The sequence below is a fragment of the Aethalodelphis obliquidens genome, unplaced genomic scaffold, assembly GCF_003676395.1.
Source record: "Aethalodelphis obliquidens isolate GAN/ISIS:26980383/991018 unplaced genomic scaffold, ASM367639v1 scaffold13, whole genome shotgun sequence".
Taxonomy (NCBI): Eukaryota; Metazoa; Chordata; class Mammalia; order Artiodactyla; family Delphinidae; genus Aethalodelphis; species Aethalodelphis obliquidens.
The window spans coordinates 16,391,076-16,535,254 of record NW_020837957.1 but is presented as its reverse complement, the minus strand read 5'-3'; positions in this window follow the sequence as shown (position 1 = coordinate 16,535,254).

The following is a 144,179-nucleotide window of genomic DNA, read 5'->3' as shown; positions in this document are numbered from 1 at the left end:
TTTGTTTCCTGCGAAATCACTCATATCCATATTTTCCACTATTTTAGTGGTAGTTGTTATCATAATGATGATGGTCTTTCTCTACAAAAATTATACAAGACAAGTTCAAGCCATTCCTATAAATAATTAACATATTTTACATAAGACAAATGTTTCTTTTCAAACAAGCTTCCTTTTTAAAAAAATGTTGTTTTGCACTGTTTTGTTTTGATGGGTTCATTATTCCTGGAGAAATGTCAGCACAAAGTTCTTACATAATGTGCCCCCCTCGCCCTCAAACACATAGTTATATTTATTGATTATATTGTAATATATTTATAATATAATCAATATATTGATTATATTGTAAAAGCCAATACTGAAAGAAAAAGTTTAAAATGTTAGCAATCTAGCATGCTTAATTGATTTAAAAGATAAAAACCAAAAGAGTAAAACCTTAGTGTTGACTTTTGAGTGACATTCTTTGCTTGACTTTAAGCTTGTTTGTTTACCTAAATAATATTTACCTTCTGGACTATGCATAGTTGTGATTTATAGTACAGAGAAAATTCTTTCTAATAGAAAATCAGTTTTATCCTTCAAAGGCAAGATTAACAGATGTTTCTTTGGTACCATTGTATAGTAATATATACTAATCTAGGAAGCACTATTAGATTTTTAAATAACGACATAATACAGATATCATAAATTGACCAAAATACTTCTATGTGTTTGCTTTTCTGTCAGCGTATCCAAGTGACCATAAAAATAATCTAAAAGAAAACATTTTTAAAATAAACTCTTAAACCCCTGAACAATATGCAGGAACTTATTTTGACATGTAATTTATCAAGCTGTGAGACTTCTACTATTATAAAAAAGACAAAAATACAGAAAAAAAAAACCCAAAAATAAATGAATAACATGACTACAGTCTTGGGGAAGTTCCTCTGAACAAAATGTGAATTGAGGTGTTTTTGTCATTGTCATTGTTACAAATTATAAAGCTGACCTGTACATATTAGATTTTTTTTCAATAATTGAAAAGCAGTAAACGGAAATAGTTGCAATATTTTCATTAAGTGTAGAGAAAATCAGCTTTGACCATGTATTTATTTTGGTAAATCCTTTAAATGTACTAATATTTCTCATAAACCTCTAAAATTAATCCTCCAGAGTGCTGAGACTGGATTGGCATAGGATTTGAAATAGCAGGAAATTTAGCTAACAATTTTGAAAGGATTATTTTTCTGCAGCATATATTAATGTTTGCCACACCAAGTATTTCCTTGATGGTGTTTTTCCGTCTTTGCTGCATAGTCTGTCTTTTGGATAGATAATCACAATTTTTAAAAAAATCTCCAATAAAATGATTTAAACCAACAATGGTAGACTATTTAAATTTGGAGCATGTCACTGCAGTGTGAGCATGGAGTTTCAACCTTGGTTTGTTGTTTTTTTTTAACTCTAGCCCTAGCTTTAATATAAAAAAATATTGCTCTTTCTTCATGAATTTCCTCATTTCTCCAAATAATAGTTAAAAGAAAAAGCTATTCTTCTTGATGAAGTGTCAATTGGATATTATCAGCTTTGGGGAATTGGCTCCTTGCTTCTCAACAATTCAATCTTTTCTCTCTTTCAAGAAAAGCACAAATGGACTAGCATTTCATGAAAATATTTTGTGGGTTTGGAGGCTTTTTACTAAATATATTAGTCTTCTGCTTGAATCACGTTCTAATTATTAAAGCTCACGTAATATCCAAAGGTCCCCTCATAGTCATCTAAAATGCTTTGCTAAGGCTGTTAATTTTGAGAATGTGGTGGTCCACGATAGTTTCTCCAAATCCATTATGATCTATTGCACCAGTGTTTTGGAAAGACTACTTTTTGAGCTTCCATTCTTTGGAAGCAGCCCAGAAAACACCTATGTTAGACAAATCTGAACACTATATTCTATAGCTTTATATTCATAAAATAACACTCCTGAGTAATACAAGTTTAATTCTTGGGTTTGATTTGTATCATTGGAGAAGGGAAGAATAAATCGACCCCACTATTAGATATGGAAGCACTGTAGGACTCCCTCTCATTATGGCCTATTTGTATGCAGTTCTAAATGTAAAGCTCACCCTAATTAGCTCAGCTGTTTAGAGAAACTTAAAGATGAGCCCCCTGTGCTCTGTCCCAAGCAAATGTTAGCAACCTCTCTCAAGAGTTGTGAAACTCACTCTTAAATCAAATGTATCAAATAGTAAAAAGTAGAGACAATGACCACCAAAAACAACCTCCCCACTCTGTAATTGGGTGTGGGTGTGCATTCACTGTGAACGAGTTGTATTAAGTATTTCCTGTTTAAATATATCTGTGTTGTGGACGTGCACATCCCTGCCGTGACACATCAGCGTTATTGCACACATGAAGTCAATTGCACACATTCCTGAGTCTTATTTTTCAGAGAATTCCAGTTTTTTCAAGTTATTCTAAGGAAGCATCAGGCATTGTGGCCTGGTGTCTGGCACTACACAATTCCTTATTTAATAGAAGAACAAGAGAGCACTTACAGTAAAATAGTCATAAATTGTCAGCACATCTGTTGTTACTGCCCCAAGGGCCACATTAAAGTCTCCTGTTTTCCAGACATTTTTCTATTTTTAAATATACATTGTACTTTGATCTGGCACATAACCAATCAAGCTGCCTTTTATAACCTGGCCACACCTATTTCTGCAGGTGTAGTAACTGAAAGAGAGCACTTTCAGGATGGAGGAGAAGGGCTACCTGGGATTCATTTTGAGCCAGTCATTTACTCACAGCATCCTAGCAGGCAGTTTTGAGGAATTTCTCATGAAGCAAATCAGTAGGGTTTTTCTCTTTCTTATCAGTGTGGCTTCACTTAGAATGAGAATGCCTCACATAACATACTTTTCAAATGAGATATCTATAACTAGGAGAACAGATATTTTAAAAGAATACTTGAAATTATTTTTTTGCATTACCTTGACTTTGTTTTACCCTTTTTAATTAACTTTGTCATATGTTGATTTGTGTGTTGTTTTTTTGGTGTGTAAATAACTTCTCTATTACCATGTTTTTTAATATTATTTCATCTATCTATTTATTTATTTGATTTTTGCTGAGGGTGTGCAATCAACAAAGCACTCATGGGCAATAGGGCTGGTTTTACCTCACCTCCTCTTAATCTGTTCACCCAGTGTCAGGCACTTCTTTCCTCCTGAAAAGCACATATACTTACAGATGCTCACAACACACTAAATATCTGTAGCCATTGCTCTGAGTCTAGTATGTCTGTACACTTGTGCTTCTACCAGTTGAGTTGCATGCTTTCCAAGAGTCAGAAGCACTGTTCCACAACCTTTTATATGATTGGAAATTTCTATTGTAATTAGGTAAACATATTAATTACTGCATAAACTAAAAAGAAAACAAAGAGTGTAAAATACTTGGCATTTTTGCCCATAAAAAACTTCAGTGCTGGGCTTCCCTGGTGGCGCAGTGGTTGAGAGTCCACCTGCCGATGCAGGGGACGCGGGTTCATGCCCCGGTCCAGGAGGATCCCACGTACCGCGGAGTGGCTGGGCCCGTGAGACGTGGCCGCTGGGCCTGTGCATCTGGAGCCTGTGCTCCGCGGCGGGAGGGGCCACAGCAGGGAGAGGCCAACGAACCAAAAAAAAAAAAAAAAAAAAAAAAATGAACATTATATTTTTTTGCTTAAGAATGCTAAATATATTATGATTTTCCATTTTAACCCATGTTTCAATTAATTTAATATTTACTCTCCCTGCTACTATAAGATAAAGCCGTTTTACTCCAATGTATGGGATAATGATTAAGCATGTCTGCTCCAAGGATAGTTGTGACTGTACCATTGCTCTATCACCAAGGTCCTGTGGAACTTTGTGAAACTTTTTTTCTTTATCTAAAAAAAATAGGAATCTTAATAAAACTTAGATTATAGGGTTTTGTTATAAGAACTAAATGAACTGATGGTAAAATGCTTCTGTCTGTGACTGGCACTTAAGAAGAAATGAATAATTGTTATAATAGTAAATTACAGCATCAAACAGTTGTGAGACAATTTGCAAAATGCTATCATGAATATTATTCATTTAGTTCTCAATTAATTGTTTTTTCTTATTTTAGAGAGAAAAAAGATCTCAGAGATCTATGATGAACTACTGAGTCTGATGATAGGTAATTTTTCTCTGAGTTCAAAACATATCATTATACCCTTCCTATGTAATACTTTCCTTCATGAACTACTCCAAAAGGTGTGTGTCCTACTAAATTATTTTCATTTGAAGGAAGTCTTCTGGTTTATTTCTTATTTACAGACTTTATCAATAATATACACCATGGCAAAATGTCATGATTTGAGACACTGAAGCCTGGTAGATCTATTTCACTTGATGGATCTGTCAGTAGAACAGCTAGATTGTGTTTGGAAATAGAGAAAATAACACAGTCATTTTCCTCCAGCTGAGCATTCATCAATGAGTTCATGTAAATGGATTTCAAATCAGTAGAAAACAGAGATTGAATCCATATTTTTGTCTTCACTTGAGACCATATATTAGATCTAGTGTAAGATTTTTCATACCAAGTCACCCTGGCCCTGGTTTACTGAGAGGGAGCTCTACTATAAACTAAGTCAATATCATAATACAGGACAAAGACAAGGTCTGCATAGGAATGCTGATTCCCATCTAATATTGAAAACATATATTTAATCCCCAATGTTAATGGCTTATACGATTTCTTTCCCAGAAAGCTACAGACTAGTGAGAAGAGATAAGGTGCTACAAAATCTACTACATACAAAGAAGATCTTAAGTACAGGAAGAGATGTACATGGGTATAGGGAGTTTAAAAAACATTGAGTTTGCATTGTATGAGAGATATGAGATTCAACTTCATGGAAGGAGTGGCTTTCAATATGGATAAAACCCAGAAATAAAGTATGGGCTGGAGGAGATAAGAAAAAAAGCTGTTTCTTATCGTTTGGGTAAGCCTAATTTTCTTTTGGTGTCTTAGCATCATTTCTGACATTTTCTACACTTCTGTAGTTCAGATTCTGAGAAACTGAATTTCTCAGACCTCTTTGCCACCAAAGTTCTGGTTTAGGTTCTATCAGTGGGAGACCTCCACATGCAATTAGCAGGCAGAAGGTACTTTTTTTTTTTTTTTTTTTTTTTTGCTTCCATAACAGTGGCTGCAGTAGGCAGACCCAGTTTAGATTCTTAAAGCCATAACAGCAGACCAATGTAGGTTCTTATAACTGCCAAAAGCAGGCTCCTGGAATGGCAGCCCCAGAGGAATGCAAAGTAGGCAGCAGCACTCCCAGCTTCCTACAGATACTGCCACTCCACCTTTTTGCTCCTTCCAACAATTTTGTAACAACCCCAGTTCTCTTTCTTCTTGAAATACCTAAGCAGATTTCTGTTTTGGTATTTAGAACCCTTAATGATAAAGAGAAAAACAAACAGACAAACAAAAACATGCATGTAGAAAAGTTGGGACATGTGTTGGGGGAAATAATTCTAGTTTTCCTAGCAATTGAACTAAAAATACAATTTAGAACTGTCTTAAATAGAGATTGTGATGCTCAACTGTTGAGTTTGCAATTCAGTAGTTTTCTGTCCCATATCTCTAGCTGTTCCTTTTTCGATAAGTTTTTACATAATCATTTAAGTCTTATTTTCTCTAGGTTTGAAAAGGTGAGAACTCATCAAGTCCAAAGTTAACTTTAAAAAAGTCCCCAGAAATATATTTATAAAAAAGCAGTAGAGAAGATGACATAAATGCCTGTAATTTAGCTCAGTGAATTAACACCATAAGCTGTGAACACAATAGGCCTGGAAAAGTGTCATAGAAAATTAAGGCCCAGAGATGTGAGGTAAATCATTGTTGATTGTAAATAAAAAATTCTAACAATATAAAATGAAATTCCTCGATAATACCCACAATGGTTTGCGGGTTGGGTAGGGGAAACAGAGGAAGTAAAAGCATTCCACAAATCTTGTCTTGGTAGGAGACAGCTATGGACACTCATTAACATTTAATATTTAAAAAATACAAGCATATGTAAGCATGTCATGTATTTAGAGATATATAGTAAGAGACCATACCATTCAAATGAATAGAATGGAAAATCAGTACAAAGAGTACTCAACACTCAACAAAAGATAAGAAGGAAACTAAGATAATAACAATAAGGTATGGCAAATATAAAACACAAAGTCGGTATCAGTTGAGATAAAGATACAAATCAGTTCTCATTAACATTTCTAATGGTTTAAAACCAAAACTGCTCAGATTAAATAAAAACAGAACAAAACAAAAAATCCAAAATCAAATTCAAGGCAAAATGCCCTAAATGTTATAAAGAGACATAATTCATATCAATAGAAATAGCAATATACCAAAGCAATGTAATAGTCATAAATCTTTATGCACCTAAATTTTTTTAAAATTACTTTAAATTTCAAGAAGTGACAACTGCCAAAATGACAAATCCAAAACTTCAGTGAGTTATTTTATTATCTTTCTCAGAAAGCAACAGATCAAATCGACTAAAAAATAAGCATACCAAATATTTCAATACAACATTTGAGTAGTCTATACTAGTAAGTGAATATGTATTATTTCAAAACAAATAGAGATTTCACAATTTCTAAAATGCATCAATAGAACATTGATAAACTAACCATATGTTGATTCTTTTCAATGGACAACAATCCATTCACTTGACAGATATTTACCAAGTGTGTTCTATGTGCCACACACTGTTGTCTCCTTGTGGATCCTAAATTGTTCAGAGAGATGAAAAATGTCATGGTAAAAAGATTGGAGAAATGTGATCTGATTTACATTTCAAAAAGATCAATCTGCTGCAGTGGAGAATCTCATAAAATACAATTTTAACTTATAAAAACTCCACACAATTTTCTCAGAATTGTTTATATAAAATAGAAGACTAGAAGATTTAACATCTATCACTTAGCTCAATGAGCTTACGTCTCGGGCAAGAGATACAATACTTCTGACAAAGTTTAAAGTAAGAAAGGAAAACAAAACTGAAAAAAATGTGCTGTCCTTGATTTCCCATTAAGAATTAAATGAGAGAGTTAAACAATATTTAAAACAGATTAAGTATAACTTAGAGAAACTGATAAAAATTTGTACAGTGTTGCATATATAAACCAAATATATTTTCAGAGGTAATTTTTTTTTTCTATACATTATTTTCCTCTTCCTTGATGACTTTAGAATTTAACTCCTGAAAACAATGTTTCTCCATTGAACTATCTCATTGAATAGTTTGGCAAAATAGTCTATTTATTTTCAGTATTTACTGATGAGGTTAACTGTCTAACCAGTCTATTGTCTAAGTCTATCACAAGTTTACTACTATTTAAATTAACATAAGCACATATGGATATGTGTAAATGCATGGAAAATGTCATAGTGGATAAACACCAAACTAGTAACAGCAGTTACATCTGGGGAGTCATCTGATTTAGTAGAATAAGGCAGGTTTAGAGGAGAGGGGAGAGAGGATTTAGGCTTTAGATTTAGGCTTATCTAGAATATTTCAATTTCTTTAAATGGAGAATTTTTTGTATGTGAATGAGGCATTCATAGCTTGGAAGGGAATAGAACACTGAATTGTCAAAGTGTATTTTCAAGGGTTAAAAACATGACTCATATAAATATAGAATGGACACAAGCCAGATATTTTACCGGACTGATTAATTAATGGAAAAACCAATAGAGCAATAAAGCTGATTTCAAAAGACTTTGAGGATTGAAGATTATATAGCCATCAGAAAAGATATAGTTTTAAATATGGATATTAAAATAAGGTTTTTAAATTACATACAAAACTGATTAATATTCCACAAGGCATTAAAACCATAACTTTGGAATTATGTTTTCCACTGATTAGAAATCTACAGATTAACATGTAACTCTAGTTAAATAGCAAAACCAAGCCCAGGTATATTCTCCTGGAGAATTAAACAGTCCTTGGGTATGCTTGCAAAACAATAAACCAGCGTAACATTAAAAGTACACACCATGCCCTTTTTGTGCTTATTTGCAAGCATTGTATGACTTTTACCTTATGAAGTAAAGAAAAACAATAAGAAAAGACACCCCACTGTTAAGAACAGTGGTAGAAACAGATATTTTTTTGATCACATATTGGGGAAATGTGAGTAATTTCTGGAATAACTGTAATAGAACTATCCAAATGCAGATGGTGAAGAGGTAACATTATGAAAAATATTATTAATTGCAGAAAAAGAGAATCAAAATTCTTTGCAGTTGGAATATAAGCCCTGATACTAGAAAATATTCATACAAATGCTGACAGGGATGTAACAGAAAAAGATAAAAGTTTTCAGGTAAGATCAGGAGAGAGATTGCCTTTAGCTACATGTGGCTGATTATTCCTGATGAATAAGGATTGTTGTGTTATTGAATCTATTCTATATATTATTTTTAGTTTATATATTTTCATGTTGGAACTGGTTGTGTAGGAAATTCCTATAAGGTATTCCATGCTTTGTGTGTGTGTGTGTGTGTGTGTGTGTGTGTGTGCACTCTTTATACATTTTTTTTCTGCTGTAATCAGAACATTATGTCTCTTCAGTTATAGATAAGGCTGGATAAACTCTAATTCCCAATTACAATCAAGATTTAGGTGACCACTGTGAGTTCCAAAAAAGCAAAATAAGACGTAATATTCTTGGTGTGCCACATGTCATATAAATGTAAAACATTTGTTAAAAAATTTCCCATAATTTTCACAAACCACTATTTTCAAATATTAGGCTTAAATCAGAATTAGCCTAGTGAATACTTCCTTGTACATTTTTATTGATCTCATTTTGTCTTAATTACTTGAAGAGATTTTGTTTAATAGACTATAATAGAAATAAAGGTTGATTGACTCTATGGATAAAGATAAAAAGAACCCTGGATGTCTCTGATAATAAGGAAATATTAGTGTCTTAACATTTCATGATCTTAGTTGAACTTTCTGATATCTTTATCCTGTCTGTTGGAAATCTAGCAAGGAAGGCTATCAAAGCCAGTTAATGAAAACAGAGCATCAGATTCTATCTGAAAATTGAGGAAACAAAGACTGAAACATGCCTTCTATGAAAGTTAATTGGAGGGCTTAGAATTTATTGTTATAGGGTTACATAAAAAATATCAGAAGTGATTATTTCCCACTATTACTGGAAGACCAAAGTGAAAGGTCCTCTAAAATAAAGAAACTTGAAACGGCGCTCCTTTCAAAGAATCTAGGGCACGCATATTTCTTTGACTTTACATTAAAAAAATAGAATACTTATTTACATAAATTTGCATACACTGCTTAAGTATGTAAAACTAATTAGTACAAATGAAAACGATATGTTCAATATTCACATTTAAGGCCGTTCAAAGAACTGGGGTCAACCAAGGTTTGCAAATTAGGAAATCTGACTCCACCAGGGTATTTCTCCCAAATCAGGGATCATTTTCAAAGTGCTTTGCCTAAAGACAAAGGCTTCCAAGCCGATGACTCTGTAAAAACAAATGTCTGTTTTCCCCACTGTTAAAGTAAGAGGTTCCTAAGTATTTTTAGTGCACTTGGGGCTGCTGTTCTCATTGATGGCTTCTTGTCTTGAGACAGTGTTTTATATCATTCTGTCTTGTAGCTGAGGAGGCTATCAAGTGAGTTGCCTTGGACTGATCAGGTCCGCGATAGGAAGCATTCAGTGCTCTAAAAATGGTATACAACCTCTAAAAGTCTTTAAAAATTGTCAGCTCTACTTTTAAACCTTAGTGGCTTAAGCTGTTTATAAAGGAGACTAAAATAAGAAAGTTTTCTGTTTTAAATAAGATAACCTAGGAATTTTTAGAAGGTGCAACATTTGGGCATTATATTTTCCTTTCCTGAGTTATGAGAGACCTTTAATAAAAAGTGTGAGTAATCTTAAATCCATTTAAACTTGCTTCCTGGGATGTTCTGATTTTCAGAGCCATGATCTGCCTGTGATGGATCATAGCTGATCAGGTCATTTGCTGATAAACATCTTTCACAGGATTTTCTTTTCCATTTTCCATTGAAATTCTCATAGTGTAATGGTATGTCCTTGCAGAGGCTACTCTGACTGCCAACTTTAATTTTTCAAGATAAGTCTGTTTTCTGGAAATACAGCTCATCTTGTAGAACTAGTTTTACTATTTATTAAAGACCTGGACCCTGTCAACTAAACTGAGTGCTAAATATTGAGATAAAAAGTACATATCATCAAGCAGTCAATTTTTTGTGCTCATGGATGCTGAGTTGTTGAATATTTAAGATCATCAGGGTGCTTGGCAGGAACTTTCTCTTTGCTAGAGGATACTTTTTTTTCGTGACTTGGAATTTAAGCATATGTTTTTGGATTTTCTGATGATTTCTTTTTTTTTTTTTTTTTTTTGCAGTACGCGGGCCTCTCACTGTTGTGGCCTCTCCCATTGCGGAGCACAGGCTCTGGACGCGCAGGCTCAGCAGCCATGGCTCACGGGCGCAGCCGCTCCGCGGCACGTGGGATCTTCCCGGACCGGGGCACGAACCCGTGTCCCCTGCATTGGCAGGCGGACTCTCAACCACTGCGCCACCAGGGAAGCCCTCTGATGATTTCTTAAAATGGATCCTTTCTTAGTCCATTATTGGCACTACTGCCAAACCATTGCATTTATCTCCATGCCAACCCATACAAAAACTTTCAGAGGGGATTTGCTACTGTGGAGGGGTGGGGGAAGTTATCCTCAAACCTCTTAGGGTCCCTGGCTGTCTGGAAACTAAGCTGATAGAGACAAATTAAAACGATAAAAACATGAATTTATTTAATATAAGTTTTTCATGACATGGGAGCCCTCATAAAGAAATCAAGACCTGAAGAAATTGTTAAACTGGAAATAGTATTGTTTTGCTTCACTTTTGTTTTGTTTTGTTTTGTTTTTATTAAAGTATAGTTGATTTATAATATCATGTTAGGTTCAGGTGAACAGCAGTGATTCATATATATATATATATATATATACATATATATATATATTCTTCTTCAGATAAAATGGTTCAATTGGAATATTTTTAATGCTAGTTTTGATGAAGAGTACACAGCTGAGAAGAAATAGAATATAATATGAAGAGCATGAATTCAAAAAAAAAAGTGTGAGGTCAAAGAATATGAAGTAAGTGTAGTAAACTGGGGGAAAATTAGCAAGGCCTCTTTGTTCCTTCAGATTTTTCTGGCATCCTTCTCTCTCTGGAGATAAGGATGCTCCTTTCCTCTGGATAAAGGGAGGGCAACTCTGACATGAGGGTTTTATTACCTCTTTCAGAGAAAAAGGGTGTGGAGAGGGAAGGTTAGAGTGACCTTCTTGTTTCTGCCATTTTTTCAAACTACTTCAGTTTAAAATAGTCAATATGCCATGATACCTATTTTGGGGTGTCATGTCCTGAACGTCATCTCTACCCAGTGCATCCAAGTCCACTGCCTGGCACTAGAGGGCCTCCATCCTCTGCCCTTAACTGTCAGTATTTCTTTGTGGCTTGACTTTAGGGCATCCACTGTCTAAAACACCTACATTGATCCTCCTCTTTTCTAAAATTCTTACCTGATTTTTTAGGATACAGCTTATTCCCCACTTTTTCTATAAAAGAATTCCATGACTATTGTACCTTCATCTTAATTCCATCTCTCAAGGCCTAGCTCACATTCTCCCTATTTAATTGAAAACATCTCAGAGTACCCCTCCTTACCATCCTCTATAACCCATATTATTACCTATAATAATAAAATGTCCCACTTATTTAAAATGTGTTATACCATTTTATAGATGAGAAACTGAAACATGGGGAGATTAAAAAGATTGCCCAAAGTAACAAAGCTAGGATTCATATCTGTTTTCTTTCATTTTTTTCTCTCAATAAAGCCCTTGCTCATAATTACAATAAATCTGCTGACTTCTTAAATGGTATTCATTCATTTCACCTTCACTAGCCTGCTATTTTTATCATCTAAAAAATCACTTATTTTGTTTAGTAACACTGATGCATTTCTGAAATGCTTCATATATTTTGTGCTTCTTTTTGTTTCCTGAAACTTAAGCACAGAGTGACGGAATAAGATGTAAATGCATTTCTTTCCTTAGCTGGATTAAAGTAATTTCAAACTAGTGATAAATCCAATATAAAAAATAAATAAGAGTGTTTGGGACATCTTATAAACTACCACAAACTTACTAATTTTTTTTTTGTTTCTTAGATACCACTGATTATAAATTTAATAATATTTTCAGAAAAAAAAGCCCTGGATCATTATAAAAACACTGTGATAATAAAATGAACATTTTCAACTTTAAGAGTATTTGTCAATTAAATAATGTTTTAGAAAAACAGAAAGGCAGTAATTAGGATGAAATTTTCTAATTTTCTGTGAGTTCTATTGACATTCATAGGAATCTCTAAAATAAAAATTAAACAAAAAATTTTCTCCCCAAATTCTGTGTATTATTCATGAATTATATATCAAATTCAATTACTCTTCCTTTTCCTGACTCTGGGCATTTAATGTGTCCATAACTGTCATTAAATGTTGGAATAGAACATTGTGAAAGAACCAGATGAAGGAGATTATCAAACTTCTCTAATTCTCTTTTCAATTTTATTTAAAAATATTTACTTGATTTCCCTTTTACAACTTCTGTACTCTAGAGTAGGGGTCCCCAACACACGGACCACAAACCTGTACCAGTCCGTGCGAAGGAACCCCCTGTTAGGAACCGGGCCGCACAGCAGGAGGTGAGCAGTGGGCAAGTGAAGTTTCATCTGTATCTACAGCCGCTTCGCATAGCTCTCATTCCTGCCTGAGCTCCACCTCCTGTCAGATCAGTGGCGGCATTAGATTCTCATAGGAGTTCAGACACCTACTGTGAACTGTGCATGCGAGGGATATAGGTTGCGTGCTCCTTAAGAGAATCTAATGCCTGATGATCTGAGGTGGTGATGCTAGCGCTGGGAAGTGGCTGCAAATACAGATTATCATTAGCAGAGAGGTTTGACTGCACAGAGACCATAATAAGTCAATTGCTTGCAGACTCATATCAAAACCCTATCAGTGAGTGGCAAGTGAAAATTAAGCTGCATCTGGTGGCAGGCTTTATAGTGGGAAGTGAGTTGATGTACTTCAATCGTACAGCTGCATCTGGTGTCAGGCTTTAGGTCAGAATCCGACACTTATTTTAGTCCGTGCGTGGCCCGTGCATTATTTTATTTACCACGTCCGTCCGCGCCTCTTTCCTGCACTGCGTACTTGTCTCAGACACAGTTTTGGAAAGTTCACAGGCTAACGCTAGCCAAATGAATAAAAAAACAAATGTCGTTGGAGAGCTTCTTTGAAAAGGGGGAAAGACCCAATGACGAGATAGCAGAACAGTCTAAGATTGCCAGTAAAAAGAAAGCTGAATTTAACAGAAAATACCAAGAGTCCTACTTAAATTACAGGTTCATTGTAACAGGTGATTCACATTCTCCAAGCCCTCTTTGTATAATATGTGGTGATTGATTATCCAATGAAGCCATGAAACCTTCAAAACTGCTTCCCCACATGGAGACCAAGCACCCTTCATTAAAAGACAAGCCTTTAGAGTTTTTCAAAAGAAAAAAAAAAAAAAAAATGTGAACACGAAGAACAGAAGCAATTATTGAAGGCCACTACTTCATCAACTGTGTCTGCACTGAGATCATCATTCTTAGTGGCTAACCACATTGCTAAAGCTAAGAAGCCCTTTACTGTTGGTGAAGAGTTGATCCTGCCTGCTGCTAAGGACATTTGTCGTGAACTTTTAGGTGAGGCTGCAGTTCAAAAGGTGGCACATGTTCCTCTTTCGGCTAGCACCATAACTAGATGAATTAATAAAATAGCAGAAGATATTGAGGCACAATTGTTAGAGAGGATTAATGAGTCGCTGTGGTACGCAATCCAGGTTGACGAATCTACCGATGTTGACAACAAGGCAGTAATGCTTGTTTTTGTGAGATATATTTTTCGGGAGGATGTGCGTGAGGATATGTTATGTGCACTTTTGTTACCAACCAACACCACAGCTGTAGAACTATTCAAGTCTTTGAATGACTACATATCAGGAAAACTGAATTGATCATTTTGTGTCAGTATATGCACGCACGGAGCGGCTGTCACGGCTGGACAGCTTTCTGGTTTCACTACTCGGGTCAGAGGTCTCTTCTGAATGTGAGTCTACGCACTGTGTCATCCATAGAGAAACGCGTACCCAAGAAATGTCACCTGAACTTAACAACGTTTTACGGGATGTGATTAAAATTATCAACCACATTAAAGTACATGCCCTTAACGCACATCTGTCATGCAGCTCTGTGAGATGAACGCAGAGCACACACGTCTTCTCTTACACACAGAAGTGAGATGGCTTTCTAAAGGCAGATCATTGGCCAGAGTTTTTGAATTATGCTCCAGAGATTTCTTTTAGAAAAACAGTCACTACTGGCAGCACATTTCAGTGACACAGAATGAGTCGCAAAACTTGCTTACTTGTGTGACAAATTCAACCTGCTCAATGAACTCAATCTGTCGCTTCAGGGGAGAACAAGCGGTCGCATTCAAAGCCAAACCGGCATTATGGGGCAATGAATGAACATTGCGATTTTTGACGTTTCAAACATTAGCAGAGATTTTGAAAGAGACTGAGCCAGGGCCTTCTTTCTCCCAGCTGGTACATGATCACCGATCTCAGCTTTCAGAAGAGTTTGAGCACTACTTCCTAACCACAAAAGACCCCCGAACTGGGAAGGAATGGATCCACAACCCATTTGTGAATAAGCCAGGTGAATCGACTTCGTTCATGCTAGAAGAGGATCAACTGCTTGAGATCACAAATGACGGTGGCCTTAAAAGTATGTTTGAGATAACTTCAAATCTCCATACGTTCTAGATTAAAGTCAAGACAGAATATCCTGAGATTGCCACAAAAGCACTAAAAAGCCTGTTTCCATTTCCAGCAACCTATTTTTGTGAAGCAGGGTTTTCTGCAGTGACAGAAACCAAAGCGATATTACGGAGTAGACTAGATATAGCAACACACTTCGGGTGTCACTGTCTCACATCACCCCCAGATGGGATCATATAGTTGCAGGAAATCGTTTAGGGCTCCCACTGATTCTGCTTTATGGTGAGTTGTATAATTCTTTAATTATACATTACATAATAATATATATATGTTATTATTATGTAATAATAATAGAAATGAAGTGCACAATAAATTTAATGCATTTGAATCATCCCAAAACGATACCCCACCCCCGCCATGGAAAAATTGCTTTCCACGAAAGCTATCCCTGGTGCGAAAAATGTTGGCGATGGCTGCTCTAGAGGTAATATTCTAGGAGGCCATTAAATTGCAAAAGAAAATTTTATTTTTCTTCTTTATTGCAGGTTATCTTTATATTTCTGGTATTTTTTGTCTTTCTTATTCTTTTGTTTCTTTATCTTTTCTTTTTTCTCTATTATGTAACTAATTTTATTTTTAAATTAAAATTCAAAAATTTTATTTTGTCTCAACTATAATTTTAGAGAGCCACATAAATACTATATATCCACTTTCTAAAAAATAATAAATTAGGGAAAATATTTGCAAACTGCACATATGACAAAGGAATATTATCTAGAACATGAAAAGATTCTCAACAGTGAGTGAAAAGCAAACAATCCAGTTATAACACAGGCAAAGGAAATAAACAGACACTTCACTGGAGAAGATATATAGATATATATTTTTTAACATCTTTATTGGAGTATAATTGCTTTACAATAGTGTGTTACTTTCTGCTTTATAACAAAGTGAATAAGCTATATATATATATATATATATATATATATATATATATATATACCCCCATATCTCTTCCCTCTTGCATCTCCCTCACTCCCACCCTCCCTATCCCACCCCACTAGGTGGTCACAAAGCACGAAGCTGATCTCCCTGTGCTATGCGGCTGCTTCCCAGCAGTTATCTGCTTTATGTTTGGTAGTGTATATATGTCCATGCCACTCTCTCACTTTGTCCCAGCTTACCCTTCCCCCTCCCCGTGTCCTCAAGTCCATTTTTATTCCCGTCTTGCCCCTAGGTTCTTCATGAGCATTTTTTTTTTTGAGATTCCAAATATATGTGTTAGAATACGGTATTTGTTTTTCTCTTTCTGACTGACTTCACTCTGTATGACAGACACTAGATCCATCCACCTCACTACAAATAAATCAATTTTGTTTCTTTTTATGGCTGAGTAATATTCCATTGTATACATGTGACACATCTTCTTTATCCATTCATCTGTTGATGGACACTTAGGTTGCTTCCATGTCCTTGCAATTGTAAATAGAGCTGCAATGAACATTTTGGTACATGACTCTTTTTGAGTTATGGTTTTCTCAGGGTATATGCCCAGTAGTGGGATTGCTGGGTCATATGGTAGTTCAATTTTTAGTTTTTTAAGGAACCTCCATGATGTTCTCCATAGTGGCTGTATCAATTTATATTCCCACCAACACTGCAAGAGGGTCCCTTTTCTCCACACCATCTCCAGCATTTACTGTTTATAGATTTTTTGATGATGGCTATTCTGACTGGTGTGAGGTGATATCTCCTTGTGTTTTTAATTTGCATTTCTCTAATGATTAATGATATTAAGCATTCTTTCATGTGTTTGTCGGTAATCTGTATATCTTCTTTGGAGAAATGTCTATTTAGATCTTCTGTGCATTTTTCGATTGGGTTGTTTGTTTTTTTTGATATTGAGCTGAATGAGCTGCTTGTAAATTTTGGAGATTAATCCTTTGTCAGTTGCTTCATTTGAAAATATTTTCTCCCATTCTGAGGGTTGTCTTTTCGTCTTGTTTATGGTTTCATTTGCTGTGCAAAAGCTTTTAAGTTTCATTAGGTCCCATTTGTTTATTTTTTATTTTATTTCCATTTCTCTAGGAGGTGGGTCAAAAAGGATCTTACTGTGATATATGTGATAGAGTGTTCTGCCTATGTTTTCCTCTAAGAGTTTTATAATGTCTGGCCTTACATTTAGGTCTTTAATCCATTTTGAGTTTATTCTTGTGTGTGGTGTTAAGGAGTGTTCTAATTTCATTCTTTTGCATGTAGCTGTCCAGTTTTCCCAGCACCACTTATTGAAGAGGCTGTCTTTTCTCCATTGTATATTCTTGCCTCCTTTATCAAAAATAAGGTGACCATATGTGTGTCGGTTTCTCTCTGGGATTTCTATCCTGTTCCATTGATCTATAATTCTGTTTTTGTGCCAGTACCATACTGTTTTGATTACTGTAGCTTTGTAGTATAGTCTGAAGTCAGTGAGCCTGATTCCTCCATCTCCGTTTTTCTTTCTCAAGATTGCTTTAGCTATTCAGGGTATTTTGTGTTTCCATATAAATTTTGATATTTTTTGTTCTAGTTCTGTGAAAAATGCCAGTGGTAGTTTTTATAGCGATTGCATTGAATCTGTAGATTGCTTTGGGTAGTAGAGTCATTTTCACAATGTTGATTCTTCCAATCCAAGAACATGGTATATCTCTCCATCTATTTGTATCATTCTTAATTTCTTTCATCAGTGTCTTATAGTTCTCTGCATACAGTGCTTTTGTCTCCTTAGGTAGGTTTGTTCGTAGGTATTTTATTCTTTTTGTTGCAGTGGTAAATGGGAGTGTTTCCTTAATTTCACTTTCAGATTTTTCATCATTAGTGTTTAGGAATGCAAGAGATATCTGCGCATTAATTTTGTATCCTGCTACTTTACCAAATTCATTGATTAGCTCTAGTAGTTTTCTGGTAGCATCTTTAGGATTCTCTATGTATAGTATCATGTCATCTGCAAACAGTGACAGATTTACTTCTTTTCTGATTTGGATTCCTTTAACTTTTTTACTTCTCTGACTACTGTGGCTAAGACTTCCAAAACAATGTTGAATAATAGTGGTGAGAGTCAACAACCTTGTCTTTTTCCTGATCTTAGTGGAAATGGTTTCAATTTTTCACCATTGAGGATGATGTTGGCTGTGGGTTTGTCATATATGGCCTTTATTATGTTGAGTTAAGTTCCCTCTATGTCTACTTTCTGGAGGAGTTTTATCATAAATTGATGTTGAATTTTTGTCAAAAGCTTTTTCTGCATCTATTGAGATGATCATAATATTTTTATTCTTCAATTTGTTAATATTGTGTCTCACATTGATTGATTTGTGGATATTGAACAATCCTTGCATTCCTGGGGTAAACCCCACTTGATCATGGTGTATAATCCTTTTCATGTGCTGTTGATTCTGTTTGCTAGTATTTTGTTGAGGATTTTTGTATCTCTCTTCATCAATGATGTTGGTCTGTGGTTTTCTTTCTTTGTGACATCTTTGCCTGAGTTTGGTATCAGGGTGATTGTGGCCTCATTGAATGAGTTGGGGAATGTTCCCCCCTCTGCTATATTTTGGAAGAGTTTGTGAAGGATAGGTGTTAGCTCTTCTTTAAATGTTTGATAGAATTCTCCTGAGAAGCCATCTGGTCCTGGGCTTTTGTTTGTTGGAAGAGTTTTAATCACAGTCAATTTCAGTGCTTGTGATTAGTCTGTTTATAGTTTCTACTTCTTCCTGGTTCAGTCTCGGGAGGTTGTGCTTTTCTAAGAATTTGTCCATTTATTCCACATTGTCCATTGTATTGGCATATAGTTGCTTGTAGTAATCTCTCATGATCCTTTGTATTTCTGCAGTGTCAGTTGTTACTTCTCCTTTTTCATATCTAATTCTATTGGTTTGAGTCTTCTCTCTTTTGTTCTTGATGAGTCTGCCTAATGTTTTATCAATTTTGTTTATCTTCTTGAAGAACCAGCTGTTAATTTTATTGATATTTGCTATTGTTTCCTTCATTTATTTTTCATTTATTTGTGATTTGATCTTTATGATTTCTTTCCTTCTGCTAACTTTGGGTTTTATTTTTGTTGTTGTTCTTGTTTTTCTAATTGCTTTAGGTGTAAGGTTAGTTGGTTTATTTGAGATATTTCTTGTTTCTTGATGTAGAATTGCATTGCTATACACCTCTATCTTAGAAGTGCTTTTGCTGCATCCCATATGTTTGTGGTTTTGTTTTCACTGTCATTTGTTTCTAGGTATTTTTTGATTTCTTCTTTGATTTATTCAGTGATCTCTTGGTTATTAAGTAGTGTATTGTTTAGCCTCCACGTGTTTTTTTTTTTTTTTTTTTCAATACGTGGACCTCTCACTGTTGTGGCCTCTCCTGTTGCAGAGCACAGGCTCTGGACGTGCAGGCTCAGTGGCCATGGCTCACAGGCCCAGCCGTTCCATGGCATGTGGGATCCCCCTGGACCGGGGCACGAACCTGTGTCCCCTGCATTGGCAGGCAGACTCCCAACCACTGCATCACCAGGGAAGCCCCTGTGTTTGTATTTATTACAGATTTTTTCCTGTAATTGATATCTAGTCTCATAGTGTTGTGGTCAGAAAAGATACTTGATAGGATTTCAATTTTCTTAAATTTATCAAGGCTTGATTTGTGACCTAAGATATGATCTATTCTGTAGAATGTTCCATGAGCACTTGGGAAGAAAGTGTATTCTGTTGTTTTTGGATAGAATGTCCTATAAATATCATTTAAGTACATCTTGTTTAATGTGTTATTTAAAGCTTGTGTTTCCTTATTTACGTTCATTTTAGATGATCTGTCCATTGGTGAAAGTGGGTGTTAAAGTCCCCTATGATGATTGTGTTACTGTTGATTTCCCATTTTATGGCTGTTAGTATTTAACTTATGTATTGAGGTGCTCCTATGTTGGGTGCATAAATGTTTACAATTGTTATATCTTCTTCTTGGTTTGATCCCTTGATCATTATGTTGTGTCCTTCTTTGTCTCTTGTAATAGTCTTTGTTTTAAAGTCTATTTTGTCTTATATGAGAATTACTACTCCAGCTTTCTTTTGATTTCCATTTGCATGGAATATCTTTTTCCATCCCCTCACTTTCAGTCTGTATGTGTCCTTAGGTCTGAAGTGGGTCTCTTGTAGACAGCATATATATGGGGCTTGTTTTCATATCCATTTAACCAGTCTATGTCTTTTGGTGGGGGCATTTAATCCATTTACATTTAAGGTAATTATCGTAACATAATTTAAGCTAACATATGTATTTTCCTATTACCATTTTCTTAATTGTTTTGGGTTTGTTATTGTAGGTCTTTTCCTTCTCTTGTGTTTCCTGCCTAGAGAAGTTCCTTTCGCATTTGCTGTAAAGCTGATTTGGTGGTGCTGAATTCTCTTAACTTTTGCTTGTCTGTAAAGGTTTTAATTTCTCCATCAAATCTGAATGAGATCCTTGCTGGGTAGAGTAATCTTGGTTGTAGGTTTTTCCCTTTCCTCCCTTTCAATATGTCCTGCCACTTCCTTCTGGCTTACCGAGTTTCTGCTGAAACACCAGCTGATAACCTTATGGAGATTTCATTGTATGTTATTTTTTGCTTTTCCCTTGCTGCTTTTAGTATTTTTTCTTTGTATTTTAATTTTTGATAGTTTGATTACTATGTGTCTTGTGTTTCTCCTTGGATTTTTCCTGTATGGGACTCTGCACTTCCTGGACTTGACTGACTATTTCTTTACCCATATTAGGGAAGTTTTCAACTATAATCTCTTCAAATATTTTCTCAGTTCCCTTTTTTCTCTTCCTCTTCTGGGATCCCTATAATTTGAATATGGTAGTATTTATTTCCACTATTTATCTTCCAGGTCATTTATCCATTCTTCTGCCTCAGTCATTCTGCTATTGATTCCTTCTAGAGAATTTTTGATTTCATTTATTGTGTTGTTCATCATTGTTTATTTGCTCTTTAGTTCTTCTAGGTCCCTGTTAAACATTTCTTTTATTTTCTCTATTCTATTTCCATGATTTTGGATCATCTTTACTATAATCACTCTCAGTTATTTTTCAGGTAAACTGCCTATTTCTTCTTCATTTGTTTGGTCTGGTGGGTTTTTACCTTGCTCCTTTATCTGCTCTATATTTCTCTGTCTTTTCATTTTGCTTAACTTACTGTGTTTTGGGTCTCTGTTTCACAGGCTACAGGTTCGTAGTTCCCACTATTTTCGGTGTCTGCCCCCAGTGGCTAAGGTTGGTTCAGTGGGTTATGTAGGTTTCCTGGTGGAGGGGACTGGTGCCTGTGTTCTGGAGGACGAGGCTGGAAAATGTCTTTCTGGTGGGCAGCCCACATCTGGTGGTGTGTTTTGGGGTGTCTGTGACCTTATTTTTAATTTAGGCAGCCTCTCTGCTAATGGGTTGTGTTGTGTTCCTGTCTTGCTAGTCATTTGGCATAGGGTGTCCAGCACTGTAGCTTGCTGGTCATTGAGTGGAGCTGAGTCTTGGCGTTGAGGTGGAGATCTCTGGGAGATTTTCATTGTTTGATATTATGTGGAGCTGGGAGGTCTCTTGTGGACCAGTGTCCTGAACTTGGCTCTCCCACCTCAGTGGCACAGACCTGACACCTGGCTGAAGCACCAAGACACTGTCATCCACATGGCTCACAATAAAAGGGAGAAAGAAAGAAAGAGGGGCTTCTCTGGCAGTGCAGTGGTTGAGAGTCTGCCTGCCAATGCAGGGAACATGGGTTCATGCCCCGGTCCGGGAAGATCCCACATGCCACGGAGTGGCTAGGCCTGTGAGCCATGGCTGCTGAGCCTGTGTGTCCGGAGCCTGTGCTCCACAATGGGAGAGGTCACAACAGTGAGAGGCCCATGTACTGCAAAAAAAAAAAAAAAAAAAAAAAAGAAAAAAAAAAGAAATAAAGAAATATATATAAATAAAATACAGTTATTAAAATAAAAAATAATCATTAAAAAGTTTTTTTAAAGTAATAAAAAATTAAAAAGAATGAAAGAGAGAAAGAAGAGAGCAACCAAAGCAAAAAAGAAATTCACCAATGATAACAAGTGCTAAAAATATACTAAAAAAAAAAAAAAAATGCGAAGGACAGAACTCTAGGACAAATAGTAAAAGCAAAGCTACAAAGACAGAACCACACACAGAGGCATATACATGCACAGTCACAAAAAGGGAAAAAGGAAAAACATATATATATATCGTTGCTCCCAAAGCCCCCCTCCCAGTTTTGGATGATTAGCTGTCTATTCAGGAATTCCACAGATGCAGGGTAGATCAAGTTAATTGTGGAGATTTAATCCGCTGCTCCTGAGGCTGCTGGGGGAGATTTACCTTTCTCTTCTTTGTTCGCACAGCTCCTGGGGTTCAGCTTTGGATTTGTCCCCACCTCTGCATGTAGGTCGCCTGAGGGCGTCTGTTTCTTGCTCAGACAGGACGGGATTAAAGTAGCAGCTGATTAAGGGGCTCTGGCTCACTCAGGCCGGGGGGAGGGAGGGGTATGGATGCGGGGCGAACCTGCAGCAGCAGAGGCCGGCGTGACGTTGCACCAGCCTGAGGCGTGCTGTGCGTTCTTCTGGGGAAGTTGTCCCTGGATCACGGGACCCTGGCAGTGGTGGGCTGCGCAGGGTCCCAGGAGGGGAGGTGTGGATAGTGACCTGTGCTTGCACACGGGCTTTTTGGTGGCTGCAGCAGCAGCCTTGGCGTCTCATACCCATCTCTGGGTGTCGCGCTGATAGCTGCGGCTTGCACCCATCTCTGGAGTTCGTTTAGGCAGTGCTCTGAATCCCCTCTCCTCATGCACCCCGAAACAATTGTCTCTTGCCTCTTCAGCAGTTCCAGACATTTTCCCGAACGCCCTCCCGGCTAGCTGTGGCGCACTAGCCCCCTTCAGGCTGTGTTCACGCAGCCAACCCCAGTCCTCTCCCTGCGATCCAACCGAAGCCTGAGCCTCAGTTCCCAGTCCCGCCCGCCCCGGTGGCTGAGCAGACAAGCCTCTTGGGCTGGTGAGTGCCTCTTGGCCCTGATCCTCTGTGCGGGAATCTCTCCGCTTTGCCCTCCGGACCCCTATTGCTATGCTCTCCTTCGTGGCTCCGAAGCTTTCCCCCTCCGCCATCCGCAGTCTCCGCCCACGAAGGGGCTTCTAGTGTGTGGAAACCTTTCCTCCTTCACAGCTCCCTCCCACTGGTGCAGGTCCCGTCCCTATTCTTTTGTCTCTGCTTTTTCTTTTTTCTTTTGCCCTACCCAGGTACGTGGGGAGTTTCTTACCTTTTGGGAGGTCTGAGGTCTTCTGCCAGCATTCAGAAGGTGTTCTGTAGGAGTTGTTCCACATGTAGATGTATTTTTGATATATTTGTGGGGAGGAAGGTGATCTCCACCTCTTACTCTTCCACCATTTTGAAGCTCCTTCCTCCTATAGATGTTAAATTAGCACATGAAAATGTATTCAACATCTTTATTCATCACGGAAATAAAAATTAAAACTACAATGAAATATCATACCCACTAGAATGGCCAAAGTAGAGACAATACCAAATGACTGTGAGGATGCAGAGAAACTGGATAATTCACACATCGCTGTTGGTAATGAAAATGGTACAGCCATTCTGGAAAATAGTTTGGCAGTTTTTTTAAAAAGTTAAACATGTAATGACTCCGAAGTTGCACTCTTGTGCATTTATCCCAGAGAAATGGAAACTTATGTTCACACAAAAACCTGTATGTAAATGCTCATAGTAGCTTTTTTTTCATGGTAGACAAGAATTACAGTCCAGACATCCTTCAACTGATGAATAGTGAAACAAAATAAATAAATGAGTAATAAAATGAGCAATAAAAAGAAATGAGTACTGATATGCACAACAGAGAATTATGCTGAGTGAAAATAGCCAATCCCATAAATCAGTAATACCGTTAATTCTATTTATATAATATTTTCAAACTACAACGTTCCAAAATGTTGAGAAATTGCTCTTTTCCAAGGCTTAGGGATGTGGACAGGGTGGGAGGAGGAAGCTGCATTAATAAAAGGGCAACATGAGAGATGCTTGTAGTGATTGAACAGGTCAGTATCTTGACTGTGATGGTGGAAACATAGACCTACACATATCATAAAGTTGTGTAGAATTACATTTACACACTCACACTGCCCCACAGAAACATACATGAGTATGTGTAAAACTGAGAAAATGTAAATAAAATTGGTGGATTATATCAATGCCAATATCTTGGTTGTGACATTGCACCATAGTTTTAAACGTTAACGTTGGGGGAAATTGAGAAAAACGTTCATAGCATCTGTATTCTAGTATTATTTTTACAGCTGCATGTGAATCCACAGAGACCTCAATAAAAATTTCAATTAAAAATAGTAAAATAAGGGTCTTTTGCTTTATATAATATTGAATAAATGAAACCATCAAATAATTATAATTTTGTGAGACATTCTCCCTACAAGAATATTGATACTTGACAATAGAGAACCTCATTCATATATCCATTTTGTAAGGCTAGAGCTGGTATCAAATTGGAAGATGGATTTGGAAGTATTGATATGCAACATACATGTGTTCTGGAAGAGTAGGAAGAGACAGTGTTTAGGATAAAGAGGCAAAGTATGTCAAGTGAATCACTGAGAAATATTTAGGGCAATGACTGAAACTTTACTGTGCTTACAAATTACTTGGAGAACTTGTTAAATACTCAGATGCCAGGATACAACCCAGAGGTTCTGATTCAGTAGATATGGAAAGAGGCTCTGGCATCATCCCAGGTGATCTTGATGGCATCAGTTCACAGACAATAATTTTTAAATCACTGATTTACAGATAATTCTTTGCAAGAAAATAAGTTATGTGTTCTTTAAGTATATAGAAATATATTGATGATTACTACCATCAGTGACTTTAGTATCAACATAAAACTGAAAATTTAATTGAAAAAAATTGAGAATTTAACCACATGTTATATGAGTGAATAAATAGAATATCATTTCTACTTACTGCATGAGAACAAAATGAAAGGCTATATATTCATATTAGAAACATTTTTGTTTTTATGCATTTAAAATGGTTTTCTCTCTCTGGGAGAGTTTGCAATTTTATAGAGTGGTGTCATGAAAATATGATTGATAAATAATCAGGTACTGATTCTGAAAAATATGAATATTATAGTGGTTGATAGGGTTAATTTATCTCTTATGACTATTTTCTAGATCAGATTCTTAAGTAATCAGTAGACTTGTTATATATACAAAGTAAGCACAGTACACTAATAGACAAGGGAAGTAGATTTTTTTTTCTATTTTTCAGAATTTTATATTCTTTTATGCACTTAAGTTTACTTTTGAATATAGATACGTCTATTGGACTTTCTATTAGCAGCAACTATCATTATAATACTGAATAATAAACATCTCCAAATAAAGTGGCTTACATTTATTCTAATGTTTATGGGTTCCAAGTGATTTAGGATAGTCTCAACCTGGGCAGATCTGCTTCAGGATGCTGATAAGTGGATAAACTAGGATAAATCTTCACATGTCTCATTTTAGGAGTCAGTCTGAAAACACAGGGTATGTTGCTCTCATGAAGCATAAGAAGGATAAAGCATAAAAGTATAAGAGGATAAGCCAACCACACAAACACTTTTTAAGCATCTGTTCCCTTCAGTTCTGCTAACATCCCGTTGCCCAATGTGAGTAACGTGGCCAAACCCAAAGTCATGGAGTGGGGACATTCACTTCAACTACAATGGTGCTATGGCAAAGGTGAGGATGTACATACCACTCTCCCAGGAAGCATAAAATTGAGTGGAATCATTAACTCCAATGATCAGATTCTTGGTGAACAATATTACGTTTTAGAGGTAGTTTATTTGGGAATTATAAGAGATACCATATTTATTTCAATTCTATATTAACATTACATATAACTTTTATAATTACAGTAGTTCTTTAAAAATCTTAATTTTAACTAAAATCAACTTTGTGCTTCTTACTACACTGCATCTTTTATCTATGGAATATTTGCCTTCTATAATAATATTTGTATCAGTTATTTTTTGCAATGTAACACGTCATTCCAAAATTAATGGCTTAAACCAACAATTTTTTATTTGCTTACTATTTTGCAGGTCAAACATTTGGGCTGTACTCAGCTAGAATATCTTGTCCCTGTAGGACCATTGGGATAGCTGAGGAGTTTAGGAAGTCTGGATCATTTTCTCCACATGGTCTTGTTACCGAGTCTAAGTTCTAAGTTCATACTGCTTGCAGCACAACAGGTCAATAAATCGAGAGACAAGGTGTTGGAGCAAGGAATAGTGACCTTATTCAGGAAGCCAGCAGATCGAGAAGATGGCATACTAGTGTCCCAGAGAACCATCTTACCTGGGTTAGAATTCAAAAAGGAAAGGCATGTGGCTGGTTGTTGCAAACTTCTTGGTGCCCTCCAGATCCCAGAGGGGATGTGAGGATCCTTTGTTCTTGCACCTGTCAAGATAGGTCTGGTCATGATGTTCTATGAACCATCAACAAAACAAACGTTATTTTCTCTTCTGCAACTTTTTATCTCTGTATAAAAGAAAGGTCAAGCTTGGGAGGCAGAGTCTTGAGAAAGAGCTATTATGTATATTTCAGGATACAGGCAACATTCCTTTACAAATGTGCAGAGCCAGCATGACTAAGCACAGGCAATAGAGCACAAAGGTTAGAGCTAAAGGAATAGATCCAATATGGAGTCAGGTTTGTTCTTCTCTGTTATGGTCTCTCCTCCTCAAGGAGTCTAGGCTAGACTTGTGCTCCAGGCAGCCGTGTTCCAAAAAGACAAGTGCAGAAAATTCAAGACACTCTGAAACCTCAGATCAGAATTCACACAGTGATACTTCCAGTACATTTTATTGGTCAAACTAAGTTATAAGGCCATTCTAGATGCAAGAGGTGGAGAATGAACAGTGATGTTCTCTTGTATTAATGTACTGAAATAAACTAGATGATTTTGATAAACTAAGTCTATCAAATGTCTTTATGTTTAATAATTTTTCAGGCTTCTTGAGCTGGCATAATGTTGAAATGCTACATTATTCAAATTTGCAAAAGTAAATTTTTTTCTAAACTTTACACCTAGAGCTGGGTCTTTGATCAGAGATATCTAAATCATTTTAATCATGCCCCACTATCAAATTATTTTTGACTTTTATCACAAACAAAATGCATCAATTTATTTAAGAAATATATACTACCAGTAAGGAATATGTAAAATGGCAGGAAAGTTTTCTTCCTTTAAAATTAATAAAATGTTTAGAAAAATTTGAAAATTTTCATACCTTCTCAATTGATTCTTCTGTTCATCCTTAGGGAGACCACTATGTTAGAGTATCATGTAGCTTTCCTGTGAAGCTAATTCTCATCTTCAGTGGATATATTATTCTGGATAAGCTACCTATGATTAACAGTGAATCTAAAAATATCTGATACTTAACACAACACAATTTTTCTAATTTACATAGTAATACTAGTGATTGGCTGATGGTCTATATAATAATTACAAGATCCAGGCTACTTTTGTTTTATTTTTCTGTCTCCTTCTAGGTCTTCTGAACTACTCTGAGTATTCTCTAGTGGATAAATTAAGGGGAAAAGAATAAGATACTCATAATGGAGATGGTTCAGGTCTGGAAGTAGCATATTTGCCTTGTTTCCATATTCCACTGGCAAGAATTAATTTACTTGGATACATATAAATGCAAGGGAGGCTGAGAAATGTGGTCCAGCTATATACCAAAAGGAAAAGGAAATGGAATTTGGTGAACACATCACACTCTCTGCCACAGTGGAAATTAAGTAGAAAATGGTCCTCTACTCTCTTACTGGTAATCAATGATTTGAAAAGATATTGCTATGTCCTTGATTTTTGTCTGTCTGACTGTTCAACTCAATGAGTAGAATTTCTTAGAGATGAGGCAGGATATGTCTAGCCACAAAGAATTCCCCTCCATGTATGTTTCCTGGGACTTGTTAAAACAGACCCCAGCTGCTACTCTTTAGACTATAAAGTAAGTTTCTCATTAATTCTGCCCTTTTAGCAGCTGATAGGCAATTTGACTGCTTGGAAAACACACTGGGTTTTTATGACCAACAAATAAGTAATCATAACCAGCCATAAGTAAAACCACAAAGCATAAATTGATGGAACTTATACAATTTTAACCTACAATATTAGAGGTTACATTTTAGAACTACAAAGTCCCCTTTAACATTTCAGAATTGTCCTACAGAAGTGCACTGGGTTTTACTTTCATATTAAAAAAATGCATAGTTTTACTAAAATTGTTAATTATTTTCTCTTTAACTTTCAACTTCTTTTTGCAAATATTGTTTTATTTTTGGATCATATTATATATTGGGAGTCTGTGTTAGTATTAAAATATTTAATTCACATCTAAACGTTTTAAGAGCTATTTCAGAGAGGAATATATTAACACAAAAATTCACTTTCCTGTTTTCTGTCTGAGGACTTTGTTATTTCACCTATTATTGTTAGGACAAGGAAGTCAAATATTTTGTAGGTTTATATATATTATATAATATATAATATATATATTATATAATATATATATTATATATATACATATATATATATACACATATATATATGAACTGTCTACCCCCAAAATTCCTATGTTGAGTTCTAACCCCTATTACCTGAGAATGTGACTGCTTTGGGAGACTGGGCCTTCAAAGGGGTGACTAAGTTACAATGAAGCTGTTAGGGTGGACCCTAATCCAATATGACTAGTGTCTTTATGAGAAGTGGAAACTTGGACATACACAGAAACACCGAGATGAACACACACAGAAGATGAGGACATAGCAAGAAATTCACATATACAAATGAAGCAGAAAGGCCTCAGAAGAAAATAAACCTGCCAACACCTTAATCTTGCACTTCCAGCCACCAGATCTGTGAGCAAAGAAATTTCAGTTAAGCCACACTGTTTGTAGTATTTTGTTATGGCTGTTCTAGTAAACTACTAGTAATAATATATGCTAATACATTATACACAGACACACACACACACTATAGATGGAGACAGAGAGTCTATGTATAAGAAAGAAAGCAGTGTTAAATATAAAAAAAAAATTAGTAGCTGAAGGCCAATTCATTTTTGCAATATGTTTTGAATATTAAATGTTTGAAAATTATATTAAATTTTATTACCTAATGACTAAAGTTAGTAAAAAGTTGTTTAGCTGCGTGTCAAAGGAGAAATGAGGAAATTTAATGAGATGTCTAACATTATCATAGACGTACAAAACTATGGAATTCACAATATTTTTGAGAGCAAACTGTTACTGAGTAGCTACATGCTCAACATAACAGAAAATGAAAAATAAAACATAAAATCCAAATTTTGTAGGGTTTATATTGCTAATCCAATTCTAAGTCTTGCACAGTATTTAGAATGAACTTCACATATATAGCTGAAAATAGTCTTATGAAAACAAACACATCATTGTGGAAGAATAAGCTACTCAGATATCCATTTCTCTAGAGACTTGTGACCCTTCCGGTTAATCAACTTTATAGGCTGTCTACTCAAATGTCACCTATCCATAGAGACTTTGCCTGCCCATCCCATCAAAACTCCATCTTCATTCACTCTCTATTCCCATATTGTGTTTATTTATTTCAGTATAATTTATCTGACAATATGTTTTATATTTGTTTAATATTTGTCTCCCACACTAAAGGAAGGTGAAGATTTTGTGACTGGCTTACTTCAAAATAAACTTAACCTCTAAAAATATTTCTAACACATAGGAAATGTTCACTAAATATTTACTGATAGATTAGTGGTCAAATCAGTATTTATTCATTGTTCCCTAGGCTTATTTAAGTCAATATATTTGTGATTGTTACAGAGTTTCATAACTAAGCCCTACCTGAACCATGGATATCACAATCTAACTGGGAAGATGAAAGGATGAATAAATAGAAGATAACTCAATTTTCAAAAAGTGTGCTGTCCACAGCCACTGTGGAAAATAGTATGGCAATTCCTAAAATATTAAAAGTATAATGTATGATCCAACAATTCCACTTCTGGGTTTATTCTCAAAAGAAAGCAGGAACTCAAAGAACTATTTGTACACACATGTTCATAGCAGCATTATTGACAAGAGCCAAAAAGTAGATGCTACATAAGTGTCCATTGACAGATGAATGGATACACAAAATGATATATACATACAATGGGATATTTTTCAGCCTTAAGAAGGAAGGAGATTCTGACACATGCTGTGGTATGGATGAAACTTGAGGACATTATTCTAAGTGAAATAAGCCAGTCACAAAAAAAATAAATACCATATGATTGCACTTATGTGAGATATTTAAAATAGTCAAACTCAAAGAACTGGAAAGTAGAATGGAGGTTGCCAGGGGTTGAAAGGAGGGAGAAATGGATAACTGTTGTTTAATGGGTACAAAGTTCAGTTTTATAAGATGAAAAAGTTCTGGAGATTGATTGCACAATTATGTGAATATGTATACTTAATACTACTGGATTGTAGAGTAAATGGTTAAGATGGTGATTTTATGTCATATGTATTTTATCTCAATTTTTAAAAAATATGTGCTATCCAAAAGTGAATCTACATAGTTCTTAAAATCTGGATTTCCCTTTGATATTTGCTTTTAAAGAAAAGTGTGGAAATAAATATTATATAAACATAATACATTGCCTCATTATAGTGTCTAGATTAAGACCCAAGAATATCAACAGTTTTCATATGATCTGTAGTGGATATGGTTTCAATACAAAGGGAAGAATGAAGTTGAATGATTCAGTAACAAACACATTTTATATATTATCAAAATAACCATATCTAATAAAAGACTACTAAGTTTGATTTTTAAAAAATTACATGGGTAGGTGAGTAAAGTAAGGCCAGGTCTGGTAAAGTTATTTGAGACAAATCTTAATAGCTAGTTCTACAAAATCACTAATCTCTCTACTATTTTATCATTAACTAATAAAGCAAGAATTAGGAGTTCATACCTATTAATTTAATTTGTATTTGAGATTTATAGTTTTCTTAGTAATATTTCTACAATCACTATAAATTTTTTGTTTTTCAGTCTATAACCAGAATGTTAGCTTACTGGAATTTAAGATAAACTCTAAACTACTGCCAGATATATTGATGGTCCCATCATGGAGTCATTGAAGTTGAAAAGAATTTTCATGTAATTGCCTATCTATAATAATAATAAGAAAATTAATAATAATAAAATAGATCTGAAATATAATACTTGTCACTGTCAGAGTTCTAAGTAATAGATAGTATTTAAATCATTTTCACATGAAATTATGTATGGTTTTCCTCTAAGTAAATTCAAATATTTGAATATTATCATCTCACAAAAAAGTATATTTTACAGATTATACATTTTGTTATTCTACTTTTTTCAATGAATATTTTGTTGTTTTTGTTCATCATTTAAAATCTGTATGAAGAAAGCTAATTAGAGATTTATCTAGAGAACAAATAAGTGTAACTAAAATATACACTGTCGTGTGACTATATAATGGAATTGCTTATTCAAGGAGGCCAAACCATGGGCTCAGTCTTCGAGCCTCGAATCTGTCCTATTAGACTGTAGTCGTCTCCGACCTAAGATCTACACCTATAATGAGACCTTTGCCTTTGAATTAAGAGATAGATACAGCTTCAATTCAGAACTCTCCAAGGCTTTCTCTGCTTTTATCTCGATTCTTTAGAAAATTCATAGGGGAACACTCTGAAGAAGGACAACCCGATGAAAATGTATGTGTTCTCTGGGAGAACTTGGATTCTTAGATTTTTGTTATCACAATCAAATATTGCAAAATTGTTATGACATTTTGAAAACTGCTAGGCCAAATGCAAAGTAAAATCTTCCCTGAACAGGTTTTGAAGATACCAGGCACATTTGGCAAGTGGAAACCCCTCCCTTCTTTTCAGACCTTCAATAAAAATAAAAATAGTGTCTTCTTAATGAGGCCTTGTGTTTTCTGATGACTACAGCAGTTATAATAAGTGAATCAAGTAAATTGTGATAACAGGAGAGAAAAATAAATCAGCCTAGGCCCTGAAAATTTCAAAATCAATGCCAGTCCTCACTTACTGAGTTTGGGGAGTATTGTCTTTGCTCCTTCTCATGTTTTCTGTTTTATCCTTCTTACTGATGAATAAATAACAGCAACAGCAGAAAAAAACTTAGAGAAGACAGAACAAGAGGATGGAAAAATAACTAAATACAGCTCTTAAGATAGAATGATTCACTCAGCAACCTCACCATATGCTCAAATTAAGCCCCTGAAATAACAGCAAAGTTCCAAAATAATAGATAGTGTTACCCCCTAGTTTGGAGCATAGCAACAGAAAGCTACAAAGATAATGAGCTTCACTACTGAGATATCTTCATGGGAGTATTCTGTATTATCCAAAACTTATGATTTATGTATTGATTACAGTATATAGAGAGATTATAATATAGGTATACAGATAGTATACAAGTAGGTACACATGGTATACATACAGATTAAACATTTTGAACATAACTAATAGTAAGGGGAATTTACAGAGTAACTCATTATATAGACACATAAATGTGCACACATACACACTACTGAAAAAAATAGCTCATGTTTGTTTTTATGCTAAATACGGGCAATGCACTCTGATCTTTTCTCTGCTCTTCTCTTTAATTTTTTTAATGTTGATAGAGATCAACTAAATGATTTCACAGTCCATTAATAGATCACCACAGTAGTTTGAAAAAAATAATGTATTCATATTTACATGAACCGAATATGTTTTCCCCTACTAAATCACTTTTAAATCACTTTCAATTTATTATGAAATTATGAGGAATAAATTGCCTGATATTAAAATGTTATTCAAAATAATTTATTTTGTTATTATTTTTACCTTCCCAATTCTACCTAATTAAGATTTCATATCATCTATGTACCGTTCTCTATATCTACAATCAGAATCCTTGCCTCACTAAAATTCACAAGTAGTACAATGGGCTTTTCTCTTCCACTTAGCACTTAAAGATCTAGCTTTTAATAAAGTAACAGGTGTACTTGTCTTCTTCATTAGATTGTAAGTTCTTTAGGACTTAATACACATTGTGTAGCTCAATTTTGTATTCCTTATAGTACTAATATGGTGATCTCCATGTAAGAACTTAACAAATGTTTATTGAATTCAATTTAGGAGAAAGAAAAGAGCAAAGGATGAATAGTCATTTAGTTATTTCAGAAGGTTATGATAGGTAAGAGTAAAACATCAGAATTAGGATTTGAATTCTATGTCATTTCCATCTTTCTCCATTTCAAGCACCCATAAAATGTTTTGTTTGTGAAGTTTTTTTTAAAATTTCATATGTAAACAAACTTTTAAGTTCTTCATCATAGTAATTCAAAACTTTCTAACATACTGCTTCCTTAGTTCTACTTCTACATGACTCACCTGTACATTCACAAAATTTAGTTCTTTTTTTTTCAACAACATCTGATTTTCCTCTTACTGCTACTCTCCTGGGCACATGGTACCTCCTTTTCCTGTCTTTTCTATCTGCCTCTAATGGATATCTGACATCTACCTTGGTTTCAAGTAATAACTGATTATGCAAGTATTATCTAGTTACATTGAGCTCAAAAATTGAATAAATAGATTTGTAAGTATGAAAATGCCCTCATACAATCAGCTTATTTACCAAACAATTTGATCTTCCAATTACACAACATTTTGACAAACTGAGAGAGGACAGAATGGTTTAAGTAATCAAATATGTTCTGAATTTGCTTTATATGTTTGTTTTTACTGACCTGTATTATCAGGTAAAATCTGTGACTATTTTGGTTAAGTTGGTTGACATGGTTGATTCACTTTGGAAGCCAAGCCAAGTCACACCCTTAAACTCTAACAGACAATTGTGTGCACACCAGGGTGAACTCACCTGATATCCAACCCTAAATAATAGAAGGTGAGTTATGAGAGAATTATTTTAGTCATCCCAAGTAATTTTATAAAGAAAAGACATGGGAGAGATCAATATGTCTAAAATACAAAAAGAAAAAAGAAATAATAACAGAAGATGAGCCTTTAACTCTGACCCATGAAAACAGGAACACCTATTTAGGGAAAAGTTGATATTAAGTGAAAAACATTAAGGGAGGGATGTAGCATCATTCAAGAGTTAATCAGGAGAAAAAAAATCTATCTATTACAAGTAGAAAGGGGACTTAATATAGGAAATAATGTGCTTAAACATTTTGGGAAGGACTGGAGAACTAAAAATCTGGATGGGCTCTGAGTGGAGGTCCAGCTGTGGTCCAAGGAAATAAAAGGTTGCAGTTGTCACCTAAATGTTAGAAACCTACAGAAAATTGTGCTGACATCATAACAGCTCAATCATGCATCACCTTCAGGGAAAGAAATTTAGTCAGAAACTAAAAACTCTCATCTGTCCAGATAACTTCCACCTCTTTTAGGAAAAAAAGAATGTTTTTACCCCATCTTTCTGTCTTCTAAGTATCTCATAAGTACATTTCATATTTAGCAGAACCTAAACCATATCAGCAATCCTGCAGAAAATTGGAGGTGGAGGTCAGTTAAGCAAACAAAGGCCAGTGGTAGACAGCATACACAAGTGGTCTGTTGGTAAAAACTCACAGAGAAAAAACAGTAGCAGATAGGCAAGGCCCCTCTTGCTACGACATTCTAGGTATAGTATACAGAAATCAAGCAGGGACAAACATCAGATTTTAAAGACCAGGCTCTGAATCTTGAGTTATGGGGAATTTATTAGAGACTTCTGATTAGGAAAGCAGTGGCAGAATCAGGGACAGGGATACAACAGCAATATGATGTGTCATAATCTTGGCTGTAGTCACATCCTTTTAACTCAGCATACATAGAATTGGAAACACCAACCCTTCCTCTGTGGTTCAGGAAGATGTGCAATTGTGATTGCAGTTATGAAACTTGTTGAATGAATGACATTACTCATATATTATCACGATTGGGTGAGTACTAGCCCCCTTCCTGATATAATTAAGGGAGGAGCTGAAGTTCAAGTACTTCAGTTGAACAAGACAGAGTGCTTTAATTATTGGAGGGTAATTAGTTTCCATGAAATCGACCCTTTTCATGTTTTGGACAAGTTAACCTTTACTGTTCTCTTCTACTTCCAATTCTGCATCCCTTTTATCCTTAGCCAAATTCTCATTATTGGTGCAGTAACAGATTGAAAATTTCATTATTGAAGGTAGCATTATTATGCAAGAAAATTATTTAAATATATTACTTCCAAATCTTCACTCCCGTTCTGCTATAGAACTATGTATTTACCCCCTTTGCCATGTAACTTTTTACTTCCCACTAGTCAAAGTATATTTTCTTGCTCTTTAGATATTGGACTTGGCCATATGACTTGTTTTGACCTGTAACATGTTAGCAGATGTGATGTGATCACGAGTCTTCGATATGATTTGCTCTCTGTGTTCTGACAGAAGAAGAACATGTTCCAAGGAAGGATCATGTTATCTCTTCAGCCTAGTTTTGGAAAAGTCATGGAGAAGACCTGAACTAATCCAGAAACAAGATCCAGGCTTGTTCAGTTGAGTTTAGTCCAGATAAGCCTAACTTTAGCTGATTTACATGCCAGTAAACATTTAAATGTGACAATGTTTGTTTTGTTAGCCACTGAAATTCTGAGGTTTTGTTGTTGTTGATATGGTTTTATTGTTACATCGAAAAAGCTAATACAGTTTTTCTTGATTGCACTGGCTACTGTAGTCTTCAACTATCTTTAGTTGTGTTCTTCCTTTGGGAATGGTAACAGAGGTATCGTTAGAGAAGTGTTTTGATACCTGACTGAATTCTTCCTGCTACCATTGTATAATAGCAATCTTTTTTTCCCTTGATAATAAGGATTAATCCCTTCAATCAGTAATCTTTTTTTTTTCATTTCCTGTTGTTTCAGGCATAAGGAGCCTAAAAGGTGACAGTTTCAACTTCTACTTCAGTAGAAGCATTGCTGTGTCTTCTAGCGGAATTATTAATCTCTTGGTGACTGTGATTTTTGTGTCAGAAAAACTTAGGGCCAACAAATACTAACACATTCCCTATCTTCCTCGAAGTTGACTTAAGGCCATGTGGTTGAGTTCTGGCCAATGGAAATGTGAGTGGAGTTGTGTTACAGCTGGTCTGTGGCACTTTAGAAATGGCATGTTTTCTTCATCGCCCTTTTTCCATATCAACCAGATTTTGGAAGCTGTGTATTGAGAATGAAGAACTACAAAATGGTTGGAACACGTCTCCCCACATCATAGGATAGAAGAGAGACCCCACTAAACTTTACATGAACAAGAAATAAACCTTTGTAGAGTTAAGCCCCTGACATATTGGAGATCATTTGCTGAATGACTAAAATTAAGTACAATGATTACGACAAACTCAAATCCAGAGAAGTCCAAAGTTTTGGGGACAGTAAGCAAAACATTACTGAGTTATGGTCTATAGCTATACTGACTTTCATTCTTTGACTCCCAGACAAATACAGTCTAGCTGTAAGAGAAAGATCACCATATGATGGTTAGTCATTCAAAGAGGTTTATAATGGTAGATGGTGGTTATGAACTCTCAGTTTTTCTCCCAATTAGGACAGTAACTGAGCCTTCAATAAGCTTATTTAAATATTCTCTAGAGCAGCAGTCCCCAACCTTTTTGGCGCCAGGGGCTGGTTTTGTGGAAGACAAATTTTCCACGGATGGGGGAGGGGAGGGATGGTTCAGGCGGTAATGCGAGTGATGGCGAGTGGTCGATGAAGCTTCGCTCGCTTGCCCGCCACTCACTTCCTGCTGTGTGGCCCGGTTCCTAACAGATCCACTGCCCGGGGGTTGGGGACCCCTGCTCTAGAGCCAGTGACATCTGGGTAATGGAGTAAACATTAAGAACCGTATATTGTGTGGGGTGAGATGATTGTTTTATTTATTTTGCTCTAAAATTAGTTCCTTGAGCAGAAGCAGAATTTTTCTTGTAAAATTGTATGATGAAGTAAGTCTATAGATGTTAGTGCTTACGGAAGCTTTGCAGGAAGAAAAGGCAAATACACATCCAGAATAAGTTTCGTTTTTTAGTGAGGAATAAAAATTCCCTCTATGATGGAAGGGGTCAAATTAAATTAACCTGCCTACCATTTGTCTGTCGAGTTCCAGTATTTAGTAAGAAGGTAGCAGCTGATCCATTGCAAGTGATGATTAGCCCAATGTTATTACTCATTACTCATCAGTCCTTAGTAGAGATTAATAGCTAACAAAATAATCATGAACGTTTATTCCACCTTGATTATATAGTATTTATCTTGGGTATTCAAGATAATTGGTTTTATGTCCTTGGTGTACATCTTATTAACTGAATGTGGCAGAAATAGGCTGGCTGTTTCTAACCAAATTTGTTTTCTGCTGAGCACATAGCTAGATTACTGTGGCAGATTGTACTTTGTAAGGTCGTTGGCAACAATATCTCCCACCCCCCTCCCATGCTCTCATTCAATGTTTTTGCCATGCTTTCACTTAAGGAGTGATGTCTATTTCTCTACTCCTTTGAAACAGGGTGGGGCTTCTGACCAAAGGAATATGGCAGAGGTAGCACTGTGCCAATCCCAGCGTAATTCTGAATTGAACAGTGTTTCCTTTTGTTACTCTCTGGAATGCTTTCTCTTATGATGCTTCCTCTAGGAACTCAGATATCATGCTGTAAGAATCCCACATCACATGAAAAGGATACCTGCGGATGTTCTGGTTTACAGCCTCAGTTGAGTCACCAGTCAGTCCGTAGACAATATCAGTTGACAATCATATGAGTGAGTTATCTTGACAGTAAGCCATTTTCTTATGGTTACTGATCCAGCCAACATTAAAATGCAATCACAAGAGAATGTCCATGAAAACCATCCGAGTCTGGTCAACTGTCAGAACCATGAGAGATAACAGTTAATCCTTTGAAGACATTAAGATTTGGAGTGGTTTGTTATGCAAGAATAGATAACCAAAACAACTACACTCCCAACTCCTTTATAATTCAGTTATGACTCTAGCTATATGACTGTGTTCTGGCCAATGGAATATGTATTGAAGATGTTAAAAACTATTCTCTGACTTGACCCAGAAAATAAAATTTCCATGTAATCCAACACCCTTTCTCTTTTGTTCCCAGGAGCTGGTGTCCTGGATGACCCTGGAAACCACATGGTGAAGAATTCCAAGTTTAAGTCAGCCTGGGGTCTTGAAGGACTACATTGAACGGAGTCTCAACTACCAGCACAAATGAAGGTTAGACTGGCTTGACTAAGCAATACATTTTTCGTGGGTTAAACAACAAATATCTGAGGATCTATGTTATAGCAAATAGAATTATATTGACTTATATAATGTGATAATCTGGCATGTTCCTTTAACTCTTTAACTTCCTTGTCTGTAAAATAGAGATAATAGTCCCTGACCCTTATGCCTCACAGTTCCTATAAATAACAGATTACATACTAGTTCTTAAGATGATTTTTAAGCTGGAAAGAAGAATAAAATAGCAATCATATTGATAATTATGGCTCTAGCTTTTGAAACAAAATATTTTAGAAGGGTCACACAGCATGGATTTTGGAATCAGATGTATTCGATCGATCAGTCATTGTTGTGTGACATGGGGAAGTTGTTTGGGCTTTTTGTGTGAATTAATACGATTATAATATATAATTGGTCATAATTAGAACCTATTAGTGCTCAACATATACCCATATACTTCTTCTTAAATATAAATATGTCAGTTCCTGGAAAGAAAAGTAATCAGCACCCATGATCATAATATTAGCCATTCTAGTTAAGTATCAGTTTCAGAACTCATAACTGATCTGAGAAAGCCTTACTTGCTTCAGTTTTTCCTTTTTTTTGGCTTAATTCATCCTTTTTTATGGGTAGCAATTGGAGAATGAATGAATAAATATAAAAGTTGTTCCCTGTTTAACACTTCTGTAAACTGAGGAAGAAAGAAAAAGATCCAGGATTTTACCCTTATCTTAGCAAAAATAGTGTGGTATTCTTCTCCACCAATCTAATAAGTAATTGGGTAATTATGCATAAACAGAAAAGTCAGGCACTTTAGGGAAGGTGATTGTCATGCGGTTACATGGCTAGAGAGATCAACATTCGTCTGTCAAACAAAATCCTTAAGGCAGAAAAGAGTTCTAATTCAGGAAACGCACTCTAGATACAAACTGGAAAAAAGGTTATATAAAATAAAGACACTTAATTCAGAGGATGCATGCAGTTAAAGGAGATAGCTTTGAGATGAAGAAGGAAATACAATGTCTGGGATTTCAAGGAGAACTAATCATGAGTTATTAACACTCATTAAAATGACTGTAGTTCACATCAATTCTGTCTTAATCAACAATATGACAGATTTTCAAGCTTATAAATATTTAACGACAATTTAAATGATCATTATAAAGATGATAGCCAATTAAAAGTGCTATGGACTCTGTATATCTGTACAATGCAGAATGCAGCAACTTTTTTTTCTTTTTAGTTTGAAGAGATGGTATATTGTCCATAGTTTGTGACTTCCACCTGAATAAAACATTTTAGTATTTTGTGTCATTTTAAGTATAATTAGGGAAAGGAATGCTTGATCTTGATGTGTGGAGTTGTGTAGAAACCATTTTATATGTGTGGTTTCCTAAAATATTTTTAATTGGAAAGATACTTTACACATTTCATATCTCCTCATCTCTGTTTCATAATTACCTTGAAAATGGGAGTCCATATGGAAGATGAGCAACATTTAATAAAAATAACTGACTAGCTTGCCAGAAACAATGATGTTATAGTGAAAAGATTTGCACATTACATAATTCATGATTTTTATGGGAGACATAGGGTGAGTCATAAGAACTGTTTTGAGTTTAGAATCTAACCAAGATATACCACTGTTTCAATAATGAATAATGCAGATAACATCTACACTCTGTGAACCTCAGAGCAGAGAACGCATCTATCTAAAACACCTCATTAGGAAAAAAATGAAATGAACATCCAGCACCTTGATGGAGAGCCCTGAAATATTTTTTTTCTTCTTCAATCATTTGTAAGAAACAATTTTGCACATTTCTTAAAGCCTTTGGCAAACTAAAAGCTAATTGAACAAAATGATCCTCTTTTTCCTCTTTTCAGATAACTGATAAAATATATCATGAAGTTTTATATAGTGCAAATGATGTAGACCATCAACATGATAAGACTTTTAAAATAAATAAACAAAAAGCTTATGCCTGGAAAAGACACAATGATCCCAAAACATTATAGCACCTTTCTTAGCACAAGACTGGAGTTTGCATGGTGTCAGCATTTCCACAACTCCTGCTTCTGTTGATTACACAAGTGGAATTATAAAGATTCATTTCAGATTACAACTCAGACTGAAACAAATAAAGTATACTTTTTATGGTCAGCTTTTTTTGGAAATTGAAAACATGAAGCAATTTCTACTTATAATAAATTTGAGAAAGCATGATTCCTCAGACCAAAAAAGCAAGGTTTTTTTTCCCTCCTCCTAACTGTGGCCTCAAAAAGACAAATTTATTTTTTCTCTCTAGTTTTATTTTAATTATTTTGCAAAATTTATTAATGTTTAGAAACAATTATATGTGTGTAAAGAAAGAAATGTGTGTAAAGAAATCAAAATGGCACATAGAGCTGCTGTCCAAAAATCTCTCTTGGCATTGCCTAGACATGGTTTAAAAATCCAGATATTACAGACAGATATAAAAAGAATAAAGTATGAAAAGGAATATATGTATATGTGTATAAAACAGCCACTTTGCTGTACAGCAGAAATTAACACTGTAAATCAGCTATACTTCAATAAAATAAATTTTAAAAGAAAACTATCTTCCTTACCCCATATCGTTCAAAAAGGTAATACTGTTACCAACACAGCTATGTTCACTTTTTTGGAATTTTTGTATATACATAAAAGGAATAATATTAGATGCACTATTCCACATCTTGTTGTTTTTTTTTTTTCATTTAAGTGCATATTATATCTGTCTTTATCTATCAGCATATATTTGTCTACAAGATTCTTTATAATGGCTACATAATATTCTGTTGGATGGATATGTCAAAATTCATAAGTACTAAATAGATGTATAATTTATGTGGTTTATGCTTCTTTTGTTATTATAAACAGTTATTTGTTGACTATCCTTGTACAGATACCATATTACCTTCTAACTAAGATGTGAACTCCTCAGCTAGTTACCTATATTGTGTCAAAGGACCTTACCTTCCTTATTGACCTCTTTTGCACCAGTCTCAAAATATTCCTCTTTCAGAGAGGAGTTTAATAAATATTACTTGTTGATAGTAAAAACATTTATATAATTTGTGTAAATTCTAGCAGAGTTAATTTCTAGCAATGTGATCTATGTCAGTTGGTATATGCATTTTTAATTTTAATAGATTTTGCCAAATTTTACTCCAAATAGTTGCACCTACAGTATTTGAAACCGTATATTTCTCCACTTCTTCACAAGCTCTGAATATTATCAAACATTTGCATTTTCTGTATTTAACTGGTAAAAAATAAAATAAAGAAAATATTTTTACTTGCATTCCTTAAATTATAAGGGAGATGGAAATATATTCTAATGCTTACTGAGTATTTGTAATTATTTTTTATTCATCCTGTCTGTTGCTCTGCCAGTCTATTATTCCCATTACTTTTTTATGAATCCATTGTAAATTAAAGAAATTAGCTCACTGTCAATTTTATTCTTGGTGAGTTGTGCTTTTCCTGTGATTTTCGTTTCAATATTTGTAAGTGTTATCCTCTACAAACATTTTGTTATATAAATTTAATTTTTTTCTACTACAGATTTTATTTTTATGAAACATAAAATTATTGACTTACATGGCAGGTACTCTTCTAGGTGCTTGGGATACATCACTGAACAAAACAAAGGTGACTATTCTTGTGGAAAATATTCATTATATCAACAAATAAGTGTGTTGATATCAAGCATAACATAGGAAATTCAGCTTAGTTATTTTCTCCAGTTGGGTAGTCTGTCTTTCACAAAAAATCTACTGAATCTTTCCCATTAATTAAAATTATGCTTTTTGTCAGAAATTAAATGTATTTTGATCTACTTATAACTCTCTAATCTGCCTCAATTTAATTTTTAGTGATATGAAATCTAGTAGATTCAAAATACATTTTAATATGTAGAAGAGTTATTCTTTCCTATTTATAAAACTTATTTTCCAAGATTTTCTTGTGTACATTTATATTTGTTATCTGAATAAACTTCGGTATTATTTTTTTCATTTCTCTAAAACATTTGAAAAATTTATTTGCTATTTTTATTACTATCACGGTAGATGGATAAATTAATTTACAGTGAATTATTGTCTAATTATGACCTTCTAACCAAAAGCAGATTATAATTTTCTGATTATTCAAAGGTTGTATATTTTCCTCATTAGAGTTTAAAAATTTTATTCAAGTATGTATTGGACATATCAAAGCAGGGTTAATTCTTAATTAATTCTTAATTCATTACATTAAATTAAATATCACCTTTTGTATTTTATTATAAATGATGTCTTTTCCCACCTATATTTCTCCTTGGTAGTTATGTATCTACAAAGGAAAACTATTAATTTTTGTATTTCACATTAAAAGAAATGTGTTACTTTCCTATTGCTGCTGTAACAAATTACCAAAACTGGTGGCTTAAAACAATAGAAATGTATTCTTTCTCAATTCAGGAAGCCAGAAGTTCAAAATCACGGTGTCAGCCTGGTTGCTTCCTTCTGAAAGCTCTAAGGGAGATCTATTCCTTGCCTCTTTCCTAGCTTCTGGTGTTTGCTGGCAATCCTTGGCATTCTTTGGCTTGCAGCTGCATCACTCCAATCTCTGGCTCCCTTATCACATGGCCATCTCTCTGTGTCTTAACATGATTGTCTTATATAATAACAGTTATGAGATTTATGGCCCATCCTAATCCAGTATGATTCATCTTAAATAATTACATCTGCAAAGACCCTATTTCCAAGTATGGTCACATTTTGAGGTTCCAGGTAGAGGTGAATTTTGGAGGAGAAATTTTTCAGCCTAATCCCCAGGATTTTTGTTGAAGTGTCTCTTTGTTTCTTACAGTTTTTCAGCTTTTCCTCTTGGGTTTTCTGGACATACAATCATATAAGCAAAAAAAAAAAAAAAAAGTAATTTCACTTACTGATTTCTAATATTTATTTCCATTATTTGTATAGGATAGAGCTTCTAGAACATTATAAAATGTAGGAAGGTATAGTAAACATCTGTCTAGTTCTTAGTTGAAGATTTATGTGTATTTTGGGGGGACATTTAGGGGAAAAATAAAGCTGAATTTTCTGTCACATCTCATATCAAGATATAATTCAGAGGTTGAATAATTTTCCACAAGGATGGGATCTCTGTTTTGTTCAGTGATGTAACCCAAATGCCAGGAAGAATGCCTAGAATATAGCAGGCACTCACTAAATATATGCTTCATAAAGTTTTAATTGAAGTTTTATTATTTTTTAAATTTTACCATTAAGTTTGTTACTGGTTTCTTGTTTAACTGAGATATGTATTGGTGAGTGTGCATAAATATATTCATATATTTTATGTGTGTAAATGTAGTGTATATATAAGCATATTATTTATATTTTATATACCTACATGCATGCATATAGAGCATTATGTACCAATACACTATATATATATAATTTTCTGTACATCTAAATATGTATATATGTGTGTCTAAATATATGTTTAAGTATATACATATATATAAGTATATTAGTATATAATGGCCTATTCAAATGTACATACATATAATAGTATATGTGTATGTCTGTGTGTATATATTATTTTTATACATATATTGATTGTGTATAGGTGTATGTATATGTATGTGTACATATGCACACACATAAATATATTCCATGTATTACAAGCTCAATATGCTTTTTAATCAATAATTGACATTTTGGTTTTTCAATGTCATTAATCAATTGAACTAAATACATGCACTTTTCTCCTTAACATTTAATATGGGGTATCATGTACATAGATTTCCTAATATTAGACCACACTTGAACTCCCAGGCTGAATCCCACTAACTGGTAGTATATTATTTTTATAATATACTACTGAATTAAATTTGTTAATATTTTATGTGGAATTTTATAAGTGAAGTTGCACTAGAATATGATTACATTTGTATGTTTCCAAATGAATGTAAATATTGTGCATGTATACTGACTGTCAGGTGCTGCTATCTTTATTACGTTGCCATAAGTAATTTCTAACATGACTGGAAATGTTTAAAAAATGAAATAGGGCTTTGATATACATTGCAGAATCATTCCAGGAAAGGATGGTTTAGGATGGTTCTTTAAAACTGACTGATAGTTCAAGGTACAAATTAAAGTAGGAAGGGGTAGGAAAGAAGATAAGTTAGGAAAGGCAAGGACTAGTATACAGTTCCTAGAAATAGATATGAAAGAAATTATGGAATATGTTCAGATATAAATTGAAGACACAGTTTTTCTGTATAGAATAATGAGAAATGATATGAAAAAGTAGACTGATGCCCTAACACCGTCATCTCTGAATTCCAGGCTGTAAATCTCAGTCTGTTTGGTAAGAAGAGGTTATCAAGACTTTGGGGATAGATGACATACAGTTTAATTGAGATTAAAACATATTCCATAAGATGTTACAGAAAAACCCAGATGAATGTTTTGGCTAACCCAATACTAACTTTAATATATACAGATAGTTCTACTCTCAAAACAACAGAAAAAAAAACAAAACAAAACACTAGGAGAATAAAACAGTCTTCATAAGTTAGTTATTTTCTGTGAGAATCAAATCTAGAAAATATTATAATGTGACAAAGTTAAGAAATATGGGTTTAAAAATCTACAAATTTATTATTTTACAGTTTTATATGTCTGAAGTCTAGTATGGGTCTCACCAGGATAAAATTAGTATCAGTAGAGCTGAATTCCTTTCTGGAGACACTTAGGGAGAATCTGTTTCCCTGCTCATTCAGGTTATTGACAGAACTCACTTCTGTGTGGTTGTGAAACTGCACTCCTTGGGTAGGACTCAAACCCAGCCAAAACTCAGAATGGGACTTGAACCCACAATCCCTAATGAGGATGGGACTCGAACCCACTGTCTTTTGATTAAAACTGCTCAACTGGTGTCAGGATTTACTGAAGCTCAGGTTCCTTTGTCTCATCACAGAAAGAATTCAGCGTGAGGGAAAGCAGCAGGCAGAGTGAGTTTATTAGCATAGGACGCTTGTGAGGGATACAAGCGGGTTGGCAAGGAAGTGCAGCAGCCCTGAGAAAAAAGAGGGCTACATTTTTATAATCAAAGAAAAAGTGGGGAGGGGAGAAGACAACCTTCTTCCTCATTCTTGGGTAGATGTCAAGGCTTACATCATTAGTTCCTCATTTGGCCCTTTATGGTTTAACTAGGACTGTCATGGCACTATTTAAATCATACATATATTAGCAAAACGGTGGTAACATATACTAAAAAGTGGTAATTCATCTCAGGTTTTGGTATAAAGTCAACTTTCACCTAGTTTTTTCCCCTTTCACCTATATTTCTGTCTTGGCTACATGCAGAAATGCTACTCTTCAAGGACTATTAACTCTCTGATTTCATTTAAGATTCTGACCCCATATCTATTGTCTTGTGTTTTAGCTACCAGAGTTTGTGGCTTGCATGTGTCTGGGGCTTGGATGAACTTGGTCTTCTTTCAGGGTAGTGTAGATTGTTGCTAGGTTACTGGATTCTTTTCTTGAGTGGTCATTAGCTTACAACAGTCTCCCAAACTCCTTCAGAATTCCCTTTCTCTCCTTAATCCCCTAGGGGGATTTCTAAACTGACTATTTAATTATCCTACTCTATCAGTTGCAGGACTGAAATTCCTATTTTTTGTTGGCTGAGGTTTATTTCCAGCTTATAGAGGCCACTCACGTTCCTTGGCTCACGATCCAGGTCAAATCCCTCTCTTCTTTTTTTTTTTTTTTGTGGTATGCAGGCCTCTCACTGTTGTGGCCTCTCCCGTTGTGGAACACAGGCTCCGGACGCACAGACTCAGCGGCCATGACTCATGGGCCTAGCCCCTCTGCGGCATGTGGGATCTACCTGGACCGGGGCACGAACCCGTGTCCCCTGCATCAGCAGGCGGACTCTCAACCACTGCACCACCAGGGAAGCCCCCTCTCATATTTTGAATCTCTCTGGTTTACTCTTTTTCTACTTTAAGGGAATCATGTGATTACATTGGATGCACCCAAACAATCCAAGATACTCTCCTCATATCAATGTCTTTAACCTTAATCACATCTGCAGAGTCCTTTTCACCATGTATGGTAACATATTCACAGATTCCAGGGATCTTTCCAGGAGTCATTATTCTCCTACCATAGTATCTCACCCTGACATATTTCAATAACTTCACAAGTTTTCTGGATCTGGTAAGCAATTTGGATTTTGATTTAGTTCATGAGGACATTACTCTCATTACAATTTTAGGGAATGCTAAAATACGTAACTTATTGCCAAGATGCTCAATTACAGGACAGTTGGGATTCAGGTGAGGGTTATTATAGATGCCACTTAGGCATAGGTCTTGTATTTCCTTTAATATTGAGAGTCTAAGCAATGTTATAAAATTTCAGTGTTCTAAACTTAATTATTATCAAGTAATCTTAATTACAAGATTACTTATTGTGTTACTATTCTTAATACAGTGTTCAGCATACTATATGTGCTCATTAAAGGTTTGTTGCAGAATGAACACAGCAAGAAGATTCTCTTTTTTCTCATTTATTTAATTTTTTTTTTTTATTTAAAACAATATTTGTAATGAAGTGGATGGACCTGGTGTCTGTCATACAGAGTGAAGTAAGTCAGAAAGAGCAAAACAAATACCATATGCTAATACATATATATGGAATCTAAAAAAAAAAAAAAAGGTTCTAATGAACCTAGGGGCAGGACAGAAATAAAGATGCAGACGTAGAGAATGGACTTGAGGACAAGGGGAGGGGAAAGGGTAATCTGGGATGAAGTGAGAGAGTGGAATTGACATATATACACTAGCAAATGTAACATAGATAGCTAGTGGGAAGCAGCCACATAGCACAGGGACATCAGCTCTGTGTTTTGTGTCCACCTAGAGGGGTGGGATAGGGAGGGTGGGAGGGAGACACAAAAGGGAGGAGATAAGGGGATATATGTATATGTATAGCTGATTCACTTTGTTATAAAGCAGAAACTAACACACCATTGTAAAGCAATTATACTCCAATAATGATGTTAAACAAATAATATTCAAATTAATAATATCAGTTGAGACCCCCCAGAAGCATAAAGCAGGCATGGACTCTATGTGGCACATAGCATAAGCTTTTTTGTTACATAGCAATTTCTGTAAAAATGTAGAAGGTAGTTTTCAAATTGCTGCTTTATATTTATAAATCTTCTTATAGTTATGAGATCAGCTTGCTATTGATTTTTTTTTCAGTTTTCTTGAGGTATAATTGAGAATAAAATTGTAAAGTATTTAAAGTGTACATCGATCTTCATGTATGAGGATCTTCAGATCTTAGTCATCTTGTAGCTCATCTTGCAGCTGAAAGTTTATATCCTTTCACCAACCTCTCCTTATTTCTCCCATCCCCAGCCCCTGTCAACCTCTTTACTACTCTGTTCCTATGAATTTGATTTTTTAAATTCCATATAGAAGTGACATCATACAGTATGTCTTTCCCTATCTAACTTATATCACTTAACATAATGCCCTCACATTTCACCCATGTTGCTGCAAATAGTAAGATTTCCTTCTTTCTCATGGCTGAGTAATATTATATACACATGTACACACCCTATACACCCTATATCTTTTCTTCCATTGGCTAACATGGTTACATAGGGTATTTCCATATCTTGGCTATAGTGAATAATGCTGCAATGAACATGAGAGTTTAGATATCTCTTAAATATTCTGTTTTCATTTACTTTGAATATACAACCAGAAGTGGGATTGCTGTATCATATGGTAGTTCTATTTTTAATTTTTTGAGGAACCTCCAATACTATTTTCTATAGTGGCTGCACAAATTTACATTTCCACCAACAGCATATGAGGATTCCCTTTTCTCCGAGTCTTCATTAGGACTTACCATCTCTTGTCTTTTTTTTTTGAGATAGCAATTATAACAGGTGTGAAATGATATCTCATTGTGATTTTGACTTGCATTCTCCTGATGATTAGGGATGTTGAGCACATTTTCATGTAAATTTTGGCCATTTGTATGTCTATGTCTTCTCTGGAAAAATATCTATTCAGTTCCTCAGCCCATTTTTTTGTTTTTGTTTTTGTTTTTTTTGCGGTACGCGGGCCTCTCATTGCTGTGGCCTCTCCTGCCGCGGAGCACAGGCTCCGGACGCTCAGGCCCAGCGGCCATGGCTCACGGGCCCAGCCGCTCCGCGGCACGTGGGATCCTCCTGGACCGGGGCACGAACCCGTGTCCCCTTGCATCGGCAGGCGGACTCTCAACCACTGTGCCGCCAGGGAAGCCCCTCAGCCCATTTTTAATTGGGTTATTTGTTTTTATCCCATTGAATTGTATGAGTTCTTTATATAATTTGGATATTAACCCCTTATTACATATATGATTTGCAAATATTTTCTCCCATTCTGTAGATTGTCTTTTTCATATTATTGAAGGTTTCCTTTGCTGTGGCAGAAGCTATTTAGTTTGAGGTAGTCCCACTTATTTTTTTGTTGCCTTTACTTTTGTTGCCAAGTCCAAAAAGTCATTGCCAAGGTGAATATCAAGGAGCTTATACATACACATCTTAAAATAAAACAAAAATACACCAAATACAGGACAGAAATCTGCAAACCACCAAAGTTCCAAAGGTAATCAAGAATTTAAGATAATCAGGTCTTTGAAAAAAATATACAGAAGATAACTACTTATCACAAGGTAGCTAACCAACAATAGGGAGTGGTTCTGAGTTTATTCTGTTTTCTAATCAAGCTTTCTTACAGATGTAGCCCAATCCTGAATATGGCACATGTACCCTATATGCACACCCTTGCTTCTCCAGAATTTTCTCACCTATCTCTCTCCATCAGTCATTGAATTCCAGCTGCACTTTTCTTTCAGTTCTTTCAGTGTATACTACCCACTAACTGCATACATGTTCCTCTCCCATAGCAGGCCCTTCTCCCTTCCTCCCCTCCCCTCAATACTGTTTCACTACCTAATTCACCAGATTCAATTTCCATTAACACTGCCTCATCAGAAAGACATCCCCAACTTCCCAAGGCAAGCTATATCTGCTATTATTCCCTTTCATGCTACCATACACATTTAAAAACAGACGTTGAGATATAACTTAAAACCAATAAAGTTTACCCATTTTAAGGGTACAATTCTATGAATTCTGACAGATTTATACATCTGTATAATCACCAATGAATCAACATATAGAACATTTCCAACACCCCAGAAACTTTCCTTGTGTCTTTTTTTTTCAGTGAATGCCACTGAAATTATGTTTGCTTTATGATAGATGAGAATTATTAGTAATTACTATAGATTACTTCTAGAAGTTCATAAAAGTATTTCTTATTTTGTGTCTGGCTTCTTTAATATTTTTTGCAATTTATGCATGTTGCTGTGTTCATCAGCCATCTGTTCCTTAATAATGCTGAGAAGCATTCCTTTCATTGATATACCACAATTCATGGGTTCATGCACCAATAGAGGAACACTTATGTTGTTTCTAATTTTTGTATACTACTAATAAAGGTGTTAGGAATATTCATACATAAATCTTTATGTGGACATAGGTTTTCATTTCTCTTGGGAAAATTAGGACTGATGGGTCATGTAAGTAACTTTCATATTCTAAGAAACTGCCAAACTCTTTTGCAAAGTTGTTGCACTATTTTACATTCCTACCAGCAATATATCCAGTTGATACTGCATATTTTTTAATCATAGGAACTAGCACAATCTATAATTATACATCCACAGAATTGTGTATAGGTTTTACAAAGGAAGATGAGTCTATTTTTTTTTTAATTTAGCCTAACACATTCCCAGACATGTCATAGGCACACAACAATTATTTGTTAACACAGAATGAATTGAATCTAAATATTAACTTCTAAGTTGATATGAGAATATATTTCCAGATTTTAAAAGTAATAAAGACCTAATCTCTTAAGTTTGATGGTTTACACAGCTAGTAACTGAAAAAGCCAGGTCTTGCCTAAGCTGCATTTCTAAGCCAGGTGTGTGGCTTTAAATGCTAATCTAAGTATACTTGGTTGTATAGTCAGTGTACAGAGTATTGTTCGTGCAGCACACCCTCTTTTCCTTTTGGCCATAACATATACTTCTAAACATATAGATAACCATAGTCAACAAAGGTGTTGATTTCAAAATTGGAAAATTATATGAATATTTAGAGATAATAAATTCAATTGGGGAGCCTACCAGTTAAAGTACCTTGAAGTGATTATGTCATTTTTAGGAGAAGTTTAACAAGAAACAATAATAAATTCACTAACTGAACTACTGCTTTGTACCAGAATATGAGAGGTATATGTGCAAGAGCTAAGTAGTGATTTAGGAACTATAACTCCACTTAAAGACTCCGTAGTTTACTGCCCTTTTCTACAAATCAGTTTTTCTTAAGGGAAAAAGAGAGTAAATGTTTATCGAATACAATTGTGTTTTACATGATGCTTTTTATACCCATGGCAACACCGAACAATTCAAGAAGTGACTTATTGAATAAAAATAGCCATGATTATCTGCTTAGTCGCAAGACAGAAACAGCATTTGGAGCATTTAGCATTATAAAAAATATGTGTGAAGAGATGAAGCACTCTAAGAATGTGGAAATCATTAATAATGCTATCAGGAGCTACTTTAAGTGTGTGGCATGACACTGGTGTTACAGTATTTCTCTATGTACCATGAAATCTTTAACATTTGCCTGGAGAATCATCGTAAAGTATCATCAATTTACTGACATATTAATTCTCCCCGATTGAATTTATTATCTCTAAATATTCACATAATTTTCCAATTTTGAAATCAACACCTTTGTTGATTATGGTTATCTATATGTTTAGAAGTGTATGTTATGGTCTGTTCTTGAAACAATGCAGAACTTTTCTTCCTTTTTCCTCTTAAATCTCTAATAGACATGAATTTGTGGCTTATATGAGCCCCTAAAGGGAAATAAAACTCCAAAAGAAAAAAAAACTCCAAAAGAATACCAATACTTTGTAATTTATTTCATGTGTGTATGTGTGCATAACATTTGCTACCTTTCTAATTAGTGATTTTGAAGAGAACTGCTATCTTAGTAATTTTACACTATTAGCACAAAAGATATTCAGTAAGCTACAATTTGTTAGTATACTTGTTAAAGAGATGAGCCTGAATGATAAAAAATATATCATTTGAGAGAGTATATAACTTCCCAAAATACTAGGAATTGATAGTCAATTAGTAACCTATGGGTCTTATATATAATTCAAATTTTTGTATACCCATTGTTCAGATTGAAGTCTCCATGTCTAAAGAGAGAAACAGGATGATTATTTACTTATTATTTTTTAAATTTATTTTACTCCCCCAATAAGATTCCTTTTCATCTTTAGAAATAGAAAACCATATGAAAGACAGCCATTGGGTAAAATCTGAACATCTAGCTTCCTGAATATTTTGATTCATATACAAACTCTTTGGGATAGTGTAAATTCAGGATAAAAGTTGTAAAATGGTAAAACAGGTTTTTATTTTCATGAAACTTTATATGCTAATTTTCAGGTGAACCGAAGACATATTTTCATTTGAAGATGGATTTAGTTATGTCTTGTCAATCAATTGTCTTGAGGAAGTACGGGAAAAAAAACAAAACAAAACACTTGGTAATTGTATGATATTTAAGGAAATAGAGAACAGTAGGTAAACAGGAGTGAGGCATATAAGATGTAAAAGGAAAGGGGCTTGATTTAGTCTGAAGAAAAGAAGAGGAGGGTTGTCAATTTAAAGTTAAGGTAGAGGAAGTAGTGTTTATGTACAGTTTTCCAATGAAATTCCAATAACCTGCACATCTAATGTGAGTCTTCTACTATAAATATCCATGTGTACTGAGGCACACTACCATTGGTGATAGTGTTACGTTTAATTTTATACAGTTGACCCTTGAACAACATGAGTTTGAAATGCATGGGTCCACTTATACCTGAATTTTTCTCAATAGTAAATAGTAAATACTACAGTACTATACAGTCCTTGATCGGTTGAATCTGCGGATGTGGAACTATGGGTACAGAGGGCCAACTATAAATTACACTTGGATTTTCTACACAAAGGGTCAGCACGCCTAACTCCCAAGTTGTTCAAGGGTCAACTGTATTTTTAAAGGCAAAGAGTTACCTTTCTCAGGTGTTTTTTTTTCTTCTAAAATATTGTTAAATAGTATATTGTCTTGTTTTGTTTTTAGCAAATATTATTGAGATTAGATCTAATCCAGTTTAACATACGAAATATCAATTTAATGAATAATATCCAGTCCCCTTTAAAAAAATTCTAAGGTTGTGTTTAAAAGTTTTAGCACTATAACTTTTATTTAAATAGCAACTTCTTTTCTAGGTAAGGTACTCATTCTGACTATGCTTTGGGATGGATATCCTAGGAAACTGTAGAATATGGTTTTATTTTTGCATTTAATGTAATGGTTTATCAGCAAGACTTAGCAGTGTTTGAGTCAGGGTGGAAAGTGAAACATTTTTGAGCCATGAGATCTGTTAAAGTTGAATCAAGTGAGATTCTTGAGGACAGAGATTGTGTATGAATCAAACGGCTGGTAAATGAAGAAACCAAATCAATGCTATTGACTGAATGGTGATGAAACTGATACATAAATATATAAATGAACTCACCTGTTTATAATTTAAAATCTCTTATTTTCTCTTTGCAATATTATTCCTTATATTGCAACATATTTCTCTTATTTCTTCATTTACTTAACTAAACTATGCAATTGCACTATAAATTATTCTCATTTGCTGTTCAGTGAAAATGTCCTTTGTGTTGCTTTCCCTTGAACCACAGTAAATGCCTAAGTATATGGATTTTTCTATTTCTTATGTTGCATTTCCCATATGCATGAAGTATATGCTTAAATGAGCACACATGTAAGATGTATTTCTTTTATTATAAATACCAAAAGCTGGGTTTTAGAAAGGAGAGGAAAATGAACTGTTAATGGTTCAAGCTCTGCTGTCAAACAGAAGAAATTAATCAATTTTGGATGTAACATCCCACCATTTTTTCCCTAATAGCTTTTCTCCTTGAGCTCTGATTTAATCTAATAAGAAAAATTTATTTAAATACTACTCTATGTCTTGTAGTACACACAAAGACATGAAGGTACATCACCAAGATATATTACAATCTAACTACACACAAAAAGGAGACTACCTAAGAAAGAATATAACTTCCTCGGAGGTTTCCTTACCACTGACCTCAGTCACCCTGATGTATTTTACTCATTGATGACAAATGATATTTCTTAAAACAAAGTTCCAGTCACAACAACTCTCTGCTCAAAGATCTTCAACGTTTATATTGAATGTAAATCCAATTAAGTGTATTTCCAGTGAGAATTAAATCCTTCAACAATATGATCCAGCATACTTTCGATGTAACTTATCTTTTTTCCCATATATAGCTATGATACAGGTAAATTAGGAATTTCTTATTTTTCCAAAATTCTCAGTAAAATTTCCCCTCTCTGCTTGTTTCCTTGTTTTTCTATATGTCTTGTATCTCTATCACTTATTGTAAAAGCCCTAGCCAATCTTTCAAAGCTCTTCAAATACCATGCTTCTTTTTTTTTGCATTTTTTAATTGAAGTATAGTTGATTTACAATGTTGTGTTAATTTCTGCTGTACAGCAAAGTGATTCAGTTATACATATATATTCTTTTACATATGTTTTTCCATTATGGATTATCATAGGATTTTTTTAACATCTTTATTGGAGTATAATTGATTTACAATGGTGTGTTAGTTTCTGATTTATAACAAAGTGAGTCAGATATACACATACATATATCCCCATATCTCCTCCCACTTGCGTCTCCCTCCCACCCTCCCTATCCCACCTCTCTAGGTGGTCACAAAGAACTGAGCTGATCTCCCTGTGCTATGCGGCTGCTTCCCACTAGCTATTTTACATTTGGTAGTGTATATATGTCCACGCCACTCTCTCACTTCCTCCCAGCTTACCATACCCCCTCCCCATGTCCTCAAGGCCATTCTCTGTATCTGCGTCTTTATTACTCTCCTGCCCTTAGGTTCCTCAGAACCTTTTTTTTTAGATTCCATATATAGATGTTAGCATACGGTATATGTTTTCCTCTTTCTGACTTAACTTCACTCTGTATGACAGACTCTACATCCATCCACCTCACTACAAATAACTTAATTTCGTTTCTTTTTATGGCTGAGTAATATTCCATTGTACATATGTGCCACATCTTCTTTATCCATTCATCTGTTGATGGACACTTAGGTTGCCTCTATGTCCTGGCTATTGTAAACAGAGCTGCAATGAACATTGTGGTACAAGAGTTTTTGACTATGGTTTCCTCAGGGTATATGCCCAGGAGTGGGATTGCTGGGTCCTATAGTAGTTTTATTTTTAATTTTGGGGGAACGTCCATACTGTTTTCCATAGTGGCTGTATCAATTTACATTCCCACAACAGTACAAGAGGGTTCCCTTTTCTCTACACCCAGGTTTTATTGTTTCTAGATATTTTGATGATGGCCATTCTGACCAGTGTGAGGGGATACCTCATTGTAGTTTTGATTTGCATTTCTCTAATGATTAGTGATGTACAACATCCCTTCATGTGTTTGTTGGCAATCTGTATATCTTCTTTGGAGAAATGTGTATCTATGTCTTCTGCCCATTTTGGGATTGGGTTGTTTGTTTTTTTTGATATTGAGCTATATAGCTGCTTGTAGATTTTGGAGATTAATCCTTTGTCAGTTGCTTCATTTGAAAATATTTTCTCCCATTCTGAAGGTTCTGTTTTCATCTAGTTTATTGTTTTCTTTACTGTGCAAAAGCTTTTAAGTTTCATTAGGTCCCATTTGTTTACTTGTGTTTTTATTTCCATTTCTCTAGGAGGTGGGTCAAAAAGGATTTTGCTGTGATGTATGTCATAGAGTGTTCTGCCTATGTTTTCCTCTAAGAGTTTATAGTGTCTGGCCTTACATTTAGGTCTTTAATCCATTTTAAGTTCATTTTTGTATATGGTGTTAGGGAGTGTTCTAATTTCATTCTTATACATGTAGGTGTACAGTTAAACCAGTACTACTTATTGAAGAGACTGTCTTTTCTCCATCGTATATTCTTGCCTCCTTTATCAAAAATAAGGTGACCGTATGTTTTGGGTTTATCTCTGTGCTTTCTAGCCTGTTCCATTGATCTATATTTCTGTTTCTGTGCCACTACCATACTGTCTTGATTACTGTAGCTTTGTACTATAGTCAGAAGTCAGGGAGCCTGATTCGTCCAGCTTCGTTTTTCTTTCTCAAGATTGCTTTGGCTATTCAGGGTCTTTTGTGTTTCCATACAAATTGTGAATTTTTTTGTTCTAGTTCTGTGAAAAATGCCATTGGTAGTTTGATAGTGATTGCATTGAATCTGTAGATTGCTTTGGGTAGTGTAGTCATTTTCACAATGTTGATTCTTCTAATCCAAGAACATTGTATATCTCTCCATCTGTTGGTATCAGCTTTAATTTCTTTCATCAGTGTCTTATACTTCTCTGCATACAAATCTTTTGTCGCCTTACATAGGTTTATTGCTAGGTATTTTATTCTTTTTGTTGCAGTGGTAAATGGGAGTGTTTCCTTTATTTATCTTTCATATTTTTCATCATAAGTGTATAGGAATGCAAGAGATTGATGTGCATTAATTTTGTATCCTACTATTTTACCAAATTCATTGATTAGCTCTAGTAGTTTTCTGGTAGCATCTTTAGGATTCTCTATGTGTAGTATCATGTTATCTACAAAGAGTCACAGATTTACTTCTTCTTTTCTGATTTGGATTCCTTTTATTTCATTTTCTTCTCTGATTGTTATGGCTAAAACTTCCAAAACTATGTTGAATAATAGTGGTGAGAGTGGACAACTTTGTCTTGCTCTGAATGTTAGAGGAAATGATTTCAGTTTTTCACCATTGAGAACAATGTTGGCTGTGGGTTTGTCATATATGGGCTTTATTATGTGAGGTAAGTTCCTTCTGTGCCTACTTTCTGGAGGGTTTTTATCATAAATGGGTGTTGAATTTTGTCTAAAGCTTTTTCTGCATCTATTGAGATGATCATATGGTTTTTCTTCTTCAATTTGTGAATATGGTTTATCACATTGATTGATTTGCGTATATTGAAGAATCCTTGCATTCCTGTGATAATTCCCACTTGATCATGGTGTATGATCCTTTTAATGTGCTGTTGGACTCTGTTTGCTAGTATTTTGTTGAGGATTTTGCATCTATGTTCATCAGTGATATTGGCCTGTAGTTTTCTTTCTTTGTGACATCTTTGTCTGGTTTTGGTGTCAGGGTGATGGTGGCCTTGTAGAATGAATTTGGGAGCATTCTTCCCTCTGCTATATTTTGGAATTGTTTGAGAAGGATAGGTGTTAGCTCTTCTCCAAATGTTTGATAGAATTCACCTGTGAATCCATCTGATCCTGGGCTTTTGTTTGTTGGAAAATTTTTAATCACAGTCTCAGTTTCAGTGCTTGTGATTGGTCTGTTATTTTTTCCATTGCTTCTTGGTTCAGTCTCAGAAGGTTGTGTTTTTCTAAGAATTTTTTTTCCATTTTCTCCAGGTTGTCCAATTTATTGGCATATAGTTGCTTGTAGTAATCTCTCATGATCCTTTGTATTTCTGCAGTGTCAGTTGTTACTTCTCCTTTTTCATTTCTAATTCTACTTAATTGAGACTTCTCCCTGTTTTTCTTGCTGAGTCTGGCTAATGGCTTATCAATTTTGTTTATTTTCTCAAAGAACAAGCTTTCAGTTTTATTGATCTTTGCTATTGTTTCCTTCATTTCTTTTTCATTTATTTCTGATCTGATCTTTATGATTTCTTTCCTTCTGCTAACTTTGGGGGGTTTTTGTCTTCTTTCTCTAATTGCTTTAGGTGTAAGTTTAGGTTGTTTATTTGTGATGTTTCTTGTTTCTTGAGGTAGGATTGTATTCCTATAAACGTCCCTCTTAGAACTGCTTTTGCTGCATCCCATAGGTTTTGGGTCATCGTGTTTTCCTTGTCATTTTCTTCTAGGTTTTTTTTAAATTTCCTCTTTGAATTCTTTAGTGATCTCTTGGTTATTTAGTCATGTATTGTTTAGCCTCCATGTGTTTGTATTTTTTACACATTTTTTCCTGTTGTTGACATCTAGTATCATAGTGTTGTGGTCAGAAAAGATACTTGATATGATTTCAATTTTCTTAAGTTTACCAAGGCTTGATTTGTGACCCAAGATATAATCTATCCTGGAGAAGTTTCCATGAGCACTTGAGAAGAAAGTGTATTCTGTTGTTTTGGGATGGAATGTCTTTTAAATATCAAGTAAGTCCATCTTGTTTATTGTATCACTCAAAGCTTGTGTTTCCTTATTTATTTTCATTTTGGATGATGTGTCCATTGGTGAAAGTGGGGTGTTAAAGTCCCCCACTAAGGTTGTGTTACTGTCGATTTCCTCCTTTATGGCTGTTAGCATTTGTCTTATGCATTGAGATGCTCCTATGTTGGGTGCGTAAATATTTACAATTGTTATATCTTCTTCTTGGATTGATCCCTTGGATTGATCATTATGTAGTGTCCTTCTTTGTCTCTTGTAATTGTCTTTATTTTAAAGTCTATTTTTACTTATATGAGAATTTGTACTCCAGCTTTCTTTTGATTTCCATTTGCATGGAATACTTTTTTCCATCCCCTCACTTTCAGTCCGTATGTGGCCCTAGGTCTGAAGTGGGTCTCTTGTAGACAGCATATACATAGGTCTTGTTTTCTTATCCATTCAGCCAGTCTAGGTCTTTTGGCTGGAGCATTTAATCCATTTACACTTAAGGTAATTATTGATATGTATGTTCCTATTACCATTTTCTTAATTGTTTTGGGTTTGTTATTGTAGGTCTTTTCCTTCTCTTGTGTTTCCTGCCTAGAGAAGTTCCTTTAGCGTTTATTGTAAAGCTGGTTTGGTGGTGCTGAATTCTCTTAGCTTTTGCTTGTCTGTAAAGATTTTAAGTATCTCTGTGAAATCTGAATGTGATCCTTGCTGGGCAGAGTAATCTTGGTTGTAGGTTTTTCCCTTTCATCACTTTAAATATGTCCTGCCATTCCCTTCTGGCTTGCAGAGTTTCTGAAAGATCAGCTCTTATCCTTATGGGTTTTCCCTTGTATATTATTTGTTGTTTTTCCCTTGCTGCTTTTATTATTTTTTCTTTTTCTTTCTTTCTTTTTTTTTTTTGTTTTTTAGTTTGATTAATATGTCTTGGCATGTTTCTCCTTGGATTTATCCTGTTGTGTCTCTCTGTGCTTCCTGGACTTGACTGACTATTTCCTTTCCCTTATTAGGGAACTTTTCAACTATAATCTCTTCAAATATTTTCTCAATCCCTTTCTTTTTCTCTTTTTCTTCTGGACCCCCTATAATTCGAATGTTGGTGCATTTAGTGTTGTTCCAGAAGTCTCTGACACTGTCCTCAATTCTTTTCATTCTTTTTTCTTTATTCTGCTCTGCAGTAGCTATTTCCATTATTTTATCTTCCAGGTCACTTATCCGTTCTTCTGCCTCAGTTATTTTGTTATTGATTCCTTCTAGAGAATTTTTAATTTCATTTATTGTGTTGTTCATCATTGTTTTGTTTGCTCTTTAGTTCTTCTAAGTCCTTGTTAAATATTTCTTGTATTTTCTCCATTCTATTTCCAAGATTTTGGATCATCTTTACTCTCATTACTCTGAATTCTTTATTGTGTAGACTGCCTATTTCCTCTTCATTTGTTTAGTCTGGTGGGTTTTTGCCTTGATCCTTCATGTGTTATGTGTTTCTCTGTCTTCTATTTTTGCTTACCCTACTGTGTTTGGGGTCTTCTTTTTGCAGGCTGCATGTTTGTAGATCCTGTTGGTTTTTGGTGTCTGCCCCAGTGGCTATGGCTGTTTAAGTGGGTTGTGTAGGCTTCCTGGTGGAGGGGACCATGCCAGTGTTCTGGTGGATGAGACTGGATCTTGTCTTTCTGGTGGGCAGGACCACGTCTGATGGTGTGTTTTGGCGTGTCTGTGACCTTATTATGATTTTAGGCAGGCTCTCTGCTAATGGATGTGGTTGTGTTCCTGTCTTCCTAGTTGTTTGACATGGGGTGTCCAGCACTGTAGCTTTCTGGTCGTTGAGTGGAGCTGGGTCTTAGCATTGAGATGTAGATCTATGGGGAAATTTCACTCTTTGATATTACCTGGAGGCAGGAGGCCTCTGGTGGACAAATGTCCTGAACTTGGCTCTCTCATCTCAGAGGCACAGGCCTGATACCTGGCTGGAGCACCAAGACCCTGTCAGCCACACGGCCTTAGAAGCATCTTTCTCCTCTTTGGGCTTGGTCACCTTTCCACTCATAGATCCCAGCTTGCCTGACATGGCTCGGCTAGGAGACGGAAGTCCTCGCCAAGTGAGCCAGACGTGGGATAGTGCTTACGGTGGCAAGTCGCGACCGTGAGCTCCCCTCAGTGTGGCTCTGGGCAGAAGCCACTTTTCTCCAGCGCTGCTGCCACCACTATACACTTTGGGGACTCCGCTGATGACAAGTGCCTGCACTGAACAGTGGAATCTCAGCCTGGGATTCGACAACTCCTCACCTGTGACCAGATGTCCAAGTTGAGACAACTGGATTCTCCATGAGATGGGTGCACTGAGATCTGTTAAGTAAGGCAGAAAGTCTACCTAGCCTTTTTGAAATCTCATTCTATTTTCTTAAAATAAATAATTTTAAGTTCTTGAAATAGTAATTTCTTTAATCTGCCCTCTAATACTACTTTTCACTTTTCTTGTAGCCATATTTTTCTTTTTGTGAAACTATTTTATCACCTATACTAGATTTCATTTTCTTTTCTAGAGTATCGGGATCAAAATATTTATTTTTGTACTTGAATTAAGCAATTAGTAAGGTGAAGTATGAAGTATGAATTATCAAGTTAAGGTCTACTCAGTAAGAGACATGATTCCTAAAAGAAAAGCAAGATTGCTTCAAGATAAAATTGTCATATAAAAAGTATCTTCTCACAACATTCTTCAACACTATGATGAATTCTAATTGTTGGAAAGTTGGAAAGAGCATATTCCAATCAGTTTAAAGCCACATATATAAAACTTTAAAGAAGAAAAGCAGAAGGCAAGTTTGTGCAATGATGAGAACATTGGTTCTGTTTGAATGGAGGTGAAGAAATGGGCAGTTATCAAATATTTGCTGGGAAGTGTGTCAGATTTCTTACATCATTGTGTTGAATTTAATTGTCTTCTGAAGCAAATAATCTGTATAGGAGAAAGAAAAGATGTAACTATGCCAGACCAGAAAGGTCGGTTTCGAAAGTTTTGATGCCATGATGTGGTCTTTTAAGAAGACTTGCAGGACACTTGGCAGTGTCCAAAACATCCATAAAACACTTGGTCTACAGAAAAAGGTCCTTGAAATACTGTCCTATCCAAAATATCTGTGGGCTTATTTGGTCCAGCCAAATGGTTTTTGACAGGACCAAATATCAAGGACCATTTTGTGTGGACCAAATGTCTTATGACCATTTTGGATAAGATCAAATGCTTGCTAACCTTAAGAAGATTTAGCTTATACATAAAATAATTTATTTTCTATTTCATATAAAAGAAATTTGGAGGTAAGGCTTCCAAGATAGGGTGATTACCCATGATGCTGTAATAATTTAGTCACCCTCACTTAGGCTGCTGCACATTAGATTCCAAATCATAATCCAGTGTGGTTGCCAGAACTCCAAACATCATGTGTATATTGCAGCTAACAGCAAGGAGGAGGGGATGAAGCAGAGTATCATCTCTCCTTTAAAGAAATAACTTAGAAATATGCCAAGACATTTCTGATCAATGGCAATGTCCAATGGGACAATAAGTGCTATATCTACTCCTAACTAAAGAGATATTGACAGTAATATCAATAAAGACATGTCTTTATTCCAAGTTGTCAAGTGCCTAACTAATAATCAGGAATTCTCTTACTATGGAAAGAGGGAGGGTTTATAGAGGAATACCTTGCAGGTTTAGTAGGAAAGAGACATTGAGTTTTGTAAGGTATCTTTTGATGTCTTTGAGAGTATATTTTTAGTAGAATGATAAAAACAAAATTGTGGAGATAGTAAAGAATTGTTGGGAAAATGATGTATCATATTTTCCATCAAGGAAGACATTTGCTTGTGAAAGAAAGCAAGAAATAGTAAGGTTTCTAGAGAGGGTCTCAAGGTTAAGGGAAGGGGAAAAAACTTTGCATCTGTGAAAGAAGAGTGGTTGGAGCTATCAAGGTACTATTGGGAACCTGAGGGGAGAAGGTCTAAGAAATACCTCCTACAGGTAAGTTTCAAAGAACATATGTACAGACTAACCATCAGAAGGAGGAGAGTGATAGTTTGGTAGGTTCTATCAGATAGCCTGGACCATCTCAGTTTAACAGCAGCACTAGTCATGCATTATAAGTGAGGGTTAAAGGGAAGTAAAATAGTCCAGGTAGTTAATGGATAATGTTTGAAATACAGATACAAGAACTGAGTTAAGCACTCTCTAAATAAAATAAAATATGGAGCATGTTTCTGAATATCCCTGTCTCTGCAAGGTAAGAATTTCTTCATACAGTCTGAAGGAAACTCACATGTCCATTAAGAAACTTGATTGAAGTTTTTACCTGTCTTAGATTACCTGGATATTGCACAATTTAAAGAAATAAGCTCTCTTAGTAGTCATAGTAAAGATATATATTTTACAAAACTGTAACTGGCTTTATACAGGCACTGTTATTGTTTAATTATGGATTTTTGGGAAAAAAATCTCTTCTTGAAAATCTTGCTGTCAGAGACAAATTCATAGCTGGTTTTGGAATGTAATGTTAGCTTCCCAAGCAGAAAGCAAGTTACATGAAGTGCTGAAAATTCACCACCAGCTTTTTCAGTAAAACTATAAATAACAGCTATATTGTGCCTTGGGAAAACAAACATGGGCTCAAAACTTTATTAAAAGTTATTTTTTCCCATAAACTGCTGTGTAAGTCACCTATAGGATAAACCTCATAATTTATGTTTTATCCTTAGCAGACAAGGAAGAAGGTAATTGGTTTGTCTGACTGTGTACCTATCCCAGAAATAACAACACAAAATATGTTTGGAAGTAGGGTGAGAAATATTCTAAAAAGATAGTTGACTGTATGCCTATCAGATTAATTTTTAAATGAAGTTAAAGATACAGTTATTAAATATCATTTTCCCAATTTTTCTGTTTTCTGATCACTCCCTAATTGTATACAAAATAGGAATCTGATTTATTGTAATGTGTACTATTCCTCTGCAGGTATTAATAGAAGTAAGTCCTTTATATAATCTATTCCAAATAAGGTGAATATGTTGTTTAAATAAAAAGATATTTCATTTTATAATTGGTCAAAAGCACCTGAGAAAGGCCTGTTCAGTTTTGAAAGGTACCTGAGTGAATAAATCACCTCCTCCCCTTAGATAAAAAGTTATCACCAGAATGCCTTATTTCTCTGATTAAGGTTTATCATTAAAAACAAAATAAAATAAAAAATTCAATGTAGGAACAGAGTACTTATGTGAAAGGGATGAAAGAGAAAGACAAAGGGGAATGCAATGATAGTTACAAAACTCCAAGCAATATGGTTTGTTTTTATGGGTTTTCTTTTCATTTACTCACTGCCACTTACACTCAATGAATCTACTGAAAAAAACAAAAACAAAAACCTTGATTCCCTTAGTATGTTTTTCTTTTGAATTTAGTTAAATTAAAATTACTCTTTATATTTCTGTCCCAAATCCCAGAAAATCTAATCAAAAAGAATCCATTCACTAAAGGAGATGGGAGTAAATATCTGGCTTTATTAGGGTTCATATAAAAAGATGTAATCAGCACAATACATAATATACCCACTGAAGGCTCATTTATAACGAATTTGTAGGAACTGATATAGAGGAAGAAGGCAGTTATGCATGGAAGAGACTGGAATCCTGGCTCTTTTGAAATAGCAAGAGAAGGTGAAAGGAAGCAACACAGATACTTTTGTTAGAAGTGTGCTCTATGGTCTTTGAGGTGTATTTACCTTGATATAGAACTACCTGTTCCATTTTCGAATTTCTTTTGTTGCTGTAGAGATTTATGTTAGGAAGTGGTAGAGGGACTTGCGGTCAATTTTTAGGTGGCAAAGCTTTGGCAAGGCAATTACTAAGAAAAAGAGAAAGATTCAAGATAATGGTCTTTTTTCCTTCTTTTTTTTTTTTTTTTGGAACTCTGAAAGGAGCCGAGTTTGGGTACGTTTATTAATTAAAAGTAAAGTAACAATTTCAGAATAATATTCTTTTATAACAAATATCACATTGCATTGTAGTTATTTACTTATATTTCTGTCTTTCTCAAAAGATTCTTAGATCTTCATGGAAAATAATGTGCCTTATTCATTTTTTAAAATCCCCAACTGGATATAAAATGCGTGGCAAAAATGTTTGTGCAATAAACTACATAGCTGTGTTTTCCATGCTGTCTTTCACTGTTTTCTTTTCATTTTTTTTTAATAGGCTCTTTCTCCTATAATTCACTATTCTTATTCAGATTTGTACTTCTGAGGATTTTAGCTATGGATATCATTTTATGAAAGAACAGTGAACAAATATAGAATGTATACAGCCGGGGTGAAAGAATAAGAATGGATATAAAAACTTCTTCTTATGAGAAAACAGTATATAAATGAGTCTACGTCAGTGCAGTGGCTGACCTGAGAGTGGTCTTCAAGTCCTTGAAGGGCTGCATTATGGAGGATCATAGAGTCTGAACCTATCAGCAAAAGACACAAGGACATAGAGGTTAGATCAGTGTAACACTTAGTTGCTCAAATATGGAAGGGTTGCTTTTAAAGGTGTGATTCCTGTTACTGGTGGGGGTAAAATGGAGACTGTATTGCTTGCTTAAAGGGTTATTCTCAAGAACATTCCTTCCTGGAATTGGAGAATTTGTTGATTCCCATACCCATTTCTCTTAGGTATAATAGTTACTGCATCACTTGCCCATCTTCCAGCCACCTCATGATAATGCTCATGAATGTATCTTTGACACAGACATCTAATAAACTACAGGCATTCACTAACACGTACTTTTGAAAACTACTGTCCTAGGTCTTGGGGAATACAGAAATTAATAAAAGTACTTTTCCTCTCTGGATGTTCATGATTTAGAGACAGAGGAAAGGTAAAACACAGTCATGATGTGATGTGTGTGATAAAAATAATCTAATCCTCATTTTTTTCTCTTCTGAGCACTATGTCTGACAAAATATTCTTGTTTTGTGAATTTAGATGGAAAGAAGTATACATATCCATTCTTTTCAGACCTCCTGTTTTTGTTTTTTTTTTTTTTTTCTTTGTTTTCCAAATGTTCTCCTGAGCTTTGGGACCACAAAAGTAAGCAAAAAGTTTAGAAGCTCTGAACTAAGAGTCAATAATATAATGAAGCGGAAAAAAACATTAATTAATAATTTATAATAAATGAATGTAAACAATTGTACATACATAAAGATATAAATATATTTTTTAAAATCATGATAAGCATGATAAGAAACAATATCTGCAGCTATGAAACGATATAATTGGTAGAGATTGGGCTTAATTTATGAGGGGCAGGGAGGACTAAAATGTGAAAAAGAATCTTGCAGAATCTTGGCTCCCAGACCAGGGATCGAGATCGAACCCACACCCTTGGAAGTGAAAGCACAGAATCCTACCCACAGGACTGCCAGAGAATTCCCTAGACTTCCTGGGTCTTTCTATGCTCTGTTCCCAGGAAAGAAAACTCCTGTTAAAATCTCACTGTAAAGAAGGACTTGACTAATCAAACAATATGAGCATGTTTATATAAGGAATCAGAGTCCACTTCCATATAGATCCATTGAATTTTCTAGAATCCAACTCTGGCATGTAGCAATAGAAGGTAACTCAACCAAGGTAGAGATAAAATGTGGCAAAAATTGGGTAACAAAATCAATACAAATTTAGTTGATGAATGATACCTTGTTTGTTTGGAAAAGCTAAATATATATGTTATTTTCCTATTATCGGAACACATGCTAGATGTTCTACAGCTCAGTTTCCCATGACATTTTAATACACTCTTCACTGTGGAAAAATCTGTCCCAACTTCTGGACTTTGCACCTATAATTCTCTGTTTAGAAACTCTACCCCTCCCCAGTTCTTTGCTGATAAAGCTTATTTACATCTTAGCCCTCCCTGCCCCTCATAAATTAAGCCTAATCTCTACCAATTATATAGTTTCATAGCTGCAGATATTGTTTCTTATCATGATTTAAAAATATATATTTATATATTTATGTATGTACAATTGGTTACATTCATTATTAATTAATGTTTTTCTGCTTCTTTATATTATCGACTCTTTTAGTTTGAGCTCCTGAACTTTTTGCTTACTTTTGTGGTCCCAAGCTCAGGAGAACATTTGGCAAATAGATTTTGAGAGGCTGAAAGGAAGTTCTAAAGCTACTAGGATTAGTTTTATTACATAGAATGAAACTTAGAAGTTGGCCAGCTTTACATTCAACAATAGCCAGACTTTTCATTTATGGATTGTTGCCAAAAAGTAGTTAATTTTCCTAATCTTCTCTAATAGAATAATTCTACTTCCTTCCAAACTTTTTAAAAAAGAGTTCCATAAATGGATAAATAAATACACTGTTTCTAATATTTTTCTGCACTTAAATTTACAAATTTGGCAAGCATCTTAGTGCTATTTGTTTAGATGGAATAAAAGTTTAGGATTAAGTTGTTTTAGGGGTATTGAAAAATACAAGTTTGATTTGATTAGCTATCGATATACAATACATGCAAAGAAAAGGAACTTCTTCCAATTTTGCTAATTTCTATTTTGAATGAAAAATTGTTCATTTCAATTTTTAACATATTAATAGAAAGATATATGGCTATTTTTAGTTTCACATTAAAAACTCCATTTTATTAGCAACTGATTAGGACTTCCTTTGATGGCTAAACACAAATAAATTAATTATAGGTAAACCAATTTACTCTCAGAAGCACTGTTAGTATTATTCATTTTAGTTAGAGATTGAATTTTCTCATCTATAAAAAGAGGTGCTTCAATTAATGAGCTGTAGTTTCTTGCCTGGTTTCCCATTCCATGGTACTACAAATTATAGTAAGCAAAATTTATGTTTCACTTACGTGCTAAAAAGATCGTATCAGAAAAATAACACTCTAGATATTTGTATTCTTTAGCTATTTAAAGTTTTTTGTTGAAGTGAAGACACTTGACGAAGAAATCAACTTTTATATACATTTTATGTATTAGTAAGTAGAGAAAGAAAACCTGAGTTCTCAAAAAAATAAAATATTAACATTTTACTGGAAAACGTGGAAGTCCGTTGGCCCCTTTCAAACACAGGTTCTCTGCACTTCTTTTGAATGGCTTTTATAAAGTTTGCTAACTTATGATTACAGTATCCACCATCCCTCCTCACTGAGTATCACAAGGTCTTCTCTCCCATACCTGAGCATTGTAAGGCTCCTCTTCCCCTAATGGCCACAAGGACATTCTTAGAGGGGAACCTGATTTATAGTGAAGTAAGAGAAAGTCTGTAGTTTCACTGTATTAAGTATCTGGAATGTGAGCATCACCCACTATCATTTGTGAATACTCCCTTTCTTCTTTCTTGAGCTGAAGATGTTAATAAACAAATAAGGGCTGGTTTTAGAAATCTAGATCTGTGAACTTATTTGCTATTATACTCCAAATGTCTTCTAGTTTACTTTCATTTACGAAAATAAGCTGATTGGGTCAGGTAATAAACTTCACTCAGTGAAGGTAATTCACTGACCCCAAGAAGTATAGATAATATCAAGTCATGTGGCAAATTATTATCTTACTATTTCATAACCTCTGGCTTCAAATGCTTTGTGGTTTGGCACTGCAATAATTCTTTCTCACATATGTTGTGAAATCATGCAGGTCTCCTTTGAAAGTCTAGGAAATATATATTATTTCTCTGTCTTCTTCATTTCCCACATAATATATTATTCCTAACTAAATAGGTATTCTAAAAATTTCCGTATATTTTGGGAAGATGATTTAATTGTTTAGGAGAGGAGTAATTTTGATCACCTTGACATTTCAGTTGTAAAACCTTGGAAAAAACTTAAAATGCTAGAATATCTCCAATTCTAATTACTTGAAAACTTTCTAAGAAAGAAAATCTAACAATATATTTGGCTTTAATTTTTAAAAATCTGCCTTTTTTGGTGTTTGTCAAGAGATTTTCTTTTGAAAAACTGCAAATAAATTATAAAGCATTTGTATTGCTAGTATTGCCTGACTTAACTGAATCAAGAAAAATTAACGGCCAAAATATGGATATAGGTCTTTACAGACTTACCACATGGAAGCTTTGCTTCTTTACCAAAAAGAGTTGTTAATGTCAAAAGAAGAAAATAGTGAAAATCCTATTTAAGTTGGTTCTCTTTCAATGACCTAACACACTCTAATCATATTACCCCTAAATCACTTCTTTTCTCCAATTCATTTCAGTCTATTATTAACACAAAGGCAACCTTATCTTCATTGTTTTATAGTATAATTAATGATGAAAACATATTGTCTATTAATGACATATTCCTCAAAATTAAAAATTATATCAGTATTGGATACATATTGCAATATTTTATATAATATTTATGTTACTGTGTCATCTTTTATTTAATACAATTTTGTAACAATCTAATAGAGAATATTGGCATGTATATATTTGTGTGGGTTTACTAACAGGATGATGAGATCTGTAAAATGTAAAGGATATTTGTTTATAATTGTGCTATACTTTCACCCAGGTTATTGATTAAAGTGAAATCAAGAAGTGACAGTAATGTCTTATGTAATACACTTTCCAGAATAAGAAAGATGAGCAAATTAGTCTTCATAACCCCCAGTAAAATTCAGGAAAGATTGATTTCATCTAAAATTTTCAGAGGCAAGATTTTTCACAGACATTCAATTACAATATTGTCATGTTCTTGTACTGCATATTGTATTTACAAAATGAATATTATGAATATTTCAAATAAAACATAAGCAGTAATATAATTTATATGTAACATATTTTACTTGCAAAACTGTCAGATACTTTCACTACAGTTATGAAATATATCTGATGAATATCCTTTGTATTATTTAAAGTTTATAGTAGAAATGAATAATGTTTATTTGATTATATTTTAGTGCTTAGATGAATGAATATTAAACCCAAATTTTTATGCATAAAAGAATCAGATCCAGAAAAACTCTAGTCTTTATAGTAAACTCCCTGTAAAAGTGCAGAATGTTGAGTTCAGATCAAAAATGGATTTTGAAGTACAACATTTATTTTGTATCGATTCATTTATTTTAACCTGAACAGTTCTAAAAGCAGTCAGAGTCAAGATTTAACATAATTTCCCTAATTGAACTACCTGTTTTATAGTGGGTAGGAAGAGAATGAGAAAGAAAACCAGGATGAAAGAGCCATGGCATTAATCTTAAAAGTTTCATAAAGCCTATACCTTCCTCAGAAGAGTCAAATGCAGAAGTATTTCTGCTTAAACAAAAGATGAAAACAAAACAACAAGCATGATGCTTCAATTTAAGTCAATAAATCTCAATTATGCATTTACTTTCGAGTACCAGGGAATCTTTCTCAAATTCAGACTTGTTGAGAAGGTGATGCTTATAGTCATGAAACAAAAAAATGTAAAGAACAATACCATCCAATTAAAAATGCAATCAAGTTCCTGAAGGAGATCAGAGCAGAGATTGGTAGGCAGTCAAATCTATGAAACAGTACACATTTTTCGATTTACACATGCTAGTTACAATGCATTTGATTGCTGTGTGTCTAATAACTACATTGATACACATAAGAGTCCCATTTTAACAATTCATCTAAGAGTTCATTTATTCAACAAATATTTATTGTCAGGCACTGTGCTGTTAATGTGGATACAACAATGACAAAAAATAAAAAGACACTTTTCCCACAAACCTTGAATTCACAATCTAGTGCAGTGACATACACTTAACAAATCATACAAAAGTAAATTTATATTGTGAAAAAGAGATGAGAGAGAGAATTGTATTATACTATGAGAGCGTAAATTTTTTAAAAAAATTAATGTATTTAAGGAGACTAAGGAAGATTTCTTTAAATATGTTATGATTGCTTTATTTTGTTGTTGTTTTAAGGAGTTCATAAGATAAAAAGATTTTAGGGGCTAAGAGAAACAATCCAAATAGAGAAATACATAAAGACTTTGGAAGAAAAGAGACTGGAACTTCTACCATGGGTAATCAGAAGCCATTAAACCTATGGTCAGAAAGGAAAAAAATAAAAAAATAAATAAAAAATAAAAACAAAAAAACACTAACCCATTAGCTAAGGTTGGCAAACCCTTGAGTGGTGTTGGTGGTTAAATATTTCTTTCCAGTACATCCACATTATGATGTCTTTACCCTCCAATAGCAACAAAGGCAATAAAGATTAAGGCTCAAATTAGAATCACCAGTGTTGGAAATCACATCTCATTCTATCCAAATCCAAATGGCATTATGATCTTGGGTTTCACCATACAGTCATGTCTAGAAATTGCTAATTAAGAATAACATTCCTAAATGAGAGAAGAATTTATGATATAATTAAAATATCAGTTTCTTTTTTTGCATATTCTTATCAACTAAACATGCTTTTAAATAATTCTCTTTATAAGTGAACTTTTATAAAGTTATGTCATGGAAAAATGAATCATTATCATTCATAAAATTATTGGGAGAGCAGTAAATTCTTTATCGATGTCTCACTTAAATTATGTTGAAAATATCACAAGGATTTATTCTGGCTTTTGCTCTCTTCTGGGGCGGACAGTCCAAAACAAAGCTCTGTGTCAGGTACATTTAGGGGGTCCCAAGAAGGTGTACTTCTGTGTAGACCCTGGGCTTGGTACTCCCAGCATAGGTTCAACTTCTCCCTCCCCACTCCAGCGTTGATGTAAATGGTTCATTGCTATCAACAGGGAATCCCCTTCCCCATCCCAGAGTGGTTCTCTCAGAGGCAGTAGCAAGATGCTTCAATACAGGCTACCTTCAATGGTGGTCATTTTATCCAGCAAAATTTCATCTGTACCTGTTGTACCACTTGGGGAGAATGCAAGTTTCCACTTACCAAACTCTCCATCAGCTCTGCCAAATCTTTCCCTTGCTGTTAGCCAAAGACCAAGAGAAGCAGATGTTTTACTAGGCTAATAAATGGCTCAATAGATGAGTGATGATTATCAGTCTCTGAAATCATGGAGGAAGGGTGTTATAGTTTCTTTTTCAGTTTGTTTTTTAAATTGTGGTAAAATATACATATCCTAAAATATACCATGCATCCATTTTTAAGTGTACAGTTTTATGACATTAAGTATTGATACATTCATATTGCTTCACTACCATCCATCTCCAAAGTTCTTTCCGTCTTCCTCAACTGAAGCTCTTTACCCATTAAACACTAACTCCCCATTCCCCTCTCCCCACAACCCATGGAAACCCTTTCTATTTTCTGTCTCTATGAATTTGACTACTTAGGAACCTCATATAAGATAAATCATATATTTGTTCTTTTGTGACTGGCTTATTTATTTAGCATAAGATGTTCAAAGTTCATCCACATTGTAGTATGTGTCAAAATTTCTTTCCTTTTAAGGAAAAGCTTAATAGTATTCCATTATATGAATATACATTTTGTTTATCTATTCATCTGCTAAGGGACACTTGTGTTGCTTCCATCTTTTGGCTATTGCAAATAATGCTGCTTTGAACATGACTGTACAAATATTTGTTCAAGTACCTGCTTTCATTTCTTTTGGTTATATACCAAGATGTGGAATTTCTGTATCATATGGTAATGATGGCAATTCTATTTTTAGGTTTTTAAAGAACTGCCATTTCCATAGCAGCTGCATTTTACATCCCCACCAATATTGCAAAAGGATCCCTACTTTTTAATCTTTTCTTCCAACTTATGCCTTGTGATTGAGACATTTAATCCATCTACATTTAAAGTAATTACTGATAGGAAAGCAGTTACTTTTTTTTTTTTTTTTTTGGAAAGCACTTACTTTTGTCTTTTTGTTTTCTGTATGTGGTATAGTTTTTTGGACAATCTTTCCTCCATTTCTTTCATTCTTTTATGTAGTGACACATATTGATTCCCTTTTTATTTCCTTTGGTGTATATTCTAGAGATATTTTAATTGTGATTGCCATGAGAATTATGTATATCCTAAAGTTATGATTATCTTTTAAATTGATACCAACTTAATTTCAATCACATATAAAATCTCTACTCCTTTGCAGCTCCACATCCCTCACCACCACTTTATGTTACTGATGTCACAAATTACATCTTTATATATTGTGGACCCATTAACATAGAATTATAGGTTTTTTTTTGCATTTGTCTTTAAAATATTGTATAAAATTTAAAAATGGATGTACAAACTTAATACAATAATACTACCTTTTTGCACTTGTCCACCTTTACTGAAGAATTTTATATTTTCATATAACTTCAAGTTACTGTCTTATATTCTTTCATTTTAACTTGAAGGACACTCTTCAGAATTTCATATAGGTCTAGTGAACTCCCTCAGCTTTAGTTTGTCTGGGACATCCTTAATTTCTTCCCCATATCTGAAGAACAGTTTTGATAAATATAAAATTGGTTAATAGTTGTTTTTTTTTTTTCTCTCTCTTCAATACTTTAACTACATCTCTTTGTCTTCTAGCCTGCAAGATTTCTGCTTAAAAATCCACTGATGGCCTTATTGGGGATACCTTGAATCTGGTGAGTTTCTTTTATCTTGCAGCTCCCAATATTCTTTGTCTTTGACCTTCCACAGTTTGATTATAATGTATCTCAGTGTGAGTTTGTATATCCATTTATTTCCTCAAGTTTGGGAAGTTTCTGGCCATGATTTCTTTAAGTAATCTCTTTTCCTTTTTCTTGCTTGGGTCCTAGTCAGGAGGAATAGAAACCATCCCTTGGGCAGCCCACATAAATGCTGTAATGTTTCAAATAACTTTCACTATGCCCAGAGGAAATAACCAGGAATTGGACCAGTGTCTCCTGACTGTACTGCACCATGCCAGGGAGCAGGTAGAAAAGGACAAGTGAAAATGCAATATAATTTTCTGTTGTTTTGAGTGTGGCTTTTTTTGTTGTTGTTGTTGTTGTTGAGTGTTTGCTTGATTGTTAAAGATTTTTGAGCGGTTTCCATCATTCCTATAAAGTTATTTTAGTTAGTCTGTAGCTGTTTATTGGTGTTTCTATGGGGATTCAAGGGCCTGGATCTTCCTAGTACCGCATCTTACTGATGTCACTTTCTGTGATGGTTAGTTTTATGTGTCAGTTTGGCTAAACTACGGCATGCAGTTGTTCAATTAAATACTAATCTATGATACTATGAAGGTATTTTGTAGGTGTGGTTAACATCTATAGTCAGTTGACTATATGTAAAGGAGATTGCTCTAAATAATGTGGGTGGGCCTTATCCAATTAGTTGAAAGACCTCAATAAAAAATCTGAGATTTTCCAGAGTAAAAGAAATTCTTCCCCAAGACTCCTGCTTGCAAGCTTTCAGCCTGCCAGCCTACTCTACAGATTTTGTACTTGCCAGCCTCAAAATTGTATGAGCCAGTTCCTTGAGACATCACTTGATAAACAGATACATAGATACATTAGATACATACATACTACTAGTTCTATTTCTCTATTTTTTCAGGGGCAAATTTATATACCCACACTTTTATGAACATAGTCTCTTTTATTCCTCCTTCATCACACTCTCTCCCACCCTTGACAACTTGGATTTGGAGAGGAGAGGCATCCCTTTATCCCCTTCATCACAGAAGGTAAAGAAGCAAAATGGTCTCTCTTCAGGCACTCTCCTCAAAGGTCACCATCTTCTCTTTCCCAGTCTTCTCTTTAGGTAGTCAAGTAAATAACTCTGCTGAAATGAGTGCTATCTTTAACCTTGGCAGTGCACAAAGGCTGGGAGGTCTCTAATCATAGAATGTGGAATTTTTTAGAGTCATTTTGTTATATTGTTTTAACTGTAGGTTTTATATTGGCACTCAATACCAATAGGCAATGGTAGTGTCTTGTGATTTTAGAGTCTCTGGCTATTATTTATAGTGCTTTTCTGTAAATGATAGTAGAAACAAAAGGCTAGCTAGAGTTTAGTCTCCAGTTACCTCATTACCCAGAGAGCTTCTTCTAAAGAAAAAAACAAAAAACTCACAGTTATCTATAAGAGTCCTGAGGTTTCCTCAACAAGATTTTATATATTCTTTTCCTTTTTAACTTCCAGGTTTACTTGTTTTTCTCCTATTTGTCTCTTGTAAGCAACAAGGGACTTTATCATTGTTCTTGAATTCAATCTGAGATTATTCATCTTTCAACAGATTAACTTACCAATTCAAATTATTAATATGAAAAAATAATATTTATTGAAGTCTGACTATATTCCAGGCACAGTTTTAAGTACTTTACATGTATTAGTTTATGTGATCTTTGCCATAACCCTTTGATGGTAACATTATATTTCTCATATAAAATATGAGACACTGAAACTGAGATATATTAAGTAACTTTCCCAAGGTCAATAGCTAGAAAGAGATAGAGCCAGGATCCAAAGCCGCTCAGTCTGACTCAGAGCTGTGTAATCCTCCATCCTGTCATTTTGACTCCAAAAGTCATAAGTAATGTGTATTACAGACAACATACAAATAATATACTTCACAAGCACAAATAAATATATCAATTATAGAAAAATAAAATACAGTTATAACTCAAATTTTTCTTTTTTGTCATCTTGTTAATGTTTTATGATTTTATGTCTCCTTTTGTTTTACGCTATTTTGGGAATTTTATTGTGTGGTTTTGCAGGAATCTTTAGTTTCAGACAGAATCTTGGCTGCACCAGTTAGTAACTGAATCATTCTAAAATTTTCCTGTTGCAAGGAAGAGAGAATCCAAATCAAATTGGCTTTTATAATAAAGGGGATTCATCACTGATGTAACTGAAAAGGACAATAATAGGTCAAATTTCAGGAATGTTCTATCATGGTCCTGGTTTCTGTTTTCCAAGATTCTCTCAGATCTGTTCCATGTTTTAGTTCTATCTTCATACTGGCTCCTCTCAAGGCCACAGAAAGGCTTCCGAGAGCAATCATATCTTCATCTTTCCTCTTACAAAGAGGGTGATGGAACATGTCTCTTTCAGTAACAATAGAACAAAACACATAAATTTTATATTAATCAGGGCATCACTTTCTGTGACCAAGATAAAACCATTAACTGATTGACAGAGGAAAGGAGGTCTTCCTGAATCAATCACTGTTGTGAAGTGGATCAGGTTATATTAATTAGTTTTAAATGAATCAGAGACCAGCCTGGAAGAGAGGTGGGATTAGTTACAGCCCAAAGTTATGGTTTTCACATAATGGAGGAGGGTAGAAGAGTTGTCAGAGAGAAACTAATTCTTTCTATCTAGCTACATGACTTTCATTCTTAGTTACTTCATCTGTAAAATGAAAATAATCATAGAATCTATCTTATATTAGTAGCTTATATATATATAGATAGATAGATAGATAGCTCTTACAATTGCCTAGCGCATAGTACCACTTCAAGAAACGATACTGAGATAATGATTATCAATAATACACTTAGCTTATGTTTTTTAAAAAAACTTCACCAGTGCTTATATCATGTTTTTATTGTAACACTAATCTTTTAGTTTCAATTTCCCCCAAACCATTCTCTCTTCATAATTATGCATTTATCTAAATTGATGTTAAATATTATAATTGGTTTCCATTTTATAAAGTAAGGAATTTAATTCACTTCTTTTTTTCAACTTATACAATTCATATTCCTTTTTTAAAAAATAATCTGGAACTGATATCCAGATTATGACTATTAAATTTTCATCATTTACATTATATAACTTCTCTTGGAAGAAAACTATTTTTTAAAATTGCACTTACTTATGCAACATATTTTAAAAATATATCTTAAAATGTTGACCTTTAAACATTAATCCCTGAATTCTTCTTTCCATTGGACCTGAAACCCCATCTAAGCCATATTTCTTTCAATTGTTGTCCCAAATATTCACCTTTTTTCCCTATAACTCTCTATAGAGAGAACATCTTTCTACCCGTCTTCTTTTCAGTAGTTGACCTTATGCTTTCTAAATCACTGAGAAAATTGTAGTGGGAAATAAGTATCTCAACTTCTTCCTTTTATCCCTGATAGTTCTCCTGTATGTAACTGTTTTATTCATCTTTTCTGTCTGGGGGAAGAAAGGGCTCTCCTTCTATTTAAGATTAATTAAATTTTTTTTTTTGGTCTGGATGCAATTCTTCTCACCTCTTCAAGGATGTTGCTGTATTAATCATAACACTTTCTATGATTAGAAAATGATATCTTCTTCAGTGATTCAGCATATAAATATGTCCAATCTCTCTCATATTAAAAACAAATATTATTCTCAGAAGCAAACAGGTGAATGTATGGTAGATAGTAGAATCCAGGTTTCTTAATGTTAGTGTGGGAGGCTAGAGATAAGCAAGAGAGGAGGATGGAGAGATCCATTTGGTTATGAATTCAGGTGGGATAAATCAGTATAGCTTGTTTAGTTTAATATACATACAGATGGTATCATATAGAAATACTTATAGTTATGTGTACATGCATTAATCAGTATACACACATATTTCCTTGTTCTATCAGCTGAGAAGACCTAGAAGCAAGGACATCTCAGCAGCAATCAGCACATCCAGTGCCCAGATCTTGGTTTCTAATACTATTCTTTGATAAAGGGAACTAAATTTCTGGGAGAGATGGTTTACTGTCTACGATGGACAGGAAATATGCAAGATGAGTCTGGAATCTTATGTTGTCAGAAAGAAGTAACACACAGACACACACACAAAATGGTGAAGGTATGTTAAAGGGTCATAGGTACCAACTGAAAAATCTCCCAATGACCAATGCAAGAACAATTTGAACAATGAAGTAAATAATGTAGCAGTAGATTATAATCCAAAGTATAAAATAAATATGCATGAGTTCTTATTGATGTAAATAAATAATTGAATAAATAAATAAAAGAGGGAGAACAGACAAATAACCCATGTAGAAAAATTCTATATAATTTATATAGATACAGCCTCCTCTGTGAGGTGAAGCATAATTCTGCACTCTTGAAACGTGGGTTGCACATAGTGGTTTCCTTCCAAAAAGTACAGGGGAAAAAAGAGGAACTTTACAACAGAGAAGTATGATAAATACTAAGTAAGCTGGGAAATAAAGGTTAACATTAACAGCAAAAGTCATATTGATAGTAGGTATCCTTGATATCACATGATAAAAATGACACTTTACCTTTGGGATCTTATTGCCAAAAACATATAATCCCAGTTTAATCATGAGAAAAACATAAGACAAATCCCAATTGAGGGACATTTCATACACACACACACAAAAAACTGACAAGTATTCTTTGAAACTGTCAAGGTCATAGAAAACAAGAAGTCTAAGAAGGTGTCACAGCCAAGGGGACCCTTAGGAGCATAATGACTAAAAGTTATGTATTCTGGATGGGCTCCCGGAAGAGAAAAAGGACATTAGGTAAAAACTAAAGTGTGGAATTTAGTTAATAATAAGATTGTTTCATTAATTGTGACAAATATACTAATGTAAGATGTTAATAATATGGGAAACCTACTGTTGAGGTGTATGATAACTCTCTATACTGATTTCACATTTTTTTTCTGTAAATCTAAACGCAGTCTAAATTTTTTTTAAAAGTTATTTTAATAAGATTCTATAGAAACATTATTTTTTGTAGGTTTCCTCTTTAAAGTTCAATACAATAATGTGTCTGAATCACCACTGAAAATATCATTTCCAAGCAATGTTGTCCATTTAAAATATAAATAGAAAGCAACCGTTTTTGTTTGGTTTCTTTGATACATTTTTGCATTAAAATCCCTCAGTCAGAGTTGTGACTTCAGAGTTGGTGCTGGGATTTATACGGGTGTTACAAGGAATGGAGTCTTTTTTTCCACTAGGTTTGAATCTGAGACATTGTGGCCAATACTGCTAAATACATCTTGCTACCTTAGCGGGATAGAAACAAACACAGGCAAAAGGAAGAAGCCCACCAGTTGAGAAAGAAGAAAATAATATTAGTTATATTGTTTATGCCCTGGTGTCACATCACATTTGAAAGCTATACCTGGGCTTATCATTTTTCTTTCACAAAAGTTAGCTTTGGCATATGCCCACGAAAGACTCTTAACTGATACAGTTGAGCAGGAGAAAGAAGTTCAATTCATTGTTTGATGCTGGCTTCCCCAAACGTCTCTCATCATTCCCATATTTAATAAAGTCAAGCCATGTTTCTTACCACTCGTCTCTTGTCTGTCACTTCACTTCTCCCTTCTTCCTACTTTCCACATTCATATTTATTTCTATGAAGTTGATCGTTATTTTTGCTCTGCTTTTATCTCATCGTTCACCTCAAGGATCTTATTAGTTACTTTGCTGAATGAAAACAGTTACCTGAAAATAATTCTAGTGACAACAATTAAGATAGTCCATTTTCATCTTGTTTCTTACTGTGTGTAGTTAGTTGCTGATTTGCTTGGTTATATTGACCAACGTTATTTTCAATAGCCAAGCTCTGGCTGAAACATAAGTGTCCATCAATAGATGAATGGATAAAGAATATGTATATATAAACAGTAAAATATTACTCAGCCATAAAAAAGAATGAAATCTTGCTATTTGTGACAACATGGATGAATCTAGAGGGTATTATGTTAAGTGAAATAAGTCAAGCAGAGAAAGACAAATACTATATGATTCCATTTATATGTGGAATCTTAAAAACAAAACAAATGAACAAACATAACTAAACAGAAACAGTCATAAATACAGAGAACAGATGGTTGCCAGAGGGGAGGGGGGTGGACAGATGAGAGAAATAGGTGAGGAATATTAAGAGATACAGACTTTCAGTTACAAAATAAAGGAGTCAAAGGCATGAAATGTACAATGTGGGGAATATAGTCAATAATTATGTAATCTCTTTGTATGGTGTCAGATGGCAACTAGAATTATTGTGGTGGTGATTTAAAAATGTATAGAAATATTGAATCACTATATTGTGCACCAGAAACTAACATAATGATGTAGGTCAACAACCAACAAACAAAGTCATAAAAAAGATATGTGATTTGTGGTTACCAGAAGTGGGATGTAAGGGGAGGGGGAATTGGATGAAGGCAGTCAAAAGGTACAAAATTCTAGCAATAAGATAAATAAATACTAGGTATGTAATGCACAACTTCACTAATACAATTAACACTGCTGGATATTATGCACGAAAGGCGTTAAGAGAGTAAATCCTAAGAATTCTCATTACAAGGAAAACAATTTTTTTTCTGTTTTATTTTGCATCTATATGAGATGATGGGTGTTCACTAAACTTACTGTGGTAATCATTTCATGATGAACGTTAGTCAAATCATTATGCTGTACACCTTAAACTTATACAGTGTTGTATGTCAGTTATATCTCAGTAAAACTGGGAGAGAAAAAAGAAAAAAAACAAAAAAAATCTGTAAACTCCTTTAGAGCATGAGACCCTGTCATATCTGAGTTTTACTGTAAATCCAGAGCTGGACATACTGCCTGATAAATAAACAATAATTGTGATGTTATGTATTATTTGTCTAAGAGCAGACAAGTAATATCTGTAGAGTCAAGAGCTATTCAAACAGAAATGGTTTTGCTGTGACATTGCTGTCCTTTATTTTTGTAAAATAAAATAACTCATTTTCTTCTTTTATGAAATATAGCATTCAGGCTAAAAATTTTTATGACTCTTACAACTCTAAAATCTATGAATCTAAAAGACTTTCAGACTGCTTCTGTTCCTTTACCTGCAATTTGGTGACTATAGTTTAACCCAAGCCAAAATATTCGATTTCCCTCTATTTGCCATTGTACTGACAATGTAAAAAAGAATGGGGATTTCAGGAGTATTCTTAGAGCAGAATATGAATCACTATTCACTGTTAGCTCTAATCCTTCCAGAGCCAACATGGACAATGGAAACACAATCAATGTCCTGCCTTACAGTTTTCATAAGACAAAAATAAAAATGGTTATTCAGGAAAAGCATAATTCTTACTGAAATTCTTATTGAAATCATTAATTTTATTCAATGCCTCTTTCTGAAGGTGGGCAGGTAGAGAGACATGGGGTCATTTAATGAATGTTCTGTTTTAGTGTTCATAGACCATTTAAAATATATAGCAACACAAAATAGTCTGATGACACCCAACTAAACAACAGAGTACAAACAAATTATAGTATTGCATTTGGTTTCACAAATGCATTTTCTGAATGCATGGGATTTTTTAAAAATTCCATTGTTTACCTCTAAAATGGAAAAAACAGTTGTACTTTCCCTCTAGTTATACTGGGAAAAATAAATAATACAAAAAAATTGCTTAGAGTAGGGCCTAGTGCATAGTGTTCAACATATGTTAGCTAAGTACTTAGTATAACTGAGTACTTAGTACTCAGTATAAGTACTTATTATAAGTACTTAGTATAACTGAGAATAGATAGCAAGATTTCTGATGATTTGACTTAATACTAAAGTAGATTTTTTAAATGCCTGGAACAATATTTACAATATCTAGAAATAATTTCTTTATTTTGCTGGTTGCCAGAACCTCAGTGCCTTTAGTGTGTTAATGTACTTATAGATATTCCAGAGAAACTATGATATATATATATATATATATATATATATATATATATATATATATATATATATGCAGGTTTCCTACGTGTATCTGTTTAAAAGACTAGTAAGTACTTTTATTCAGAGTGTCTAAAAGCCAGAGTTCCTTAGAATACATTTAGGACATTCTCACTAGAAAAATGAATAGATACCAAATTCTTCATAAAATCTATCAGAGGGCTTCCCTGGTAGTGCAGTGGTTGAGAGTCCACCTCCTGATGCAGGGGACATGGGTTCGTGACCCGGTCCAGGAGGATCCCACATGCCATGGAGCAGCTGGGCCCGTGAGCCATGGCCTCTGAGCCTGCGCGTCCAGAGCCTGTGCTCCACAACGGAATAGGCCACAACAGTGAGAGGCCCGTGTAGTGCAAAAAAAAAAAAAAAGAAAGAAAACTATCAGAGACCTTATTTCTCTCAGCCAGTTTTTAAAAATTGAATTTCAGTGAATTCAAAGTCATACTTCATTTACGTATCTGGGATTCATATAGTCCATATGGCATCTGACAGTTTTAGGTAGGATTACCATTGTTCTGTGAAAAATGAGGGTTCTAGTAAGCTACCTCACCTCAGCTAAAAAGAGAACTAAGGTAGTATCCATAAATAAGTCTAGAATTTGCCTCATAATATAATTTATATTTTACCTAACAAGAGAAAAAGAAGCATAAATGACAAAGGTCCTCATCAAGGAGAAGGAGAACATTAAGGAAGACATTAGACTGAGATTTCAGGTGACATTAACTGTGGAGGGTGAAGAATCAGGAGAAAAATTACCTTGAGCAAGTTTTATGGCTTCTGCACGACTTGGATTATAAAACTGACAAAAATGTCTTAATAATTTTTCTTCTTCCCTAGTTTTTATAAATTTGGGGTGCCTTCATTGCCACAGTCCCATGTTCTTTTTGTTTGTTTTTTTTAAACATCTTGGAGTATAATTGCTTTACAAGGGTGTGTTAGTTTCTGTTTATAACAAAGTGAATCAGTTATACATACACATAAGTCCCCATATCTCTTCCTTCTTGTGACTCCCTCCCTCCCACCCTCTGTATCCAACCCCTCTAGGTGGTCACAAAGCACCAAGCTGATCTCCCTGTGCTATGCGACTGCTTCCCACTAGCTATCTATTTTACATTCAGTAGTGTACATATGTTCATGCCACTCTCTCACTTTGTCCCAGCTTACCCTTCCCCCTCCCCGTATCCTCAAGTCCATTCTCTAGTAGGTCTGCGTCTTTATTCCTGTCTTGCCCCTAGGTTCTTCTTGCCCCTAGTTTCTTCTGACCATTTTCTCTTTTTTTTTTTTTTTCTTAGATTCCATATATATGTGCTAGCATACAGTATTTGTTTTTCTCTTTCTTTCTGACATACTTCACTCTGCATGACAGTCTCTAGGTCCATCCACCTCACTGCAAATAACTCAGTTTCGTTTCTTTTTATGGCTGAGTGATATTCCATTGTATATATGTGCCACATCTTCTTTATCCATTCATCTTTTGATGGACACTTAGGTTGCTTCCATGTCCTGACAATTGTAAATAGAGCTGCAATGAACATTTTGGTACATGACTCTTTTGGAGTTATGGTTTTCTCAGGGTATATGCCCAGTAGTGGGATTGCTGGGTTGTATGGTAGTTCTATATTTAGTTTTTTAAGGAACCTCCATACTGTTCTCCATAGTGGCTGTATCAATTTACATTCCCACCAACAGTGTCAGAGGGTTCCCTTTTCTCCACAATCTCTCCAGCATTTATTCTTTGTAGATTTTTTGATGATGGCCATTCTGACCGGTGTGAGATGATATCTCATTGTAATTTTGATTTGCATTTCTCTAATGATTAATGATGTTGAGCATTCTTCCATGTGTTTGTTGGCAATCTATATATCTTCTTTAGAGAAATGTCTATTTAGGTCTTCTGGCCACTTTTGGATTGGGTTGTTGTTTTTTTTTTTTTTTTGATATTGAGCTGCATGAGATGCTTGTAAATTTTGGAGATTAATCTTTCATCAGTTGTTCATTTGCAAATATTTTCTCCCATTTTGAGGGCTGTCTTTTCATCTTGTTTATGGTTTCCTTTGCTGTGCAAAAGCTTTTAAGTTTCATTAGGTCCCATTTGTTTTTTTTTGTTTGTTTTTTGTTTTTTTATTTCCATTTCCCCGAATAGACAAAGCAATCTTGAGAAAGAAAAATGGAGCTGGAGGAATCAGGATCCCTGAGTTCAGACTATGCTACAAAGCTACAGTAATCAAGACAGTATGGTACTAGCACAAAAACAGAAATATAAATCAATGGAACAGGATAGAAAGCCTAGAGATAAACCCACGCACATATGGTCACCTTATCTTATTTGTTTTTATTCCGTTTGCAATACGCGGGCCTCTCACTGTTGTGGTCTCTCCCATTGCAGAGCACAGGCTCTGGACACGCAGGCTTAGCACCCATGGCTCACGGGCCCAGCCGCTCCATGGCATGTGGGATCCTCCCGGACTGGAGCATGAACCCATGTCCCCTGCATCGGCAGGCGGACTCTCAACCACTGCGCCACCAGGGAAGCCCCTGGTCACGTTATCTTTGATAAAGGAAGCAAGAATATAGAGTGGAGAAAAGACAGCCTCTTCAATAATTGGTGCTGGGAAAACTGGACAGCTACATGTAAAAGAATGAAATTATAACACTCCCTAACACTATACACAAAAATAAACTCAAAATGGATTAAAGACCTAAATGTAAGTTTAGACACTATCAAACTCTTAGAGGAAAACATAGGCAGAACACTCTATGACGTAAATCACAGCAAGATCCTTTTGACCCACCTCCTAGAGAAATGGAAATAAAAACAAAAATAAACAAATGAGTCCCATGTTCTATTGGTATTTGGTGGTGGCATCTCTGCTCAGGTTTAATTCCCAGTATTAAAATTTTAAAAATCACTTGTTTTTCGACTGGTTCTTCCTGATTGGCTAATCACACAAAGTAATTAAAGTCAAAAATAGATAACAGATTTCAGCTTTGGTTCTCAAACTTCTGTGATTCACTACTGAAAGTATGGCCCATGTTCCCATCTGGAAGCCTATTAGAAATGTTAAATCTTTGGTCCCATCCCAGAAAAATTGAATCACAGTCTACATGGAACAAGATATCCAGGATATGTGTAGGTACATTAATATCTGAGAAGCACCACTTACTAAAAATTCAGATTCTTGAGTTGGCTACCCAGAGATTGTGCTCCAACAAGTCCCCAGTAAGTGTCCAGGAGTTTGCAACTGAACAATCACCCTAGTGGACGAGGACACTGGGAGGCCTGAGAAACATTTCTAAAAACATGAGCTTATTGTGAGGGTCAACCTAGGTGTATTTAAATAAATATGAAGGGGATTCTAGGAACTGAGATTTTTAAACTAAACTAATGCATCTTGGATGATGGCATGCACGGTACTCCCAGAGCTGGGGAAATGGTTTTAGCTGAGACAGGTTTTCTGATGTCCTGCACTTCCCATACTGAGAGCCAGCTCAGAAAATGCGTATGAGCTCAGCCCTAGTCTCAGCAAGTGCACAACCTACTTTGATGGACTCTCTATGTGCATTTTGTTCAATGAAAAGGAAGACTTGTGAGCAAAATAGGAGAAACTTGAAATAACACTCGGTGAAATAACAATTCCATTTTTAGGTTCACCTCTGTATCTAATCTGATATTTTGCCTTTCATCCTTCTCTTCTCCAGCCAATCTATGAGAGACTCAGAAAAGCCTTTTGCTGTTTTGAATTAGAAGCACCTGATTTGATACTTTTCTTGTCATAAACAAACCATGTAGTCACGAGAGTAACACAGAGGTGAGGAAGTAAAATTTCCCCAGAGTGCTGTAAAAATGTGATACTATTAATTCCCAGTCCCAACCCCACCTCAAAGGAAATTAAAACTTCAATGTTCATTCACTTTTGGCAAGAACATAAATTGGTAAAACCTTTCTGGAAAGCAATTCGGCATTATGTTTCAAAAACTTTTAAAATGTTCATACTCTTTAAACCAGCAATTCCCTCTCAAGTAATTTTTCCTAAGGTGTTGTGAGCAAAGATTTACATACCAAGACCTTCATAGCTATGTTATTTGCAGGAAAAATATTGGTATGTCATTTTATATTCAATAATAGAGAAGGGGTTAAAAGTTATGGTAGATATGTGATAGGGGAATGATCAATTATGTAAATTGATTTAATATGAACTATGACAGACATGGTAATCAGGAAATGAAATGCTGGACCAGTGTCTGCTCAAAATGGGAGAATAAAAGCTTTCATAGATATAAAACGGATAAGGCAGAATATTGTAGTGGAAAGACCATAGGGTTTAGGTCAAGAAGAATTACATTCTAGTCTAGGCTCGAGGATATACAAACCAGGGGACTAAATCTACTTATTTATCAACTCTGAGATCCAATTTTCTACCTGAATAATGGGAATATATACTAACCTACCTGAAGTATTTTGTGTTTTTATGTGTCTGTGAACATCTGAGCTTCTATAATATATATGAAAGTTCACTTCAACTACAATGTTATATAAATGTGTTAGTTATGTGATAATCATGATGAAGTTTTAGAGCCCAGAAGAAAAACTCTAGGTTGGGAGAATTTGTAGCATACAAGAGTTCTGAAAGTGATACTGGAAAAGCATGAATAAAGCATAGTGATTCCTTTTATTACAATATTCCCACACTTATCATGGTCAGTGATGGTAGAAGGAAACCTGTCCCCGAATAAGGTATATATTTGTTCAGAGCAAATTAATGCCCAGTTCCTTCACTCTTGATCTGTGTTCTTCTGGTATAGTTGATTCCAGTCACTGCACTCGAAATGGAGATATGATTCTAATGTTATCACGACACACACACACACAAATCATAACTATATGAGGTGTTAGATATGTTAACTAACCTTACTGTGGTAATAATTTTACAATAATTTTACAATATATATGTATATCAAATCATCACATTGTACACCTTAAACATACATAATGTTATATGTCAATTATATCTCAGTAAAGCTGGGAAAAAAAGGGAAACATTGGACACGTGACTCAACCTCAGAAAATTAGATTACAATTATTCTTTTGTTCAGGCTGTAGAAAGAAGTAGATTTTCTACCACCAGGCTTTAACCTTGAAGCACATTCTTCGAAGTGCCTGCTGCCACTTTGCTATCATGTGGCACCTGGACATAAAACCAACATGGTGGAGAACTTGAGCCAAAGATGGAGGGAGATGGGCTTGCATGCTTCATTTGAATTAAACTTTCCTGTGCATTAAACCTTTATTATTTGAGTAAGTTAATAAGAATGTTTCCATTGTTAGTCAATTTGAGATTGTTTTCTTCACCTAACCAAAAGAGGCCTAACTGATATATTATACATTATATAGATATCAGTTATAAGTAATACGGTGCTTTCATTCCACATAAGTTTAAACGGACATCCATTTCAAAAATATAATATCTGTTAATATAGTGAATGATTTGAAATACAATTTGTGGGACATCGAAAATATAAATCCATCAGTAAACACTTTCTAGAAATAAATATCCAGAAAAATCCACTATAATGCCACATGACAGATCATAAAATGACTGAATATACTACTTTTGTTTACACTTACAAAATCTATAGAATTTCTCAAAATTAGTTAAACAAAATAAAAGAAGACAAGGCATAAATTTAGTAACTGTATTATAAACCACTTGGGAACATATATGGTCTAGTGGGAAGGCTTACAACACTTGTTGCACTTGAATCAACATCTCTGAAATTCTGTTTCCCTATTTGACATTGTGTGATTAAGCTCTCAGTGTCTGAGTTCATCCTCATGAAATGCACAGGGCAATACCAAACATATATGGCAGCAACTACTCCTGGGTGCTCAGTAAACCTTTGTTTCCTCCTCCCTTCCCCTACAGTGCTATAAACACATGATATTCTTACACTTGGATGAAATCCTAAAACTCACTCTAGTAATTCTGTATCTTCTCCCAATATAACATTTATACAGTATTCTGAAGGGTAGAAATTTCAATATATACTTGTGGAAATGTTTTAAATTTGAAATTCCCTAAAAGTGTATCGACAGCTTACATAAAACTGGTAAAATTAGAAGTGTATGCTTTTTTATGGGTAAGTATGGATTAAGCTATTTGAAATGAAGAGTGCATATTTCTCCAGAGGAAGCAACTTCAGAGCAGGGTGCTCAAGATTCTGATAGCAGGAGGAGGGCTATTAAACAATATGAGTGACCTGGAGGATACAGCAGATAGTGAGGTGTTAAATTTCTGCTGATGACCAAAAATTATTTAGGTTAGTGAAAATACAGGCAGGATTATGAAGAAATCCAGAAGGATCCAATTAAACTGGGTGATTGGGCAATGTGATGACAGATTAAATTTAGTGCAGATAAGTGCAAGGTAAAGCATATTGGAAAACATAATTTAAACTTTCCACGCACAGTGATGGGTTCTGAATTAGTCTGAACCTCTTAGGGAAAGCATTTAGAAATCATTATGGATAGTTCAATGAGAAAGCTGCTCAATGTGCAAGAGCCTTTAAAGAAGCCAGTAGAACACTTGTAGGTATTAATTTGAGTATGTGGAATAATATGAAAACTATTAACATGAAATTACATAAATCAATGGAATTCTCATACTTGGCTATACTTATTTTAGGTATTTTATCAGAAAACACTAAAGGATAATTGGCATTGTGTTCAATTGTTAAATTAAAAATGGACAAATAGATTGTGTATTTGTTTAGGAATACAACTGCAGCAAGACAGATTTAATAGGTTCAAAAATAATGAGTGGTTCAGCAAAATCTTCTTTGGAGATTCTTTTTCAATAAGTACTAAAATATGAGGATAAGATGACATTGGAGGAAGTAAAATCTACATTTTAACAGAAATACCTTTAATATGACTCAAAATCAATCTGTAATTCACTGATGAAGTAAATCATCGAGTCAAGTAGTTCAGCAAGAATCACAGGGATTAGATATTTATCTGACTATGAATAACATTTGCAGCTATACTATCTACACCAGATTCAGATGTCACAGCTTTTATCAATCCTCTTGCTCCAGTGTGCAGAGAAGTAATATAAGAGGCTCAGGGAAGATTTGTTTTTCCTAGTTTGATAATACACTTCATAGGTGACTGGAAAAAGAATATAACAATTGGTCCTTATATTATTTATTTTAAAGAAAACTATTTTAGTGTCATTCTATATGAATTTATATTTTTAAAAGTATACAGTGATTTATATTATAAGGCATAACATTGTTGATGTAGGTACTACTCAGTTATAGGGATCATAGAAAAATTTAATCAAAAAATAGCTAAACTGAGACTTCCCTGGTGGTTCAGTGGCTGGGACTTCCCCTCCAGTGCAAGTGGTGCAGATTCAATCCCTGGTCGGGGAGCTAAGATCCCACAAACCTCACGGCCAAAAAACCGAACCATAAATATTTTCACAAACTCGACAAAGACTTTAAAAATGGTCCACATCAAAAAAAAAATCTTAAAAGAAAAAATAGGGCTTCCCTGGTGGTGCAGTGGTTGAGAGTCCGCCTGCCGATGCAGGGGACACGGGTTCGTGTCCCAGTCCGGGAAGATCCCACATGCCGCGGAGTGGCTGGGCCCGTGAGCCATGGCTGCTGAGCCTGTGAGTCCAGAGCCTGTGCTCCGCAATGAGAGAGGCCACAACAGTGAGAGACCCGCGCACCACAAGAAAAAAAAAAAAATATATATATATATATATATATATATATATATATATATATATATATGTTAAAATTGTGTTTGTATTATTGTTATGGTTCATTCATTTAATAAATATGTATTAAGCATTTACTTTGTTCCAGGAAGTACAGAAGTTACTAAGTACACAGAATAAATAAGACCCCAGACCCTGCAAATCATAAAGTGGAGTATAAGCAGGATATTTAAAATAAGTACATGCTTATGTTATAGGTACAGCGATACAATATTTACAGAGTTTGAACATAGCAAGTGGGCTAGCCAAACTTACTTTCAAAGAGGGCATTAGAAGATTTCAGAGAAAAAATAATGTGTGAAATGAAAGCTGAGAGACAGGAGATCTTTTTGTCAAGAGAGAAAAGGGTATTCAGATCAGGGAAAACAGTCTGAGAATAAACACAGAAATGTGTGTCAGGTTTTGGAGAACTGCATACATCAGTATACAGGTTCTTACAATGCAAGACTTTAAAACTATGGTTATTTTCTTATAAAACAACTAATTTGGAAGGACTGGAGTCATATGAAATCATTAAAAAACCAAACACATTAATTAAAACAATGTTAATGCCCATGTTTTAAAAGTTTGTTGTTCTACCCTCCAAAAAAAATGCCAAAAAAATTTGGTTGAGTATGTATTTTTCTTAGGCCCTTAGTCTGGTGTTAGCCTGGGGGTCAGTTGGGAAATAATTACTGAAGTTTTCTAAACTTGAATAATATTCATCTGGGGAACGTGTACCACAGATTGACTTTAAGAATCAGCATGTCCAGGGTGGGAGACCAATATGCATAACAGGATGTATAACAGGTGTCAAGGAATTCCTTTCACTGAACAACTTTGCCAATAACTCCTTTAGTATTTCCCAGAGTACTGTTTTTGCATGGCTATATATTCTCTTCTAGAAGACCAGTAGAGATTGACATTATACTCAAAACATATACCACTTACTTTGGTAATCCAATCCTGAAAATCAAAAGTTCTGTGAAAATATGCTACCAGGAAGTCAGTTTCCCTTTTTAAAAAAGTGTCCTATTACTCTAATGATTATGTCAATCACAAATCTCCAGTGAAGTTCTTAAATATGAAAGTAAATCTGTCATATATACATCATCATAGTATAAAGTACTTAGAACAATCACTGATTACCAAACAAATAATATGGTTGTTAACAAATTATTGACTTTTGTGTCCCGATACCTTTTTTTCCATTACAATGACTTTTCTTATTCAGTTTGTTTCATTCCCCACTACTTTCTACAATTGCTTTCCAAATATTTTGAACTATTTGTACAAAACCAGGAATAGTCAAGAGCTAAACATTAAATACACTAAGAAAATGTGTTCCAGAAAAGCACACATTGACAGAGAACAGCTCACAAAGCACGACACTGTGGAGTCTTGGCACTTCTCATAACATGGCCATACAATCATGACATTCTACAATTGCATTTGTAATGTAATTTGAGACTTATCCTGCACATCCTTTTGTTTAAAATGTAGGAGTTTTGGTTGTAAATATCTCTGTACACTCATGGGCCAAAAATATGGTATTGAAAGATATGTATCTACTCAGAAATATTGCTGTTAAAACTCAAAAGTAATCAGAGACAATAGAGAAATTTTCTATTTAGAAGAACCCCTTAAGTGTGGGCTGCTCACCATGACTTCCTTCTAAAGAGCAAATTATTGAAAGAGTGAAAAAGAATAATTTTTTAATGGAGAAACTTTGCAAACACCATCTCAGTCAGGTGATTGTGGTTAATATCACAATGAGAAGTAATGTTGACAACCTGAACTCAATTTAATGTGATGAAACTGGTACTATACCTCTGTGGGCTTTCTCCTCAAAACCCATAACACAGTGTGACCATGAATAAAAACATCAGACAAACCCCAGTTGAGGAACTTTCTACAATACATTTGGCCAGTATTCCTCACAACAGTCCACGTCATCAAAAACAAGGAAAGTATAACAAACTGTTACAATCCAGAAGAGCCTAAGGAAATATGACAACTAAATGTAACACGGTATCCTGGATGGGATTCTGGAACAGAGAAAGGACATTAGGCAAAAACTGAATAAATGTGAATAAGGTATAGAATTCAGTTAATAATAATTTATTACTCTTGACCTGTTAGTTATGACGACTGCACCATATTAATGTAAAATATTAATAATGAGTGAAACTGGGTGAGAGATACATGGGAATTCTCTGCATTATCTTGGCCACCTTTCTGTAACTCTAACACTATTCTGAAATAAAATGTTTATTAAAAAAAAAATAAGCCAATTTACAGGGATGCTTGCAGTAGGTTTGGAATACCCGTGCTTTTCTAGCGTCTTCATCCTGTAGACAGCCCAAAACATGTACAAGAGAAAGTGAACAGGGCTGTGTGTGTAGTGGAGGGTAGTTGATGGGGGTAGAATGCAATGTTGGGGAAAGGCCCATTGCAAGAAATCAACACTAGGTCACCTACTTCACCTTTTGTTCACTTGAAACCTTTGCAGGGGTAAACTAGAAGATGCAATCTGAAAGCCAGAAATAGCACCAACTTCTAAATTGTAAAACACAGTAAAAAAACAAAACAAAAAAAAAACACTTGACTTTTCATCTTCTTGAATTGACATTTTATCTATAAAAATATAGACTCTACAAATTTGGAACACCTCTTTTGTGTACAACTATGAAGGGATTAAGAACAAGCCTAGACATTAAAAGCTGAGATCTGAATTCATTTGAACACATTCATTTATTAATGCTTTTGACATTGGGAACTTGCTAAGCCATGTTAAACCTGTTTCTTCATCTGCAAAAATGCGGATGACATGCATTTCTAATGTGGTTAAGAGGATCAACCATACAGAGTGTAAGTTCTTAGTTACCTTATACTTAAGACAAGTAAATTAAATAGTGTTAACTTCACTAATGTTTATGGTCTGCCTTTTGATATTATTCTATAGAAAAGTGAATTTAACCTATACATTCAAATTTCTAATGTTTATTTAATAAATCTAAGGTTTAACATCATGAAAAAAAGATTTTTTCTTCCTCCTTAGTTTTACATATTGATTTGTAAACTGTTGAGGGGTATTTATGTTCCACTTAAGTAGACCTAAATCTGGATATGCATACAGAATTAGAGTTGCATCTTTATGTAAACCACAGAGAGAGACATTAATATTTTTCATAACTCTATTTCTGCTGGTTAAATAATGATTTGCATTTACTTTTGCCACATCCTAAAATATAATTTTGAGCCTCAAGGAAGTTTCTGTTTTAGTAAAATTATATAACTACAGACCCTTATAGTAGTAAGGTCTATAAAATCAACCAATTTAGCCCACTAGTAGTAATGACAGCATCTGTTTTTTTAGAGCTCTCTATCAGTTAGTCACTGTGATTATTTTACAGTCTCTCACTGAATTTCATTTAATCCTTTCAACACCCATCAATGTCATTAATCTCATTTTTCAGTTGAACAATTTGAGGCTTAGAGATGTCAAGTATCTTGCACAAAGTCACATAGCTGCTAAATGTCTTACCTTGAATTTAATTATAGGTCTCTCTCTCCCACCCTCCTGTCTGCCAAACCTATGGTCTTAATCATAATTTTCTACTGCTCTTCCCCTGAGAGTTAATTCTCATCTACAGTATGTGTGCCAAGCAGTTATCCTACTGATTCTGTCCCATCCTGCAGATTTGCAGAACTCACTACCTCTATCTACAGACAGTTTGTTTTATCTTTGGACAGTTTTATTCTTAAGGAGGAATTTATTTTCTGTTGTTTCTAATAATAAGTTCTAGTTCTACACTGAAAGAGATTATTCACTACACCATTCATATTAAATAAACACTATAACATTTGTTCAAGAGCCACAGTTAAAAAAAATAGTTCTTAAAATTTACAAACAATAAAGGGCTTTATTCCTGTTTAAAGTTCTGTCAGCAAAGCTAGGAGCAAATGTTTGAGGTGTAGAAATTTGAAAATATATTTTGGTGTTAATCTGAAGAGAGGAGCAAGTTTGAGTTAGCCACAAATATGGAATAAACATTAGTTGCTATAGTGCCCAGATAAGTGTGAACTAGAAAAGAGAAAAAGTTCCTGGGAAAGGAAGATTATCAATGTAGTAAAGTTTTGTGAGTTCAGAGAGAAAGATCTATGGGGAGAAAAAAAATTAAAAAAGCAACTAAGTTCTAGCCTAGATGGTGAAAGGAAACTCTACAGACGTTTTCTTAAGGAGAGGAGCTCAGAAAAGGGTAACAGAGTTTTATTAAGAATGCTAGGGGAAATATCTAATAAGTGTAGAACAATAGAGCTGAACTTTTGTATTACCGTTAAATCATCGTAAGTAACATGAAAGTTGCATCTATGAAAGAAAGAATTATATTAAAAACTAATGTTTTTAATATAATATAAATATATAATATAAACAAAAAATATAAAAATATAAATTTTATATAAAATATATAAATTTTATATAAATTTTATATAAATATAAAATATATAAATATAAAAAATGTAAATTTTATATAAAAATATAAAAAACAAAAAAATATAAAAATATAAAAAAATATATAATATAAACAAAAAGATTATGAGTTCTGATTCCAGTATATCTGATAGCTCATAGTTGTACAGAAATTATAGTAAAACAGTTTTTCATTAAGAATGATAATTAAATGTCCTGCATTAACAATATTGTCAGTTGTAAGTATAGATATATTACATCATATATATATATGATATATATTCTCTTTCAGTGAGGGTCCAAGCAGACAAAAATAAACTATTCTACCTACTTCAAACAGATGGAATTTAATCCAATGAATTTATTACAGAGTTGATGACAAAGCTGTGAACTCAAAGAGGAGAGTAGGTGCTACCACTCTTAGGCTAGAAGGACAAAGAGAAGAGGACCCAATTCAGAAACAAGTGGAGTCTACGTGGTCAAAGCAAAACCCATGGAGGAAATTCAGCCACTGCTGGACACACCCCAAAAAGAGGTTGGTGAGACAGTGATATACAGCATATCCTTACTCTTTTTCCCCATCTCTGCCAGTACTTCGCATTTACAAAAGGCAGCAGAATCTAGTTAATATAGAAGCCTGTGAAAAGTAACCTGCAGAGATCAGCTCTGATGCCAGGTGGAGATAAAGGAAGGCAAAAAATAGACCTGAAGGCAAATAAGCCCAAAGTCTGTTATATCACCAAAAAAAAATTTGCTCATTACCACATTATTGAGAAAGTCAATTTTACTCACTTTTGTTGTGAGAGCCAAAGATTTTATGCCATCCACATCACAGTTTCAAACTTCACTGACCCCCTTTAACATGTTTCTTGTCCCACATATATCCCTACCCAGAGTTTTTCCTTTTTCTCCCTTACCCCTTGTGGAGTTCATACTCTAATAACCACAAGCATAGCAAAGTGTCTACCAATTACTAGGAATGGAGTAAATAATTAAAGACAAATTATAATTCCCCTCATAAAATAACTCAATTAAATATTAGCTTAATAATGATATTTTATTTCATAATATTCTAAAGAATTTTAATATTTTCTTATTTCTTTTTGTCCCTATATTTAACAGGAAGTCCATCAGAATTCATAAGAAAGTTTTATTCTTTTAGTCTCTACTTCTTTACTTCATATTCTATCTTCATCACATTCCAATAAGATTTTGTTATTATCACTCCACTGATGTTTGTGAATTCACAAGGGATTTATAATAACAAATCCAGAATCATTTCTCTTCCCATCCCTTAAGAATTTCTTAACCATGTTTGAGCTACTGGACCCCTCCATTTTTCCCTTTATATTAGCATTTTCTCTTCTTGATCTCCATAACAACAAACTTTACTATCTCTCTGGTACCTTCTTAATCTCCTTTGTTAACACTTCCTCTGCCCAAACCTTAAATGCTGGACAATTTCTGGGCCAGATCCATGGCCTTCTTTCCTTGTATATCTGTTCTCTCTCTCTCTTTGTAATTTTAATCAACCTCATGGCTTAAAATGCCCAGTTTGCAAATTCTTATCTGAAGCCTAGAATCTTCCTTGAAATCCAAACTCATATTTTCAACCAGCCACCCAACATCTCTACTTAGTCATCATAAATATATCTTGTTCTAAAATTAGCTTGCTCTGAAGAGAACAACTTATTTATTTATCCTCAAACTTACTTTAGTTGTACAGTTTTTCCCATCTCTTATTCTCTTCATCTCAAAAAGTCTACAACTCAACCCTAATTCTTTGCTCATGACCCTCTACCACCAATCTGTTCACATCACATTTCAGCTCCACTTCCAAAGTATATATAAAATATAAACATTTTCACCTTCTCCATCACTCTCAACCTCAACCAAAGCCACCCTAATCTCTCATTTATATTGGTGCAATAGCCTCTTTAATAATCTCCTATTTCCATTTGTATCTCTTTACAGCCCATCCTCCACAAAGTAGCCAGAGAAATCTTCTTGCTTATGATTTCCTATTGTACTTAGTGTAAAATCCAAAGTCCTTATTATGATCTATAAAGCCATACAAAGATAATTGATAATCCTGTAGATAGTTTTGGCCATGTCAGATTTTTATGGGCATACTTAATAAAGTATAAATAAATCACTAAACATATTTACCCATTCCATGTGAGTCAATTGACTTAAAGTCCTTTATCGTCTTCTTAAATTCAGTAAACTTAAAAAAGATAACTTTTTTTCAAAATCCAAAGCACTTTAAAGGCAAGTGGTGCAGGCTTATATCTTAACTTCTTTGAAACAGAGCCTAACAGTGGAACTCAAACCAGTTCTCCGTTAACGGAGACATGCCTTTATGAAAAGGAAAGAATTAAGTTTGCTGGCTTTCTAGCTATCCTTTTCAGCATCTGACTCAATGATGCAATTCCAAGGACTTCAGGCCCCAAAGCAATCTCAGTCCCAACCCCATATTAAAAGCCAAAGAAATATCAAATGGAGATAAGAGAGTTACATGAAAGATTACCTGTAACTGAGGCTTGCTGCCACTTGGTAGGACAATCAACATGCATGGGGGATTAAGCTATATAGACTCAGTTGAGTTGAATCAGCTGTCTTAATGGGCCAGAAAATCAACCAGTCTGAGTGAAAAATTCACTTGAAATGGTTGACTGGCACTAGTGAAGAAGTGACTGAAATTTGTAGAATCCTTAAAATGCCCCAAACTAGGAAGAAAGAAAAAAAAAACCTATCTTTTTTTTTCATCTCAGTGCTTGACATAGTCTATAAAATAGCCTTGGGACTCTAAACCCAAAAAACAAATTTTACCTCTCCTAATTTCTAAAAAGATCCTTTAAATTCTCAGTGATACCTATCACATGTAAAACAAGGGCACATGGACCATTACTCTGATCTCCTTACTCATATCTTTACTTTGTGAATATTTTATTGAATGGTCTTAAATATGTCTAACTACCTTTCTTTATGATAATAATGCATATTACTATAAACACTTTGCTTTTTCCATTGAGTTTTCACTTGCCTTTTCTCAAGATTCTTTGAGTTAGGCATTGTTATCTTTGTTATTCATATTAGAAACCTGACCCTGAGACATGATAAATGATTTGTCCAAGATCACACATATGTGGATTGGCAAAGTTGGGATTCAAATCAAGGCCTTCATCATCTATAAAGTATGTATGTCTCCTTAGTCTTCTGAAAATCCATCAAGTCACATTTTTTTCCCAAAATTCTCATCCTTGATAACCAGGAACTCTATAATGGATTCTTGTCCTTTTCCCTAAGAGAAAGTTAATAAAGCCATGCCATAATACCCACCTATTAAATAGACCTCACTATAAGAATCCATTAATTTATTCAGTCATCTGTAGAACTATGATTTGATCATCCAAATAGAATAAGTCAACATAATATTTACCAAGACTCAACAATACCAAAAAATGAAAGTAAAGCCCTTGTGAATGTAGGTGATTTCTTCCTAAATTATATATTTGTATGTGGATAAAAATCTTACAGCTGCTACAGTCTTTCATTCTGAAGAAGCCTCAAATGCTTTGCAATGAATCGAGTTATCTTAAATAGAGTAAGTACATAGTTCATTTTAGTAGAAACTATATTGTCACTACATCAGCAATTTTCATTGAAAAAATGTGCATTACTTATTCAGCTATTTGAAAGATAGTATTAGAGAGGAGCTATTTTGTCATTTTTTTTCATCTACAAGCTTCATTTTTAAACCTATAACAATGTGTGTTTTGAGACATCAATTACCATTTTAAAATGTACCAGTCTAGCTTTAGAGTTTCTCAGCAAGTTTCTATGCCAAAAAAAAATACTAATCCTTTCAATTTATTGGGAATCAATGTTTAATCCTCTTTTTTGTTATCATACTTATTACAAATCATAAAAAATTCTGAGTGTCAGTTTAAAAAATGAAAGCCCTGGGTAATAGTCCTATTACTTATTGATCATTTTAAATTAAAAATTTTAGTGCTCTCTATTTGAAAAGTAAACCAAAAAGTTATGTTTCACATAGAAAAGCTTCCAATACATAATAAAAAAGTGTGTTTTGAGGATGTTTTATACTATATTTTAATATCTACAAAAATGGCATTTCTATTATTAGTTTAATTTATGATGATTATTTCAAACTTTTATAATAGGTGAAAAAATTTTACTTACTTCTACCAGGAGTGTAGAACATGGAGAATATGCTGATGGATATTTAAAGGCAAATCTTAAAATATCAAAAGTATACTAAAATTATTTTATATATAGCCTTTTGAAAATTTTAAAACACTATAATCTTTTAAAATGTTAGATAACAATAATTTCTTCATATCTGCAAAACCTCTCAAAATGTTTCAAATTAATCTATTTTCTTATGTATAGTTATTATTATATAATTTATATATATTAAACTATTATAACATATTTTCCTTAGATTAATAGATTTAATTTTTAAGTATATTGAAATTATAGAAGATTCTATTTAGGCATTGATTTTCATTTTTAATTTTTCTTTATACACATGCAAATGTATCTTTTCTATGAAAATGCATAAATTATATCATATTACCTCATTTCTATTCTCTAAACAAATACTTTTTAAATTCCAGCCATGTGTGAGATGGTTTAACCACAGAGGTCAAAATGTACCAAAAAATGCCCATCATCATTAAGCTCACATTGTAGAATGGAAAAAAGACAATAAAGTAAACCAAAAGTGAGAATTCCCTGGCAGTCCTGTGGTTAGGACTCAGCACTTTCACTGCTGTGGTCTTGGGTTCAATCCCTGGTCCAGGAACTAAGATCCCACAAGCTGCATGGCACAGCCGAAAAAAAAAAAAAAGAGAAAACCAAAAGAAAAAGCACAAGGCATGTTGATGTAATAAAAAAAATATTATGGATAAAAATGAAGCAAGGAAGGGGGATAGGGGAATAGGGAGTAGATGATGGTGAAGCACCTGTAGGTGCTTACAGGTTTACTTTCAGGTAGGTTAGTCAGGGGGAAGTCCTCACTCTGAATACGAAATTTGATAGAAAACCTTAAGATGGTGAGGAAGTTATTCACAAGGATACCTGGAAAAAAAAAAAAGATTGAGGCAGAGTGTACAACAAGCGAAGTAGAGAAATTAGAGAGAGTTAAGAAAGATATGGAAGACCAGATTATAAACCAATGCAAGGATTTTGGCTTTTGCACTTATTCAGATGGAAAGCCTACAGAGGAAATTGAGCAGAGAAGTCAGACACATCCGATGACTACAGCTATTGTGTTATGAATAGAACTGAATTGTGAAAGAAGAGCAAAGAATTACAAAAACTATTGTAATCAAGATGTCTCATGTACTTTTACTTGTTTGGTGGCAGTGGAAATGTGAAAAGTGGTCAGATTATAGATACATATTGAATGTGGAATACAAAGGATTTACTGATGGATTAAATGTAGTAGCTAAGAGAAAAAAGAGAAAGCAAGGATGGGGCTGTCATGACTGAGATAGAGAAGTTGTTTTAAGCCTTGAGGCTAAATAGGATAACTTCTCTAAGTTATGAGTATAAGTAGAAAAGAAAACAGGTCAAATGATTTATCCCAGAAATCTTCAGCATGTGAAATTTAGTCAGATGTAGAAAGCAGAGGTACCAGGTAAAAAGACAATCCATGAGAAAAAAAATTTTTTTAAATATCAGAAGAATTTAGTGTCCTGGAACACAAGTGGAAAAAAGTGTTCAAAAAAGAGGAAATGATCTAATAAGTTAAACAGTATTAATTGATCAAATAAGAGGAGGATTGGGAATTGGTCATTGGCTCTGTCAAAATCAAAGTCATTCTGAGTTTAACAAGAGCATATTCAGTGATGTGCTAGAGAAAATGAATATGTCTGTGTGGAATTTTGCTCTAAATGGTGATAGAAAAGTGAGCTGTAGCTGGAGTTAGAAATTGTTTCAAAAGAGGGTGCTTAAGGGGGAAAAATGACTAATGAAATAAAATTGGTAGAATTTTTTTTAATTGACAGCATGTTTTTAATGAAATATAACATTTTATAGAAATAATAAATGGCTGAAACAAAGGTGATGTAATCCATGATTAAGATACTGTCTTAATGTCTAAATATTTTTGATCATCTTTTGTTTTTGCAGGTGTTACAAACAGAAGAATATATGTTAAAAAGACTTCATATTTTACTTTTAAGTCATGTTCATTTCTAGAAAGTGAGCTAGACATTAAACAATAGATGGCCATGAGGTTCATGACATGGTACCACTGTCACACAATTCCATTTCCCTGGCTAGTCCCAGACTGCCAACCACTGTGCTACTAATATCATTTAAGTTTTCCCTTTGGACTGAGCAATAATAAATCTTTATTTTCTCTTAGAAGGTAGACAGTTTTAATGCAAACTGAATTTAGATCCTCTCTAATATGAAAGGTAACATGTTGTTTGTCATATTTTTTTAAATTATCTGAATTACTTTTCTCCATTGTGTATAGTCTCATGGTTAAAACTAAAAATGCCCATTTGTAAGAATTATCATTATTTTAACTGTCTTTAAAGTCTACCAGGATTGTTATATTATTTTCTGTAGCAAGCAATAAAAAAAAACAGTTTGTTTAGAAACCAAGCATTTTAAAGAATACTTTTACTGCCCAAACAAATTAACGTTTGCATATCTTTGCCCAAACTTAATTGATATTAAGTGTCATCACTTCTCTACTTTCCCTCCAAGAAACTGTACAAATAATGTAAAAGAAAGAAAAAGTTTACTCTTAAGATAATGACTTCCTGGTTTTATGGAAGGTTAATGGAGGCTTACAGAGACCGGGTGAAGTGTCCAAAATGATACAGTTTATTAATTTAAGGCTGAGATTCAATCCCACTTCACTCTCCAGATTCTCAAATGTGTTCTCTTCCTACTAAAACCTACTGGAGATTAATATTTTTTTTTCAAAATTGAATATCTATTCAAAATTAAAACATCTTTATGTGAATGACCCAACCCCCATGGAGACCACAAAATTAGCAGGTATAAAATTGATCATCTTTCCTCAACTTTCTATCACAGTTAGTGGAAAGATGACTTTGAAGGTCATATTGCCTCTAGTCTCCACTTTGTTCATCACTGACATGAAATCATATATATTTTTTACCAACTAGCTTCTTAATCTTTAGTTCTTTGTCAAGATGAAGGCAATAAACAATGATTTGTCACTAGATTTGTCAGTGTTCACTAGGGTAACCATATAATAACTGGAACTTTTTAGAGTAAAAGGAAGCACTGCTAATGTTATTCTAGGAAAATGAGAAAAATGGATCTGTATCAGGTAGAACTGAGTATATGATCACTGTTAATCATTGATTGTGGCTTGGATTATGATCCTGAAGTGGATTCATATTTGTCATTATCAACTCTTAATGGTTTTGAAGGGCTGAGAGTAAGAGAAGAATCATAATGCTTAAAGTTGAGACTCTAGTTCCACCACATACTAGCTGTGAAACTTTGAGCAAACTATTAACCTCCTTGCATTGGTTTGCTATTCTTTCTTAACAGACTTGCACAAAACTTAGTGTCTTAAAACTATAATCATTTACTGTTACTTACACATCTTCAGTCCAGCTGGTGTTTAGCTAGAATTCAGCTGATTTAGACTGGGTTTAGCTGGAAAATCCTCTTTCAGCCTGCAATAGCTGAGCAGCTCTTCTTCTCACTTCAGGTTTGTGTATCAGCTGGGGCAGCTTTGCCCCAATTTTACCTTATTATTTTGAATTAGCAGGCAAGTTAGGGGTGTACATCATATTGCAATGGCAATGGTGCAAAAAGCAAGTGGGAATACCTCAGTCTTTGTAAAACCTAGACTCAAAGTTTGCACAGTCGATTTTTCAAAGCAAGCCATTCACAGTCAAAGAATGAAGAAATACACTCCACCCATTTGTTTAAAGAAAGTGTCACAAGACAAAGTTCATAGATGCAGGAAAGACTAAAGTATTGGACAAAATGCAATCTACTATTTGGTCTGAGACTCAGTTTCTTCACTTATAAAATCAGCACAATAGTATATCCTTAAAGTCTATTTGTTGTATATATAATATTATTAAAAAATATAATATAATATAATATTATATGTTTCCCCTTGAAAGCTACTTAGCTACTATTCATTGGAGTGTTTGAGATAATGTCCATACAGCACCCACTGAATAGTTGATGTTTGATCCCCAACTATTTCTCTAGTTTTATTATTGTTATTCAAAGATTAAGATGTAATGATAAGGGTCATTTAGGGGAAATAATTACTATCAACAATTACTTTCAAGTGTTTTTTTTTATGCATTTCTATGTTCTTCAGGAAAAAAATAGTGTCCATAGTTCAGTTCTATTCACCAAATGAGTTCCAAAATCAAACATTTTACATATAAAATAAGAAAAATGATGTATTACCCCTGCATTAGCTGGCATTTATTTTAGTGTGACTAAAATTGCATGGAACATGAAATTAAATGTATTTTTAGGACATTTGTTTATCTCTTGATTTATCTTAGCTAAAATAGGTAAAATTATACCTAAAATGTAATTATAGAAACACCAAAAGTTCAGAGTGACAGCAAAATTCAAGATAGTTTCACTCAGAATGATGAAGTTTGAGGAATTTAACTTTATTACTATTTTTTTAATTTTCATTTTATTTTATATTATTATTTTTTTAACATCTTTATTAGAGTAAAGTTGCTTTACAATGGTGTGTCAGTTTCTGCTTTATAACAAAGTGAATCAGTTATACATATACATATGTCCCCATATATCTTCCCCCCTGCATCTCCCTCCCTCCCACACTCCCTATCTCACCACTCCAGGTGGTCACAAAGCACCAAGCTGATCTCCCTGTGCTATGTGGCTGCTTCCCACCAGCTATCTACTTTACATTTGGTAGTGTATATATGTCCATGACACTCTCTCACTTTGTCCCAGCTTACCCTTCCCCCTCCCTGTATCCTCAAGTCCATTCTCTAGTAGGTCTGCATCTTTATTCCCATCTTGCCCCTAGGTTCTTCTGACCAATTTTTTTTTTTTTTTTTTTAGATTCCATATATATGTGTTAGCATATGGTATTTGTTTTTCTCTTTCTGACTTACTTCACTCTGCATGTCTCTAGGTCCATCCACCTCACTGCAAATAACTGCGTTTCATTCCTTTTAATGACTGAGAAATATTCCTTTGTATATATGTGCCACATCTTCTTTATCCATTCATCTGTTGATGGACACTTAGGTTGCTCCCATGTCCTGGCTATTGTAAATTGAGCTGCAATGAACATTTTGGTACATGACTCTTTTTGAATTATGGTTTTCTCAGGGTCTATGCCCAGTAGTGGGACTGCTGGATCGTATGGTAGCTCTATTTTTACTTTTTAAGGAACCTCCATACTGTTCTCCATAGTGGCTGTATCAATTTACATTCCCACCAACTGTGCAAGAGGGTTCCCATTTCTCCACACCCTCTACAGCATTTATTGTTTGTAGATTTTTTGATGATGGCCATTCTGACCAGTGTGAGATGATATCTCATTGTAGTTTAGATTTGCATTTCTCTAATGATTAATGATTTTGAGCATTCTTTCATGTGTTTGTTGGCAATCTGTATATCTTCTTTGGAGAAATGTCTACTTAAGTCTTCTGAACGTTTTTGGATTAGGTAGTTTATTTTTTCAATGTTGAGCTGCATGAGCTGCTTGTAAATTCTGGAGGTTCTTACTTTGTCAATTGCTTCATTTGCAAATATTTTCTCCCATTCTGAGGGTTATCTTAGAAATGCACAACCTTCTGAGACTGAACCAGGAAGAAATAAAAAATATGAACAGACCAATCACAAGCATTGAAATTGAAACTGTGATTGAAAATCTTCCAACAAACAAGCCCAGGACCAGATGGCTTCACAGGTGAATTCTATCAGACATTTAGAGAAGAGCTAACACCTATCCTTCTCAAACTCTTCCAAAATATAGAAGAGGGAGGAACACTCCCAAACTCATTCTATGAGACAGCCATCACTGTGATACCAAAACCAGACAAAGATGTCACAAAGAAAGAAAACTACAGGCCAATATCACTGATGATCATAGATGCAAAAATCCTCAACAAAATACTAGCAAACAGAATCCAACAGCACATTAAAAGGATCATATACTATGATCGAATACAATTTATCCCAGCAATGCAAGGATTCTTCAATATATGCAAATCAATCAACGTGATACACCATATTAACAAATTGAAGGAGAAAAATGATATGATCATCTCAATAGATGCAGAGAAAGCTTTTGACAAAATTTAACACCGGTTCATGATAAAAACCCTCCAGAAGGTAGGCATAGAGGGAACTTTCCTCAACATAATAAAGGCCATATATGACAAACCCACAGTCAACATCATTCTCAATGGTGAAAAACTGGAATGATTCCCACTAAGATCAGGAACAAGACAAGGTTACCCACTCTCACCATTATTATTCAACATAGTTTTGGAAGTTTAGCCACAGCAATCAGAGAAGAAAAAGAAATAAAAGTAATCCAAATCAGAAAAGAAGAAGTAAACCTGTCACTGTTTGTAGATGACATGATACTATACATAGAGAATCCCAAAAATGCTACCAGAAAACTACTAGAGCTAATCAATGAATTTGGTAAAGTAGCAGGATACAAAATTAATGCACAGAAATCTCTTGCATTCTTATACACTAATGATGAAAAATCTGAAAGTGTAATTAAGAAAACACTCCCATTTACCATTGCAACAGAGGGAATAAAATACCTAGGAATAAACCTACCTAAGGAGACAAAAGACCTGTATGCAGAAAATTATAAGACACTAATAAAAGAAATTAAAGATGATACAAATAGATGGATAGATATACCATGTTCTTAGACTGGAAGAATCAACATTGTGAAAATGACTCTACTACCCAAAGCAATCTACAGATTCAATGTAATCCTTATCAAACTACCAATGGCATTTTTCACAGAACTTGGACAAAAAAGTTCACAATTTGTATGGAAACACAAAAGACCCTGAATAGCCAAAGCAATCTTGAGAAAGAAAAAGGTAGCTGGAGCAATCAGGGCCCCTGACTTCAGACTATACTACAAAGCTACAGTAATCAAGACAGTATGGAACTGGCACAAAAACAGAAATACAGATCAATGGAACAGGATAGAAAGCCCAGAGATAAACCCATGCACATATGGTCACCTTATCTTTCATAAAGGAGGCAAGAATATACAATGGAGATAAAATAGCCTCTTCAATAGTGTGATGCTGGGAAAACTGGACAGCTACATGCAAAAGAATGAAATTAGAACACTTCTTAACACCATACACAAAAATAAACTCAAAATGGATTAAAGACCTAAATGTAAGGCCAGACACCATCAAACTCTTAAAGGAAAACATGGGCAGAACACTTTATGACATCCATCACAGCAAGATCCTTTTTGACCCACCTCCTAGAGAAATGGAAATAAAAACAAAAATAAACAAATGGGACCTAATGAAACTTAAAAGCTTTTGCACAGCAAAGGAAACCATAGAGAAGACAAAAAGAGGAATTTAACTTAAAATCTCAACTCACAGAGAATTTTCGTTTGTAGAATTTACTTAAGAAAATTGTACTCTGAATTAGTAAATCAAGATACATTTCATTAATATGAACAATGTCAATATTCTACCAAAGTATACTCTGTGATGGTACTGATTAAATAAGTCGTATTTTCCCTTTCTTCTCACACCACTTTGGTTTTTTAACATATGAAACAGAGATATTCTGACTGTTGGTATCTTCTAAATGTGTACTTTAAATGGATTGCTCTCCTTTAAAAATTAACTTCATTTTGTGCCTCCGAAAACTGTATTAAAACTGTGCTTCAATAAATAGCAAATAAATATATTTTCAATGTAATCAGAATCATAGCTTATCAGAAACAATGAGACCGAGTGTTGATTAGTTGGGATGATTTAGCACTCTGCAGTGTCAGGTAATTATGTACCAGTAATAAATTAGGGAAATATTTTTTATCCTAATCTACTGGTTTGCTAGTAATTGCTGTCATTTTGGTGCACTCAAGTAAAGAAAATGAGATGCAAGTTATCATTGCTTTTGATTGATGAATCTCAAAAGTGGTGGCTATGATTCCAAATGCCAGCTCCAATTAGTCTGGATATAAACTTTAGGTTAAATATATGCTTCCAGAGTAATAAAATTGTTTCTACTTACTCACTATTCTCTTTACTGGGATCATTGAACTATATTGTTTTTAAATAGTAAGACTACCTTTTTCTAAAATTTTTAATGTTATACTAAAATATTTCATTCATTTTTAAAGAATATTTATTGCGCTTCTACTGTATGTCAATTACTCTTCTTGGTGCTAGGAGACTATAATAAAGAAGAGACCAAAATTAATTAATTAATTAATTAGTTAATTCAAAGAACCTCAATCCAATGGGAAGAAATACCTGTGAAATAAATAGCATACTTTGTTCCTGAGAAAATGATAAATTCGATGGAGGAAGATAATGCAAGTTAGGAACACTTGAAAAGTCCATCTCGGTGGCAGTTTGCATTTTAAAATAGTGTGGTCAGAGAGCTCTTCACTGAGAAGTTGGGTCTTTAATAAAGACTTAAAGGAGATGAGAAAGTGTAGCCATATGGATACTGGAGCAGGAGTGTTGCAGGCAGAAAGAAACTTAGCTTTAATGGACCAGAGGCCAGAACCTATCTGATGTGTTTGATGAGATTCAAGGAGATATACACAAGCATATAAAGATAAGGGTAATGGCATGAACTGGGCAGGAGCTGCATCGTGGTGGTGTTGGTGCATCAATTGTAAGGGACCTTGGAGAAAACTCTAGTGTTTTATTCAGAATGCTATAGAAAGCCATTTGAGGGTTTTAAGAAGAACAGCATTATATGACTTCCTGTCCAAAAGATGACTCTGGCTTTTGTGTTAATAGAAGACTACACAGGAACAAGAGTGGCAACAAAGACACCAGCTAGTTGCTAATGTGATAAACCTAGGCTCAAGACTGCAGCTTGAGCTAGTGTGGTAGTGGTGAAGGTGTTGAAAACTAATCAGACACTGAATACATTTTTAAGTAGATTGAATAAGAATTTCTTACACATTAGATGGTGAGTACAGAAGAAAGAAGTCAAGTGTGAAATGAAGGCTTTGTTGACCTCTGCTACTGTAAGCATAAAACAGATCCTTCCTGACATGGGAACAAATATGGAGAAGCTGGGTTTAGAGGAATGACAGTTATTTTGACTTTGAAATGTTATTATGACATGGAAATAACATATAAATGGATATTCTGGAATCTGGAGAAGAGACCAGAATGAAAAATAAAAAAGTGGAAATTGCCGGTTAGAATTAATATTTTTTAATCCAGAACACTTTTAGATCACCAAAAATGTGAGTGTAGATAAGAGGTCCAAGAACTGAACCCTGGTGCTGAGATATTTAGAGATGAAGAGAAAGGAATTACCAAAGAAAACTAAGGACAATAAGAGAGATTGGAGAAGTGGAGGGAATCTGCATTCTAGAAGCCAAGAGAATACATTTCAAGAAGGGAGTAATCTCATGTGTCAAATATTGCTGATAGACCAAGTGACATGAGAACCAAAAATTTCTCATTGGATTTGTCATCACATGATAACTGGTGAAGCTGATGAAAGGATTTTTAAATGGAGTTGCATAGATGAAAGCCTAACTAGAAAATGTTCAAGAGAGAATAGAAAAGGCACAGAAACAAAGTACAAACACCTACAAAATTTCATCAGTTCTAAGACATACTATTTCATATTTTAAATCTCTGAAATTGGGATATATATTAAAATTAATATCATTTTATTCTTGTCACTACCTAGGCAGCTGTTCTGATGCAACTGTCATTGCCTGCTTATTCATGAAGTTTGTTATAGTTGTTTAAATTTTCTGCTACATACAAATAAAACTCAAAAGCTCTCTCAATATGTATAAAATAAACATTCAAAGTGATATGAAAACTTTGATCATAGCTTAATTAGAGTTTTTCCTTTCTTAGTTGTACTTACACTAACTGCATGTTATAATCAATGTGACTCAAATACAATAAATGTAATTATCTTGGAGCTTAACTATAAGGGGAAAATAAATATAAGGAGATGACTGGAGGGGATTAAGTGGTCAAGAGGGGATTTTCTTATGGGATTTTGTTTATTTAAGATGGTCAAAATTAGGAAATTTTTCATGCTGATGGGAACAATATCATAGAAGGTAAAAATCTGAGGCAGCATGAAATACTTGAAGTATGTCTTTTCTATATGTTTGAACATAAAAATATGGTTGCAACAGTTCTCATAGTCTTATCAATGGTGTTTTGCTGAAATCATTTAAGATCTTTTTGTGTTCACAAAATAGAAGTTGCTTTAAAATCCTTATGTAGATTACAGATATATAGATAAATGTAAAACATATTCTCATATATTCAAGAAATATCAAACTTTGATCTATAAGCATTAACTCACAATACTTCTACACAACTCTTTATATCTGCACCCATTCAATATCTTATATAGTTGTTATAAACACATAATTTAAAATATAAAGTGACCTCAAAAGGAAATGCTTCTATTTCTTTTTTATTGTGGTAAGAATTATATTTAATAAGTATGCTGATTTTACATATGTGCAATTAGTTGAATATCTCTATGGTTTATGCCCAATGCACAGGTAATAAGGTGTTTCCAACTTATGGACAGGTTTATAAATAAATAATAAAAATAAGTATTCCTAGAGAAATTAATATTACTTGAAACTTTGCTAAATGGTATATATGACTTCCTATAATACTAAAAACCTGCAAAATAAGTATTATAAAATAAATTATTTTACAGATAATGAGCTTGAAATGAAGTAGAGTATATTTCCTTAGAGTGACAATTGTGTATAAGTGCTGGTTCAGTCTTAGAGAGCTCAAAACTCTATGTAGCTCTTGATTTAGTAATTTATGTTTCTTTGTGTTAACTTATCTAATCTGTTTATTTTCCAATCTTTACTGCTGGACAGTCAAGTATTTCTGGAAATTTTAATAGGTGTTAATAAAAAGTTAGTGTCAATATTCTATATATTTTTTTTAAATGTAGGTAAGAAAGATACAGTTGATTATGAAAAAAATCATCATAACTGTGAAAAACAGGTATGGCATTATGTATAATTCTTAATTCATGAATATATAAAATTCAAAATCTGGGTATAAATTAACATTCATATTTTATCTAATAATCATCATTTAAAAGTACATTGATTATTTGACAATAATCTGTTTTTGTTTGGTTATATTTTGACATTTTGTTTTGTTCTTAATAAAATAACTGTTTTAATTTGTTTAAAGTACTGTTTTTCATTGTTATAAAAATGTAAAAGATCAAAATCACATTGACAATTTAATCCATGTTTATTTTTTCTATCTTATATATCTTCTCAAACTAGGTATTTTATGAGTGCATATTGGTGTACTCTCAGTACGTCATTAAACATTACATCATTAAACATTCTTTACCAAACAAATTCAAGAAAAATCTCTTATTGTTGACCTATGTTTGCTCGAAATTCTTCTGCTCATCAAGCTGTATAGTTTGTGTTTGTGCCTTTCGCCTAACAACTTAATTGCCTGTAACAGTATTAACTTCCATGAGAAAATATATTCTCAATACAGCTATGGCTATTGGGTGGACCACACATCATCCCCCTGTTCACTAGGTGTGTATGATGGATACTGTAGAAGTAGTGCCAGAGAGGATACATAGGATAATGTTTAGGAATATGGGCTCTAGAAGAAAGCTACATGGGCACCAATGATAACCAGCTATAAAATCATCAGTGAGTCATTTGATCTCTCTCAGCTTCACTTTCCATACCTATAAAGTGAAAGTTATAATGACATCTACACTATAGATCATAGATTTTTGAGAGTTAAATGATAATGCACTGCTTAATGCATTGTTTGGCATACAGTTACTGTCTAATAAATGTTGAGAGAACAAATAGGAAGATGATATAATCATCTGGAGCATATTACCTTGTTCAAATATGTCTGGATGACCAAAAATTCTTAGGTTATTAACTTTATGAATATATATATATTTACAAGTATATGTATATATATACACATACGTATATACACATACATACAGAGAAAGAGGGTATTTTTTAAACCACATTTCTGAAGAAAATTAAGAATTCCATTATAGCTATGTGGGCATTAACTATGAAACATCTAAAACTGATAACTAAATTGACTACATTAAATTATAATAGAAAAACATTTTAAACGGAATTATTGAGATACATTATGAACAGTCTAGCAATCTATTTTCTACATTTTTATGGTGAGATGAGGTATATAATTTCCCTTAATAATTCTAATTAGTGGTAAAAAAAGTTTAATTATGGATTCTCAAATAATTAAAGGTATTATATAGGCTGCCTAACTGTCCTTATTTGAATGAGCAGTCACACTTTATTACTTTGCTAAACTATGCAGGTTTATAAAATTTTATATCAGCAGGTTTGTAATAAACTAGTGAAATTGAATGTTAATGTTCTGCGATATGAAAATGTGCGCCTACAAGAATAAACATTCTGAAAAAGACGCTTTGTGTAAATCTTCTTGAAGCTCAGTGTTCTGAAGTATAACTCATACAGCAACAAGGTCACTTGCTAAAAATATTTTCACTCATTTCCATCAACTTGATATTGCTTCCGGTTTGTGTTTGCTTGTTTGTTTTTTGCTTCTTGGTCAGGCAGCCTTTGGGACCTAGAGTTGAGATTAGCAAAATCTTTGATTTTGTGAATTTCAGTAGGAACCCAGATAAGCATATGCTATAGAAATGTAGCACAATTGACAAAGGTTATCTCTGTGTCAAGTCTGATTATGATAAAACTTAAATCTACAATTTTTTTTTTCATGTTTCCTGTCTGCTTCAGTCAGTCTTCTCCTCCTTGGAAAGAGTACATTTAGAAGTCATCTACTTTCTTCCACCCAGGCCCATGTTATTACTTTTGTCCAAATCCTTATAAGTCCAGGACCTCTCCTGAATTCTAGCAAACAGACAAAATTTAAGTGAATATTTAATTAAAGCTGCCATTTATTGAGCATCAAACATAGCAGTTTACATAGCTTATCCAATCCTTAAAACAATCCTGGAGGGTAGGTACACTTTTCTCCCTTATTATATTATAGATGCTGAGGTTAAAACTCCTTGGTCAAGTGACCAGCCAAAGCCACAGAGCTGGTGTTTGCCATACTTAAGCTATGAATGCAGCCTTCTCGCCTCTGAAGACTATCCAGGATTCAATGCTGCCTCTCTGGGTAATCTGAGAAGTTAATTCCTACAAAAGAACTAATGATAACTTCAGTAATGATTCACACAAGTTATACTTTTTCTTAAGGAAAACCAATTGCCTAAGTAGAAAACATGGCCATGACTTATAGTTCAATGCTGAATATTTAAATTGTATGATCTGAAAATCTGTTGCTTTATTTATGAGCAGGGATTTTAAAAACTGGCATATTCACAAGTGAAACAACCACTGGAAACTGTGTAAATGAAGAGAAAGTACTTTAGTCAAATAAGATTAGCAGGAGTTTTGGTTTGGTTGGTTGTTTTGGATTTCTTTTTTTTTTTTTTTTTTTTCATGATGAATGAAAAGGATGACTTTTAAAGGAGACCTACATTGTTTGACCCAAACAAAATCATAATGAGGTAGAAAAATCACTGACCTTGAAGCTGAAACCCTGGCTTGTGTTACTGGGCTATGTGTTTTTTGGTGAAGTTGTGTTTCAACTTTTTTTCAGAAATATGGATATTTTATTTTGAAAGTCTTTTGAAATAAAATTTAAGAGATTATAAAAAACTACCACAATTGTGTAATAGATTTCTAATAGTACTATGCACTAAAGCATCTCTAAAAATTGTTTTTTTGTACTTTTGAACAACCAGCTAACTTGCTTCTATAATTCAGGAGCAACATAGCCATCATTCACTGGGAGTAAGATAAATTGATCAAGACATTTCTGCTATTGCTTTCTGGGTTAAAATAAATTTCAGGTTACAAGGTACTAAACTCTAACCTAGATATAAACAAGCAATGTGCATTCTACTACAGATTTCATTACTCAAACTGAGTCAATAGGGTTAGTGTAATTAGTTTTACTAAATGTACAGAACTTGGAATATAAAATATTTAACTTCTTAAGGTATATTGTTTACTGACTTTCTCTTATCTAGTAATACAAAAGGAAACTCCAATTACACATTCAAATCATTAAAATATACAGTGCCATAAAAGAAAAATAAGCTTTACTCTGGTTTCCATATAATACACCCAGAGAATTTCGGATGATTAAAGGCATCCACAGCTGAATGCCTTAAGACAGTTTGATTCAGGTAAATGGAGTTCCCCAGAGAGAAACAGAGACTTATTGGTATAAATTTCTTCTTCCCTAAAAAATTCACCACTTCTCAACTCAATTCCCAGGTAAAATTAAAATATGTTCCTATACAAAAAACTCAAGCATTTTACTCTTATTGTTTCGATTCTTAAAGAACTGAAATCTCTAGGTTAGGATTTCTTTAGTGATATTTTTGATATTGAATCAATGAAATCTTTAATCTCCAGAGCGCTATATGTTTTGTATTCTGAAGTTTTGCCATGTAAACAAGTTGTTTTTCTAATCCTTTTGTGTTTTTAAAGTATATGAAAAGTTCGATCTAATCTGTACAACATCAAATTTTTATTCCCTTACTCTTGTTTTATTTGCAAGCAAAACTAGTTTCCAAAGATATAGACTGTTACCTGCATAACTGGATTATTGACAAAAACTCAATACATTTGATATTATTATAGTTAACGTTTCAGAAAATCATGTCACAAACAATACTCTGAACTAGGCTTGTTTTATTCTTTTTAATAATCCAGCTTTAGTTATAATATTATATTTTTATTTTTGAGTAATGTTTCTAAGTAGTAGAAGGAAATAACATTGCAAATCATAATGGAACAAATCATGCTAAAGAATTTATCTTCCTGGCTAAGTTATTTTTCTTGTCTAGCATTAGTTTTTATAATGTTAATATTTACACACTCTCCAAAAAGCAAAGACTTATTAGAAAAAACATTTTATTATATTTACATACAATGAGTGTGAGGAATGTTTATTAAAGGAAAATTAAAGCAGATAAGTCACAAAATTTGATTATGAAATTGTAATTTCTTATTAAGCATTTCTTCATACATTATCTCAACTTTATGATGTAGGTAATATTATTGCCATTTTATGGATTTTAGAAGGAAGTCTCCCAGACTTTCCTAAATTGCACAATTTTTAGGTAGCTAATCTGAGGTCCAAACACATTCATCTGACTAGAAAAATATCATTTCTTTCACCAGACCAAGCAACTAAGACTCAACATTTATTGTGCACCTGTATTTGATGACTAGTCATAAGTGCTTTTGGGTATTAAATCAAAACTCGTTCTCTCTGTCTCTCTTTCTCTCACACACACACATGCACACACACACACACACACACATATACACAGCATTTTACAGATGAGGAAATGGAGCCACAGATAAATTAACTTGTGTAGTTAACAAGCTAGTAAGTGGCAAAACTAAAATCAAAGTATACAGCATAGTGTTTCAAGTGCAAGCTGTGGAGAAAGAATGCTTGAATCCTACCCCAGGTTCACCACATTATTCCTAGTGCTCTGGTGACAACAGCAAGGGTTTTAAAATTGCTTATGTTAAGCTAATTGTCTCCATTTTTATAATTATATCAAGTCTCCCTTCCTATTATACTGACTCTGATTTATTACATTGATTCTCTTCCACATTTTAAAATTATTTTACATTTCATTATGTTCTGCCCTTCTCTTTACTAGTTCTTTCCTAGGTCTGTATTTGGTTTTAATCAGGTGGTTATTTTCTAACTACTTGAGTTGACACATACCAGGCCTACATTTAGACATTTTTGTGTTTTTTTATACTAAAAGTATTTCCTAATGACTACTTTAGATGGTCCCACAAATTTTGATAAGAAGCACTTTCATTTTCATTTAGCTTTGAGTATTTTCAAATTTCCTTAAAATTTTTCTCTGCAAACCAAAGGTTATTTGGTAGAATGTTTTTTTAATTTCTTGAAAACTGAGATTTTGTAAGCTATTTTTTACTCTGTTTTATTTTAACATCATTATTATTATATTACATATATAATTATAATACAATATATTATACATATATATTTTATTATATATGCATATATTCATATTAATATCTGAGAACTCAGTCCATTTGCAGATTTTTTGAAATCTATAGAAACTTTCTTTTGTGATGATGCAGAATAAGTTTTCTGTTAGTAATCTATATATTATTTAAAACAATGCATATTCTGGAGTGATGTCAACAGGATTACAGAATAGGAAGCCCCAGACTTCATTTCTCCACAGAGACACTGACTTAATAATAATGTATGGTCCAAAAAGCCTTTATGAAACTTTCAGAAGCCGGCTAAGAAGTCACAATACCCCAGGCAAGTGCAAAGCTAAGAACAACTGCATCAAAAGGAGTAGGAGGGGCTTCCTTGGTGGCGCAGTGGTTGAGAGTTCGCCTGCCGATGCAAGGGACACTGGTTCGTGCCCCGGTTGGTGAAGATCCCACATGCCCATGAGCCAAGGCCGCTGCTGAGGCTGCACGTCTGGAGCTTGTGCTCTGCAACGGGAGAGGCCACAACAGTGAGAGGCCCGTGTACTGCAAAAAAAAAAAAAAAAAAAAAAGTAGGAAAGAACATTGCATTTAATGTGTAACAGCCTTTTTCCCCCTAAGCCTTCCCAACTCAGTGCAATCAAGAGAAAGCATTCTACTCATAACTTCTGACTTGGGGGTAAAGCATGGAACATGCATCCAATGTTCCAGCTTTTACTTGGGGGTTGCCCAAAAGACTGGTTTCTGTCTCACCTGACTTGGAGAGCTGACAGGGAATTGTATACTTTGAATCCCTGGAAACCATTAAGAACAAAGCTAAGCAGCTTGTTTCAGCACCAGAGAACATGCAGTACCACAGACAGACACCAACTGGAGCAAGAGATTATAAACTCCTAATAAAGAAACTGGCAAACCTCTTTAACTGGAAATTTACATGCACAAACCCAGAGAAGACACATCCCAGAAATGTTTGGAAATACCCCAAGAATCTCTAGCCAGGCTGATTTGTGAACTTCTTTCCCTATGCAAAGCTAGTAACTAAAGTTGGGGTAAGTGGCTGTTTTTTCAAATGTCCAAATCTCAGCAAAAAGTAACAAGGCATACGAAGAAACAGGAAAACATGGCCCAATCAAAGGAACAAAATACATCTCCAGAAACTGACCCTAAAGAAAAGGAAATCTATGAATTACCTGATAAAACTTTCAAAATTATTATCTTAAAGGAGCTAAATAAACAAAAGAAAACACAGATAGACAACTAAACACAATCTGGAAAACAATGTATGAACAAAATGAGGATATCAATAAAGAAATAGAAACTATGATAAAGAAAAAAAACAGAAATTCTGGAGCTAAATAATACTATAACTGAATTTAATAATTCACTAGAGGGATTTGATATCAGACTTGATAAAACAGAAGAAAGAATCAACAAACTTGAAGATAAGTAATTTGAAGCTATCAAGTAAGAGGATCAAAAAGGCCAAAAAAATAAAGAAAGCTTAAGGGACTTGTGGTGAAAAAAAAAAAAAAATCCAGGAGATGAATATACATATGATAGGAATCCCAGAGGGAAAAGAAAGAAAAGGGCAGAAAGCTTATTTGGAAAAATAATGAGTGAAAACTTTCTGAACCTAAGGAAGAAAATGGGCATCCAAATTCAAGAAGCTCAAAATATTCCAACTAAGATGACTCCAAAGAGTTCCACACCAATATGCATTATAATAAAACTGTCAAAAGTTAGAGAGATGCTTGAAAAATTCAAGAGAAAAGTTACTCACTATGTACAAGAGAGCGCCTATATCCAACAAATTGGATAACCTAGAAGAAATGGATAAATTTCTAGAAACATATAACTTACAAAGATTAAATCATAAAGAAATAAAAAAATATGAACAAACCTATAACTAGTAAAAAGATTAAATAAGTAATCAAAAACCTCCCAACAAAGAAAGGCCCAGGACCAGATGACTTCCCTGGAGAATTCTACCAAATGTTTAAAGAATTAATACCAATCCTCAAACTGTTCTAGAAAATTGAAGAGAAAGGAACACTTCCAAACTTATTTTATGAGGGCAGCATTTCCCTGACATAAAAATCAAACAAAGATACTACAAGAAAGGAAAACAACAGCCCCATATCCCTGATAAATACTGATGTAGAAATCCTCAGAAAAAATAAACTAGCAAATTCAATTCAAAAGCACATTAAATCAGATTACACACCATGACGAAGTGGGATTTTGTCCTGGAATGCATGGATGATTTAACATAGAAAAATCAATCAATATGACAAATTAACAGAAAGAATAGCAAAAATATATGATGATCTCAACAGATGCAGAAAAAGCACTGAGGAAATTCAAGTCTTTCATGATAAAAACACTCAACAAACTAGGAATTAAAGAAAATTACTTCAAAATAATAAAAGCCATATACGAAAAATCCACAGGTAACATCATATTCAGGTTGAATAAATGAAATTTTTTCCTACAAAATCAGGAAGAAGGCAAGGATGTCTAATCTCATCACTTCTATGTAACATTGTACTGGAATTCCCAGTCAGAGCAATTAGGGAAGAAAAATAAATAAAAAGCATCCAAATTGGAAGGGAAGAAATAAACCTATGTCTGTTTGCAGACAACATGATTTTACAAGTAGAAAACCCTAAAGATTAAACACACACACGTGTGCTCGCATGCTCACACACACACACACACAAACACACACTGTTCAAAGTAATAAATTCAGCAGTGTTGCAGGACACAAAATCTACACCCCCAAATCAGTTGTGTTTCTACACGCTAACAAAGAACAAACTGAAAAGGAAATTAAGAAAACAACTCCATTTGCAATAACATCAAAAAGAATAAAATACTTGCAAGTAAGCTTAACCAAAGAGATGAAAGACCTGTACATTGAAAACTATACAACATTACTGAAAGGAATTAAAGGGGTCACATAAACAGAAACACATCCAATATTCAAGGATTGCAAACTTAATATTGTTAAAATGTCTATACTACCCAAAGCTATCTATAGATTTAATGCAATATTTATCAAAATCCCAGGGGTGATTTTTGCAGAAATAGGGAAAAAACTCCTAAAATTGGTGGAATGTCCAAGAACCCAAGTGGCCAAAACAATCTTGAGAAAGAAAAACAAAGCTAGAGGCCTCAGAAACTTTCTGATTTCAATACATATTACAAAACTATAGTAATCAAAATAGCATGGTATTGATACAAAGACAGATGTATAGAACAATGGAAGAGACTATATCAAGCTCAAATACCTCTGCATAGTAAAGGAAACAATGAAAAGAGTAAAATGGCCACCTAAGAATGGGAAAAAAATATTTGTAAACCATATATATGATAAGGAGTTAATATCCAGAATATATATATATATATATATATAAAATATATGCATATGTCTCCATACAATTTTTAGATTTACTGTATTACTGAATACATTTATTAGATTTCATTCACAGAGTTATGATTGATTGATTTGACAGTAGTTGTATTAGTTGCTGAGTGTAGCTCTAAAACCTATCAACCTCCTCTCTATTCTCTGTATTGAAATTTGGAGAAAAAACTAACTCATTAGCCTCATCATGCCTAGTCGTCAAGAGGACTCTTTCATTTTTTGTATAAATTAAAAACTTCCCTTAAAGTGTTTTTCTTTTGATATCAGAATTTAGGATTTTAATGGCTTAACTGATTATAATTACAGACATTTGTTCCATTATACTCATGAAGGATGAATGATTCAAAAGACAATCTATTGAATTCAGATTTTTCTAATGTATTTTTAAATTAGAAAACTCTGAGGCAGTAATTTAGAGTAACAAAGCAAAGATTGTTCTGAGGTCCCATATTCCTCCTTTATTTAATTAAAATTGTTTTTTAAAATAATAATTGGGAATAAAGTGTTCTGTTTAACAGAATATTAAAGCATAAATACTTTATTGAGTATGCTTTTGAAAAAAGTAATGTTATTTTACACAAAGTATAAGAACAAATTTGCATGCAGTATGTACATTATCAAATATGATTTATACAGTGTCTTGCTTTGCTATATATTAGTGTAAATATGTAGTTTGATTTCAGGTTTTTGGTAGGTGAAGCATGTAAACTTGAAGTCAAAAGAAAATTTGTTTTGTGAGATAAAGTTTTCTTTCTTTTTATTTTTAACTCTCAAAAAATTGCATCGTGTCACCAAATTAATTTTGGCAATATTCCATTATCTCTTAATTACAATATATAATATATAATTATAATATATAATATAGATACACATACATATATAACATATACAACACATATGCTTTATAAACAAAACATGCTTTAACTACAACATATAACATATTACAACGTATAACCCAACTGATAATGATGCTTATTGTATTTGCATGAAGAAAGAAATGTTCAACAGAATAAGGCCAGTACAATGTTTTTTGTTAGTTTCAGAATGCGTTTTTGTCCTAATTATTGGTGGCACTTTAGTTTTTTTTTATTATTGTACTCCATAGGCTAGCATCAGCTGATGGAGAAGATGGTGATGTACACTATTTAAAACATGCGATTTGCAAATATCCTTTGAAAGGGAGTGGGGATTTATCCCTTGTTCGATTCTTTATTTGAGCCTTCTTTGGGGTTAGTATTATAAGATACAGGGATGTTTTTTCAAAAATATTTATAACCTTATTAAGGTAAACTGTCTTTCCTGCCAGTGGATGTTATTTTATAGAAAAAATACAAAATCCTATAAACTTCATGGCTGGAGTCCAACCATGTTTTAGCTGACAACACCATAACCATTACTTTCATTCTAATTTTAAAGGCAGTAGTAGCAGCACTTCAATTAACCAATGAATCAAAATAATATACAGTTTCTGCACATTAGTTCATAAAGGCTCTCCATATAGCACATTATTTCAAATGAATGCCACCTCCTGCTATGGTGGGTGTTCAGCTGGCCTAGAAAAGCACAGTAATTAGCTCTTTCCATTGCAGTGAAAAAAGTTAACAACAATGACACTTAAGTGACCATAATTAGTCCACTGAGATTAACGTGGGAACTTTGTACCTCTCCTAGTGTCATTGTCACAGACTTATGATACCCTCTAAATTGCAGTAGTTCATTGGTTTATTTTCCAAAGAGCTTTCTCACTTAGAATGCCTAGAAGCTCATTAAAAGAAAAAAAAAAAAGATCTTAGGTACTATAGAAAGCAGTCTCAACTGAACAAAGTTTAAAGGAAGACCTTACACCTTCAAATTGGAGTGTGTTTTCTCAGTGTTTGCATGAAAAAGATACGTCAAGTGACCATATAACACAAACAAATCCTTGTAATTGATAACATTAAATATTTAGCAGAGTGAATGTGAAACTTCAGAGATTAATTTTCATGAATACAAGTTGAAAAACATAAAATAATAAAAAGAAAGCAAGTACTGGTCTATTCAAACAGTTTAATCCAAAGGTTTGACATGCTTTATGAAAAAAAGCTTATAATAATAAAAGGGCATGAAATATGGTATCAGGTTACATATCATGCAAAAACTAACAAGCCAATTTTATTTTAATGCCTTTGTACAGTAGTAGAAAAAATAGACTGGTATGTAACTGTTTTTATGAGTATTACTATAGTTTTTTTTTTCTTTTGCAGTTTATTGAGACATAATTGACATACAGCACTGTATGAGCTTAAGGTATACCATGTAATGACTTGACTAACATACATCATGCAATGTTTAACACAATAAGTTTATTGAACAGCTGTCATCTCAGATAGATACAAAATAAAAGAACAAGAAATTTTTTTTTCTTGCGATGAGAACTTTTAGGGTTTACTTTCTTAACAACTTTCATATATAACTTACAGCAATGTTAATTATATTAATCATGTTGTATATTACATCCCTAGTATCTTACGACTGGAAGTTTGTACCCTTTGACCACCTTCATCATCATCCAAAGATATTACATTGGCATGCACTACCTTTTCAAATTTGTGTTCTTGTTTTCTTTGGAAAAAATATCCAGGAGTGGAATTGCTGGATCATATGGTAGTTCTATTTTTAGTTTTGTGAGGAACCTCCATACTGCTTTCCATAGTGGCTGTCCAAGTTACATTTCCACCAATAGTGCACAGGGGTTCCCTAATCTGTGCATCCTCACCAACACTTGTTACTTGTTGTCTTTTTGATAATAGCAATTCTGATAGGTGTGAGGTGGTATCTCATTGTGGTTTTGATTATAAATAGTTAATTTTTTTATAAATAGTTTATTTTTAAATGCAAATAGTATTTTAAATAGTGCTTTTGATAAGTTTATCAAAAAAACCCAGGGAATTCAAAGTAAATTATCACCAAATATACCCTAAAATTCATAAGTAAATTCTTGTGAATGCACAGGAAAGAAAAATCAGAACAATGAAGGAGACAAAGACAGTTGTAGCACACTAATTAGTATGAAAGAGTGAAATATTCACTTACATAATTAAATTTGTCAAATGGTGACTTTCTTCTTTGAGCCAGCATGAAAAACAGAAGAGCTATTAGAAATCATAAAAGTTGCCTATAAATTCAGGAGGTAAGTAAATAAATGCTTTGATTTTCCAAAACAATGATGTATTTATCTGTAAGGAAGGACTCCACCAGTCATCATAGGTACCCAAAGATTTTGGATAGGTTCAAGAACATAACATCAGACTCTCAGAATTCCCAGCCTCCTATCACCAGGAAACATAAGTATGCAGCTGACTTGAGAGCTCTCTGAACACAAACAGTGTCATCAGAGATCTGATTCTCTATCTCTCAGTTCTGCTTATCTCTGGGTATCGTCCTCTGACTATAGCCAATCTCCACCTCATGAAAAAGACAACCACTATCACTCTCAAATTTGTGATCCCAAGCAATTAAGAAATATGCTTTCTTTCACCTCAGTAACCTCAAAATAAAGAAATAATAGTTTCACTTTAAAAAGCCCTGGGTACCACCCAGCTTTGGTGGTGTATCCATTTTAGAGCCCACCTAGCATTCTTCAGAAAATTTTATCCAAAGCACATGATATGAATTCCTTCATGAAAAAAATTAGACTCTATTACCAGAAAAATTATGAAAGAAGTACTGGGTCAAAGAAGACAGAAATCAGTCATCTATAGATAGTGAAGGATTCTGTACACTAAAAACACATAAGGTCATTCTCATATCATACAAGCTTTTTATACATATCAGCATACAGGTGTTTTGTGGGCATTAGAAAAAAATTTACAAATAATTAAGAGAAGTCATTTGATGTTCACTGAAGTGAAAATGAGACATATCAAACTATCTTCATTTACATTTTTGATAGGATCCCCAGATTGGTAAATAAAGAAGACTTTATAGATATACTGCACCTAAAAGTTTTCATAATAAACTAGCAGATAACATGATAAAATTTGGATTAAGTACCTTTCAGAAAAATGAAAACTACCTCAAATACTTGAAAGACTTTCACAAAATTTTGAGTTTAGACTTATTTTATGCACTTCCAAAAGTTAAATCCAGAACTTGTATTTGGGGTTTAGAAGGCAGTGATTTACTTTAAGAAACTTCTCTCCTGTATAGTGTACTTTTAGTTTTGTTTTTCAAATTATGTATATTTTAATGGTTTCATTAATTGTTGAATTTTATACGATGATATGATTCAATGTGAGATTCAATATGGTTCAATAATGACATGTTTTAGAGTCATTACAAGAGAAAACCATATTAACAAGTATATGGTTAGACTAGATAATTGTGAAACCCAGTTCAAAATATTAATGCTTTGGATTTCTAAAAAAATATTGATTAATAAGAAAGCAGGTTATTAGAAGTACAGGTTTTCCCCACTATCCAAAAGCAGAGCATTCCTATGAAGCTTTTCATAGGTCGAAATTGTGTAAAGAGAAGAATCAATTGCCTCAGGACACATGTTGTTAACAGATACAAAAATACATCAGGTTTAAAGCACATACACTCTCAGACACAGTTCAAAATTGAAGAAGCTTGATGCTGAGATGCTGAGTGTAGTTCCAGGGGAAGGAACTTGGTGGTACCACTCTGGTTTCTCTGGATGCCTGCTGCCTCTACAGTACTCAAAACAAAACAAACTCTGACAAGATTTTTACTCTTCATTTTTTTTTTTTTTTTTGGTAAAAGCAAAAATACTCTTTGGATTTCTTTAGGTTATTGAAAACAGTTGATAATGTAATCATCTTTGGTAAAAATGGAGTGGCAAAAGAGAACTTTCGAAAAGTGAGAGATACCTGTATTTATTTGGAAGGGTAGTTTTAAGGCAGATCACAGAGGAATGTCCTGTCTAGCTGGCAGTAAGAACTTGTGATCATTCACATAATGAAATGTAGACCTAAAGACTGAGAAACTCAGGTTTTTCAAAGGTTTATGAGCTAAGAAAGAAACCTCTCTTTCTAGAAATTTCTTCAGGAAATACCACTCTTAAAAAAAGCAGGTATGAAGGACAATGATGGTAGAGATTAGCAGCCTGAATTAAGGTTAGTAATAGGGATTGTTTTTCTCATTATAGACTACTTAATGTATTCAAGAGTTTATAATATGTAGGAGAGTTGAAAAGACTTACCAAAAGAAAGGAAAGAAAGAAAGATGAAAGAAAGAAAGAAAAGAAAGAAAGAAAGAAAGAAAGAGAAAGAAAGAAAGAAAGAAAGAAAGAAAGAAAGAAAGAAAGAAAGAAAGAAAGAAAGAAAGAAAGAAAGAAAGAAAGAAAAGAAAGAAAAAGAAAACAAAACCCAGGAATAACCACTTTCCTACTATCCATCTTAAGACACACATATAAATCCCTGCCTGCCCTGCTCTAATTACAACCTTTATTCCCCAGCAGAGTTAATGAGTATTCTTAATTATATATGTACCTTTGCCTTCGTTTTATGTAGAGCTTTACCAAAAAAAAAAAAAAAAAATTCCTCTCTATAGCTCTCTTGGTGTTTGTGAGTGTGTGTGCTGTGTTTTGCATGCTTTTACATCTATACAAATGGATTTTTGTATATATTCTTCAACTTGCTTTTTTAGCTCAGAGATTCATCCATGTTGTTTCATAGCTGTAGCTGTTACATAGCCACTATAGTATTACATTCCATTGTGTTTTCTTTAACCATTCTTCTCCTGTTGAAAATGCTTGTTTCCAGTTTTGAGTATGACTCTAGTTGTACAAATACAAGTGTAGTTTTTATTGTAATCGTTCTCAAAGTGTGTTCTCCTGACCATCAGAGTCTCCTGGGAACTTGGTAGAAATGCAAATTCTCCAACCACACCCCAGACCTGCTGACTCAGAAACTCTGGGGGCAGAGAAGTCCAGTAGTCTTTAAACAATCTCTCCAGATGAATCTGATGTGCACTCAACTGCAAAAACCACTGGTATACAGGATATATCTGGAAAAAATCATTGCTGGGCCATAGTTCCTATACCTTCAAACTTACCAGATAATACTAGTATTAATACTTAATACTTCAATCTCTACTACAGTCTCCTGCTGACTTAAACTTTATAATAAGTCATACTACTGTAACTCATATTACTCCATCATCTTCTTTTCATTAGGAGCTTCTTGATGACATGACCATGTACACGCATACGCATGCACACGCATACACACATACACGTGTGCACACACACACACACACACACACACACAACAGATCTTATTTAGTAGAACATGGAGCATACAGATAATGTTGGGAAGAATTGACATATGTATGACACTGATATTTTATACATAAGTGTGGCATATCTTTTTTTATTAATGTAAGTCTTTCTCAATGTCTTACTGTAGAGTTTTATAATTTTCTCCATAAGTGTCAAGCACATTGTATTAGATCTACCATTGTATTTTTTATTCTCTGACAGCTATCATCTTTTCCGAATTAAATTTTTTTTTGATGTATATAGGTACAGTTGTCTTTAAGTTTTGGCATTTTACTCAGCAATTTTGATATATTCTCCAATAAATCAAGTAATTTATAATTATTTTTGAGCTTTTAATGTAGACAATTATATCATATGCCAGTTTTCTTTTTATTTTAATCTTGATGGTTTTTGTATCTATCATTTGTCTTATTGTTCTGACTAGAAACTCCAGTACAATATTGAAGAGAAGTGATAATAGTTATATGTTTTCCATATACATTTTTTTGAGTGATTTTTCAGTTTTTGTATATTCATAGTGTCATAAGAGATTTTTAGCATATATGAATATTTGGACTTATTAGATGCTTTTTAGTTGCACTTTTTACTATAATTGTATTCACTTTTGGTCTTTTAATGTAAAGAATAACTTAGGTAAATTACCAAATCTTAGACTGTACTAACATTCTCGATGTAAGCCTACCTTCATCATTATATATAGCCACTTTTATACATTGGTAGATTACATGTCCTAATATTTAACATTTTTATGTCCATGTTAATAAGTGAGATTACCCTGTAAATTTGCCATTCTCATGAGAACCTTGTCTTGATTTACTTTTAAAATGAAATGGGAATGGTGGTTTTTTGCTTTTGTTTGACTGGTATTTAGTGTTTGTTTGGAAGATATTTCTGATTAAGAATTTAATTTCTTCAGTGGTTTCAGATTATTCAAATTTATAATTTATTTTTAATAAGTCTGGTGATTTCCATTTTACTAAGAATCCCTTCAATTTATTACATTGTCAAATTTATTAGAAACATTGCTCACAGTCTTCTTTTATTATTATCTGATATATTTAGCATCTATAGAGTTAGGTCTCCTTTTTCATTTCAAATAATCTTTGTGTTCTTCTTTATGTTTATTTTATTAATCTCACCTATTATTTCTTTTTTGTATTTTCAAAGTACTGAATGTATTGGAATGTTTTGATCAGTGACCCCAAAAATAAAGCAATACATTTTAGATTCAAACACAGTAAACATTTGTTTTGTGCTCTAAGAAAAGCACAAAGAAAAAATGTTTAAATTTTTGGAGGATAATGCTACATATACTACTAATTATGATTCCAGATTCACAATAGTGCGGTTTTTATTGGAGATGCTCACCACTACACTCCTTTTTTAGATTAGTGTCTACAACCACGCCTACCCAGTGCTAAGCAAATATTATTTATAGAAGGAACTGATTTATTGAAAACTACATACTCTTTGAATTCAGGTCCCCCTTCTTTTTTTTTTTTTTTTTCTGTACGTGGGCCTCTCACTGCTTTGGCCTCTCCCGTTGCGGAGCACAGGCTCTGGACGTGCAGGCTCAGCGGCCATGGCTCACGGGCCCAGCCGCTCCCCGGCATGTGGGATCTTCCCGGACCGGGGCACAAACCCATGTCCCCTGCATCGGCAGGTGGACTCCCAACCACTGCGCCACCAGGGAAGCCCCAGGTCTCCGCTTTTTGGCAAGAAAGTGATATATTTCCAACTAAAAGTAATTTAATCCTGAAGGATAATGATACATTATTCAGCAATGTATCACCACAAAACCTTCTTGTATGTCTTAATGGAAGAAATATAAAATAAGGTTGCACACACCTGATAAGCCCCTCGTTTATTGACTCAGAGGTTCTACTCTCTCTAATCTAAAAATGATATTATTGTCACTAGTAAACGTGGATTCCCTACATATGTTCACCAAAACCAGTGTACCTAATCCTGTCTGCATATTAGAATTACCAGAGTAGTTTAAATACCCCAAACCAATTGAATAGGATCTCCCTGTGTTGGGCTTCAGCCCAGGAGAGTCAAGCATGCAGTAGGGTTTAAAACCACTGGCATAAAACAAACAAACAAAAAAACAAACCACTGGCATAAGTTTATATATCTGTGAAACCCTAAATCTTAAATGCATTTGTAACATTGGCGTACATGGTCCTTTATTAAAAGAGCAGGATATTGAGGTCAAAAACCACTGCAGCTAATAGCAGAGTGCTCTTCCTGAACTAATTTGACCATTATAAGACAGTTCAAAAGAAATTTCCTAATTTGTATTTTTACACTATTGAAAATGCTCAAATAGTATGCTGTGCTTTGTCAAACATTTTCCCATGTTACAGAATTAACTGTTTTATGCTTTAGAGTATATTTATCTTACTTTAGGCTCTTTCCTGACATTAGTGAACGCTAATCTATTTTTAATGAAACTAGTAGGTTAGTCTGAGTTGATTAAGACACGTTGTAAATAATACCAAAAAAAAAAAAAATAGCCAGGCTGATATTGTGAAACCAACACTAAAAGTCTTTGTAACAGAATATCCTCAGATATGAGTGAGTGACGTGGAAGAAGGAATTGGGTAGGTATAATTTAAAAATGTAATCAGCTTTTCCCAGGAAAAAAGGGAGAACAGGAACAAAGGGGCACAGAGTTCTGGGAAGTGGGCAAGGGAAGAGATAATTCTAGATGGGAGACGATATATTTGAGATTCCTGGAGAGCACAGAGGCCATCATATGGAACACTTCAAAAATTCTAGGGAGTGAGGTACCACTCCCATCTGAACAGGGGAACAATTTAAATAGGCCAGGACCCAAGTATCACAGCCACCTACACACCAATGCACACTATTTATCAACTTGAAAAACTTGAAATGATTGTTTACATTCGTTAAAGAACTGGCTGAAAATTCATTTGGTTTCATTGTCTATTTGGTATGATGAAAGTTGGTGAAGCACATTCTAGATAAAGTGAGAGGTGGTGCCTCCTTCCTACATGTTCATATTCGCAGAGGCTGGTGGAAGAAGTTAACCCCCCAAATGAGGTGATAACTATGCAAGATAAAACATCTACTTTGTGCACATAATTATTATAATGAAAGAAAATGATAATTCATTTATTCCTGCCTATCCAAATTTTGTTTTTTAAGTAAGTGGAGAAATAGTTATTTTTAAATTGCAAGAAGATAATTGTTTAGGAAAAAGTAAACTCAGGAAAGAAAATTCACCTATAAGGGAAAAGAAGAAAAAATCAGAAGTAGCACAGGTAACCTTATCATAATCTTGGATTAGAAGCTAAAAATGAAATTTAAAACATTATTAAAATTTCAAATATAGCCATATGCTTTTGTCTATATAATGAAAACATTTAGTACACCCCCCCAAAATAAATATACCAAATAAAATAAGAACTAAACTGGGAAAATATTATTCCCAAATAGAATCCACCAAATTTTGGTGTTCTTTATTATAAAGTGCATGAAAATAAATTCACACTAAAACTGCCATGAAGAAGTTAACAGTTACTATGTGTAGACTATTCATAAAAGAGAAAATAAATATGACCCTCTGGAAATCAATTTACATGTAGAAAAAATAGTCTTAAAGAGTTTATTTATGGAATCTCCCTGTGATAGGATTTTGCTCCTATCGAATCTGAGCTCTGTGTGAATCATTGGGGTCTCAATCTAGATTTCTTATACAAGAGAGGGAAATAAACATTTTGTCTAGACTAAGACACTGTTATTTTGTTGCTGTTGTTTGTTGTTATTCAATAACAATGATGTTACAATCAACAGAATTTTATGTCAAATAGTATAAGTTAAACATCTCAACTAACACAAAGAGCAGTTAATGTTTTAAAGAACTCCTCCTCCCTCATACCCCCCAGCCCAGTACACACCTCCCACCCCTGTCAGACACCATGATCTGTTTGTAGGTCTTAAAGATTTATTATCCTGGACAAATCTTGTAACCTTTCTATTGATCTTAATTATTTGTCTAGGTAGGTGTTTTGTCCTCTTTCAAATATATGTTATCAGTACTCTTGAAATAAGAATACAAGCTTCACATTCCTCTTCCCTGCTGAGTATCAGTCTAACCTTCCCACCTCCCTGTCCCAAGACTGCTCTTCCTTTTCTGATAACAAGGCAAATCTCAGAAGGGATCTTGGGTTAACACAAGTATAAAAGAGGGCCTGAAATTTTGATATGTTAATAAACTATGGTTTCCTCTTTTCTCTTGGCAATGCACTTCTTATCATGTTTTTACAATTTGAGTCTGTGGAGTTTATTTTTTCCTGTAAATATTAGCCAGTGTTAATCCCAATAATAAGAAAACCACACAAAGAAAACTTGTCATATTGGAAAAAGAAATTCACAGACTAAATAATAAGAAATAAACATTCCTTAATTCTCATCATTTCCATTAAGAGATACAATGCTATTATTTATACTCATTTCATTTATGAGGTTTTTGCTGCTTCAAAAATTGAAATAATTTGTCCCAGGTAACAGAAATAATTGATCTTGGAGTGATCTCTGCAGTGATATATCCAAGGTTTCTCCCTTATTTTTTAGTAGAAGACTACTTCAACACATTATGGAATATTGAGTCCTTTGTGTGCACCAGATGTGCTGATTATGAGCTGACCTAATGGAAAATTGCAAAGCCAGAAAATATTATTTTTATATGATTAATTAACACATTAATAAGACAAATATATCTTTAATCTCCTATTATTTGCTAACTTGCTAAACTCCTCAAGGTGTTTATAGTATATGGTAGGAAAGGGAGTTTGACAGGTAAACACAAAAACACAATGAGATATTATATATGCTTAAATTAAGGAACAAGATATTTAATTTTGATGGGGGCATAAAAGAGGGAGGAAGCACTTCTACTTTATGAAAGTGCTATAAATGGACCTCAAAGAGAAAATAACTTTAAAGCTAAAACTTGATAAGTGGTTAAGTATTGAGCAAATTGACCAGGGGAGAAGGGCATTTTAAGGAGAGGGTGAAATTTTAAAAAGGTAGAGAAACATGAAAGTGCATGACGTGTTTAAAATTACCAGTCAATGCGTATGACCAGAGAGACTGAATCAGTAAATAGGTTCCAGATCAGGGTGGACAGAAAAGCAGAAGACCCTTGGTTTGCCAGTTCTTGGCTGGAAGGATGGAGATGTTGCTGTTTTCATCAATTAATTCAGTTCTCAGCCTTCACAGGCGGAAAAGCAGATAGTAGGTGGGCTCATCAGAAAATTCCCAGGAGCTGGGAGTGAAGCTCTTCCTGTTAGAGATACATTCGACATTTGATCCCCTCACTTAGATGCAGCTTGGCAAATCAAAGGATTGTCAGGAACCTCCTGCCCAGAGCCTTCTGGGGAACAGTGTGGTGGTGAAGCTCCTCCTGACTGTTCTGGGTAGGTCCCCCACTCTCATCTCTGCACTCCAGAAGCCCTGCCTTTTGGGTGATTTTCCATTCGTATTTCACATTTGTTGCCCCAACACTGCCTCTGCTCCCCATCATGCTTTGCATTTTTAGATAAGTCTCTTTTTTTTCCTCCTACTGATTTACAATAGCCTTGAATTAATATATAATCATCAGTATTTATAAACTGTGTTCGCTCAGATCTCATGAACTCTACTTAAAGCAATTATAAAGTGATTGTGGGTTGAAAAATGGCAACTCTGATACACTGAGGAATTTCTCCCAAATCTGATTCTATCATACATGGCAAAGAGTTTTAATTGGGACCTTTTGGGGTGTTTGGTCCTCCTCCAGTAGAGGTAGTCTCTCTTTTATTTCAATGTCTTAAGTAGCTTCATCTTTTCCTCTGTCAATCCAGTGTTTCCAGACATGCATCATCCTGGATTTACCAGCCTTGAAAACAGCCTATAATCTGAATTTCATTTCAAAAACCCACTTACCTCCTGATAGGTGAGCCATCAGAAAGCATTGAATACAGCCCTTATGTTTAAGTAATCTGTACAAGCAGTAAACAGGGCTATAATTCCGTGTTCAGGTAATACACTTTGACTTAATATAGAAGGATGTCTCCAGCTCTGGCAGCAGAGGGCATGTGGCTGTGAACTGCGGCTGCTGGGGAGGAGAGATGAGGGAGAGAGAAAGAAGCCAAATAATGAAACGAGGAATGTTAAAAAATTGATTCAGTACCCCAAGTGAGTTATCTGTGGAAACTCTCTCAACATGAAGAAATTAATCTCGTGGTGGAAAATTTAAGCATTATCAAAAAGCAGCAGGAATTTGTGATGTTGGCTCATTTACAGTCACACCACATTCACAAGTGACCTGACCACTCAGTTTGAGTTCTCATGCATTTATTAATTTCTTCAGCATCACTCACTGAGACAATCAGGATACATCTTTCATTATATGTAGCATGAATTAGATAATCAATATGAGTACCCTTTACTCATTTGACAAACAATTATTAAGCTTCAAACATGGACCAAGCACTATTTTGTTGCTGGGAATACAGTGATACACAAGATACATGGCAAGAGTCATATTCTATAAAGAGTTACATTCTAGTGGAAAGACTAATAGCAAGAAAAAATAATAAGATGCAATTAACTTATGTAATGGGAGTAAGCTGAAGATAGGAACATCTAGATGGGTGTTTCATGTTCAAGCCTCAGAGGTTAGAGGAAACATCCACACTTGGGAATTGTAGAGAGCTCGGGATTTGGTTCTAGCTCTGCTCTTTATGAGGAATGTAAAATCTGGATAAATTACTTAACAACTCTTGTGTCAATTTACGCTTCTATAAAGTAGGAATAATAATGATACCTATCTCAAAGTGTGGTTTGAGAATTAAATGAGTTAATATGTAGAATACTAGAGGAGTTCTTGGCATATAGTCATATAGGCAGCACTCAATAAAAGTTAGAGTTTTTATTATATTATTATTTATGCTCCTCTGGTTTTTAGCAGGAAACATGATCCTCTTTGTAAAGCATGACCCCCTGTCTAGCACCTTATCAGACCTCCTGCTCTACTATTTCTTGCCTTTTGGAATGTTTTATTTCTCTTGTGTACATTTGTATAAAAGCAAGTAAAGAAACATAGTGATCTTGAGGGAAAATGTACTATTAACACAACTTTTAAAAATGATCCTGATTTTCAATGTAGATTATCATAATGTAAGAAAAAAGCCTTGATTTCGCCATAAGACAAACTTTTGGAAAATGATACATATCTGAATCTTATTGTATCACTGAAGGGAGAATTTGTAAAGGAACACAATTCTGAGGGCCCTGGCAAACATGACGGTGCCACATGTTTCTCCCTCTTTCTTGTAATTTGTGTGTAGTGTATTTTAAGGAAAAATGTGGGCTAGAAGCCTAAAAATCTGTTTCTCACCTCTCACATATTCATCCTGGTGGGAACTTTGCATGTTCTCCTAATTTTGAAAATCCACAAACAGCTAACTGAACATAACCTAAGCACAAAATACAGCATCTGAGATTGCGTACTATGCCAGAGTCTCACTGCTCCTTCCATATATGTTCACTTTGTGGCATTCCTGTCTTTGATCCAGCACTACTTACCCTCTTCCACATTTCTTCCAAACTCTGCCTTCCTGCTGTATTCTTTCCTTGCCTTTTGGAGGGTATTTCTTTTGTGTTCATTTATATAATGTCAGTTAAAGGAACATGAATGCATTTTGTAAGAGCCAGGCTCTAAATGTCTCTAATTTTTCTTTATTCCATTTTATTATCAGCATCAGTGCATTATGTACCTCTACACTAAGATACAATTTTCCATCTTTGAAAAAGAGGCTTATTTTCTTTTTTCAAGATAACTGGTGGCTTTTTTAAAATGAAAAAGACAAACTAAATGGAGGCAATCATACAGCTGGGTTTACAAGCATGAGTTACTTACAAAGACTGTAAATCACCAAAGAACTTCTTTCTATCTGATATTTTCCTTGACTCAATACCAAATACATATTAAGTAATGGATTAACTGTTTCCAGGGTAAATGCTGATAATAATTATAGCGCATATAATTTATGGGTGATAGGAACGCTAAATGTCACTAGACTGAGCCCTGGTTGATTTTCAGCTCACTTTCCAAGTCAAACCTTCAGGTACCACTATATGCCTTTTGATATTTGTGCATTTTCATTTATTTTCAGTTTGATGAAATGATTAATATGGCGTTAATTAGAATTGCACTGATGGAATCATCATATTTACATCTCTAAAGAATACCTTCAGTAAATATTTACTGCTTACTTTGTGCTGGTTTTAAATTTTCAAACCTTCTATAATTTGGTAGTGAATTATTATTAATAAAATGACAGAATGCTATGCGAGATAAAAGAATAGCAGATTTCAGTAAATAAACTTCTTGCTTCTCATTATTTATAATTTATGTGACTTTATTTTATTTTTTAAGTGACTTTATATGTGGTCTTAATTTTATATTTATATTAATAAATGACATTTACTTTCTTCACTTAAGTTTCCATCTAAACAAACAAGCACCCTACACCACATTCAACAGCCATTGACACAGATTCTGTAACCTGCAGAGTTAGATATGTCTTACGTTCAAAATTTGTAGTGATTATAAATTACATTTTAATAGTTCGTACCATCGATAATTATTGATACATTTTTTTTCATTTAGAATTTCATTTCTGCAAGTTTGCTACTTATCTGAAAATGACATTTTTGTGCTTTCATTTTTGGAGGATATTTTCAATAGACATAGAAGTCAAACTCTCACCACTCTAAATATGGCTGGGTCCTTTTCTAATTCATATTTGCATTCCTAACACAATGTCTGGTAGTTGAAAAGTAATGGTAATATTATTTCCTCTAATTAAGTGGGTAAATGTACAAATCAGTGCTGTGAGTTTTCAGAGGAAGGAGAGTATTGAGAAAAGAATCACAGGAGATGTATGTGTGTGGTGTTTTTTTGTTTCTTTGTTTTATTTTTTGCGGTACGCGGGCCTCTCACTGTTGTGGCCTCTCCCGTTGTGGAGCACAGGCTCCAGATGCGCAGGCTCAGCGGCCATGGCTCACGGGCCCAGCTGCTCCACCGCATGTGGGATCTTCCCGGACCGGGGCACGAACACGTGTCCCCTGCATCGGCAGGCGGACTCTCAACCACTGCACCACCAGGGAAGCCCGTATGTGTGTTTTTATATTATGTTTATTCTTGCAATATTCTGTAAATTTTCAACTAATTCTAACCAAAAATTAAATAAAATAATGACATGAAAAAATAATGCTTAAGTGGGAGATTAGCCCCCTGATTGACACTCCTCACATCTCCAATAAGGTCACTCTAGCTTTGTGATGCCTGCAAATGCCCTACTGTTTTCGTGGTCCCCCACTATGGCTCCTGATCAGGACAATAGCAAATCCTCAGCCTCTTGCCTGCATCCAAATTCAACAACAAAATTTCCCCAAATAGCTATAGAAAATCAGTTCATCTTTCCACATGTCTTCACTCTGTGGAATTTTAATTTCACTACTCCAGATCATTTCTGCTGTTTTCCTATGTTGTTTCCCCCCCCCTTAGATATTCATAGCTAGAGCTTTAACCTGCCACAAATTCCATCCTACTCATAAGTAAAATTCCTCTCAATTTTTAAACGATATTTTTTGCAGGATAAAATATTTTGTGTGTTACTTTTATTGAGCACTTTGAATATATCATTTGAATATATCTTATAGCTTCCTTTGTGCTGAGAAGTCAGATTTATTGTTACTTCTTTTAAGGTAATATGTTGGGGTTTCCCCCAACCCCTGCAAGCTACTAACATTTTTTTTAACGTAATTTTTAGCAATTTTACTATAAAGGATCTAAGTGTCATTTCTTTTTATTTGTTCTACATAGAAAAGTTTTGGTGTTTCTTGAATTTGTGGCTTGGAGTTTTTCATTAATTTTGGAAAATTTATTTCAATATTGCTTCAATATTACTTCAAATATTGCTTCTGCTCAATGCATTCTCTCCTGTGTTTGCAATTTTTCACTTTATACCTAGTATCTCTTGTGTTTTATATATTTTTCATTGTTTGTCTATATATGCTACATTTGAATATTTTCTTATAATTTATATTCAGTTCACTAAAGATGTTTTGAAGTATGTTTAAATTTTTTTTAACATCAGATTTTCTTAATATAACATTTTTTAGATAATTGTGCTTTCACATGCATTTACAAGAAATTATATGAAAAGGTCCAATATACCCTTTTCCCACTTTCCTACACTGGTAACATCTTTTAAAACTATAATACAATATCCTAGCCAGGATATTCATACTGATCCTGTTAAGATGCAGAATATTTCTACACAGTGAGAATCCCTCATGTAACCCTTTGTGTATCCCTTGAGAATCCCTTATGTAACAGCCATACCTGTTCACTTGCCTCCCACTCTCACTCCCATCTGAACCCATGGCAACCACTAATCTGTTCTTCATTTCTATAGTTTTATCATTTCAAGAATGTTATATAAGTGGAAGAGTGCAATATGTAATCTTTTGGGATTGGTTTTCACTCAGCATAATTATCTTGAGATTCATGCAGTTTTTACAAGTATCAGTAGTTTTTTGCTTTCTGTTACTGAGTACTAATCCATGGTATACATGTATCACAGTTTGTTTAACCTTTCACTCATTGAAGGACATCAGGGTTGTTTCCAGTTTTGGACTGTCACAAATTATGCTGCTATAAATTTTCATGTATATTTTTGAACATAGTTCTTATTTCACTGGGAACACAATTGCTGTCTTGAATAGTAGCTGCATGTTTAAATTTTAAACAACGTTTTCCAGAGTGGTTATACCATTTAACAAAACCGGCATTAATATATGAATGATAGCCTTCTCCATATACTCAGTAGCAATTGGTGCTGTCACAGTATTTTATTTTAACCTTTCTGATAGGTATATAGCAATATATCACTGCTGTTTTAATTTACTTTTCTTTAATAGCTAATAATGTTGAAGATCTTTTCATGTGCTTATTTGCCATCTGATATCCTTTTCAATGGAAAATTCCTTCATGTATTTTCCCATTATTCTAATGGAAATTTATTTTCTGTTGCATTTGAAAGTTTTTTATATGTTCTAGTACTACTCCTTTTTCAGATATGTGATTAGAAAATATTTTCTCCCAATCTGTAGATTGTATTTATATTATTTTAGCTATGTATCACATAGAGAAAATGGTTTTAATTTTGATTAATTTTGAGAAGTTTGTCAATTTTTTTCTTTTTATTGATTTTGCTTTTGGTGTCAATTATAAGAACTCTTTGTCTAGTCCTATATACCAATGATTTTGTTTATGCATTTTACTAAAAGTTTTACTTTTATGTTTTACTTTTAATTTCATGGTAATTTAGATTACTTTTTATATAAAGCAAGAGACTTAGGTCAAAGTTAGTTTGTTTATTTATTTATTTAATGTATTTATTTACTTTTTGCTTATGGATGACCAATGATTGTAGCAGCATTTATTGAAATTATTATCTTTTCTCTACTAAATTGCTATTACAACTTTCTCAAGAATCAGTTGAGCATGATTTTGTGTGTCTAATTCTGGGTTTCTATTCTGTTCCATTGCTCTTTGTGTTTACTTTGTGGTTATTATAGCTCTGTAATGATGTAATAAGATTGATTTCAGGTGGACTGGTTCATTCCACTTTATTCTTTATTTTCAATTCTTTTCCAGCTATTTTGGTTCTGTTGCCTCTCCATATAAAGTACTTTGTGTGTGTGTGTGTGCTTGTGTGTGTGTATACACATATATATATGAACAAAAATCTTGCTAGGATTTTAATAACAGTGGTATTAAAGCAGTATATCAATTTCAGAACAATTGACATCTATTGAGTCTTCCAATCCATAAGCATAATGTGTCTCTCTATTTATTTAGAGTGTCTTTGACTTCTTTCATCATAGTTTTGTAATTATCAACTTACACGTCCTGTACAAGTTCTGTCAGATTTATACCTAAGTATTTATTTCTTTTTTTGAATTATTTTAAAGGATTTTAATTTTATGTCTGCACATTCATTGCTGGAATCTTGCTGAAGTTACTAGTAGTTCTAGGAAGGTTTTTGTAGATTCCTTATGTTTTGCTATGTTGACAAACATTTCCTCTACAAATAGAAATATTGTTTTAATTCCTTTCTTTCCAATCTGTATGATTTTCTTTTCTTTTCTTGCCTATTGCATTGGCTAGAACCTACAGAACTCTGGTCTATTGAGCAAGAATTGTGAGAGTATATCCTTGCTGTGGTCCTAATCATAAGAAGAAAGCATTCAGTACCTCACAAATGAGTAAAATATCAGCTTTAAGATTTTTGGAGATGTTCTTGAAGAAGTTCCTCTCAATCTTATTGCTCTGGAAGTTTTTATCAAATGTATTCTATGTATGATTAATATGATCATGTGATTTTTCTTCTTTAACCCATTGATATGGTGTATTAAATTGATTTAATTTGGAATTTTAAACCATCTTTACATCTCTGAAATAAATTTTCCTTGGTCATAGAGTATAATTCTTTTAATAGATTCTGCATTCTCTTTGAAAATATATTTGTAAGGATTTTTGTGTCTATATTCATGACAGTCATTGCTCTATAATCTTCTTATGGTCTCAGTGTCTTGTTTTGGTATTAGGATAATACTAGATTTATAAATTAATTGGGAATCATGTCTTCTATTTTTTGAAGAAATTGTGTAGAATTAGTGTTAATTTTTCTTTAAAATGTTGGTAGAATTCTCTAGTGAAACTCTTGGCCTGGAGATTTCTTTTTTGAGGAGTTTTTAAATTGCAAATTTAATTCCCTTAATAGAGGACTATTCAAATTATCTATTTCATTTTTGGTGAGTTGTACACTTCAAGGAATTCATCCATTTATCTAAGTTGTTAAAACTTTGTATTTAGAGTTATTCATAGAATTTCTTTTTATCTTTTTGACACCTGGTGAATCTGTAGTGATATCTTCTGTTTCATATCTGATATTTATAATGTGTCTTCTTTTTCTCTTTGTCAATCTATATAGAGGTTTGTCAACTTTATTGATCTTTCTAAAAAACAGCTCTTTGTTTTATCAAATTTTCTCTATTGTTTTCTTTTTTCAGTCTCATTAATATTCTGCTGTTATCTTTATTATTTCCTTTTTTCTGCTTGCTGTGTTTATTATTCTTTTTCTAGGTTCTTGAAGTAGGGAATTCAAATTAGTGGTATGAAACCTTTCTCTTTTCTATGTATGCATATAGTGCCATGCACTTCTCTTTCAATAGTTGCTGTGTCCATAGATTTTGAAGTATAGTATTTTCATTTTCATTCAGTTCAAGTATTTTTTAATTTCCCTTGAGAATACCTGTTTCACACATAGGTTATTTAGAAGTATGTTGTTAGTTTCCAAATGGCTGGGAATTTTTCTGTTATCTTTCTAGCACTAATTTCTTGTTTGATTTTATTTTGGTCAGAGAACATTCTATATGACTTAATTAATTCAATTTTTCAAGGTTTGTTTTATGGCCCAGGATATGGCTATCTTGGTATACATTTCATGTGCTTTTGAAAAGGATGCATATTTCCTCTACTGCTGGATGGAAAGTTCTATAAATGTAATTAGATCCTGTTGGTTGAAAGTGTTATTGGGTTCCTTTATAATCTTGACAATTTTCTGTCAAGATATTCTACCGATTGAGAAAGGGGTGTTGGTGTACTCAACTCTAATTGTGGATTTGTGTATTTCTCACTTTTGTTTTATCAGTTTTATTTCACATATTTTACAGTTTTAAATATTTTATGTATTTTGTTGTTGCGTCTATAAACATTTAGGATTGTTATGTTTTCTTAGTGTATTGACCCTTTCATCATACGTAATATTTTTCTGTTCTGGTGATTCTATTTGCAATAAAGTTTGCTTTATCTAGTATTGCTATATCTGTTACTGCATTTTAAAATTTATGTTTGTATTATATTTTTACCAATGGTACATCCCTAGCTGGGAAAAAGAAATATATATATAATGGACATATACTGGAAACTAAGTTGTATAAAAATTTTGAATGACCACTGTTTGCTTGGTCATTCTACATTTCACCTGGTAATACCTAGGCTCTCCGGTGTTAAATTGTATATAAAGAGATTTACATTAATAAAGTCTAACTCAGCAGTGAGAGGAATGTTAGATATCTGGAATTAGTAAAATAGAAACTCATTTTTGAAATGATCGGGGTTCTACTTGATACATCTTTTCCTTTTCTTCGATAAGCAAAACATCCAGTCTTATTTATATGGGAATTAGCAAGATGGTTCAAACTGCATAGAGATTCAAATGAATAGAAAATGTTAAGAAAAACTCTCTTGTTTATTCTTCTATTACTTCAAGGAAGACCAGAAAATGATTTATTAGGACAGTTTGTTACACTCTGTGCTATTATACAAAACAAGCAAACAAAACACCAAATGAAAAGCTTTATAAATGTCACTTCATATTCTATAGAAAGCAATTTTTTTCAAAATGACCAGGAATTAAAATAATATGGTCTGATATTTTACATCAATACAATACTCTAACCTCTAATAATCATTTTTATTGTTTTCAGATTTGCTAATTTCAAAACAATTTCCATAGATTCTCATATTACCTAAAAATTATTTTAAAATGATCAAGATTCTAATGTTTTTCACAAAGTAAAAAGAAAATTTTTATGTGCATCTAAATGAATCATTATGGGTTTATTATGCATGGTCAAAGTGCCATACACAGCTCTGCGGATTTGTCCATGCCAGACACAGTAAAGTTACTGGTTTATAAGAATGTAGTTGTTTTTTTTTTAAGAATGTAGTCTTACATGTTAATCTCTCAAATTTTATGTTTATTCCATAGCATTAATATAATAATATGTTGTTGTTCAATAACCATTTAATTCATAATTTTCTGAAAAAAAATGTCTCTGGTGGATATAAGAGTAAGTGTAATAATTCCTATTTGCATAAACATTTCTGATATTTTATCTCTAGAATTAACGCTGAAATTCATATTATAAGTAATATCTAATGTACTAACTAGTGCATAACTGTTCAAAATACTAAGTGTTTGAATAGATGAATAGATATGTAAAGACATTTGAAAGGATCAATCAATGTTTTTCTTAAAGGAAAAAAAGAAGGTTGTATAGAACATCATTTCACATGAGTATTTTGTTCTTGTCATAATGAGAGGAACATGTAAAATGAAGTAACTGCCTTTGTATTATTAAAAGTAAGGCAATCTTTTACTGATAATTAGTGCATTATGCATTGGATAGCATGATTATGTAATTACCATGTTTATTTGATTACTTAGTATTTATACCTAGTGTTTTTGTTTTGTTGTTTTTTTTAAATAATTTGTATCAGCTTCAATACAGTATAAAGCAGTTCTGCTAAACATTCCTTCCAGAGCCTGCCAAGAAAAAAACACTTTAAGGGAACAGAAGAATAGCTATTATCAGGCACCTGTGATGAGTCAATCACTGCAGATAAACACTGAATTTATGTCTGTTCATCTTGGCAGCCAAGGCAAAAAGGAAAAATGTGGTTCTCCCAAGGTTGTCTTCAGACACAAACATTTTCTTGGCTCAAAATTGATGGGAGGGCTTCCCTGGTGGCACAGTGGTTGAGAGTCCGCCTGCCGATGCAGGGGACATGGGTTCATGCCCGGTCTGGGAGGATCCCGCATGCCGCGGAGCGGCTGGGCCCGTGAGCCATGGCCGCTGAGCCTGCGCGGTCCGGAGCCTGTGCTCCGCAGCGGGAAAAGCTGCAACAGTGAGAGGCCCGCGTACTGCAAAAAAAAAAAAAAAAAAAAAAGAAAGAAATTGATGAGATACTTTACCATGTGTTTTTTTATGTTTAGGGACATTGAAAAACATAACGGATGATGTCTTCACACAATTTTTTGAAAAACATAGACATTGTTAAGCTATAAAAGCCACAGGTTTAACATTAGAAGTAACTGAATGAAGACCTTTCTATGGGGCACTGAGATAATGAGGTCCACATATTCTGTGTCCTGAAAACCTAAGTTGAAACAGGTAGAGCCTAGTGAATCTGGAGGAAGAGATAATTAACCTGTCCAAAAGATAACTTCTTTCAAATATTGGATGTTTCAAATGAATCTTTGGCAAGAACTGCACTGCTGTCAATTTAGAGAATCTGAAGTCCTAATATTTGTTTTGTTAATTGAAGGTGGGACCCTAATCTTTGATTAGCTGACTTATGCCCCCCCAAAATACTGTCTTGTCCACAAAAAAGAAGTTTCATGCAAAACATATAAATCTTAATATAATGCATTAAACAAAGTAAATCCCTTACAAAATCAATTCTAAATGGTAGCTGGATTAAATGACAATACATGAGGTTGTTCAATATTACAGTTATTTGTGTATTTTCTTACTTTGGAGACTACTTCCATGCATTATGAACTAAATTTCAAGTCTTTGAAAAAAGAGATTTTGTTTTTTTGCTTTATTTGTCTTTTCTACAATAATAAGAGATATCTTACAGTGGTATACATTCAATAAATGCTATTTAATCTGACTCAGTTGTCCATTTCTTTGCTGGAGAACATCTACAAAAATACAAAATACATAGTGCAGTAGAAACATATAATGATATTATTTAAGCTATATTATGGATTTATTTTTTTCATTTATTATATTTTGCTTTATTGTCCTTAACAGATATTGCAGAAGTTTTTTTTAACATGTTTATTGGAGTATAATTGCTTTACAATGGTGTGTCAATTTCTGCTTTATAACAAAGTGAATCAGGTATACATATACATATATCCCCATATCTCCTCCCTCTTGTGTCTCCCTCCTTCCCTCCTAATTCCACCCCTCTAAGTGGTTCCAAAGCACCAAAAAGAAGACTGAAGAAGTAATGTTTAATGTGAGATTTGAAGAATGAGTAGGAGTTAGCAGGGAAATAAAAGAGTGAATAAGAGAGAATGTTTCAGGAAGAAAATAACATGTGCAAAGTCTATATTTGAAGTAGAACATGTCATGTTTCAGGTGAGAAATCTAAAATGGTGGAAGTGTGAGAAGTTGGCAGAGCCAGATCTCAGAGAATCTTGAGCACAGGTTTAAGATTTCAGAGCACATTGGCACCTAAAATGCAGAATGTTGGCAACTTAACACCGTTTCCCCCTACTATTTTATTCCTTTATTTCAGGGACTGGAGATCTGAGCATTATATTTCTCAGGATCCTTACAGCAAGGATCTGGATCAGATTCACCATTGAGTAACAATTATATAAGTTTTGAAAGATGGAAGAGAAGCAGAAGCAATTAGTATTTTTCCTTCTGGCAGACATGTGGATTTTGTCAAAGGTGAGAATTCATAGTGGCTTGTGAATTTCCCTCCCACCCACCCATTTTGACAGTGGAAATAACTATGATTAGTGCTGGCAGTTTCCTGTGCTTCCTGTAACTTCCTGATTCCCTAAAATCTAGTAGACTTTTGCTTTATGTAGAGTCTTCCCTGACTTTAATTTCATAGAGAGCTGTTTAATTACACAAATCCTTAAACAAAATCCATTTTTGTTCTCCTAACTAAATTCTGATTGATATAGTATTTGGTATAAGAAACGGAGGGAAGAGTGCAAGCTGTAAAAATAAAATAAAATTTAATACACATAGCATTGGCTTAGTTGTATAGGGTAAGACAATGAGAAATTAAATATAGTAGGCTGAAGGGATGGAGAATTCTGCTATTCTGTGGAAAAACGTGGGGTGAAAGAGTCACCTTTAATAAACGTGATGGCTGACTAACATGCTTACTAAGTCTGTAGCTCTATGGAAAGTAGTTTGAAGGAGTTAGAATTATAGTGTGTACTGAATATGTAATAGGAAAAAATAAATCTGACTCCATATTAGATCTGTTTCTCTTACTTTAACCTTTGTATTCTAATGCTTTCACTACAAGTTAAGAATGTTGCTTATAGCCTGAAATATATAGGATAGGTCATTCTCAAGTCTCTGACCTTTAAAGGTACAAACATTTTTCCATTCATATAGAGAAAAAAAGTTGCAGAACACAGGATAACATATGTCTTGTTGGAGGTTTACAGAAACGTAGATGCCTGACCTACATGGACAGCTGCAAAAACAAAGGATTCTGATACCAAGAAGTTTGCAACAACCAATCACAACCCCTCCCCTTTTAGTATAAAAGGAGTCTTAATTCTAACTCAGGTAAGATGGTTCTTTGGGACACTAGTCCACCATCTTCTTGGTCTGCTGGCTTTACGAATAAAGTCGCTATTCCTGGCCCCAACAACCCATCTCTTAATTTATTGGTCTATTGTGCATCAAACTGTATGAGCTTAGACTTGGTAACAAATACTACTTGCTGCGTTGACAAAGTGCCACAAAGAAGAGATTAATTCAGTCAAGAATAGATTGGTTTCAGGCATAAATTAAAGAGAATGCAGAAAATTCAGAAATGATGGGCCTTGAAGTGTTGGGAAAGCTAATTGTTTCAAAATTCGGGTAATGAAGGAAAAGACTAGAAAAGTCATCACTAAGAAAGTTTCAGCAAGACTTCATTAGACAAATTAGCCAAACCTAATAGCAAATGTCATAGTGAGGCTTTTATCTTCACAACAAAATCAATTATCTCATGCATTATCAACATAGCCGGCATTAATTTGAGAGAAGATGTAAAGTGATAATAGAAACAAAGAAGTGAATCAGGGTTGGGAACTATGTTTAGGAAAATCTGGGACATAGTTACTGGTATGTGGATCTGAGTAGAAATAAATACATTAGAGGACAACTAAATTTTTAAGACAATTATATTGCCAAAGAAATCATAAGGTTGTACTTAAAAATTTTGTTCTAGCCTTAACCTATCATTTTAAATCACCAATTTTTTACCATTGGAGACACTATACAAAGTCTCTTCAGACTCAGGGAAGATGTTTTCCTAACACATACTGGTGATATAGATATGAAGAGTAATGGACAGGAAAGAACCTTCCAGAAAATAACTCCACACCAATAATGGGAAAAGTTCTTCGCAAGTAAGAAAATAGTTATCTAATTAAAATATTTCTTTACACCTAGCATAAGAGGTCTTAATGAGGTCTATCAGAATATCTCCCTTTCTTCCATTTCACACAGAAGTGATTACTGGTGTTATTGTGTCCCAGCTTCAGTGTATAGTAAGGAGTGTGTATGTTGGATGTGAGAATAACTTGCCCTTTTTGCGCACAGGTTCCTGTACCTGGAGAATCCATTACTGATTCTGATGGAGAGGATAGTGCATCATCTGGATGACTGATCATCTGAACCTTGAATTGGATATTGTAACTGGAAATACTTTATATTGTCTCCCTTAGGGAAGCAATAAGTATTTTAAGTGAGTGAGAATGGGTAACATGCATATTTAATGAAAAATAAGGTGGACTGCAGCATATAAGTGTCACAAGATTCTTACCTTCTTCCAGCCCACACCATTAGATTTGATTTTCCAGGCTTTATTGTAGCTAGTTGTGGTGATGTCACTGGATGTTAATCAATGGAATGTGAGGGGACACATGTGCACCACTTCTAGGTCAAGTCATAAAGGTCTCTTCCCCTTTCTCACTCATTATTCTCTGTCCATTCATTTCTCAATATGGTTCTTTGAATTGTCACTTTAAAGACAGCCACACAGGAATTCCATGTGACAGGAATCACCAGGACCAGACTAATGAACAATTAATTCAAGGAACACTCCATCTGCAAGATGGAAAATGCCTTGGAAGTGGGCAATAACAGTTGTAGTGAGACCAGCTAAAAGCCTTGGTGAAATAGAAGTTATGGAGAGGGAAATTTTAGAGATGGCATTAAGCACTCTCAAAAGCTGCTGAAAGATTGTATTAGTTTCCTAGGAATGCTGTAACAAATTATCACAAATGAAATGGCTTGAAAGAACAGAAATTTTAAAGTCACATTTCTGGAGACTAGAAGTCCAAAATCAAAGTATAAGCACATCCTCTACAGCCCCTCTGGCCTCTGAGATCCTTTCAGAATCATTCTTCTATTTTCTTGAAGGCTAACACAGGTTTGTGACCAAATAGCCCTATCAGCCATTTCCTGCTTACAGATCCCAGATATTCAGCAACCTTCTGTCATTTCTTCTCATCTCTGTCCCTTTCAGTTCAAACTGACAACATTTCTGCTGATTTGGTTGATTTGATCTATGAATCACATGTCTAATCTCTCCAGCAAAATTGGTCCAGCCACACTGGTGTTCTCTTCAGAGCATGCTTTATCATTTTTTCCAATATATATATATATACTGAAAAATTTTCAGATCCTCAAATTTTACTCTCTATTTCTTTTATAGTTTCTTCCTTAATTTCCTTTTTTTCCTTTTGTATTTTACTATAAGCAGTGCAGCATAACTATGCTTTGCCTTCCACACTTTGCTTGAAAATCCATTAAGCTAAATATACACATTCGTCATCTACAAGTTCTACTTTCCACCTAACAATAGAACAAAACTCAGCTAAGTTTTCTTCCAATTTATAATGTGGATCACTTTTCCAAGGTTATTTCCAAAATCACATTCCTCATTCCATCTGAGATCCTCAGCAGAAGAATCTTCAGCTTTCATATTTCTACCAACAATCTTTTCAAGGCAATCTAGAATTTTTCTATCTATCTCAAAGTTTTGTCAGCCTCCATCCATTACCCTATTCCAAAGCCACCTACACATTTGTAGATATTTGTTACAGCAGTACCCCAGTTCCTGGTATCCAAATCTATGTTAGTTTCCTATGGCTTCCATAGCAAATTAGCACAAGGCACATGGCTTAAAACAACAGAAATGTTTAATTTAAAATTTCTAGAGTCCCAAGCCTAAAGTCAAGGTGTAAGCAGAGCTCTGGTCTCTCTAAAGGCTCAAGGGGAAGCTCTGTTACATGCCATTCTTTTAGCTTCCAGTGCTGCTCTCAATACTCAGTGTGCCTCAGCTTGGGGATGCACCACTCCAGCCTCTGGCTCCATCATCAAGTGATGTTCTCTCTCTAAATGTGTCTGTGTCTCTTCTACTCTTCTGATAAGAACACCTGTCATATTGGTTAAGGTCCACCCTAATTCATTATGTCTTTAACTTGATTACATCTGCAGTAACTATTTCCAAATAAGGTCACATTCACAGTTACTAGGGTTAGGACTTCCACATATATTTTTGAGTGACACAATTCAACTCATACCAGGGGTCAACAAAGAAAAGTCTAATTTGTTTCATTGGGTTTACTGATATAAAAATTATTGGTGACCTTAGCAAAAGCAATTAATAGATGTTAT